General features: G+C 36.2%; 1 protein-coding gene and 1 long non-coding RNA gene across 3 annotated transcripts; one reads left to right on the top strand and one right to left on the bottom strand.

Moving 5' to 3' along the window:
- Positions 1–101,280: 101,280 nt before the first annotated feature.
- On the bottom strand, positions 101,281–102,884 carry LOC144377156 (uncharacterized). The gene is made up of 2 exons (XR_013437826.1): positions 102,724–102,884; positions 101,281–101,497 (listed from the first exon to the last, which is right to left on the bottom strand). It is a non-coding gene; the product is annotated as an uncharacterized LOC144377156 (long non-coding RNA).
- A 44-nt stretch (positions 102,885–102,928) lies between these two features.
- Positions 102,929–139,788, top strand: Ctsc (cathepsin C). Of its 2 annotated transcripts, XM_078046842.1 has the most exons (7): positions 102,945–103,226; positions 105,013–105,158; positions 120,792–120,958; positions 124,403–124,558; positions 131,456–131,571; positions 137,081–137,212; positions 138,543–139,788. In XM_078046842.1, the coding sequence occupies exons 1-7, from the start codon at positions 103,055–103,057 to the stop codon at positions 139,043–139,045; spliced, it is 1,392 nt and encodes a 463-aa protein (XP_077902968.1). In that variant the 5' UTR covers positions 102,945–103,054; the 3' UTR covers positions 139,046–139,788. The 2 variants fall into 2 exon arrangements, with proteins under 2 accessions (XP_077902969.1, XP_077902968.1); XM_078046843.1 differs by lacking the exons at positions 120,792–120,958; positions 124,403–124,558; positions 131,456–131,571; positions 137,081–137,212; positions 138,543–139,788 and adding exons at positions 109,706–109,790; positions 111,408–113,970 and having other exon boundaries at positions 102,929–103,226.
- Positions 139,789–144,179: the final 4,391 nt, after the last annotated feature.

Below are 144,179 nucleotides of genomic sequence, written 5' to 3'. Positions count from 1 at the left end.
TAAAAAAAAAAGAATGCCTGACTCAAGCTGGCACCCAGGTTTAGCTCACAGCTGAAGTTCAAACACAGCCCCAGAAATGGGAGTAACCCACCAAGAGCCAACCAACCAATCAGCCTGTTTACTGCAGGACCCCTGCCACACAGAGAAACAAGCACAGAAACAAGACTCCTCCCATTGAAATCTAATCGCTGCCTTTGATGTACTCCCCCTTAAATAAAGAATTGGGGCCTTTTTCAGTTGTTTAGTTTCAGTTCCTATCAAGACTGGAAGACCAATCAGATGCTCCGCTTTTTAAATCTAATCTTTGGCTTTGTCTTATTTCTTACTGATTATTTCAGACTTTTTTATTTTCCCAGGCCACTCACACCTACTGACCAAGAGCCTGCTCTGCCCCCAGTTGCTGGTCAACAGGTCACAGACCACATTAATAGTCTTCAGTCATTTTTTTTTCCCCTATACCATCTTTTTTTTTTTAATATTTTTTCCCCAAAGGAGCACAACTTTTCATTTATCTGGTTATGCATGATATTACATGCACAAACAGAGAAATGATGTTACAGTAAAATAAGTTTATATATTTTTAGACTTAGAGTTACACCATTTGTGCATTCACACCCATAAATGGGGTAATAACATCCATATCATTCTACCAACTTCCCCCCCACGCTCTCCCTCTCCCCTCCTGTCCCCTCCTTCCCCTCTGTTCAATCCAAAGTTCCTCCCTTCTTCCCTTGCCCCCGCCAATTGTGGATCAGCATCCACTTATCAGAGAAAACATTTGGTCTTAGGTTTGGGGGCATTCTCTTCCTTCGCTTAGCACAATTTTCTCTAATTCTGTTCATTTACCTATTAATCCCAAAATTTTACTATTCTCTACTACCATCTTCATTACTGATTTTTTTTCTTGTGAAGGGAAAGAAAATACTGGCATCTCTTAAAATATCACTTAAAAATGCAAATTTATTTAAAGTTTTATTTTTCAAAATTTTTAATAATGTTAATTTCATAACTTTGATTAAAATGAATATCCAAGGCCTGATAAAATTTCCAAACTACTTCTGCAGCTGGAGCAAAAGAAGCTGCCAACTTGGCTTACATGTATGTTCTTCCACATTTCACTTTCTAGATCCTCAGACATATTATTTAATTTTCTTTGATATTTACATGTTGACTAAAAGCATATGAGAAAAGCATATGAGAAATTGTTTACTAATTATTGCATCACTCAGAGAAGCTTTTATTTGAAGACAATGCCAAGGAAATTTCCAAAATTTTGGCTGGAACTTCAGTCTTTCTTGAATATTGTACTGTACCATCTGTACAAAAATTTGATAGTTTTCAAAGTTCTTGATAATCTTTTTCTCAGTCATAAATAATAAAACTATGTTACTTTGATAATGTTTCTACTAGTTCATAGGATCAGCATAAAATATAAAAATCAATTCAAAGTCATTATTCTTTAAAACATTTTAAGTGAATTCTTAAAATGAGTGAAATAATTGAACAGTTGAACTACTACCGATTGATAACCGAATTTTTAGAAATATTCTTGGTGCTCACTTGGGCAGCACATAAACTAAAATTGGAACAACACAGAGAAAATTAGCATAGCCAAAAAAATTCTTGAAATAAAACACACATGCAAAAAAAATGCACAAATTATGTTTATAGCTCTATAAATTTTCACAACAGAATGACTGTTAGTGACATTATTTGGGAGTCTTCCCTGATTTTCTAATAAGAAATAGAAACTCTACATCAATGTCTCCCAGCAGTTCTTCATCTTTCTTTACTACAGTCATCACCATCTACTGTCTATCTTATTAGGTTTTCAAAAATCAACTTTACCTCTTCAATACTGAAATGGCCACATTGTTTTGTTGCCAGTGATGGTGGTGGTTTTATAAATGCCATTTTTTTCATATGACCTGATGAACAATGTAATTGTGGTAAGCAGAAATATTAATTAATACCCCAAATTATGATGTATAATTTTATAGGCTCTTGCTTATTATCTCAGGAGGCCACAGAAACCCCTACGGCATTAGATCCCCCCACACACACAGTGGATCCACAAGACATTCAGAGCACCCTCTTACAACTAGCCTGAATTATGGTTAGCTGTGAAACTAATCAGAAGATTGTTGAATCTGAAGACTGTATTTTAGGTAGAGCACCAGTTCATCATTACCCTCTTATTATGTTATGACTAATATCTTGGAGCTTAGATGAATCTTTTGAATCTATAGGAGAACAAAATGATATTAATAATAAACCATAGTCCAGAAATTTTTTGATACTATTCAAAGGTCTGAAAAACTTGATATGTCTTTTGATGCTGTGGTAAAGTCAGAGGAAAAGAAAATTGATAATTTCAACCAAAAATATGAGCAATTGTCTTATTATTACCTACTAATCTAAAGGTTTGATGGAATTAACACTTGAAAATTTTATTACTTCAATAATTCACATATTTCTATCAGAAGGGGAGTTATGTTTTGCTTAAAGTTCACGGTTCAAATAGGAACAAATGCAGTTGTCAATGAGGAAACTCTCTTTAAAACACCATTAATTGATTTTACATAACAAAGCAATTAAAAAATGAAAGCTTGAGAAATAAAGCATCCATAAAATAACAAAATACATGTATCTATTTATTGGAAAGGCATATGTAATCTATTGTTTTCATTCATAATGCATTAAAATATAACAAAAAACTGCATAAGACATAAATTAGAGTATAATAAACAAATGTAAAATATGAATTGTTTAACTACAACCCAGATCAAGAAGTACACAATTATCTTTACTCCAGAGTGAGACCATATTAATTTTCTGATCATGTTCATTTTCCTTAGCCCTAGACTAGAATTTTGTCTTTTTTGGAAAACTCTAGGTGGTATTCTAGTTGTTTTTACCTGACCCAATTATTGTTTTTGCATAGAAAATCACACTAAACTTAGTTGTGTAGAACAATAGGCACTTTATTATGCTTGTGGATTCTGTGCATCAGTAATCTAAAAAGGGCAAAGCAAGGACAGATTGACCTTGATCCTGATTTATGATATGTGGGTGATACAAGTAGAGCTACTCAACTATGGAGGCAACTTGAAAGATGGAATCTTAAACCATCTGAAGACTCAGTCACATTTATGATATTTGCACTTGTAATCTTCTAAAACACTGGCTCTGTTGTCAGAGTACTTCCAAGTGTTCTCTTCATTTAGTCAATGAAGCCCTAAAGGAATTAACAATGTGTGAATTAGAATCACTATGAAGTAGTAACCATTGTATTCCTCTTGTTTTCCCCTTTTTAAAAAAATAGGAATGCCTATAACAATTATCCTGTGCCTGTTCTTCCACAGGATGTTGGGTGCAAGGGCAACTGGCATGTCTTTTTATATCACTGGTTTTCAAATCAAAAGCAAGAGCACTCAAGGAACTGTAACTGAGGCATCACACTTCAGGAGCCTTAGACACATCTGGACCTAATTAAGATGGTAAAATCCCAGGTTGTTTTCAGAGATTCTTATGATTCTCTTCATTTAGTCAACTATGTAGTCTTCTCCCAAACCTGGTTGCTGACTTCCAAAAGTGAATGCAGCAAGAGAAGGAGGTAGGATATATATTGTCTTTTATATCCTTGCTTTGATAATATCACTCCCATCACCATCACACATCCATCCAAGAGGCAACACCTCTCAATGGAATATCAGCATCACAGCGCTAGAACAGAATGTATCATTTAATGCAGCTGTCACTTGAAAATAAAATATGCCAACCCATCCTCACTCTAGCCACAGCAATTCATATTTCTCACATAAGACTATTCATATCATCTCTCCTCAAAACCCTCAGGTCTCATCCTACTACTGCATTAGCTCAAAGCCTGGGATTTTACCATCTTAATTAGGTCCAGATGTGTCTAAGCCTCCTGAGGTGTGATGCCTCAGTTACAGTTCCTTGAGTGCTCTTGCTTTTGATTTGAAAACCGGTGATATAAAAAGACATGCCAGTTGCCCTAGCATCCAACATCTTGTGGAAGAACAGGCACAGGATAATTGTTATAGACATTCCCATTTTTAAAAAAGGGGAAAACAAGAGGAATACAATGGTTACTACTCCACAGTAATCCTAATTCACACATTGTTAATTCATTTAGGGCTTCAGTAATACTACTTCAAGATGTTTTCAGTGATTCTTAGTTCTGCCTCTAGGTTCTCCTCCTTTTCCATAATATACAGCCTATGTTTTAACTGAAAAAGCTCCTTAGTCTACCCTCTGGACATTGACTGGAATTTGAAATTCCAAAAGCCTTTTTTTCACTTTGTACTCTTTCCTTTTCTGTCTAAAATGACTTATCTTGCTGGATGCCATGGAGCACGTCTGTAATCCCAACAGCTGGGGAGGTTTAGGCGGGTGAATTTCAAGTTCAAAGCTAGCGTGAGCAATTTAGCGAGCAATTTAGCAAGGTCCTAAGCGACTCAGTGAGACCTTGTCTCTAAATAAAATATTAAAAGGGGCTGGAGACGTGGCTCAGTGTGTAAATGCCTCCAGGTTCAGTCCCCTGTACCAAAAAAAAAAAAAAGAAAAAAAGACTTATCTTAAAAATAAATTAATCTTGTGGGTTTTGTGTGGATTAATTTATAAGTCACATCATTAGACAAAAGCAGTACCTCAAAAATCTCTTTGAGATAAGAGGTTTTCTACCTTAGTACCTCAGGAAATTTCTGTGGGAAGATGCCATTAAGATTCTTATAAACTCCCAATTTTTACCCCAAATGCAGATTGCAGAATCACATCGGTTACACATCCACATTTTTACATAATGCCCTATTAGTAACTGTTGTATTATGCTACCTTTCCTATCCCCTACAACCCACTTCAATCTAATGTATGAAATATGATATGTCAAGAGCTTTGTAATGTTGTGAACAACCAATAAAAAAAAATTTAAAAAAAAAAGATTCTTAGAAATGGCTGACTGCACTAACACACACCTCTAATCCTAATGACTTGGAATGCTGAGACAAGAGGATCAAAAGTTGAAGACAGGACTCAGTAACTTAGAGACACCTTGTCTCATAATTAAAAATAGTATAAAAATAAAAGGGGGCTGGGGATGTGTCTCAGGGGTTAAGTACCCCTGTATTAAATCCCCAGATCCAAAAAAAGAAAAAAAAATCTTTTTTGAAATGTTGCTGTGAAAGTTCTTCCTTCAGAGTTCCTTTTATCTTTCTGGAATTTCTATATGACATCACTTTGTGTATTTTGGAGATTTTAACAAAGGATCTCATAGTCCTACCCTAATTTTGAGCTATGATTGGAATTCATGTCTCAAATTCAGAAATGTTTGACATCTGTAGAAGATGGGAATGAGGTTTGGGGAGAGTTTTAATTGTTTACAGTACTGGGATTGAACCCAGAGGTGCTCTACTCCAGACCATTTTATTTTTTATTTTGAGTCAGTATGTCCCTAAATTACTGTGGCTGGCCTTGAACTTATAATCTGCCTGGCTTAGCTTTCTGAGTATCTAGAATTGCAGGTGTTTGCCACTGTGCCTGGTAAGATACAGCTTTATTTTTCAACCTATACAGTCCTAGCTCCTTAAGATCTAACATTTTCTTTCTTTAGCTCATCTCTCTTCTCTCACGTTTAACATGGCTGTGAGAGAAAGCAAGATGTTATTTTCAAGAGTCTTCCTAGAAATCTCCTATTTTAGCTATTATAAAGTTTGTTAGATATGGATCTTATTTTCTACATTGCCACAGGTGTCAGTGTTGCTAACTTTCTGGTACTAATAATACTGATTCCTCCATTCTCCTAGCTGCCAATCAAATACTACTTTACTTCATGCTTACAATGATGCTTCCTCAAAACTATTGTCTTCACTAACACTATTTTTGAGGTCCTTTTGGCTTTTACCCACTATTATCTCTCCAAATCAATAACAATTCTAGTTTTTATTGTGTTGCACTCAACTTCTGGTGTCCAAATTTCTTTCAGTTATTCTTTTATTACATAACAAATAAACCCAAACTCAGTAAAACAACAATCGTTTCATTAAACTCATGGATTCTGTAGGTTTAGGATTCAGAAAAGGCACCAATTGGATAGGCTGTTTCCACTCTTTGATGCCTGCCTGAGGCCTCAAATGATAAGATTAGGGATGAAAAGCTTGGAAACTGTGTATTCACTCATGCACTTGTCTAGTACTTGTGCTGGCAAGTAGCTAGAACCTCAAAACTATGAATGAATTGACCCCTGGGTATGGATAATTCATGTTTTTTTTTTTTCCTAGTTGGTGACTGAATTCCAAGAGTTGAAGACCCGAAAGAATAAGGATGAAGCTGTACCAAGATTTAGAGGTCAAATAGCACCATACAGTTGTCACAAGTCCAGCCAGTTTCAGGAAACGTCATGTTATAGAAAGAGCATAAATTATGGGAAGTATTTTTCTGAGTAGCTTTAAAAATATAATTATGAATGATAAGATAATGATAATATTTTCAAATTAAAGTTATCATAATTCCAAGACTTAAATTTGTTAGAAATCCCCAGAAAGAGGTGTCACATATAAATTATAAAAATTTGAAAAGATCTTACTAGAGATTGTGTACAAATATTTGATGAGGGTATAGGAAAAATATGAAAAATAGGGCATGACTTTCTTACTACTCTTAACTTTGAAAGAGCACACCTGTTTTGTATCATATGATATGTATTATTTTTTGCCTTGCTCCTTTATTCAATAGAATATTTTTGAGATTCATCTGTGTTGGATGTAGCTCAAGTTTATTTATATTCAATATTGAATAGAATTTTTATGAATACATTATAATTTATTTATCCATTTCCCTGTTGATAGACAATTGGTCTATGTTTGGTCATGGTACGCATATGTGCATAGATTTTCCAAGATATGTACCAGGAGTAGAATGATTGAACCACGAACCACGGATCATGTATGTCTTTAGTTTTACTGGATGATGGAAAGACATTTTCCAGCATAATTGAATCAAATTTACAGTCCTACAAAATAAAATAAGAGTATATTTTGCTTGATTCACAACACTGATAACAATATTGTTTGTCTTTTCTGTTTTTGCTTACCATTCTGATAAAGTGATTTGGTTTAATTTTTTTCCTGCTAACCAATGAGATTGTATATTTTTAAATATGCATTGGCCATTCGACTTTTCTGTTTATACAGTTCAATTTTCTGTTTAATATTTATTTTTCCATCTTACTTTTGTTACTTTGTCAGATGTCATTATGTATTCTGTGTATAAGTCCTCTTCTAGTTTTATGTGTTGCAAATATATTTTTATGTCTTTTTGATTGCCATAAGATATTAGTCTTTAACTTTATGGTTAATTTTGTTCATCTTTTATTTGTCCTAATTGGTGATACATGACAGTAGAATACATTTTGACACATCATATGTAAATGGAGTATAACTTCTCATTCTTCTGATTATACATGATGTAGAGTTACAGAGGTTGTATAATCATACATGCACACAGAGAAATAATGTACAATTCATTCTATTATACTTCCTACCCTTTTACCCCCTCCCCTCCCTTCACTCCCCTCTAATCCAAAGTACCTCTATTCTCCCTGCCCCCTTTTTATGAATTAGCATCTACATATCAGAGATAACATTCAGACTATGGTTCTTTGGGATTAGTTTATTTTGCTTAGCATGATATTCTCCAGCTCCATTCATTTACTGGAAAATGCCATAATTTCATTCTTATTTAAGGCTGAATAATATTCCATTGTGTATATATACCATATTTTCCTTATTCATTCATTTGTTGAAGGGCATCTAGGTTGGTTTCATAGTTTAGCTATTGTGAATTCAGCTGCCAAAAACATGATGTGGGTGCATCACTGTAGTATGCTGATTTTAAGTCCTTTGGGTATAAACCAAGGAGTGGGATAACTGGGTCAAATTGTGGTTCTATTCAAGTTTTCTGAGGAATCTTCATTCTGCTTTCCATAATGGTTGCACCAATTTGCATTCCCACCAGCAACATATGAGTGTACCTTTGTCCCCACATCTTCCTCAACATTTATTATTGCTTGTATTCTTGATAATTGCCATTCTGACTGGAGTGAAATGGAATCTCAGTGTAGATTTGATTTGCATTTCTCTAATTACTAGTGATGTTGAACATTTTTTCATGTATTTGTTGATAGATGAAATTTTGTTCTTAAGAAAACTGTTTAAAATTTTTGGTAATACTGAACTATTATTAGTTCAGAATGACATTTTCTATCATGATCTTCTGAAACCAGAATAGTCTCCCCTTTTATACTTAAGTCTGCAAACTATCTGAAGTTAAGGCATTTGTTTCATAGGTGCTGAGTCTTCAATTTTATCTCTCTATGTATGAAAGTTAAATTGCCCCAAAAGTATTTGCAGAAAAAAACATGTCTTTTCTCTACTTCTCCATATTTTAATGAGATCCATCTCGTGTCTGCTATAATAACTGATATGCATGTTAATTGTTTTTTTGCTGTGAGGAAACTTCTTAGCTTGATGTAATTCCATTTGTCTTGTTTTTATTTAAGCTGCTTGAGTTTTGGGGGTTGTATCTAAAACATTCCTGACAATATTAACATCCCAGGCTTTTCCCCTGTGTATTCTTCTAGTGACGTCACAGTTTTGTGTCTTACATTTAAGTCTAATCCATTTTGAGGTGATTTTTGTGCATGGTACAAGACTTTTGTGTCATTCTTTTGCTTGTGGATAAACAGTTTTCCCAGCACCATTTTTTTAAACATCAGAAATGTATTAGTTGCTCAAAACATTACATTGATTTTGATATATCATATATCATACATTTGTTTCAAATGGGGTATGAATTCTTATTATTCCCATGTGTATAGATTGCAGGATCACATTGGTTATATAGCCACATTTATACATACTGCCATAATAGTGTCTGTTGTATTCTGCTGCCCTTTCTATCCCCCCTCCCCTCCCCTCTTCTCTCCTCCCCTCCCCTCCTCTCCCTCTACCATCTACCATAACTCATTTCTCAATCTCTCTTATTTTTTCTCCCCTTCACCTCAAATCCTCTTATATGTAATTTTGTAATTCCCCCTCTCTCTCCCATTCCCTCCCACCTCTCATCCCTGTTTGTTGGTAATCTTCTTCTCATGCTCTACCTCCCTGCTCTGTTTTGAGTCGCCACCCCCCTTATATCAAAGAAGAAATTCAGCATTTGTTTTTTAGGGATTGGCTGACTTCACTTAGCATAATCTGCTCTAATACCATTCATTTCCCTGCAAATGCAATAATTTTGTGTTTTTTAGTGCTGAGTAATATTCCTTTGTGTATATATGCCACATTTTTATTATCCATTCATGTATTGAAGGGCATCTAGTTTGGTTCCACAGTCTAGCTATTGTGAATTGTGCTCCTATGAACATTGATGATGCTGTATCCCTGTAGTATGCTCTTTTTAGGTCTTTTGGGATTAGTCCGAGAAGGGGAATGGCTGGGTCAAATGGTGGTTCCATTCCCAGCTTTCCCAGGAATCTCCATACTGCTTTCCAAATTGGTTGCACCAATCTGCAGTCCCACCAGCAATGTACAAGAGTACCCTTTTCCCCACATCCTCACCAGCACTTGTTGTTGTTTGACTTCATAATGGCTGCCTTTCTTACAGGGGTGAGATGATACCTTAGAGTGGTTTTAATTTGCATTTCTCTGATTGCTAGAGATGGTGAGCATTTTTTTCATATATTGGTTTCTCTGAGAAGTGTCTGTTCAGATCCTTGGCCCATTTGTTGATTGGGTTATTTGTTTTCTTATTGTCTAATTTTTTGAGTTCTTTGTATACTCTGGAGATTAGGGCTCTATCTGAAGTGTGAGGGGTAAAAATTTGTTCGCAGGATGTAGGCTCCCTATTTACCCCTCTTAATGTTTCTCTTGCTGAGAAAAAACTTTTTAGTTTGAGTAAGTCCCATTTGTTTATTCTTTATTTTAACTCTTGAACTACAGGTGTCCTATTAAGGAATTTTGAGCCCCATCCCAGGAGTTGGAGATTAGGGCCAACTTTTTCTTCTATTAGACGCAGAGTTTCTGGTTTGATTCCTAGCTCCTTAATCCATTTTGAGTTAATTTTTGTGCATGGTGAGAGAAAGAGATTAAGATTCATTTTGTTGCATATGGATTTCCAGTTTTCCCAGCACCATTTGTTGATGATGCTATCCTTCCTCCATTGCATGCTTTTTTCAACTTTGTCTAATATAAGATAGTTGTAATTTTGTGGATTGGTTTCTGTGTCATCTATTCTGTACCATTGGTTCACCCACCTGTTTTGGTACCAGTACCATGCTGTTTTTGTTACTATTGCTCTGTAGTATAGTTTAAAATCTTCCCAGCACCATTTAATGAGCCATCCTTATTGTATATTCTTGGCGCCTTTGTCAAAAATAAATTGGCCATAAATTTGTGAGATTTTTCCTAGGACTTCTATCCTCCTCAATGAGTTGACATGTTTTTTTTGTGCCAGTACCATGTTGTTTTGATTACAACTATATATATATATATATATATATATATATATATATATATAATTATTTTATTTTATTTTTAATCAGAGAGTGTGATGCCTGCCTCCAGCTTTGTTCTTTTCACCCAAGATTGTTTGGGCTATTTGTGGTCTTTTGTGGTTCCATATGAATTTAAGTCTTGTGGGTTTTTTTCTAACTCTGTGAAAAATAACATTGGAATTTTAATAGTGATTGCATTACATTTTTAGGGTATTAAATCTGGTGGCATGAAATGTCCATACTTATACTAACAGTCTATTCAATGCAGTCTAGGCTTTTCATATCATTCCCCTTAAAATTCTTTCATTTCCTGCCTACCAACCAATTTCAAAACCACTTTCACATTTGAAGTATTTACATAGTATGACATTGCTTCCAGGTACCAGAGTCTGTATTCATTTCCTTTTACTGCTGTAACAAATTTATAAACTTAGTGACAATACAACTTATTACCTTACCATCCCAAAGTTCAGAAATCTGAAATGGCTTTCATTGCTAGAATCACAATGTCAGCAAGTCCTTCTGGAAACTTTAGGAAAGAGTGTTTTATTGTGTTCTGCATCTTCTAGAGGCCATCTGCTTCCTTGGCTTGTGACCCTTCTTCAATCTTCAAAACCAAGTGGGATAGTGTCTTCAAATTTCTCTCTGGTCCTGAACTTCCTGCCTCTCTCTTATAAAGATCTGTGTGATTACATCAAGCCTATGTACTCTCAGGTATTCTGTTCCAGCAACAGAAAGTGGACTAGAGAGTAGGTAAATAGTGAGGTGACCACTGTACTTGAGAAAAACACTCTGGTACCTATGTTTACACCTCACTCTCATGAAAAAATATTATGGCTAAGCAAAAAATGAATGAACACCAACTGAACCAGCACAACAGATACAGATATAAAACTGAAGGGAAGTAGTTCAAGGCATACATAATAGTGCTGGGGCTGTAGCTTAGTGATAGAGCACTTGCCTAGCATGTGTGAGGCACTGGTTCGATCCTCAGCACCACATGAAAATAAATTAATTACTTAAATAAAGTTATTGTGTTCATCTACAAGAAAAATATATTTTATAAAAAGACATATATAACAAGACTGTATGATTTATTAGAGGCAATAAATCAGTAAACACATGTCTACCAATCATTTGAATGATTATGCTCATATCGAAGACAAAAATATGATTACAAGGACAATTGATTACATTATTAGAATACAATGTAAGCATCTGGTAATGTTTTGAGTAATGACAGTTGATTATATTGCAAGAAAATGTCATGGTTGATTAATAAGAAATGATGGAAGTTTTTCATTACTAAAACATCTCAAGGAAATTTCAAAGATTCTATAGTTTAGATTGCTTTTTTTAAAAAGAGAGAGAGAGAGAATTTTAATATTTATTTTTTAGTTCTCGGCAGACACAACATCTTTGTTTGTATGTGGTGCTGAGGATGGAACCCGGGCTGCACACATGCCAGGTGAGTGTGCTACCACTTGAGCCACATCCCCAGCCCCTAGATTGCTTTTTTTGAGGCAATATAAAGCAAGACTAGAAATAAGGGTTTGATGAGGATCCTGAGAATGAAATGGAGGTAACAGAAGAGATTAAATGAGAGAAAACTCAGTTATGAAGTACCTACTCTTTGCTTGGCACTGAATTATGCAAAAAAAAAAAAAAATATATATATATATATATAAACTATTATATTCTCAGTAATACTTTTTCAACTTTTATTGAGCCTGGTGTTAGTCTTCAACAAAAATATTGTGTATGCATTTATTATTTAATCTTCATATATACCTGTTATGGTTTGTATTCACTGTTAAAATTGCCATATTGAACAGGAAGTAATTAAAACTTTGAAAGCTGACATCTTACCCAAAGTCACACAGTAGAAAATGAAAACTGGAAATTCAGACCTCTCAGATTCTAACAAAGATTCTCTTATGGAAATAAAGGCAAGTTTCATCTCTCATTACCAATAAGGTGTTAATTTCTTGTAAACAGTGGGCCAATTAGCAGCTATTGAGTAATATACAAAAAGCACATTGAAAAGATACAGAGTTGCATTCCCAAACAGTCACTTGCCCACTGTGTGACACTTAGCTACCCTTTACTCTCATTGTCCTATTTTTCCTCATCTGAAATTATGTTCATATTTTCCATTCAGTGGCCCATGAAGTAAGGCAAATTGCTCTTGCGTTTGTGATTATTTCTTGTACCATTTACTTCAGTAGGATTCTGGCATTCCAACTGCTCTTCCTTCTGTCCCACATTCCATATCCTCCATGATAGATAGTAACCACCAAGGCCAAAGTATGATTTGGTTGGCAAAATAATCAGCCTGTAGGATCTGAAGCAACTTCTAGATCATAAAGTCCATTAATATGCTGCAGCTGATAGTATACATTACTTTTTGCCCAAACTATAAGTGTATTCAGCTATGAAAGAGAAATTTTATTTCCTAAGACATTTTGAAGGTACATTTTATTTTGTACGAAGGAGAAATTTCACCGAAAAAAAAAAAAAGACAGAATTTTCTATTTGTGGGTGAGATTAAAGAAATGCTAAAATGTATGAAGGACAATGTAAAGTAGATCATTCCAGAACTTTGGGACTGCTTCATACTCTGCAATTAGTTAAAGAGACTAGAAAAAATAAAAAGACAGGAAAGCTTCCTGGAATTAAACCAAAGTAATTCAACATTCAAAAAAACTCTTTCTTCCTGAATCCCCCCAAAATGAATTTTTTTATCTTACTTAGAAATTTAATTTAATTTAACAACAGCTGCTGGAGACATAAAAGTAGCAGGTGGAGTTTTAAAGGTAAACACTAAGGCACAGAAAGCTTTTCTGTGGAAGAATCACACTCTGTGACAAGCTTTGAAAAGCAATATCTTTCTTCAGTTGAAGTGTATGACAGAGTTTGTGGCTGTTAAAACGACTGAAGTTCCCCATAATTGGGAAATTGCCTCTCACACAGTCCATCAGACAGTCACTTGGCTGTACTTAATGGAAGATGCTGATGGAAAGCCACAGAGGTGTCACTGGGGTGACATTCCATTTAAAGTCACTCCCAAGCAGGCATTGTGAGCTTTCCAAGGGGAGGCATAACCATCAGGCTGGAAGCAGGCAGAATCAGAGTGCAGAACCTAACAACACAGGAGAGAGTTGTACAACCTTGTGACTCAGGGATGGGCCTCAGTGGGTAAGTAGTGTCCTGGATGCTTACAGATGGAATTTGTGTCTCTTTCCCAATACCTCTCTAAGCCCTGCCTACTCCCTAGAGAAAGAGTGCACAATGTGGAAACAAGTTCACTTCTATTTGATTGAAAATTTATGCAAGTGAAAATAAGGAGTACAGAGAAAATTGAAAGTGCTTGTGTAATGACATGAAAATTGGATTAAAAAGTCAAACAATTCTATGGGTGGCCTCTTAAAATTCTTCTCTCTCATTTATCATCAATTAGGGAATTGACTTAGATGATTCAAAATCAGCTCTTAAAGTTTATTCATATGAATTAATAATGCTTGTTTATTTAAGTTGGAAAGACTAAGAAAAATCACAGTAGATATATAGAAGTTAGCAGGTTGTTTTAAGAAATTTTAAAAAGAAACTAGCCTAAATTGATTATGGTAGCTCTATTGATGATAGCATGGAACTCTATCTCCTGACCAACTTGAATCCACTTTCCTATTTTAGCCCATCATTATTTGTTGTCTTAATCATTACAAAATTTCCTCATGGATTCCTCTGGCTCTATTCTTGTCATCTTTCAATTCCTTACACACCTCAACATAGAGATATTTTCCAAAATACAAGTGTATGCATCTCTCACTCCCCTGCTTACAAATCATATATTGTTTCTTGTTGGCTTAAAAGCAAAATCCAGACTCCTTAGCAGTTGCACAATGCTTTTTGTGATATGGTTTAAATAGAGTGCCCCTGGCAGTGGCAGCCCTGAGGAAAAAGAACCTTAGGAAAGGCAGCTATGCATCTCTGAGGTGCTCTCAGGAAGTTCTTAGGACAGAGAACCCAAGTCATGTTTAGAAAGAAGAGAGAATGGCTATCAGAAAGCCATTTAAGGGGAAAGCTAATCTTGGAGAAACAAACTAAAAGAAGATAAATAATCAAACATGGCTGGAAGTACAAACCATACATCAATAGTAACTCTAAACGTTAATGGCTTAAACTCTCCAATAAAGTGACATAGGCTGGTAACATGGATTAAAAAAAAAAAATCCAACAATATGCTGCCTCCAGGAGACACATCTGATTGGAAAAGACATACACAGGCTGAAGGTGAAAGGTTGGGAAAAAATATACCACGCACACGGTCCTCGTAAGCAGGCAGGAGTGGCCATCCTCATATCGAATAAAATCGACTTCAAGACTAAATTAATCAAAAGGGATAAGGAAGGTCATTATATACTGTTAAAAGGAACCATTCACCAACAAGACATAACAATTATCAATATTTATGCACCAAATAATGGTGATGCGACATTCATGAAAGAAATTCTCCTCAAGTTCAAGAATCAAATAGAACACAATACAATAATTATGGGTGACTTCAACACACCTCTCTCACCATTGGACAGATCTTCCAAACAAAAGTTGAATAAAGAAACTATAGAACTCAATATCACAATCAACAACCTAGACTTAACTGACATATATGGAATATATCATCCAACATCAAGTGGCTATACTTTTTTTCAACAGCACATGGATCCTTCTCAAAAATAGACCATATATTATGCCATAGGGCATCCCTCAATAAATATACAGGGGTGGAGATAATACCATGCATTTTATCTGATCATAATGCAATGAAAATGGAAATCAATGATAAAAGAAGGAAGGAAAAATCCTACATCACATGGAAAATGAACAATATGTTACTGAATGATCAATGGGTTACAGAAGACATAAAGGAGGAAATCAAAAAATTCTTAGAGATAAATGAAAATACAGACAAAACATATCAGAATCTATGGGACACAATGAAAGCAGTTTTAAGAGGGAAATTCATCGTCTGAAGGTCATACCTCAAAAAAAGGAAAAACCAAGAAATAAATGAGCTCACACTCCATCTCAAAGACCTAGAAAAGGAAGAGCAAAACAACATCATATGTAGCAGAAGGCAAGAAATAATTAAAATCAGAGCAGAAATCAACGAAATTGAAACAAAAGAAACTATTGAAAAAATTAACAAAACTAAAAGTTGGTTCTTTGAAAAAATAAATAAGATTGACAGACCCCTAGACATGCTAACGAAGAGAAGAAGAGAGAGAACTCAAATTACTAACATACGGGATGAAAAAGGCAATATTACAACAGACACTACAGAAATACAGAAGACAATTAGAAATTATTTTGAAAACCTCTATTCCAATAAAATAGAGGATAGTGAAGACATCGATAAATTCCTTAAGTCATATGATTTGCCCAGACTGAGTCAGAAGGATACCCACAACTTAAACAGACCAATATCAATAGATGAAATAGAAGAAGCAATCAAAAGACTTCCAACCAAGAAAAGCCCAGGACTGGATGTGTATACAGCGGAATTTTACAAAACCTTTAAAGAAGAATTAATACCAATACTTTTCAAGTTATTTCAGGAAATAGAAACAGAGGGAGCTCTGCCAAATTCATTCTATGAGGCCAACATCACCCTGATTCCGAAACCAGACAAAGACACCTCAAAGAAAGAAAACTACAGACCAATATCTCTGATGAACCTAGATGCAAAAATCCTCAATAAAATTCTGGCGAATTGGATACAAAGGCACATCAAAAAAATTGTACACCATGATCAAGTAGGATTCATCCCTGGGATGCAAGACTGGTTCAATATACGGAAATGAATAAATGTTATTCACCACATCAATAGACTTAAAGATAAGAACCATATGATCATCTCAATAGATGCAGAAAAAGCATTCGACAAAGTACAGCATCCCTTTATGTTCAAAACACTAGAAAAACTAGGGATAACAGGAACTTACCTCGACATTGTAAAAGCTATTTATGCCAAGCCTCAGGCTAGCATCATTCTCAATGGAGAAAAATTGAAGGCATTCCCCCTAAAATCTGGAACAAGACAGGGATGCCCTCTATCACCACTTCTATTCAATATAGTTCTCCAAATACTGGCCAGAGCAATTAGACAGATGAAAGAAATTAAAGGCATAAAAATAGGAAAAGAAGAAATTAAATTTTCACTATTTGTGGATGATATGATTCTATACCTAGAAGAACCAAAAGGGTCTACAAAAAAAACTATTAGAACTAATAAATGAATTCAGCAAAGTGGCAGGATATAAAATTAACATGCATAAATCAAAGGCATTTCTGTATATCAACGACAAAACTTCTGAAATGGAAATGAGGAAAAACACTCCATTCACAATATCCTCAAAAAAAATAAAATACTTGGGAATCAACCTAACAAAAGAGGTGAAAGATCTATACAATGAAAACTACAAAACCCTAAAGAGAGAAGTAGAAGAAGATCTTAGAAGATGGAAAAATATACCCTGTTCATGGATAGGCAGAACTAACATCATCAAAATGGCATATTACCAAAAGTTCTCTATAGGTTTAATGCAATCCCAATCAAAATCCCAACGGCATTTCTTGTTGAAATAGATAAAGCAATCATGAAATTCATATGGGAAAATAAAAGACCCAGTATAGCAAAATCAATTCTAAGCAGGAAGTGTGAATCAGGCAGTATAGCGATACCAGATTTCAAACTATACTACAGAGCAATAGTAACAAAGACAGCATGGTACTGGTACCAAAACAGGCAGGTGGACCGATGGTACAGAATAGAGGACACAGAGACTAATCCACAAAGCTACAACTATCTTATATTTGATAAAGGAGCTAAAAGCATGCAATGGAGGAAGGATAGCATCTTCAACAAATGGTGCTGGGAAAACTGGAAATCCATATGCAACAAAATGAATCTGAATCCCCTCCTCTCGCCATGCACAAAAGCTAACTCAAAGTAGATCAAGGAGCTAGATATCAAATCAGAGACTCTGCATCTGATAGAAGAAAAAGTTGGCTCCGATCTACATATTGTGCGATCGGGTTCCAAATTCCTTAACAGGACACCCATAGCACAAGAGTTAATAATAAGAATCAATAAATGGGACTTACTTAAACTGAAAAGTTTTTTTCTCATCAAGAGAAACAATAAGAGAGGTAAATAGTGAGCCTACATCCTGGGAACAAATTTTTACTCCTCACACTTCAGATAGAGCCCTAATATCCAGAGTATACAAAGAACTCAAAAAATTAAACAATAAGAAAACAAATAACCCAATCAACAAATGGGCCAAAGACCTGAACAGACACTTCTCAGAGGAGGATATACAATCAATCAACAAGTACATGAAAAAATGCTCACCATCTCTAGCAGTCAGAGAAATGCAAATCAAAACCACCCTAAGATACCATCTCACTCCAGTAAGATTGGCAGCCATTATGAAGTCAAACAACAACAAGTGCTGGATGTGGGGAAAAGGGTACTCTTGTACATTGCTGGTGGGACTGCAAACTAGTGTGGCCAATTTGGAAAGCAGTATGGAGATTCCTGGGAAAGCTGGGAATGGAACCACCATTTGACCCAGCTATTTCCCTTCTGGGTCTATTCCCTGAAGACCTTAAAAGAGCTTACTACAGGGATACTGCTACATCGATGTTCATAGCGGCACAATTCACAATTGCTAGACTGTGGAACCAACCCAGATGCCCTTCAATAGATGAATGGATAAAAAAAAATGTGGCATTTATACACCATGGAATATTATGCAGCACTTAAAAATGACAAAATCATGGAATTTGCAGGGAAATGGATGGCACTAGAGCAGATTATGCTTAGTGAAGCTAGCCAATCCCTAAAAAACAAATAGCAAATGTCTTCTTTGATATAATGAGAACAACCAAGAACAGAGCAGGGAGGAAGAGCAGGAAGAAAAGATCAACATTAAACAGATACACTAGGTGGGAGGGAAAGGGAGAGAAAAGGAAAATTGCATTGTAATGGAGGGAGACCCTCATTGTTATACAAAATCACACATAAGAGGTTGCGAGGGGAACGGGTAAATAAACAAGGAGAGAAATGAAATACAGTAGATGGGGTAGAGAGAGAAGATGGGAGGGGAGGGGAGGGGGGATAGTAGAGGATAGGAAAGGTAGCAGAATACAACTGTTACTTATAGGGCATTATGTAAAAATGTGGATGTGTAACAGATGTGATTCTGCAATCTGTATTTGGGGTAAAAATGGGAGTTCATAACCAACTTGAATCTAATGTATGAAACATGATATGTCAAGAGCTATGTAATGTTTTGAACAACCAATAAAATAAATAAATAAATAAATAATCCATTTGCTGAGTTGTAGACAAAAGTCTGAGGCCCAGGAACAAGTTAGGAAAGTCTGAAGCAGAACAAGTGATACAGAACAAAGAGTGGACAGTAGGGTGCTGTAGGCAGAAGGCACAAGTGCAGTGCTTCATAAGCAGGCTGCACCCGTGTCAGATATGGGGCAGGAGTGATGAGGAAAAGGGGTCAGGAGGATCGAGTCTGCACCCCTTCCCAGCCTCACCTGCTCCTGACAGTTCTTATCTGCAAGGTCCTCCACCACACTGACCTATGCTGTGGTCTCTGACAGATACTCTACGTTCCTCCCCATGGCTTTGCCCCTCTTTTCCAACTCTAGAATAGACTGGTCCTTCCTTCCTTCTTTCCTTCCTTCCTTCCTTCCTTCCTTCCTTCCTTCCTTCCTTCCTTCCTTCCTTCCTTCCTTCCTTTTTTATGCCTAAAAACTCTTGCTCAACATTCAAGACTTGGCATAGGTTTCTGTAATTGAATGGACTCTTCTACAGGTCCAGAAACAGGTTACTTCCCTATGTCTCCTTAGGACCTTGGACGTACTGCATATGCATACTGCATATTGCATAGCATTATCAGTTGTTGATGTGGCTGTCTTTACACCAGAACATGAGTTTCTAGAGGGGAGAGATGTGCCTTATTCCATAGGAGAGAGACTGATAGAGAGAAAGGACAAAACTCAGTGATTTCCTTTCTCTTAAATTGAACTCAAAGGACTAAAATAGAGCACTTTATTAAGTAGTAATATTTTTCTAACAACAAGTGACCTTAGGGAAAGTTTCTTTTGATTTAAATAGCCATACCAAAAGTGTTCTTTTTATCTGCCCATAAGAAGAAATGGATGAGGAAGCTACAAAACAGAAGATAAAAATAATAGGGATGTAGCATATATGGTAACTTGATTCTGGCATCAAATATTAAAAAAAAATGTCTTGTGGCTGTCTCCCAGAGTAAGATGACTGAACCTGCCTGGTCTGTGTCCCTATGAATTTCCTATCTGGGGAGGGTGTGGTGGTTCGAACACACAGTAGGGAGACCTGGAATTGGATCGGGTACTATCTGCATCACAAAAATACTTTCCTTTGGATAAGAGGCTATATATCTAGAAAGCCTGATTGCTGGATTTGTGGCAAGACAGAAGAAAAGATAAAGACATCAAAAATCCTAAAGTTGATAGATGTTTCATTATTCCATTGTCTTTCTGGATAAGGAGTACAGTTTACTGTGAAGAAAGATTCAATTTAAGTAAATTCAATTCTGCAACTATTTGTTAGGTTCCTACTAGTGTAAAAGTTATTGCACTAAGTTGGAATTGTAAAAGGGGGTGGAAACATATTTGAGTGAATGGGACACAATATAACAGAATAGTTATATACTTTAGTGTTGGAGCCAGATAGATCTGGGTTTATAACCTGAATATTCCATTTTCCTATGTAACTTACTTTTTTAGTTATTATAAAAATTCAAAGACTAAACTGTACACTGGTTAGGATATTTCACCTCAAAGTAACAGAATACCATGAAAACTGGTTTTATCATATGGTAACAGAATGCTTCACATAACAGAGAAATCACAAGAAAATGTCATACTAGAATTACTGCTATGATCCTGTGATGCCACAAAGGACTGTAGCTTCATTGTGTCCCCAATGAAGAAGGTATATTAAAATTCTATACCCTGGTAACTAAGAAGGCAATGATACATGGCAATAGGATCTTAACAGAGGTAATTAACTTGGAGTGAAGTAATTATTGTGGGACCTAGTGCAATATAACTGGTGTCTTTATCAAAAAAAAAGAAGAAGAAAGAAAGAAAAAAGAAAGAAAGAAAGAAAGAAAGAAAGAAAGAAAGAAAGAAAGAAAGAAAGAAAGAAAGAAAGAAAGAAAGAAAAGAAAAATTTTAAATCTCTGTTTTTCAAGCTACATAAATGGTGGCACTTCTTACTGCAGCCCACAACTAGGAAACAAGTACACACTGTCTCTGCTCTTCCATCTCCAGCTGTCATCCTTAGGCCAATCTCTTCACATGATCACAAGATAACTCCTACTGCTCTAGGCACTATATCCTGCCACAGCCAAAGAGAAAAGAAGGCAACTTCTTCTGGTGAAGAAAAATATTTTTTTTACCAGAAGAAAAAAAATATTTTTTCCCAGTAAGAAAACTTAGCTTTAGGTCCCAATAAACTTATCTTCAGATCTCTTTGGTTAAGAATACATCATGTGCCCAGGTTCCAGCTACAGGAAGACTAGCAACTCAGAGACCAGTATGTTAAACCTTTACCATCGAAGGCAGGCACTACCTTCAAAGGAAAAGGTAGAGGAATATAGCTGTTAGATAGACAGGCAATGCCAACATGAATGCATTAGATGGGGGATGACAGCTTAAAGTTTTAATTTTATTTTCTTATTGTATTTTACGTGGACTCTAAGTAGAATGAAATTTTATACTATAATAACAGCCAACTCCTTCCTCCATTGCATGCTTTTAGCCCCTTTATCAAATATAAGATAGTTGTAACTTTGTGGATTAGTCTCTGTGTCCTCTATTCTAGACCATTGGTCCACCCACCTGTTTTGGTACCAGTACCATGTTGTTTTTGTCACTATTGATCTGTAATATAGTTTGAAATCTGGTATCGCTATACCGCCTGATTCACACTTCCTGCTTAGAATTGCTTTTGCTATTCTGGGTCTTTTATTTTTCCATATGAATTTCATGATTGATTTATCTATTTCTACAAGAAATGCCGTTGGGATTTTGATTGGCATTGCATTAAACCTATAGAGAACTTTTGGTAATATTGCCATTTTGATAATGTTAGTTCTGCCTATCCACGAACAGGGTATATTTTTCCATCTTGAAAACTGGAAATCCATATGCAACAAAATGAAACTGAATCCCTTTCTCTCGCCATGCACAAAAGTTAACTCAAAATGAATCAAGGAGCTTGATATCAAATCAGAGACTCTGCATCTGATAGAAGAAAAAGTTGGCTCCGATCTACATATTGTGCGATCGGGTTCCAAATTCCTTAATAGGACACCCGTAGCACAAGAGTTAATAACAAGAATCAACAAATGGGACTTACTTAAACTAAAAAGTTTTTTCTCAGCAAGAGAAACAATAAGAGAGGTAAATAGGGAGCCTACATCCTGGGAACAAATTTTTACTCCTCACACTTCAGATAGAGCCCTAATATCCAGAGTATACAAAGAACTCAAAAAATTAGACAATAAGATAACAAATAACCCAATCAACAAATGGGCCAAAGACCTGAACAGACACTTCTCAGAGGAGGACATACAATCAATCAACAAGTACATGAAAAAATGCTCACCATCTCTAGCAGTCAGAGAAATGCAAATCAAAACCACCCTAAGATACCATCTCACTCCAGTAAGATTGGCAGCCACTATGAAGTCAAACAACAACAAGTGCTGGCGAGGATGTGGGGAAAAGGGTACACTTGTACATTACTGGTGGGACTGCAAATTGGTGCAGCCAATTTGGAAAGCAGTATGGAGATTCCTGGGAAAGCTGGGAATGGAACCACCATTTGACCCAGCTATTGCCCTTCTTGGACTATTCCCTGAAGACCTTAAAAGAGCGTGCTACAGGGATACTGCCACATTGATGTTCATAGCAGCACAATTCACAATAGCTAGACTGTGGAACCAACCCAGATGCCCTTCAATAGATGAATGGATAAAAAATTGTGGCATTTATACACCATGGAATATTACACAGCACTTAAAAAATGACAAAATCATGGAATTTGCAGGAAAATGGATGGCACTAGAGCAGATTATGCTTAGTGAAGCTAGCCAATCCCTAAAAAAACAAATAGCAAATGTCTTCTTTGATATAATGAGAGCAACTATGAACAGAGCAGGGAGGAAGAGCAGGAAGGAAAGATTAACATTAAACAGAGACATGAGATGGGAGGGAAAGGGAGAGAAAAGGGAAATTGCATGGAAATGAAGGGAGACCCTCATTGCTATACAAAATTACATATAAGAGGTTGTGAGGGGAATGGGAAAATAAACAAGGAGAGAAATGAATTACAGTAGATGGGGTAGAGAGAGAAGATGTGAGGGAAGGGGAGGGGGGATAGTAGGGGATAGGAAAGGTAGCAGAATACAACAATTACTAATAGGGCATTATGTAAAATTGTGGATGTGTAATCGACATGATTCTGCAATCTGCATTTGGGGTAAAAATTGGGAGTTCATAACCCACTTCAATCTAATGTATAAAATATGATATGTCAAGAGCTTTGTTATATTGTGAACAACCAATAAAAAAATAAAATAAAATAAAAAAAATAACAGCCAACTGATGTGTATTTGGCCTCATACTATATGACAGGTACTGGAAAAGCATTTATATGTATTTTCTAAATTTATTTTAATAAGCACCCTATACATTAATGTGAAAGTCAATATTTACCAGATGAGAAACGTGAGACACAGAGCCTAAGAAAATTTCCTAACATCACACAACTAGTGAATGGTGGAACCAAGAATTGATCTTGAGTAGTCTAATTGGAAAGATCCATAGATATCAGTACTAATGTAAGAAATAGAAAACATGATGCTTAATAACAAGTTTTCTTCTTGGAAGCATTATGTCAAGTTTGAAATTTTTATAAAACAAACAAATGGCCTAGGAAATTTATACAATTACCTTTAGCACAAAGTCCTGTGACTGTACCTCTTATACATAAAAAGCCCATATTCTTCAGAAGAAACCATTTCTGGCCTAAATAAAGTAAGAATATTTAGAAAGTAAATGTAAACTCTTTTCTAATCTGAGAAAGAGTCTAGGATAGTGGCTCACTCATCTTAGAGTAAGTGAATCTATGATTTGAATCTCAGATCAGTCACATAGAACATACATAAGCTATGGCAGTTATTTATTTCTCAAAATGTCATTTTCCTCATCTGTAAAACAGACAAATTAATAATTTTAAATAGATATTATAATAAATTATATTATTCATTATGCCACAATGAATAATTACATGGTTGATTAAGGATAAAATGAGAAAATATATATAGACACATAGCAGCCCATATATTTCGCAGTAGCCATGCAATAATTATAAGCTTTTATAATTATTTCACATGGAATTTACTGTCTTAGGTCTCATTCTTGGGCACTGTCATTGAGATTAGCATAATTCTAAGAATATTTTTAAAGGTATCTATATTGGCTAATTTATTTGAGCCTCATGAATCATGTTCATATGCAAACTGTAAAAAATTCCAAAAATGGAATTTGCTTATCCACTGGAATAGTCCCAAGGAAATGTCATCTTTGCTAAGTGACCATATTTTCAAAGAAATAAAAGTTATTGCTTTTTAAGATCAGCAATGCTAATTAACATTGTCATGTAGCAATAGCCTGTAAAGAGTAATGAAAAGTAATTGATTAATCTTCTACTTAGCAACATAGAAACATTGGGCAAGTATTAAATAATACTGATGTTCCTGTTAGAAATCCATTATGGATTTGGTTATTTGGTTATTATTTTCAGTGTGTTTTAGAAGTATGGTTCTTTTTTATTTCAAATTTTTCCTTTTTTTTCCTTTCTTTTTTTAGTTGTTGGTGGACCTTTATTTGATTTATTTGTATATGGTTTTGAGAATCGAACCCAGGGTCTCACACATGCTAGGCAAATTCTCTGCCACTAAGCCACAACCCCAGCCCCTTAAATGTATTGTTTCCAAATCATTTTAGTATTTAGCTCTATAAAATATTATGATTAGATCTGTCATGATGATGTGTCCACTTGAGGGATTGGTAGTACCTAACTCAGAATATTTTTTGGAAAGAGTACCTATATTTGCATGTACAAGGGGCTTAAAACACTACCTAGCATATAGTAAGCATTCCATAAGAATTAGTTAGCATCATTGTTATTATTGACTTTTGCTATCATTGTTACTATACTCTTGAGACATGAAATTAATTTATGATATAACATTTTACAAAGACAAGAATTAAGAAGCCCAGACTTTTTAGAGATGTCTATGTGACTTCCTTCACAGGAGATGGTTAAAAATTATAACTTTTAGATTCAGTCACTTTAGAGCTCTCTTGATTGTTAGATTGACCACATTTACTAATTGTTCTGTTTTCTTATCCATTATTGTTGGTCGTCTCTTCCTAGACTTAATTTATAAATTAAATTCCATTATTAGCATGTATGGGTAGGAAAAAATAAGACAAAAGTAGGATTTGGTACTGTCCATTGTTTCAGACCACCATTGGGTATTCTTAGAACATATCACCAAAGGTAAAAGACTATTGTAATAATAATAACAATAATAACAACTGATAAACTCAGCAAGCTCTCTTGTACCACACTTCTGATTTTTATAATTATGTCCTTTGTTTTTGTTGTTGTTGTTCTTGTTGTTGTTGAAGCTACTTGCAATTACACAATGTGAATGTGAACTTCTTTTTTTTTTTTTTTTTTGAGAGCTTTGCAATCTTTCTAGTAGACTTCCCTTCCAGATGTTTCATGATGCTGTGTCATGACTATTTTCTCTCTAAAGTTCCTGAAATCTGCTTCCTAAAGCAAACTTCAGACTATGCTTGGTCTTTCCTTCCCTAACAAATGTGGAAACATTCTGTGTTTAGGCTCCAAATATCAGTTCCCCTGGACATTTTCTTCTTCTCAGGAATAAAAGTCAAACCACAGGCAGGAATTTATTAGATACTCTTCTTTTAGCTGAAGGAGTATTTCTGAAGATGTTGTAGAGTTGGCTTTTTGCCCTCTGTTGGTGGAGTCATATCGTTTATTTCTGTCATTGTTCATTTCTGGTGTCTTGTACATTCACTGCATTGTCACCTCTGTTTCTTTACCTTCATGTAAAGGATTCTAAAATATAATTTGCAGATTTCCACAGTATATACTCTCTTGACATACAATAGAACTCTTGTTCCAAACATGTCTTCTTTCTGAATGTAGTTCACTCTTAAATCACCATTTTTCAATCATGCATTTCAACCTAGAAAGTCTTAGTGAAACTTATGTATAAGTATTTGGTATATTATTTTAATTTCACATGGTAATCTATAGGTATGTATGCATTTTCCTCCTCTATTATTATTTTATTTTTAAGAATTACAAATACTTGGTATGTTTTTCTCTTTTATCTTACAACATTTAAATAGTTTCTCTCACCTCCTTCGTTCAATGCCATTTAATTGACACATTAATTATCTCATAGTCCATAAATTTTCTCAAAGTTCACAGTACATAAGGAGCCATCTATAAAATAAATTATAGATAAGATGCAAATGCAGTTACTTCCAACTCCCTTTTCCCCATTTGGTCAGTAAGTTAGTGGTAGATCCCAATAGTTGGTATTTTGGGCAATAATTCTGATGCAGAGAACCTTTGAAAAGTACTCTCCCAAACAAGCAAATGTTCTGTCTTTAGTGACACAGGTCACATCATCCAAGATACATCATTTCCATTTCTTGGGCCATTGTCCAGAAATCTAAATGATTGCCAATACCATCTGGGTAGCCAAATGTTCAACTCTGAGACCATTTTTCTCATCTAAAGGCTTGTGAACTTGTAGAAATACTGACAACACCACCTGGGATCTGGAAGTCCCTTTATTTTCTTTAATTCCCTACCCGAAGCTTCAGAAGGAATTCTATTTTCAAAAGTAATTAATGCTGATATGTCACTCAGAGTGAGAGTGGTTAGCTGTCTTCCTAAAGCTTCTCTTAAGATACATACTTTGGAAAATCAGGATGATAGGGATAGTTATACTAATCTGCAACTAAATGAATTAGTATAAAGTTAACAACTACCATGACAACTCTTCCCTGAATCCTAGAATCAATAGCAAGATTTCTTTTAACAGAAAGTACTTGAAAATCATCCTTACTGAATTATTTCCTGTTCTACAAGGTCTCAAGTCTCCACTTAAATGATTCTAAACCCAGGTGAAATTTTGATCCAAGAGGACATTAATAAGTGCCTAGGTAGACAGTGGGGTAGCTATCAGAATGTAGTGGGTAGAGGTCAAGGATTTTGCTAAACATCTCACAATGCATAGTCCACCTCCCCCATCAAAAAACTATAACTGTAAACAGTACCAAGACTGAGAAACTTTGCTCTATATAAAACTAGTCTCATATCTGTCGTGAATACACAATAGCTACCATCTGCTCTCTAACTATTTTTGCTGTTTATTAAATAACATCACTCTGGATTAGTCTCATCACTTTAAAACTTCATTCTCATTACTCACCTTTTGGCTTCCTTATATAACCTTCTCTTCTGCACATTCCCCCCCACCCTTATTTTCTCTATTAGAAGCATTACAATAAATACCTGTATTTTTGTACATCCACCAATTCTTCCTTTGAGGAACTGCTTTTCACCTGATCCGTGCAACTCTTATGATCCTGCCAATCATAAGCCTCCTGCAATTCTGAACACATGGTGATCATGGAGTCCAATGCTAGGCTAATCTGTCTTTTTCTACTGGGAATGACACACTTGAGTGAAGACACACCAGAATGCCAGCTGGTTGTATCTGCCTCATTCAGTGGTGGTACTCCAAAGGGAAGGGTCACACTTTTCTGCTGCCAGCTGTGCTAATTCCTCCGTTTGTCAACTACTTAGAATCATTCCACTAAACACCTCTTCCTTATGTAAAATCATTAGAGATGGATACTACTGCAAATAGAACCATAGCATTAACTTTTCTTTTCCACTGATCTGCTGATACAGAGAAGAAATAGTCCACAGGCTGCTTTAATCTCTTCCTTCTGGGGGCGGAGGGATAGTGGGGGAGACAGCTTGACAGTTCACAATTAGCTGGGCCTTACGTCTGGTGAGCATCCCCTCAAGCTCTGAAGCCTTTGCTTTAGAATCCACTCAAAAAAATAGATTTGCAGCAGTGCTCCTTGAAAGATGGCCTGCCTGCCAACAGCATAAGCAAATGCCTATGGCTTGATAGAAATGCAAATGACAGGACCAACAAGACAGCTGTGGATTTGAAATTTTTATCATGCACAAAAATCACCTGGAAATCTTGTCCAAATGAAGGTTCTGGGTTACATCCCAGAGATTCAGTCCTTGAATGGGACACAAGGATTTGCTGTTCTATATAGTTCCAAGGTGATGCCACTGTTGCTGCTGTTCTGGCCACATTTAGAGCTGCACAGTCACAATGTGGTGATTTTTCTGCCTTTTAACCTTTATTTGCCACAAAGCTCAGCTTCTTTAGTTGTAAATAAAGAAACCTACCTCAAACTGGCTTGAATAACATGAAATTCATTCCCCCATACAAATAGTCATTTAGAGGTTTAAGGAGTTCAGCTCTTCAGTTGTAGCTCAATTATGTTGCCAAACATCTGGTTCTTTCCCAGTAAATTACTTTTGTGTGTGTGTGTCTGTGTAGTATTGGGGAATCAAACCAAGGTCCTCACAATGCTAGGCATGCACTTTATCACTGAGCTATATCCCTAACCCTAAATGATCTCTTTTGTGTTACTGAAAACTATGATGCCATCAAATTTGGTGTGGATGTATTTACTAACTGAGCCCTATTTCTTAAATTTATCTTTAACCATATCTTAAAACATTTTAGCACATTTTAGGACCTCAATAAATAATAAAAGTGAATCTCTTTCCTCCTTTCTTAAAGATGTCTGTCTCTACCTGGAAAAAAAAAAAAAGTGTTTTTCTTCCTACACATTCCTTCTCTATATTAGAACTACCAAATGCCAGGAACTTTTATTTAATTGGTACAGAATGGGGAATGAAACAAACATAGTCCATGCTTTAGAAAAGCTATAAATCCTACTCATATGAATTTCTAACAAGCACTCCTAAGTTCTTTCCTCTATTCTCATGCCCTAAACCAACTTAGGAAGGCTTGTTACTCCTGTCCTTCCTGTAACATACCATAGCACACTGTGTATATGTAATACATAGAAAAAATGTGAGTAAGTATAAACTAGTTAGTTTTAATCAAATTGAAAGATATTACTGGAAGAACATTCCAATGTAAATAGAACTTGGATTGGAATCCATTTAAGAGATCTTATTAGGATACTCTCATTTTGGAATGTGATACACACAGAGTAATAAAGATGTAGAAAACATAAAATCCCATACAAGAAATTGCATTATATTTTATTAAATTCAAATCTTAAAATATCTGATGGTGTCTTGAGAAATAAATAACATTATATTCTTTTTAATAATATTTTTTCTGCCTAGGGATAGTTAACTGTATTAACTGTTATTTGTTTAGATAAGGAAATAAATAAATAAAGCCACAAGGGCTCAAATTGGAAATATCTTCAATTTAATAAATCCTCTGAAAAGTACATAGTTGATTTATAACTCCATTTGAGCTATTTGCTTTACTGATGGTCTTTTCTCCCTCAATCCAGAAGGGTAAAACACTGTCAAAGAAAACAAATGACTCAGACTCCATGTGTTCTGTCAGAGTATAGTTTATCTGGAGTCTTACATGTTCTTTCTTTGTATGTATCTAGCAATATCCTCTCAAGGGCAGAAAAGAAGTGAGCACACACTACTGAGAAAATTGAGAATAAACCAGGAAAGATTTTGCTGTTGTTGGTTTTGTTTGTTTGTTTTTTGTTTTGTTTGCTTGTTTGTTGTTTGGGGTTTTTTGCTTTCCTTCTGCAGTGCTAGGAATCAAACCCAAGGCCTCACACATTCTCAGCAAGTGCTCTACCTCTGAGCTACCTCCTCCACCCAAAAGCTTTGAAAGAAGGACAAGAAAGGAAAGGCCTTTCTTCGCCCAACTTCACCCTGTCTTTAGGTTTATTCTTTCTTGTCTCAACTCTTTAACTCAGCATCAGCATTGCCAAGATCGCTTTGCATGTTTGAATTTTAATAGATAGCTATAAATAATAATGATGGTGATCATGATCTAGTGACTTTGTCAAAGGCAAGTACTAGGGCTGGATAGAAATGAAGAATTAGAAATGAAGCCTGGTCTTCCCTATTGTTTGGGTCCTTTGCAGCTGTCTTGGGGACAAACTCTATACAAAGATAATAGTGAGTCTCCAGTGTGGGTATCCTACACAGGAGAGGATCAATATTGTGTGGGATTAAAATTTTTTACAATTTTCGACACCTCTCTAATTAAAATGATGCAAAATAACATGTAAAATTGTATAAAATGTTTAGAACATGATGTAAATAATGGAAATATAAGTGTAAAAGGGCTGGCAGATCCCACAAACATCACAGCATCCAGGAACATAATCATAACAATCAATCTCACTTGCCTCTATCGTGCTTTCTTTTTCCATATATAGTTCCACTTCCTGGTACCACGGAGCACTTTTGTATAGCAAAATAATTCCGAAACTTTAAGTTCACATTATGATACCTCAGTGAATTATTACAGTAAATAGGCATAGAACTGAAAGTCATTTCTGCCCTTAATTATAACCAAGCTATTCACAGAAGGGACTGCATACTTCAGTCTCACAAAACCCAAACAAGCCTGGCAAGGTGAAATATACCGGTAATCCTCGCAACTCAGAAGGCTGAGACAGGAGGATTGCGAGTTCAAAGCCAGCCTCAGCAAAAGCAAGGTGCTAAGCAACTCAGGGAGACCCTGCCTCTAAATAAAATACAAAATAGGGCTAGGGATGTGTCTCAGTGGTTGCATGTTCCTCAGTGGTTGAGCACTCCAAAAAACAAACAAACAAAATGCATTATTATTTCAGTTTCTCCTTGACCGTACCTTAAAGTTACCCAGGCTACTCCAATGCCACCTTTCAGGCAATAAAATGTGGCAAGGGCAGTTGGAGTGGGAAGACCCAACCAACTCATCAGATGGGGTTGAAAGGTATTGCAACAGGACATTTTACAAAGGCATATGAACAAACTGATGGTGATTTTGGAAGAACAGCTGGAAGGAGCCCATGCAAGTGAGAAGCCCTGAGGCTTCAGATTAGTTCCCTTCACAATAAATCTATTCCTTGTGTTGTGTACTTAGCAAGGAACTTCACTACTAAAATTCATTGAATCTTTTGAAAAACTTTACTAGGCAAATTGGTGGAATTTATGAGGCATGTTGTTATGGTTTAGATGTGGTGTTCTCCAAAAGCTCATGTGTGAAAGGATGCAAGAAGGTTTGGAGGAGAAATGGTTGGGCTCGCTGGCCTTAACCTAATTGATGAATTAATGCCTGATGGGATTAACTGAGTGGTGACTGGAAGCAGGTGGGGTGGGGCTGGAGGAAGTGGTTCATTGGGGGCGTGGCCATGGGATATATTGTTGAGAGCCACATCCAAAGGGGCCCCAGCAAACTTCCAGCTGCCAACAAACTTCCAGCTGCCGGCTGATGATTGGCTCACAGCGGCCCCAGCAACATCTAGCTGATTGGCTCCTCCACGGAGCTGCTCATTGGACTGTTTCTCTGCCCTTTCAGACCACGGAGCTACTCATTGGGGGACTTCTTTGGCTCCGCCCATGCGACCCAGCCAATCTGCCTCAAGAGCAGGAGGGTTGTGGGAGGTGGTGAGGGTTGTGTGGGTGAGAGGCTTGTGGAAGCCGGTGGTGGCAGTTGGGCTCTGAGGGTTTTTTTCCTGAGGAGTGTTTTGCTTGGCGTTTGTAGTTCTAAAAATAAAGTTAGTTTCTTTTGACAAGTGGCTCCTGAATTGTGCCCAGCCAGACTGCGGCAATATATATTGCATATCTGGCAAGTGCAGCCTTGCCCTTGCCCTGCCCTCACGCTGGCCCTTGCCTCTCACCGAGGTGTAAGCTGCTTCCCTCCACCACCTTCTCCCTCTCTCCCACTTTGATGTTCAGCCTCACCTCCAGCCATGAGGAAAGGAGCCAGCCTTTCAGAGCCTAATCCCTGAAACCGTGAGCCCTCAAATAAACTCTTCCTCCTGTATAATTGTGCTGGTCAGGTCCTTTAGTCACAGCAGTGAAAAAGCTGGCTACAACACATTTTTAAGGTGGAAGGGAGCCTATTTATTTATGTATTTTCATGTTGGATCTGTGATCTATGTGAATATATTGCCTATCCAAAATATAAGTTATTTTAAAATAGTTATTCAAAAGAAAGCTGTGAGACGTGGTTCCTACTGTTTGATAAACTTCAAATTATTCTGTGGTGAAAGAAGAAAAAGAAAAAAACAAATGAGAGGTTCAAGAACACCCAGGAGACTAACTGAGGTCTTTTGGAGAACATCTGAGCATCTCAACTCAGACTTAGCTATGGGCCAAAGAGAAGAAGGAGAAGGCCGAAGAGAACATAAGTGTAGGCAGAAGGAACTATTGTGGTCAGAAAGTCAGTGCATCCACAAAATCCCATTTATAAACTCTTGAGCAGAATGAAGGCAAAGGCTTTAGCCAAATTATCTCTTGTGCTGAGTAGGACTCCAGTTACTGGAAGGCTATGCAAATCCCACTGAGTGGGCTGAACCAAGGCAACCAGAGGGGAAAGCACTCTTACATGAACCCAGTTCACACCTTGCTGGCCACACAGTCCAGGTGGACCACCATGCAACAGATTTGCATCCTGTAGGAGGGAGTCTTGGGCTATAGATGTGTCGCAGGCTTCCTCTTTCAGCTCTTAAGGAGCCCCTGATCTACCCAATCTGTGAACACAATAACAGGCTTGTCATTTTAAGCCACAGCATTTGGTACTTTGTTACACAGAATAGTAACAAGAACACTATTCTCCGTGTATTTAATTCTGAAGTAAGACATTGTGCCCTTGAGCATATATTATTTTTAAGCCCATTGGAACTCATTCATTCAAATGTGTGGAGGAATTCCTTCGTTGTATTAGGACATGTAGATGAGTGGATGGAGAGCCAGCTGCCGCTCTAACTTCTGAGAGGCAGAGCATGCTTCAGTCCCCTACACAGCTGCATGCCAGCCAGGACAAGCATCAAGCCTCCCCAGCATGGCTGGGATCTCTTATCCATAGCCTATGTGTCTGCTGCTCCTTTTTCTAGAATTGCTTTCTCCTGCATCTCATTCTTTCAATTACTTCCTCCTTTCTATCACTACCATCTCCTTTGTCAAACTTACTCAGCACCACTTCCTCCAGCATATCTTCTCCACTAGCTCCATACAGGGTGAGTGGTCTTACCTTTCCTGATTGCACTGCCCACTGCTTTCTTCTTTGTAGGCAATTCTCACAATGCAGGATGGCTGACTGTTACGTAGCTCTTTCACAAGATTATACAATCCCTGAGGTGTAGATAAATTCTTGTTCATCACTGTAGCCCCCAAAGCTCAAATAACATGAATGTAGAATTTGGCATATCCTGTGTGCTCAACATTTACTGACTTTAAAGGATGAATACTCCAATGTGTCTTTCAACTATTAGGGGGATCTAGTTAAGTGACTCCTTACTACACTTCAGTGTACATGTTATGAATTGAATATATATGTTCCCCCCAAAATACACACACAGAAATATTTACTCTCAATGTGATGATATTAGGAGATACAACCTTTGGGAGATAATTAGATGGTGAAGGTGGAGCCTTTATGATGGGGTTAGTGCCCTTACAAAAGAGATCTCAAGAATATTCGCTCCAGTTCCCTCTTGCTCCTTCTCTCTCTCTCTGTACCCTGGAAAGATACAGTACAAAGTCCACAGTCTGCTGCCAAAAAGAATGCCCTTCCTTGAATCCAACCATGCTGGGACTCTGATCTTGGACTTCCAGAACTGTGACAAATTTCCATGGTTTAAACCATCTAGTTTATGGATTTTTGTTATAACAGCCTAAGCTCACCTAAGATCGTGTATACTGCCCAAATGGTACTGGACCTTTATTCTCAGCAAAAAGAGGAACCATTCTATGGTTGATACCAAGCCTTGGGCCAGTGAATGCCAATAAATAATTTTCATAGTGACTTGGCTCCTTTATTCTGTGCACTACTATGATGAACCAATATAAAGTGATAAAACAATTTAGTTGGATGTAATATAACCTTAGAAATGTCTACATCATCTCTTTAATGCAATTTTTAGGTTAATCCTGTGGCAGTAAAGGCTATGTCCTGGCCCCATCTTCACCAGGAGGACTTTCAAGTAGCCATGGTGGAGGGGAAGGTCTGCTCCTGAATAAGGCTAGGTGAGGTTGTTCAGCAGCACAGGAAGATAAAATCCACAGTCAAATCACCGGGGACAAACTTTGGCTCTACAATGTAATTTATATGAGCAACAAGGAGTCACACTCATTGACTGCTATGGTCTGAATGTTTGCATCCCCTCAAAATTTATATATTGAAACTTAACCTCTGAGTGTCAATGTAAGGAAATGAAGGACTTGATGAATAAGTCATGAGGATAGAGCCCTCAAGAATGGGATAGTGACTTCACAAAGATACCCAAGTGAGTTCTTGCCTCTTCTCCTCTTCCCCAGCTGGAATGCATCATCTATGAACCAGGAAACTGGCCTTACCAGATACTGGGTCGACTAGCACCTTAATCATGGACTTCCTGGCCTCTAGAACTGTGAAAATAACTTCTTATTGTATATAAGCTACTCAGTTTATGGAAGTTTGCTAGGGCAGTCCTTGTGAACTACAACTTTGATGAATGAGAAAAACAGTAATGACTACATCATAGTGTATTCTGGACAGTAATGAGCTAATGAGTGAATAAGTAGAACCCTCTACAACTGCTAATTAATTTTGGTAAAAATATCAAAGATCAAGAATACAACTGTACCCATACAGAAAAATATGTGGCTCTACCCTTTACCAGTGGCCTTCAGCAATTACCCAATAATCTCTTCATCTTGTTCCTCACTAACAAAATGGTGATAAAAACAGTATCTCCCAATATACGTTAATGCACAAAAAGTGCTTAAACTAGAACCCAAGATACACTAAATTCTCATATGGAATAAGGAAACACTGCTCTATACTCTTAAATGCCCTTTGGAAGTTTAGAAGAGAAAGAGCTATTTATAAGAATTAGTGAGGGCTTCATGATAAAGGATACGTGTAGTCTGTGATTTAAAAGACAGTAGCAGGGTATGGGGGCACACACCTGTAATCCCAGTGGTCCAGGAAACTTGAGACAAGAGGATTGCAAATTTGAAGCTGTCCTCAGAAACTTAGGCAACTTAGGGAAAGTCTGTCTCAAAATAAAATTAAAAAGGGTGGGGATGTGGCTCAGTGGTTAAGCAGCTCTGAGTTCAATCCCTGTCCAAAAAGTTGAATGCATGCATAAAACATAGCATTGAAACACAGATGAGAAGAAAAATCTAAGAATTTTTTCCCCTTAACTATAAAGAGGTATATTTCCATCTAACACCATGGAATGTGAAAGGTAAGACGAAATTGAAAAGGAGGGCTGGGGGAGGTAATTAAAGACTTCCTATCAGTCTAGAATTTCACTGGGACCCACGAGGCTATATAAAAACTGAACTCTTTGTTCAAGGGAAATTTCAAGGAGAATCAAAATTCAATTTTAAGATTGTTCATTGAATGATCTGCCCTGCTTTAACAACCGAGAAGATGATAACTACCTTTCCCAAGTCAGGGTCACACATGTGTGTACGTACACACACACACACACACACACACACACACACACACACACACACAGTTCTAGTTGGTAATTAGTGCAGAAATCCTACCTTATCTCTCTTTCTTACTCCCCCACATCCTTTTCTCAGGACAATTTCAGTCACTCCCAGGAAAAAGAACTAGCTGATACAGCTATAAAACAAATTCTCAACAAAACAAAACAAGAAAATATTTGTTTTGTTGTTATCCCTTTATTCAATTTCATTGTCAGCAACTCTGTTTTTAAAAAATATAATCTCTTAAAGGTAGAGGATTAAAAAAATGGAAATAAACAGAAAGGAGCAGAGGAAAGAAAGCAAGAAAAAAAGTCCCTTGTGGTGTCTTAGAGTGTTTACCACATGGAAAGATCTGACCTCTGAAGAGCAGAGATAACTGGGTGGTTACTCTGAGTCTCACTAAACGGTAGTGGGAAGGGATCAAGACAGCTCTCTTGTCTTAACACAGTGAACTCCAGTCAGACTGACTGCCAAGAGGAAGCTGTGGGCGGTAGAACTCTTCTTACCCTAGTTCTTCAAATCTTCAGTTTCCTGGAGGTCATATGATCAGTTATTTTCTAGTATACACTCTGAATATTTTGAAGCTGAGTATAGCAATCTATCCCACTGCCCAACCCCTCCTCATAATTACAATGTTTGGGGGGTTTTTGCAAAAAAAGGAATTTCCCCTTGAGTAAGAACACACAAAGATACCACCCTCCCAAATGCCAAATATATTTTAGTGAACAACTAGTATGGAGAATGGCCATCTCTTTGAAACTCAGAACAGGCCTTACTGAAAAGTAAGTGCATTCTTATGATTTTAGCCTCTAGTCATCTATACTAGTGCAGTTTCAACCCTCTGTAATCTCAATTTTGTAGGTTCCTCTCATTTTATGAAGAGCCTTCAAATAGACTCAGTCTCCTTAGCACATGGAATCTAAATGTGAAAACAGTCTTCGGGATTATCTAAGTTATCTAACCCTTTCAGATCCCATCAAAGACTTGATATGCCCAAGCAGTAGAGTTCAGAGGGTTCTTCAAAGAAATGATGCTGTGACTCTCTCTGAGCATCAACCCAGGAGGTGAATGTCACAGGTGCTACAAACCTCCAAACCCAGACTGTCTGCACTCTACTGCAAAGCTTTATTGTCCCTGAACTAGTTCTTCTCTTCTCCCCCTTTCTCCTGGTATGAGAATTTCTCTTGTACCCCACCTCCTTCAGATGTCTATCAAGACCTGAGAGGAAGAAGGCTGAGAAAATTCACCTACCTAAGACATGGCTTAGACTTGAATCTCTATATGCACTCTCTATGTAAGATAGAGATTTGCTCCTGTTTTAGAAAAATTTAGACACATCTTATTTATTTGATCAGGAAGAGAAGTTTAAGAGGAAGACTCAAAATCATACCATGAAAGCATTTTCTCATTTGGCCTAACCTAAAGCATATCTTGAAAGAGGTAAAACAGGCCAAGAGAGTGTGAGAATTTCTTTCTCTCTAGGCCTCACACCCCTCCTTAGCAAGCATAGCCAAGCAGCCAAGTTGTTTCCAAATGCCAGTAAACTTGCCTTGACGTCATGTTCTCCTGACACTCTCATGCTTTGCTCTCTCTGTTAATTCCTGACTCTCTTCATGCCAGTTGGAAATCCAGCTGCTACAAAAGCTGAGAATTGCTCAGAAAGAACTTTGTCTCTCCTTTCCCAAATCACGGCTCTGTACAGCTGGCTTGTGACCATCTGCATGACTCCATGTTTACTGGTCTCTTTTTATCTGCCCTCAGGGACTGCCAGGTCTTTTGTGGAATCTTTCTCAGACTCATTTCTCTTTCTCATCTCTCCACAGCCTGGTTCAGAGCCAGAGAACAGCAATTTCCAACCTCAAAAATACCTCCTCTGAGCTTGCAGAAGTTAGTCCTCAGCAAAGTTATAAAATCTTCAAGGTCGTTGGATCTTGCCTTTTCCATCCACTTCGAGACTCTTCTTCCAGCTGGAAAATCATGCAAGTACATTAATATAGGCACCTTAATGTTTACTCTTTTATGAGCTTTGATTACCAACTTAGCAAGATAGTCTGATATAGACGGAACAGAAATAAATTCGAAATATTTTTTAATTACACTCTAAAATCTTTTTGCCATATTCCTTGATATAGTGTCCTGCTTCAGGCCTTTATCATTACTTTATCTGGACCCTGGCTTCCTGAGTGGCTTCCTGAGCTGTCACCACACTTCCTGTCTGCTCTTTTGCATATTTCACACTGCCACCGCTGTAACTTATCAAAAACACAAGTCTAACTGTAAGTGAATCCTCTGCTGAAATTCCTTAGTTCCTGAAGCATAAAATCTAAGATCCATAGTATCACTTGAAGTTCCCTTGGGTCTCATCTCCTGCTCTACCCTAAGTCACACTTCAGGTGACAGGAGCTATGCACATAATATTATTTTAAGTGACACATAATAAGTATACATATTTATGGGGTACAATGTAATATTCTGATGTATGTGTGCAATGTATAAAGATCAAATCAATGTAATTAGCATATCCATCATTTTAAACATTTTTCATCCTTATATTGATTGATTACTCCATTCTGAACCTCAACTCTGTCTGGGTCCTTCTCCTAAAATGGCATTCCCTAAGTTCTTCCCTTGAAAACTTCTATTTATTCCTCAAGATTAAGCAAAGATATTTCACTCAGGCATCATTTAATTCAGAAATATTTTTTACATACCCATAACACCCTGTGTATAACTTCTTCATAGCACTTGTTACTTTACATATTTATTTAAATGTGTTGGGGTTTTTCCTTACAAAGTATATTCACAGCAGAAAATTTGAAAAACATAAAAATATGAAAAAAATTATCTAGAGAAATCTAATATTTTGAGGTTGTTTCTAAGTTTTAATTCTATGCACCTATTCATACTTTTTTCCTCTCTTGCTACTTTTAACATATCACCTCAATATAAACACAAACACATGTGTATCAACTATAATATATGTTGTAACTACTTTTTTTTACTGAAGATATACTGTGAATATTGCTATATATCTTTACTATTCAGAGAGTAAGCTCCTTTAGGGATGAGAGAGAGAGAGAGAGAGAGAGAGAGAGAGAGAGAGAGAGAGAGAGAGAGAGAGAATCTGAATGAATAGTAGACACATAGGCTGTGAATAATTATTTCTTAAAATAATTTATTAGGGGAAATTAAAGAAGAGAATTAAAGAATATAAAATGTGTTAGCGTACATGACAAACAAGAATATAAAGAAAAAGTAGTACATGAGCAGTGCATTATTTTTTAACTTTTAAAGTTTTTAGATATTGTATATTTGAATATCACAAGAGCCTTCTAAGGTAGCTATTGCAGTTATTTACAAGTTGGGAAAGTGAATGCCAGAAAGGTGTAATGGTTTGGCCCTTTAATATCCTCATAAAGCTCATGTGTTAAAGGTATGGTCTCAAACTCAGGAAGGTTCAGAGGTAGTTTTGAGGCAATGATTAAACCATGAGGTTTCTAACCTCATCAGTATATTAATCCACTGATGGATGAATAGTTTGAATGTACTACTGGGTGGTAACAGAAGCAGGCAGAGCATGAATGGAGCATGATTATCTGCTTTCCTGCCGCCAAGAGCTGATAGCTTTCCTTCATTATCTCATGCCCTTCCACCATGATGTTCTCCCTCACCTCAGGTCCAAAGCAATGCAGTTGCTCAACCATGGACTGATTCTTTTCAGTCAAAATAAATCTTTCTTCTTCTAAGTTGTTCTCACCAGGTTTTTTGGCCAAAGCAATGAAAAGCTAACACAAAAGTTAAGTGCTTTGTTCAAGGTTTTACACTCTATATGTGGCAAAACTATAATGGAATCATAACTATATGAATCCATGAATTATGGATTTTTATACTCCACATGGATTCTGGAAAAGAAAGAGCAGCAATGAAATCCCTGCTGAAGTCCAAGAGCCTGGGGGGAGAGGTGTCCATACTTCCTGGCATGGTGCCTGGCACAGAGTTGGTACTAAATAAGTAATTGTTGAACTGAACTGAGGGGAAGTAGTAAGAAAGAATCAATAAGTCGGCAATAGTTAGTGTTCAGGATTAGGGACCTCAATCCACTTTTCTCCATCTTCTCCATGCTTGTCTGAATCCCTGAAAATGTTTTCTAAGTGATTTACCTTCTTCTAGTCTGTGCCCATTGTCACCCATTCTCCATAAATGCAAACTGATGATGTCAAATAACTTCTTTGTTCCCTTTTCTCTTAGAAAAATTTTGAAATAATCTGGCTTAAATGACTCTTCATGATGTGACACACTTCTTCTCCATCTTGATTCTCATTTCTTTTCCTCCTGTAAAGGCCACTTTGCATATTTCACATCCCTAGATCCTTGAAAGTGCTAGAATATTCTTCCCCCTGCTCTTCCTGGATACCTATTATTTTTATTCTTTGACTAATTGTATCAGCTTTCTATTGTTATTTAACAAATTACCACCAATATAGCAGCTTTAAACATCACAGATTTGTTACCTCACTGTTCTGTAAGTTAGAAGTCTGGCACACGGTAGCTGGAATATCTTTTTGTGGTCGCTTTAGGCTAAATCAAGGTACTAACTGCTATGCTCATCTGGGCATATGGTTCTCTTCTAGATTCACTGATTTTTGGCAGAATTCAGTTTCTTTTGGTCATGGGATTGTGTTGTGATCCCTGTTTCCTTTTTATATGATTCCCTTTATCTTCAAGCCAACAATGACTCAGTGAATCTTTGTGTTTTGAATCTGGTTTCTGCTTCTGTCTTCCTCTCCTTCAAAAACTCATGCATTGCTTTCGTTCCACTTGAATAAACCACAGTATTCTCTATTTTAAGATTATCTACTTTGTAAACAGTTATATCTACATGTTTCTTTGTCACGTAATATAACATTATCATTATCACTAGAAGGTGAAGGTCACAGAAGCCAAAATTCTGCCTACCCTGATGATCACTTCAAATTTGACTTACATGTTCCTCTTATAATCCACAAGTTCACTAATATCTCTGCCTTCATTTCTAGACCACGTGCTTCATGAAGGCATGGCTCCCTCTGGTACACAAGTACTGATGTGATGGAGCCAGCTTGTATCTGCTAACGAATACATATTATTAATTTCCAGGAATTCTGCAATCTGGTTGTTAAACATAGTTATGCTAAAATTTAAAACTTATTAATTGTATTTTCAATGGGTAATAAATACTCTGATCTTATTACTTCTTTTTTGGTACTTCTGTTTACTAACATCTATTCTATTAAAGCTATTTTCCTTGATTATATCTTTGTGGTAGAAATACTTTTAATTGATACACTACCACCCATGCCATCTCAATTCCCTGTTTGGTGCTGTTATATTACACTGATAACTTGCAATCAACAATATGGGATGTCTTTATACTATAAAAAATCATCAAATACTAGTTACTGACTTAAATTATTGTTTAGTTGATTATCTAAACTAACCATAGTGAAAACGGTAACCATACAGATTAGACTTAAAGTGTCCCATACATGGCCATTATACAAAATCTTGAAGAAATGTTATTCTTCCTGTATGTAAAATCCATGATTCAGGAATGAAGCAGCTCCTATTATTGAAAAGTTAATAAAGGTACAATTTAATATCTCATTTTAATTTTATATTATTCATTGATGTAAATCATTTATACAACAACCATGTGTGAACTGTTATCATTCATTAGTTACAACTATGACTTGGCTAAAGATGGAAGAATTTACCAAAAACAACATCAAAGACAAAAGAGAATCCATGGGAAAAAATTATATTGAATTTATAATACATAATATTTTATTTTTATTTATATATGACAGCAGAATGCATTACAATTCTTATTACACATAGAGAGTACAATTTTTCATATCTCTGATTGTATACAAAGTATACTCACACCAATTCATGTCTTCGTACATATACTCTGGATAATAATGTCCATCATATTCCATCATCATTTCTAACCCCATGCCCCCTCCCTACCACTCCAACTCCTCAGCCATATCTAGAGTTTGTCTATTCCTCCCATGCTCCCACTATGAATCAGCCTCCTTACATCAGAGAAAACATTCAGCATTTGGATTTTTGGGATTGGCTAACTTCACTTAGCATTATTTTCTCTAAATCCATCCACTTACCTGCAAATGCCATGATTTTATCCTCTTTTATTGCTGATTAATATTCCATTGTGTATATATGCCATATTTTTTTCCATTCACCTATTGAAGGGAATCTAGGTTGGTTCCACAGTTTAGCTATTGTGAATTGTGAAGAATAAATTTTTACTAAATATTTTTCACATCAATAAGTTCTTTCATAAAATATACATATGCACTTGTATTCATATACACATATGTTTTAATACCAGTCATTAAACATTTACCAGTCCATCACTGAATATATTGAAAATACTTCTGGAGCATATTGTAATACCTAACACATAGCAGGTGCTCAGTAAATATTTAATGAATGAATAGGTAAAAGACATGGTCTACATGATGGGCCAGAAAACACAAATTTGATTTGGGGGATTTGAGAAGATTCAAGGGCCTAGAGTCAGCTGAGAATTTTTATAAGATTCAGTAGAAGTGAGGGAGTGGGGGAAAAATCAGGGAACTCTAATGAGAAAGAGTGTCTTAGGAGTTAGAGATAATTAGGCACAATGTGCAAATCTCTGCACTATTCATTCACTTTAATATTTTATAACTCCACAACCCTCATTTATCCTCATTTTAAAGGTAAGGAAACTAGGTCAGGGAGGTTAATGAACTTTTCCAGAATCAATCAGTTAGCAGAAGGGAGAGGCCTGTGTGTTCTGAATCCAAAGCTTGAACTCAATGACTACACCATAATCAAAGTGAGAAAGAGGTTATGAGTAGTCATCACATCAGGCCTTCCTACTCGTGTGTGCAGAGAACCAAAAGAGGCCACATCTGAAAATTATCGGCCAGGGAGCTCTCACTTAACTCATCCAGGAAAAGATACTTAAGGGAAGGTGCCCTCACAGATCAACGTGTAACTGAAGCCAGTGTACATTCCTAAAACACACCCCCTCCCCAATCCCCAGCAGCCAGTATGAAAACTAATTCCATGTTTGATTTGGTTTGTTTTGTTAGGCTTTGCCCATCCACTGCACCCCAGTGACCCAACCTGATACTTTTTTAGAGTGGGGACCCCTATCAATCAAACTCTTGTCCTTTCATTTGTAACCCTGTGGCAGTCATTCCATCCCCAAGACCATTAAATCGAATATTGACTCTCAGCCTGCACCCCAGATCTACATTTCAAAATGTCTGCATCTTTTCTTCTAAGATACCCTGAAATTTCCTATGCGCCTTAAAGTTTGAAAATCACTAGCTGAAGGAGCAGATACACCAGCAGATGACTATACTAAAGATAGTCCTAACAGCTAGAGAAGTTAAGAAATATTGCTGAGGGTATTAGAGGATTGAAGTAGTCCAAGGTAAAGTGAGGTCAATTCTCCTAGCTTGTAGTGTGTTAAGATTGCCTGAAAAGCCTTATAAAAGATCATAACATTGTAAAAAAATTTTTAAAAATCCAATATATAACCAAGGCTGAGAAGTTATCAGGAGTGTCACTCTAGTTATGTCACTCTTCTTAGATGTGCACAGTAGCCTCAGTGATCAAAACAATGAAGCAAATGAATGTGGATCTGATCTTGTTTCAGAGACTCCAGGCATCTTCCACCTAGGGGTCTGATCACTCCTCCCTCCCCCATGATATTTTTCAGGCCATTCTCTTTATGCACACAGCTTTGACTTCTCAGGACAAACAACAAGCTCTCTAGCTTTTAGGACTGCATGTGTCACATGCCCTTCACCTAACACATCCTCCTTCCTCCTTACCACCAAGCCACATCCTTTCCTTCCTCCAGCCCACATTTATTTCTAGCATTCAAAATGACTTTTAATGTAAGCCTTGTTTTCTGTTCATATGACATTACATTGCTCACCAGGATCAAATTATACCAAAGATCCTTGGAAACAAATTGTTCAAAATAAACAGAAGGGAGGGTACACAGTTCTGCTTGTTCAAGTCAAATACTCTCTTTAAAAACAAAAAACAAACAAAAAAAAAGCAACTGAAGCTAGCCTTTATCTGAATTCTCTGCTGTGCAGTAATGATCCCAGGTCCACAAAAGAGTGCCAGGTTCTCTCCCACAGGAACTGCCTTTTCTCCAGTAATGGATTGCATTCTATTTGACTGCTGAGCAATAATAGTCAACTCGTGCTGGCCAGCTCTCAAAACAGGTCTCCGAAGAAGATCAGAACAGGGCAAATTGATGCTTCTAGTTTTCCCTCAATAATCCCTCCCCAGGGTCCAGGTTTATACACAGGCTCCTGTCACCAACCTTGCTTGATTTCTTTACAGGGACCCCTTGTCTCCATTTGGGTGATATGGTGGTTGTATGAGAAGAACAATAGAGGAATTATGTGTGTCACCCTCACCTGATCCACAGACTGATGAGATCTTCTGGTTTAGTGACTTCCTCTTCACTCTCACCAGCTGCTAAGCATGTTGCCAGTAACTCTGATTGGGGATGTAATTGGCTTTTTGGATCTTGCTCTATTCTTAACAATATTCAAACTTGTAATTAGGTGGTGGGCTATGCAGACTGCAAAATAGTTCTGCTGAGTATAATGGGAAATGTCTCCAGGATATTCTTTGATTGTAAGAATTCATTAATGAATACAAACCAATTTTACTTATTTTCTCTTTTGTTTCTCAAAGAAAGGCAATTGGGGGGAAAAGAGGGAGAGGTGGTGATCATGGTGGATTACAGAGATTCTAAATGAAAATGATGGAGAGGAAATTTGTCTAAAATAAGCAAAGAAAAATAGTCTCTAAGAGAGAAGGCAAGGAACTGCAGCTGTGGCTCAGTGGTAGAACACTTGCCTGGCATGTGTGAGGCACTCAATTCTCAGCACCACATAAATAAATAAATAAAGGTATTGCGGCCATCTACAACTAAATATATTTAAAGAGAAGGCAAGCGAATTTTCTTTAATGTTTGATTTGGACCCTTACTTGTACTGTTAAAATTTCCAGTGTTTAGGTTATACATTCTAGGAACATAGATACTCATTCTCATTTATTTATGCATGAACACTCTTAATCACTAATTAATCCATGTATTCAATAAACTGATGTCTGAAAAAAGGAAAACAGGTTTGGGCAACAGAAATAAATAAGACATGTTCCCTCACCTCAAGTGGCTCAGAATCTAAAGAAGCAGAAAGGTGTATATCTAAACACATACATTCTCTAAAATTGTTTCTTCAGATGCTAAAATGGAAATATCTAGAAAATACAACAGGAACCAAGCACACATTAAGAGCAATCTATAGCGATGGCAGTACCTGGGTAGGAAATTTTTCTTTAAGCAAAGGAAGAAAGAAAAGGAGAACATTCCCGTGATGAGGAGGGCTTCAGGACCACCTTTGCATAATCAAAACTGAGATGTTCAGACTTTATTTCTAGTTCTCTTTTACATGAAGCCAATATGTCAGTTAGGGGGTGACAGTTTATCTTAAGCTAATACTACTCAAAACCCCCATCCTGTAGTCTTTCTCCTCCTCGGTGGGCCTGGCCTTCAGGGTGGCTCTTATGAACTCTGAATTCTTTGCACTCAATGTACAGTAACTCAGTGTTCTCCTGCCACAATTCTTAAATTCAGTTCTAGCACATTTTTTGCTTATTCATGATCCCCCAGTGTATGAGTAACCCTGGAATGGTCTTTTGTTCTCAGAAGAAATTATGCCTCTAATACAATCTGCTTTTCTTAGAAAGTAGTTATGGTTTTATATAGCTATCTCCTCCTACATTACACCCAGCACTCTTCAGATTTGGGGATGGCATCACTATTCATTAAACCCCACTTATTTTTCTTCCTGCTTTTGTTCTGGTTTTCATCAGCGCTTGTTGGCAACCAACCCAGTTTCATTACTATACAGCCATGCCTCAAGCTGAACTCCAAACATTGCTTAGTTGGATCATGATTTTGTTAAATTTGGGTATCTTAAGCCTCTAAAAATCCAAACATCCGGAAACTTGTATTTTTCACCAACATATTAACAGTGCGCCAATATATTAAAAGTTAAATTGGTGAAAAATAAATGTTTCCGATAATGTGTGTTCAGCTCCCATTGTATTTTTCCAGAGATTTCTGTTTCAGCATCTGGGTTCCTTTATTTATTCCATAAACATCAATCACAGATCATACATGAATGAATCTTCCTTCTGCTCTGAAAGAGTTCACAGTGTAACCAAATATAAATTCCAAAATGCTTCAAGAAAAGGCAGCATTTTTGGAAATGTTGAATATTGTCCCAAAGGAATGACTTTAATGAGACAATCCTCCTTTGGAGCCTATTTCCCAGTCCATTAGTTAGAACATTATTCCCATGCTTTGCAGTTGTGCCTCATACTATATGCTCCATCTCCCAGATAGAATACAATGGCAATAATACAGGAAAATCCTGTGAAAGAAGGAAAAAAGAAAACAACAGTTGTAGAATTGTAAGGTATGACTCTCCCTCCCTCGCTGTGACTGAGAAATTCCTCCTCCATGCTTCCACAGAGCCTAGAGTATTATATGTGTTACATTATATTACAATGGTGCAATTACTTATCTGTTTCTTCTCCTAGATGTTAGTCTCTGGAAGGTAGGTTATAATTTATTCAAATTCATTGGCTAGTATAGGGCCTGAAACTGTCAGGGTACTATATGAGTCTTATTGAAAGAAAAAGAAAGGGAATTGAAGGGGAAAAAAGAGAGAGAAAATATTATGATTATCATTAGTGTAAGTGAGTTGCTTTGATTTGGTATCTGAGAGAATATCCCTTCAGAAGTCTGGTCAGTCTTACAGAGTTGGCAGAAGGCTCCGCACAAGGACTTCAACCATCATTTCCACCCAGGTGAATATAGTGTAAGCCTCTAAAATGAGACTGCTGGGTTGGCCTTAATGCAATCTGATTAGAGTTCTTATAAGAAGAAGAAAATTGGAAAAAGAGAGAGCAGCGGTACATGCACACAGAAGAAAGACACATGAGGACACAATGAGAAGGTAGCATGTGCATGCTAGAGCAAAGGCCTCAAAAGATGCCAGGCTTTTGATATCTTGATCTTGGACTTCTGGTCTTTCGAACCATGAGAAAACAAATTCCTATTGCTTAATCCAGGAAGTCTGTGTTGGTCATAGAAGGCCTAACAAACTAACACATTTGGAGATAGTGTTGATCTCAAAAAAAGTCACTGAGACTAATCCTGTCTCTTTTAATGCAAATATTAACTTTTAAATTTTTAATTAAAAATGAATGGAATGAGTTATAAAGGACAAAAATCTAAAACAACGTATAGGTTAAAATTAAAAAGAAATCTTCTTGTGTGCTCCTGGTTAAATCTGTCTTTGGAGGATTTAAGTTTTCTCATTTCTGAAATAAGATTTGAAAGGATGATTTATTTTATCCCTCAAACTTTGGGAGCTTGTAATTAGCTGTGAAGTATGTTACCAGAAATGCTGCTGCAGATGATGATGGAAGGTGGAGAGATTCTTACCAAGATTTCACCAGCCATGTACAAAGTATCAGAAAATCTTACAGTCAGCAGATGGCATGTGTTTGCATTGACTTGAAGATGTGATTAGAAATGAGCATTTTCGGTTTGAAGTGATAAAGACTTTGAATCTGTAATGCACTTGTATTCAATTACAATAAGCTAGATTGTGCTTCCTTAAAACAACATCCAAATTTCAACATCCAAAACACACATGCTTTATTCTTTCTCTCATTGTGTAAGTCAGGTCAGCAGAGTTTATTCTATTTGCTCAGGGACCCAGCCTGATGGTGGTTTAGTCTTCAATAATTACTTTGGTAGGGAATAAGATGACTCTTAAAATTCCTATTCAGGAGGCAAGATAGCATAGTACAGGAAAGAGCCACTTCCCTAGGGTAATTACTGCTTCATAACGAGGTAAGTGGGGTGTCTGCAGAATACCATTACAAATCATTATTAGTCAGAGATCCAGAGAAGCCGAGAGACTCTGGGGTAGTGGACAGAGAATATGAGGAAATACACCAGCACCTGGCAACAGCAGTGGTGCTGTGTCACCACAAAGGGAGAGGCAAGATAAAGGGAAGATCAAACAGCAGACAAATTCCACAAACACTTGTGAAAAGGCAGTATGTACCTAGTTGATACAAAGGCTGCACAGCAAGCAGATGCTTAAAATGTGCTCCATGTTTCTCAACTTTTAAGTGAAGAACAGAGGTGAAGCTCTAGCTCAAGGAGTTAATGCCAAATCTTGCTCCTACAGGGGGAACCCGAGAGTCCTTAGCAAATCCTTCCACTCTTATCTCAACCAGTGCTTGCTGCATGCCCTAAACTATTATAGAGAATAGTGGATCCAGGCGGACTCAAGACAGAGGTAGCGAAAAGAATGCAATCTGTTCTCCCTTCAATCCCTGTGAATGAAAGACCATCAGGAAAGAATTGAAGGAAATTGATCAAGAGGGTGTGATTATATTTAGGGATGAATATCTGGAAATCCATAGTTGGTGGTGAAAACCAGCAAATACCATCCATCCAGAGAGATCTGTTACCTTTATCCTACATGTAGAACTCTGGTGAGATGCTAGAAACCCAGAAGCCCAACCAAGATTGACATCTATCAGCCCTAGTAGTACATGGATTTAATTGCTCTGGAGTAGATACTCCAAAACAAAGGGCTAAAATTCCATGTAAACTTGGCCCCAGCATCTGGGACTTCCCACATAGATCTCTGTGCCACTTCCAACCAGGAAGAGCAGCCATCTATGATGTCTGGACAAAATCCCAGAAGGTACTGTAGTGGCACTCCCTCCTCCACAAAAAAATCTTTACTAAGCTTCTCCAGAAATCTTCACCATAATTGATTTTAGGATTATCAGTAAAAGAGTCTCTACAAAACAGTTCAATGTAGGTAAACTTCCTATTTTCCTGTTGCTCTATTACTTGGCCACTGGCCCGGAAGAAATCAACACTCCAGATGATGGATGCCCCTTTACTTGTTTTTTACAAACATTTATCCAGTACAGTAGTTTGTAGAAGTGTGTTTGCAAATGCAAAATGTGTTAATAAAAAGATAAATTCTTTAACAAAGCCTCTGACCTTGAGCTGGAACTTCACAGAGATGTCTACATTTCTAAGATAAGAGAAGTTACCAATTGGGCTCCATGATAACAGCTGGCAGGGGGAGGAAAGAAAGGGGAGAAGAAGCTCTCCCCTTCTCAGGTGTTGTCCTTGAAGGGTTAACTTGTCCAGAACAGTGAAAGAAAAAGCTGCTTTTATGTGAACTTCTGCAGACTGTGAACTTCTGAGCCCCTCCCCTTACACACTGGGTATAAAGTTCTGAAACTACCTAAACTTAGGGTTCAGGGCATTAATTGATTACAGTGAAAGCTGTACCCTCTAAACCTGGCTGCAGCCAAATAAAACTGTTTCCTGCTATTTGGTGCCTTGCCTTGTCTGTCCCCTACAATAGTACTTGCCTGCCATACCATCTCCCCTGAACTGGTAAGCAGAGAAGCTGGAGAACTATTTTAGCCATCTACACTTCAATCCACTCCAGCAGGCAGAGTGGGGAAAAATCACAAAAGGAACTTGGGTTTAATATCACCCACCCTTGACTCTAAGAGGCACGTAGTCCAAGAAGTAAGGGACAGAAGGTCAGTCTGGAATAGGATGTAAAAATTCAACTTCAGCTAACTCAGTGGGAAAAATTAGCATTTTTAATTAAGAAATTTTTTTATTATTAATGTATTTCAATTGTTGTTCTGGTTATATTGCTGACTGGTTCATGTATATGCATATACACATGTTTCTGGGTTTCCCATCTTATCATCTCTTTTGATTAACCTTTTATTATCTTATTCTGTTTTTCTGAGAGATAGTATTTTTGTTTGTTTTTGTTTATTTGTTCTTTGCTTTTATTGTTTTTATACCAAGGGTGTTGGTGGTGTTCTTCTCCACTTGTGTGCTTCTTTTATTGCTCTCCTCACCTCTCTCTCCTCTATTTCTTCACTTCCTTCATGCACAGTCTTGCTTCCATCTTCTCTTCTCCAAATTTTTGAATATTCCAACCTTCCTTTTGCCTTCATACCCCAACTTTTCTACCTCTTAATGAACTATATTTTTAGCATTTATTTAATGCATGTAGTTTATCCCTTTGGGGAATGGAATAAGGTGGTTCAGATGAAGCTAAACTATCACAGCAACTACACAAGAGTGAATCAAAACAGCAATTCAGCACCAGGAAGTTGAATCTACACAGCTGAGAAGAGTGAAGAACTCTTTGATTTGAAACAGGCAGTCTGAGCTCTGTGATTAGGAACCTGGCTGACACTGGGGGGTGGGAAACTGAGACCAATTAAATTCAGACCAAATCTTGTGAGCCCTGAGTCATCTCTTCCATGCCTAGAAAGGGCTGAAGGACAGGCTGGCACTTTTCATTCTCCTCTCCCCATCAGATGATCTGAGACACTGCAAAGAGAGGGAAGTATCAGAACTGCCCAGCCAAGAAGGGAATGAAACCCTGCAGTGAAACTTTGTACAAAGACTTCCCTACCAAGTTTGACCACTTTGGATCAGAAATGAGAGTAAACAAACTGTACAATAACTGAAAACCCCAAAAGAAAATACTCTATTTCAAAAACATGAACAAGAAAATCAATCAACTGGCTTCCAAAAATGGACAAAAGTTAAGTCTCATCTCCCCAGCCAAGAAAGCACTGGGAGAAAGACTCATGTTTACCTTAAAAGCAATTTCTACTTTCTTTATTATCTAACTTCTCAACCAATTCAAGAAAGTTTCTCCAGGGCTGGGTTGTGGCTCAGAGGCAGAGGACTCACCTACCATGAGTGAGGCATTGGGTTCAATCCTCAACACCACACAAAAATAAAATATTGTGTCCACCTATAACTCAAAAATAAATTTTAAAAAAAAGAAAGAAAAGTAAGTCACTCCAATTTAGCACTGAGATTAGTGGACTGTTGGAAAACATTGTTAGTGGGTTTTTTTAAAAAAAGATTTATTAGGGTAAGACATTGTTCTGAAGTGGTTGTAATAACTGGAGATTTGCACATCCTTTCCAAGTGCTATTAGATATTGGACATCATAGTAAGTTCAGACTGAGTGAAAATATTGAAACTGAGACATTTGCCCAACCTAGGGCACTAAAGAGTCCTTTATATAAAATTAGAAGAGATAATTATCCCAGAAGATATGTAGAAATATTAATAATATGAAAAATCAAGGGAAAAAAAACACTCCAAATAATTTACACCTGGCCCATGAACACCACACTGGAAGGAATACCAGAAAAAAAATTTGGAAAGTTGATAATTGAAAAGGTCAAATGAACTAAAAGAAGATCTAATGAACAAACTAAGAGAAAATATATAAAAAGTGAAAGAATATTTCAATAAAAAGATATATATTCTGAAAACAAACAAACAAACAGAAATGAAAGCACCATCAATAAATTATATTACATGGAAGACAACTTCTCAGGCCTCAGAGACAAAGTATATAATCTTGAAAATAAAGTAAGCAGTAAAGAAAAGATGTCAGGAGACCATGACTAGAATATTCAAGAAATCTGGAGTAACATCAAGAGGCCATATCTAAAAATGATTGGAATAGACAAAGGCACCAAAATACAATTTAAAGAAATGCACAACCATTTTAATGAAATAATATCAGAAGGTGTCTAAACCTTAAGAATGAAATAAAAATCCAAATACAATTGACATTTAAAACTCCAAGTAGACAACATCAAAAAATATCCTCACAGACTGGGTGTGGTGGTGCCCCCTGTAATTCAATAGGCTAAAGCAGGTGAATCCTAAGTTCTATGCCTGCCTGGGTAACTTTATGAGACTCCATATTAAAATAAAAAGTAAAAGGGCTGGTGTATAGCTCAATGGTAGAGTATGGCTAGGTTCAATCCCCAGTACCCCCCCAAAAAAAATACTTTCTAAGACACATTATGAGTAAAATGCCTAATATACAGAACAATGATAGAATTCTAAAAGCCATGGAAGAAAAATGACAGGTAACTCTTAGAGGTAAGCCAATTCAAATTTCTGCTAATTTCTTAGCCCGGCTCTTAAAAGACCGGAAAGAATAATATATACTAAGGCTTGAAAGATAATGGGTGCCAACCAAGATTGCTATATCCAACAAAACTATCCTTCAGACTTCTTCAATAAAAAAAAAATGTTCACAATAAGCAGAAACTAAAAGAATTTGTAACCATGGAGCCAGCACCATAAAACATACTCAAATGAAACATTTTACACAGATGAAGTGAAAAACAAATAACAGAGCTAGCGTATCAATGAATATCACTAGAGGAATATTCAATTAAAACTGACAAGCAGACCGATGGTACAGAATAGAAAACATAGAGACAAACCCATATAAATACAGTTACCTCATGCTGGACAAAGGCACCCAAAATTTTCATTGTAGAAAAGATATCCTAGTCAATAAATGATTCTGTGAAAATTAGAAATCCACATGTAACAAAACTGAAATGAAACCCCTATCTCTGATCCTGCACAAAACTTTACTCAAAGTGGATCAAAGACTTAGGCACTATAATAGAGACTCTGCACCCAGTAGAAGAAAAAGTAGGCCCAAACCTTCACCATGTTGGCCTAGGATCTTACTTCCTTAACAAGATTCCTAAAGCACAAGAAGTAAAATCAAGAATCAATCAATGGGATGGATTCAAACTAAAACTTCTTCTCAGCAAAGAAAACAATCAATAATGTGAAGAGAGAGCCTACAGAATGGGAGAACATTTTTACCACATGCACCTCAGATAGAGCACCAATTTCCAAGATATATAAAGAACTCAAAAAACTTAACACCAAGCCAGGTATAGTGGTGCACACCTGTAATACCAGTGGCTTGGGAGACGGAGGCAGAAGGATTGCAAGTTCAAAGCCAGCCTCAGCAACTTAGCGAGGCCCTAAGTAACTCAGACCCTGACTATAAATAAAATACAAAAAAGGGCAAAACCTTAACACAAAAAAACAAACAACCCATTAAATAAATGGTTTAAGGAACTGAATAGACACTTCACAGAAGAGGAAATATAATCAATCAACAAATATATAAAAAAATGTTCAACATCTCTAGCAATTAGAGAAATGCAACTCAAAACTACACTGAGATTTCATCTCACAGTCAGAATGGCAATTATCAAGAATATAGGCAACAATAAATGTTGGCGAGGATATGGGGAAAAGGGTACATTTACACACTGCTGGTAGGACTGAAAATTGGTACAACAATTATGGAAAGCAGTATGAAGATTCCTCAGAAAACTTGGAATGAAACTATATTTGACTCAGCTATCCCACTCCTCTGTTTATACCCAACAGACTTAAAATCAGCATACTACAGTGACACAGCTCCATCAATGTTTATAGCAGCTCAACTCACAATAGCTAAACTATGGTATTAACCTAGGGGTCTTTCAACAGATGAATGGACAAAGAAAATGTGATATATATACACAATGGAATATTATTCAACCTTAAAGAAGAATGAAATTATAGCATTCGCTGCTAAGTGAATGGAGCTGGAGAATATCATGATAAGTTATATAATCTAATCCCAAAAAACCAAAGGCTGAATGTTTTCCCTGATAAGTGGATGATAATTCACAATAAACAAGGTGGGGGTTGGCTAGGGAAGAATAGAGTTACTTTGGATTAGGTAGTGGGGAAATAAAGGGAGGGGAGAGGTATGGGGTAGAATAGAATCTGACATTATTACCCTATGTACATATATGGCTACATGACTGGTGTGATTTTACATCATGTACAACCTGAAGAATGAGAAATTATACTCCATATATGTATGATATGTCAAAATGCATTCTACTGTCACATATCACTAATTAGAACAACAACAACAAAAAAGCCAATGTTCTAATTCAATAGAGTCAACCCTTCTGGATGCCCATAGAAACAATATGTGTCTTGAAATCTGAATTCAAAAAGACATTCAATTATGCAGCATAAATTATATTAGTTCTAGAAATAGCTAGGCAAGCTATCCTCAGAATGGTTTACTAGAGGCATTGCTATGAATATCCACTGAATGCAGTCCCTTGCCTGACATTTTCCAGGCAGTATCATGTTTGGGCTTCTTCTCAACCTTGAGCTGGGATGTGCAGTAATTCTGAGCTATTCCTCTAGGCTTTCAGGGAAGACTGATGGACATTTGACATGAAACCATTCTCTTTCTACTAGAAAATTTGAGTTTGATCAATTGACATTTATGGCTGAATCTATACTATAATATGAACCTTCCAAAAAAATTGGAAAAGTATTCACATGGAAAGACTAAAAAAGTATGAGATCATCTGAGCCTTTTGAATCATTGAAGCATACCCACGAATTATGAACTTCTACAGACCTCTAAATTTCCAGTTTCCTTACTTACAGAGAATGACTATTCTTTTGGTAAGAATTTGATAAGAAAGGGAAACAGTAAATCTCAACCAGAGAAGGGCCTAGAAATATATTTAGGAGATATTTGAAAATACCACTTGATTATACACACACACACACACAAACACACACACACACACACACACACACTTTGAAATTCTAAATTTTTACCATCTGTTTTGTAAAAAGACCAAATGAATTTGTTGACTAATTATCCTAGCAAGGGAAAGAGAGTCTCTCTCTTCTGCTTATTGGCCAATACTCCCCTGCAATAAATGTTTATTGGTTCTATTGTATAGATGAAGACACTGAGGCTCAAAACAGTCCAATTCATCAGCTCAAAATCTAAAACTGATCTTTTCTACTCCTTCTCACTTCCTGCAGCCTCATCTCCCTTTTTGTTTTTTTCTTTGTACTTTCGTCACCTTTCTTTTTCTTCTTGCTGCTAGAGTTTCAAAATCCCGAGTCAGGGAACCCCCCGCCCCCACCTCTGCCCCCACCCCCCACCCCCATGAGCTGCATTCTCAAGAAACACTGACACATTTCCCTCCAGGCTTTCCCAGGCTCTTCATTTGCTTACTAAGGGATTCAGGCAGAATTTTTCTTGGTCATTTCTGCATCAGGACTTACACTTTAAAACAAAGCTTGAGATATGATTGATTCTGGTGACAATAAAGAGTCCTTCAGGGCAGGAGTGAGGCATTTCAGCAAGAGAAGAGCATCCGCCAGCGAAGACTCAGACCATCACAGTATCAGCCTTGCTCCAGGGGTGCCCCTGTTCTGCTTCTTTCCATTCAGGTACCAGCCCTTGGCTGTTGGAAGGCAGACATCCTGGAGATGGACTCATGAATCAGGAAATTCAAACCACAGAAATGTTTTTAAAAATAAAGAGTATTAGGAGAATGACTTCTGACCTTTAATCCAACTAATGTTTTAAAAGGAGAGAATATCCAAGAGTTCCTGTTCTTACAGACTCAGAAATGAGTCACTTACTTTCTTTTTTCTTTCATTCATTCATCTAAATTAAAACTCCCAGAGATGTTTCCAGACCACTGAACTCTTTCTCCACAGCTTGCTGAGTTTCCATCCTATATAGAATATGATCTCCTTCAGTTGGTGTCCAGCAACATTTGAACACAAGACTAGCCTAAGGATAATTAGAACTGCTTAGAGACAAATATTTTAAAGACATGGTCTGCCAAGGAAATACATGTCTACCAGAATCTGCTCTATAATTCAGTTTTTAAAATGCAGGAAAACAAATAGAGAAACTACTTCCCAGCAGGTTCGGATACTTTCCCATGGCTATTTGGCACATCAGCAAGAACTAGAGTTGAATTTCCTTGTTGGTACTTGCCCTGTCTCCTTTTCTCCTTCACTGTTGCAATTTGCTTACATAAGCCTCATCACCCTCTTAAGCAAGCATAGTGGGAATTTCCTTCAAACATATTTGTAGAGCAGATCTTACTTTGGTCATTGAATTGGAAGCAGCTCTAAATTGTGTAATGAATAAAAAAAACATGTTTTAGCCCCTTTCATGACCATTCCCATTCTGATCCACTATTTGAATGTTTAACCATAAGACTGTATTTAGAATATTTAATTTTTCTGAAAGTCCATAGGTATCCCTCTGTGTCTGTGGTTTCCAAATCCATAGATACTGTATTCATGAATTCTCCCAAACAGAAGTCAAAAATATTTTTTAAAAAATATAGGGTCTGTACAGAACATGTAGAGTTTATCTCTTCTCATCATTCCCTAAAAAATATAGTATAGCATCTATTTATACACTATTTACATTGTATTAGGTATTATAACTAATCTAGAGGTATTTAAAGTATATGAGAATGGGCATAGGTTTTATGCAAATACAATTTGATTTTACATAAGGGAATTGAGCATCCACACATATTGGTAACTATAAAGGCCCTGGAATCAATCCCCTGTAAAAACAGAGGGACATTGGTACACATAAGGGGCTAAATCTGAGAGAGGAGATTAACAAATAGATAAAGAACTGGAAATGGAAAAGAAGAGAAAATGTAACTCTTTTGGTGGTTCCTCAGTAAATGTTGGAGCTCTGAGCACTGCAAGTTTTCCTATAGCTCAAAATATTTCTGTAGAATTTATCATTGTAATAGCAACAAGGATATAAAGCTAGAAAAAAAGAAAAATACCCAGTCCCCAACCTTGTGTTTTTCATGGTCTGGTGGAAGAGAGAAGTAAAATAATTTGCATCTGTCCTGGTGACTCCAGGAGGCCTTAGAAAAAAGCATGACATAGCTTGGTGCTTCCCTGGTGCTGGCAATATTGTGCTTCTTAATGCAGGTATGATCAGCTTGAACATGTATATGCACCTCTCTTTATGTATTTCTAGATGTACTTTGTACCCCATACATATTTTTATATTCTTCATTGACTATTTTAATAAAAAAATTCTTGAATATCTCTTAGATTAATTGCACAGATTTGGTTTTAAGCCTCCAGTATTGTTTGCAAAAGTCATCCAAGTGATACTTGCTATTGGATCATCTTAAATACAAGGAGGATAAAAACAAGTGAACAGCAACCGAAACAAACAAACAAACAAAAGTTTCCTTAATCAAATGCTATTGTGTAACAGGCCCTGGAACAGCATTGATTAAATTTATAGTAAAGAAGAAAGTTTCTTGGTCCCCACAGATCTGAAACAGGGACTTGGGAATGCTTGTGTTGTACTTTCAGGCACAAGATTCAAGGTGAGTGGGAGCTGGTGAAGAAAGAAAGAAGAATTTGTACATATTTAAATAAATATTGAACTTTCTGGCTAATCACTAACCCACACTTCTTGCTCTGGAATTGTTTTCACATTCTTCACACATGTATTCACACCTGGAAGGCTCCAGAGGGTAGTCAAGTTTCCCAATAAGTTCAAGGTTCTTGTATTTCCCTCTGCATTTCAAAATTTCAGGTCAGCAGCAAGCTCTATGAGGAATCACTGGGCAACCTCATGGATCTCTAAACAGCTATTATGTAGTCAAGAAAATCTATAGGCCAGGCTAGGTAGTGACCATATCAATAAAACTAAGCATCAAAACTACCTTCTATATAGAAAGTGTGGAAAGGTGGAGAATCCCCCATTAACCATTTAAGTTAAAATTCAGAACTACAATCCCCAGAGAACAAAGGAGTAAATAGAAGAGTTATAACCAGTTTTTTACTCTTTCTTTTGGTGCTAGAGATCCAGCCTCTAGCATCGTTATAACATCATTATTCCTCTCCACTGCAGTCTGTATCCATCCGCCCTCACTCCTCCAGCCATCTCCTCTGCTGTGTTGTCATGTTGCTGTTTAGAATGCTGTGGCCACCCAGACTAAGCAGTTGTAATGGCAGTGACTCCACCTACTCATCTTACATACTCAAGTGCCAGTCGTTCAATAGTATGGGCTAAATAATGAAGAAAATATAAAAATCAAATTATACTGGACTAAATATATGACCTAAACCATATGAATTAATTTGATCTACGAGAAGATTAGAGCATTCCACAGCATGTTGAAATTAGAAAGGATTTTGTATACTTTTAAGTGCAGCCCCCTCATTTAACAAGACTATGCAGATACCCAGAAAAGTCACAGACAACCAAGTGAACACTAAGTCTAGGCCTCCCTCCAGGAAACTTTCACCAACCCATGAATAATCTTTTCTGATTAACTTCCCGTTCTCAGCACTTGCAGCTACAAGTATTGCCTCAACCAGTCATCCAAAATATTCTCATGCCTTTATTTCCAATTTTTTTCCAGTTACATAATTTAATAATTTTTTTCTATCTCGTGAATCAGACTATTCTCATGAATATTCAACTGTAATGACCTTTTCTCAACCTTACAACTATTTCTTTTTTGTTTTAAATTGTTTCTAGATTCCCTAAATTCTTACCATCCTTTTCATGTTTAAGAAAGGGTTTGTGGGGATAGGAGGGGTTACCGTGCATGTAAAAGAGGGATTAGAAACTCTGTCCCTAAATGTGATGAATTAAGGCATAAAAAGGAAGAGAATTAACCCAGGCTGGTGAGAAAATTAACCAGAGCTTAGAATACTCTAAATCAGACAGAACAAACTTGAGAAATTCAAAGAAGAGTTTTCAAAAGAAAATTTTGACAAAGGAATAAAAATAAATGGATAAGTCTTATCTGAATACCATTCCAAAAAGTAAGCAATGTAAAAGTTAAATAAAGTACAGTTGATAAAACCATTCATTCATTTATTCAATTTACACCTAGAAAATATGTTTATTTTTGCCAAACTTCACATCAGATAACTAAGTTATGGTGGGAAAAAAAAAAAAAAACCTTCTTCAGGATGTTCATGTTATAAGAACAAGGTATTAAACAAAATTTCTCAATTTTTTTTATTTTGAACAGGGTCAAGGTTTAGGGTTAAGGTTGTAGCTCAGGGGTAGAGCACTTGCCTACCATGCATGAGGCCCTGGGTTCAATATCCAGCATGCAAAAATTATAAAAGGAAGCGGACTATAGATTTATTTCATATTTGTCATAAGGGCACTAGCTTCAAAGAAAGCTAGTTCAAACCCTGTTTCTAATAACAGAAGAAGCAAAAAGTGAAATAACTATAAAATGTATAATGTTTGTTGCATTGCCAAGAAGACCCATGATCAGCGTCCCCGGGGGGGAAACTTGTACAGTTTTCTGTTGTTCACTACAGCCTACATGAAATGTTCTCTTAACATACAATTCTCTTCACTCTGACTTTCACAAACAGGTATTCTTATCACTACCCCACTAGTTGTAAAGTTCTCTCTGGCCAGAGAGTCCCGAGTTCAAAAGTTGCCCCACCATGTAGACAGCTTTGAAATATTTAAAAAAGTTATTAAAACTTTCTGAACATCAGGGGTCAGGGTTGTGGCTCAGTGGTAGAGCCCTTGCCTAGCATGCATGAGGCACTGGGTTCAGTCCCTGAAACCACATAAAAATAAACAAATAAAATAAAGTTAAATTTAAAAGAAAAGAAAACTTTCTAAACATTAGCTTTTTCATCTCTATGATGGAAATAATTTCCCACCTAATGGAATTATTAAGGAAATTACAAAAGGTAATTTATATAGCATATTACTGTCACAAAGAAAACATCCAACAACTTGTAATTACTTTGACCATATCATCATTGTCATCATCACAACATCATCATTTTTTTCCCAGCCACGGTGTATATACACTGTCCATTGCATGGAATAAAAATCAAATTAGGTTTGAGCCTTAACTCCAACACTTAGCAGCTATGAAATCAGGGAAGATGATTTATTTAATGTTTTTACTCAAATTCTCCGTCTATAATATCATATTAAAGGAAGATCTGCATCTCAATGTTGTAGTGACAACTAATATAAATGACATTAATAAAGTCCTCACTGCCTCATGGTAGAAGTCCTCACTCCTTAAGTGACATTAAGACATTCCCTTTGCATAGTAGAATACCTGGTATTCTGGCCATCAGAGAAGCATTCCTTCATTATAAATGAACAAATTGGCATAAAATCCACCAGTTTGTAGATGTTGTTAGTGCGAGGTAACTCACACTAGGGTCTGCTCATTGTAGAGAAGATCAGAATCTCTTATCATGATTTCTCTATTTAAAAGTCTCTGCCCCTTTTCTTTTTTAAACTGAGTAAAACTATCTTAGAAATGAAAATCAGAGTGTTTGCCTCTGGTGACAGAACTCCATGTTTTATGCCTGAGAGGGGAGAAATGACAGTAGTTAGAAAGTTCCTGTGGATAGAGATCAGTGGGGAGTCCCACTTGGGGTCCAGTTGTTTGCTAAGATAAGCATGAATTGTTTCTCATCCTCTGCCAGATGTGGTTCAATGTCTGTCCCAGGATGACCCTGCCTGAACTACCTGCCATTCTCTAGTAATTTTGTATTTCCTCATCTTGGTGGCTTTGTGATATCAGATGCCTCTGCTAGAAGTTCTTTTATATAATCTTCTCCTTGGTCTCATCTATAGCCACACGTATTTTAAAACTCAGCTCAAGTTCCTCTTCTCTGGAAAGTATCCTCTTGCACCATCAACTCTTCCTCTGAGCTTCTTGGTCTCTGCATTGACTTTCACTATGAATATTTCAGGAAATACATTTATCCTGTATCTAAGTGTTAATTTTGAATGTAGGCCCTTTGTTTTATTTCCCTATTTAAATTTTTGTTTATTCTTCAAGCTACAGCTCAGTTAAATGATAAGGCTCAGCCCAACTGATAGTAACCGAAAAGCTTTTCTACACTAAACAAATATCTAGGTTAAGTAATTTATAATTCCAGATCTTCCATTTACTAATTTCTATCTTGGATTGATCATTCATAAACTTTGAGAATCTTTTTTAAAAACAATTCACCTATAAAATGGATATAATACTTGTTTTATAGAAAAATTTTAAATGTTCAACATAACATATAAAAAACAAAGTTTCGGTTTATAATAAACACTCAAGAATCTAATGAAGCCAGGCATGGTGGCATACACCAGTAATTCCAGCGGTTTGGGAGGCTGAGACAGGAGGATCATGAGTTCAAAGCCAGCCTCAGCAACTTATTAAGGATCTAGAAAACTCAGAGAGACCATGGCTCAAAATAAAATAAATAAATAAGGACTGGGGAAGGATGTTGCTCAGTCGTTAAGCATCCCTGGGTTTAATCCCTAGGACCAAAACAAAAACAAACAAGAAAAAAAAAAAAAAAACAGAATCTAATGATTATTTCTGTTCTTCTCAGAAGTTTTTGGCATTTTCATTTCTTCAGTCCTTTCCCGCATTATTGCATTTTGCCTGGTTTGATTGATATGTGTGTTTGATCTCTCCCTGTCATTGTATTTGGGATTTTGAGTAAATGTTCTGTCTTAAATGTGTCTGTCTCTCTCTGTGTCTGTGCGATAATGGAATTCATTCACAGCAGAGACCCAGTAACAACTATGTGCTGAGGTTCTCATCAAGAAACTGGGCGACAGAAAGAATTAAGATAATGTAGGAAGTACAAGAAGCACAAACCCACAAGATGAATATATAATCAAGCACAAAATATATTTTAGCAAACATTAAGGTAATACATAAACTGTACTAATTAAAATAAGAATTATTTTTAAAAATATAATAAAATTGGAGTTAAAATTCTGCACGTTCTGTAATTACCATTAAGAGTTCATTTCATAACATCTTTTTCCAATGATTTCCTTCTCCAAGAAGTGAGGCAGAATTATTTGCTGTCAAGGGAAATTAAGCTCATTGGTCATTTTCTACTAAGAAATTACTTGATAGAGTCAAACACAATTCTGTAACTATTTCTATTAAATATTGCAGGAAAGTTCCATGGTTATTTGCTGTAAGCAAATCTAGAGGTGTCAGCATCCATACATACTAGAAAGAAACGGGGTCTACATCAAGTAATCCTCAAATTATAAAAAAATGGGGGGAAAAAAGCTCACTTAACACATTTTGTGTATTTCAGAAACACAGATTTTTCTCCATTTCATAGGCAACTGAAAAAATAAATAGAGCAGATCCTTTCACTGTATGCAATGGTCATCTTTGTGTTAGTATTTATATCTGGCTTCTAAATTTCCTTTTTAGAAAATTTTTTTGTAGCTTTCAAGTTGTTGACCTCTCTCTGTTTCTAAGAAACTAAATGATACCAAGTAGTTACTATGTAGAATTAAGAAATGAGGCTAAAATAAAGAATAAAGACAACCAAATATATTTCATGTTCTCATTCTTTTTTGAAGCCTTGAAGCCAAAAATGAGCTTTAAAAAAAAAAAAAAGGAGTTCATGTTATGACCCTAGTCTAAAATACTTCTATATTTGCCCTTTTACTCTATAAAACATTAAACTAACATGGAATCTAGGTTACTTCTAATTACATAAAGATTGGGAAACACAAAAGAGCCTTTTTCAGATTAATAGCCATCCCACCTACTCTAGGGATTGCTATAAAACAAGATGTAAGCGTATCCAAAAATGCTTATTTTTTAAATTGAGTTAAAAGAGATTCTGACAATCGGCCATATACATGCACGGCAAAGTGTGTCTGCAGACTGCTCTGTCTTTTACATGTATGAACTGTCATTTCTTCAATCATAAAAATGACATTAAATATGTACTATATGCAAGGCACAGCACTAGTTCCTAACTGATTACACGTCAATAGGTACCTGCTTTGAATGCAATTGCTTGCCCACCCCATCCCTACCCCTACCCAGGGCACACACACATGTCCATAAAACAAATACCTGAAATCAATTCTTTTAAAAAAGGTTGGCCAGCTAAATCTACTTATCATTTTTTATTGATAATATCCCAAACCATTCAGCTTTGTGCTACATGTTCTTTCAGTACACACTCACTGTTACCTATCTCCTCATCCAGGTCTTCATCTATCCACAATAAAATATTTTAAAGTGTATAGTGAGTACTTACTATATGCTCAGCACTTCCCTAGGAGATACAAAGCGATATGTTTCCTAATCCCACAGAACTTTCAGTTTAGTAGAGGACACAGATACAAACCAACTAGTTACCTAAAAGTCTCGTGTGTAATTACATAGGAAAATATGAGCTATTATTGAAAGTAACCCTAAGCTATAGGAAAGAATACAATGAAGTTCGATTTCATTTAGAAGTTTGGAAAGGAGCTCTTTAAGAAAATTACATTTAGGAGTCTTGCTAAGAATGATTAGGAGTTAGTGAAATGAGAAGTTTGGGAAGAGAAGACAGGAAGTGGCTCCAAGTTGAGTCAAAATGAATAAAGTTGAATTGGGTCTGAGCATTGGAGGAAATGAGGGAGTGCTAGTGAGGTAAAGGTCAAAGGAAGCAGGAGCCAGATGGGGTGTAACAAAAACCTCCTTTAGTAGCTCTAGACTATTTGGAGAGATTGAAACACCCTTTAGTAATTTTAGACACACTGTCTGTGGTGCCCTCCAACTCCTGTGTGAATACCTTCTTACTCCATCCAGGCTTCAGTCCCCTGCACTGCCTTGCCCCTAGCATGTGCATGCCCTCTTCATCCAGGTCCCCCTCCTGCACCCCAAGCTGGACCACTTACTGGGCTCTGATACCATCATGTATGGTAATACTTCCCATAAAGATGCCGTTCTCTCCATCTTGGGCTGACTCCTTCTCTGCCACTAGGCCTCCCTATCAGAGGCCTATCAGAGGCCCCACATAATGTTGTTTCACTGAATTTTTCAGAAAGGAAAAGGAAAAAAATGTAAATGAAGACAAGAGAAAGTTGGGAGGAGAAGAATACAAATAATAGAGAAGAGATGAGGAAGACACAGATTTGGAAAATAAATAAAGGCATAAACTTGAAGAGCACCTAGTCTAGTAGTCTCTAAATCTGGCTGGATTTTGGAGTCGCCTAATGGAGCTTCAAAAACTAAGAACTACAAATGGCTTGGTGGAGTGGCACATTCTGGTATGTGTTCAATCTACCCCATGCAGTCACCTATAGTTGCCTCAAATTTCAAAGGAGAGTGTGTGTGTGTGTGTGTGTGTGTGTGTGCTGAGGGCCATTACCAAGTAGGAATGACGCATCGAAATTTCCTTGCCAAGCGTACCCCATGCTGCTTAGAGGACATTCGATGGGACATTGCATGCATGCTTTAATAAGGTGACCTTGCTCAAGGATCAAGGCGGATCCGGGTTTAGAGCTGATCAGGTTTGAGGAAGTAACTGGCTCCTTGAGTTTAAGGCGTTGCCAGTTTAAGATAATGGGTTTTAGGGAAGTTGGCGGTTGAAGATTATTGCTGGGATTAGGGTGTTCCTGCTGCTTGTTCCCGCTGAGTTCTCGTGAGATTGAAATGGGATTTGGAGATAGCCTCGTGGAGTAGGTGAATTGTGCGGGCAGACGGCAGAGAACGCGTTTGCCCCTGGACCTGTGTGGAGGCGGTGTGAGAGCTGGAATAAAGAATTGCTGTTTGAACCTACAAAGCTGTGAGTGCCTCGTGATTCTGGTGCCAAGCCGAGACATTGGCCTTTGGCATGTGTGTGTGTGTGTGTGTGTGTGTGTGTGTGTGTATGTATGTGTTTAGGTGGGAATAGAGCAGGAGAGAGTATCCCTGAAGAAATTTTCTCTACTTCCACTTAAACCAGGATAAAAGCAAGCTGCAAATATATTTTCTGTATTTGACTTTCATGCAATATCTCACTAAAACGTTTTTAGTGTTTTAAAGTGTGTTAAAGCATTGTACTACACTGTTTTGCTACCCTTAATCACACATAGAAGATAAACAAACTCAAGAGTCTTACTGCATTTGGTCTTTACTATAATCAATAAAAATCTGAAAATTCTCAAGCAATCTTTCTTAAAACACAAGCATTCTTTCATACAACAGAAATTACTTCAACTGGCCAATCTCATTTAATATTGGTAGTGTGATAATAGGAGCAAATGTGACTCCATTTTGTTTTATGACTTCATCCTGTAAAACAACCATGCCAAGCAGAAGAGTCATGACTGGGGCAAGATGTTCTTTTCCTTTTGCTATAGAAACCTTTAAGAACACAAAACTACCTAATGGGGTATTGTTTCTGTAACTAGCGTAACGGGGCTCTGTTTCTGTAACTGGGGCGACTGGGCTAACTGTGATTGATTAGGCTTCCCTCCACTTGACTGCAGTGTCCCGCTTCTATAACCTGGCTTGCTTGCATTGGCTAGACCCCAGAACATCTCTTTTGTGGTTTTCAGGCTTATAAGGAGTGCTCTTGCAATTGTTCGGGGCTGATCAGGGGAATAGTTTTATGTTCTGGTCAGCCGCCACCAGTGTGCTTCAATAAAGGCTTGATTCATTTATACATGAGTGGTCTGGAAGTCAGTTTATGAAACCCTGGGACGAAGCTTTAACTATAACAGTACCTAATAAAAAATATACAATTTTATGCATAGTGATAACTTCTGTTCTTTCATAGAAATGAGTGATTCAAAAAGATTGTTTAGGCTTCCTGAAACAAAAACCTAATAATTCTGGAATCCTGTTTGTTTAAAAAAAAAAAAAAGAAGAAGAAGAAGAAGAAGATTTGCTAACCAGAATATGAAAAACATTGTATCTGTAGCTATTCTTTCATCACTAGCAGACTTAGTAGATGTATGTACAATCTTTTATATATTATGTTTACATATAGGTTTTCACATCACAAAGCAGTCACTTGTTAAATATTTAGAGAAGTTCAATGTGTTCATTATCATGCAAAATTATTAAGAAATGATCCAGTCTCTAAGGAAGACGTTCATATTCTATCTGGAAACACACACACACACTAAGCAAAAGCAATGGACTGGCATCAGCACAGCTATCATAATAAAGTGAAGATTCTATGTTTTATAAAAGGCTTCACATGACAGGTGAGATTTGAACTGCAAAGTTTACTCCCACTCACTGTTTCCAAGGTAACTTTGCATGTCCTCTAGAAGAACTTCCACATATGGAATTGAATGTGAAGCCCCTTGGTTGAACCAACTGTCGTTCAAGATTGTCCAGCAAATGCTAGGCCTCCTCTAGGAGGAGTGGTCAGGTTCTGAAGCTCCTCATCAAGCTTCTTCCACACCTCATTTAATGAGCACTAATAATTTTGTTCTTGTTTTTGCATTTTTTATGTCTACTTGTTGTAAATATTTGGGAAGCAGACTGGTATGGGGAAAAGTAGAAAAGATTTTACAACCCAGAGTTTTGAACTGAATTCATCACTTGTCAGTCAGTGACCTTGGGCAATTCATGCAAATATGTATAGTTGTTTCTTTTGTTAAATTAAATATATCTTACCAGCTACTTATGCCTTAGAACTAAGCAATATAAGATGTTTGTTATATTTTGTATGTTTCATAGACATGAAAACTTTTTGATGATAAAATGTATACTTTCATCATTTTCAAATAATGAGTTATTTATCCAAAATGATAAAAAGCTAGACCTAAGTAATAATGTCATGATATAGTATGTATTTCTTGGCAAACAGTAAGTGGTCAACCTATGTAAATATAATTTAGAAAGGTAACACAAATCTGCAAGCCTTCTTATATGGGTATGAGAGCCCTAATCAATATAAAGTTGCCATTCAATGAATTTGAGAGAATGTAATTCATTTCAAGCTACAGGAAATTGGAGAAAGCTTCATAAATAAATAGCATTTATTTGGTAGATAACATTTCAATAAAGGTACAGTATAAAAGAAAAAAGGAGACAGAGAAACACATTTCTGGGTAGTGGCAAATTCTTATGGCATCATGGTTGATAAATGCATAGATATTAACATGTGAGCTGAAACCATGACACTTAATGCCAGGTCAAGTATTACACAGGATATAGCTTGGTAGGATATCTGAATAGCTGAGTGATAGGTCTGCATGTGAAATTTAGAATTAAAATTATTTTGTCAACAGTTGTAAGATGATTTGAAGACAGAAGAAAAAATACAGTTTGGTGAAAATTTGTCAAATAAAAACTAGATACTAAAATCTACTTTTTAAATAATTCTAATTCATTCAACAAACTTACTTATCAACAGACATACACCTACAGAAATAAAACATCAACAGACATAAATTAACTCTATCAATTTGTTTTTATATCATAGCTAATTTATGGGTTTTATGTTAAAAACAAAAATTACTGCCTATATCTTATTTTCTAAATATCATTCTCCATAGAATCAAACAAGATTTCATTGGAGATATGATTGGTTTGGGGGTAAAAGCAAGGAAACCGCTAGATGTACCTAGAACATCTTTTAATGATATTATGTAGGAATGTGTGTGGCTGCACGCCTGTAATCCCAAAAGCTAGGGAGGATGAGGCAGAAGGATTGTGAGTTCAAAGCCAGCCTTAGCAAAAGCAAGGCCCTAAACTACTCAATGAGACCCTGTCTCTAAATAAAATACAAAATTGGGCTGGGGATGAGACTCAGTGGTTGAGTGCCCCTGAGTTTAATCCCTGGTACAAAAGAAAAAAAAAAAGAGGTGTGTAAAGACACATTAGCTGGCTTTAAGTCTTTCCCTTGGCCAAACTAAAAACTTATAACATCAAAATAATAAGAGTGCAACTCTTAAGTAAAAAATTGATAACTCTATACTGATATAAATATAAATATATAAATTAAGGAAAATTGAGAGTTCTTCCTTATCGTAGAAAGTCACCAAATGAATGTGTAACAATGATCAAATTAGCATATCACAAATTGTGAGCCATCCTAATAATAACTGGTTTAGGCAAAATGTGTCAATAGATGCTAAAACTAATAGGTAAACATTTGAGGAAAAGAAAGCTTTTATCATAGACACAAAGCATTACCCCACAGCAACTTATTAAACACAAGGGGGAAAAGTGTAATTTTCTATACAGACCTGTAGCAAACACCAAAGACTGAAAGTTAACATTAATATCAATGAAATAAGTAAGCATCGTTGCCAAACTGATATGCAGAGACAAGGAAAACAATTACATGACTGGTACTCTTCAAAAAAATCCCAAAATCAGCCAATTAAGATAGAGAAAGCAGAAAAATAAAATAGTTCCTACTCTAGAAATGAGATAAAAGAAGAATTATCTAAAAATCAAAGTTTTTGTTTGTCTGTTTGTTTGAGGCCAACAGAGATTTGTAGTCACAAAGCAATCAGGAGAACTGAATTCTGACTAGTGACAAGCTCCTCTGATGAGCCATTGGATACATAAAATATGTTACATCTTTGTTACACACAGCAGGGTAAGATCATCATAAAGGCAGGTTGAAAAAGAATATAACTGATAATTCAATAATTCTCAAAGACTGGATGTAAACTAGCTTGACAGTTTATTCCTGAGAGTTCCAGATGCAAGAAACTCTACCCTTTCTCACTGATTTTTTTCAACATGAATGTACCAGGTATTTATTAGAAAGATTGGTAACAGGGCAGGATATCTACAAGAGCCCCATTAGTGAAACAGATAAACAAGCCCCACCTAGGTGGAACATTTGGACAAACCCAGAGGCACATGATAAGTACAAGTGATTACTGGCTTTAACTTGGGAAGAGAAAGGAATGTTGAAGCCCCTGTGCACAGTACCTACCTAAGTTTGAGATGCAGCAGGGAAGAAAACTGCTCCTACCACAAGCCTCATATTCAGTAACAATCTATCACTAAGGGAGGGAGAGGCGACAGCACAGAGAAACCATCTATGTGACCCAAAAGAACACGCTTTCAGAAAGTAAAGGGTAGAACAGGAACACTTAAGAGAAAGCCTCTAGTGCTGGAAGCCATGTATTAGTACAATGCAGTGGTGGTCTACTATGAGAGGACTTTGAAATCTATGGTACACTGAAGGTACTTCTAGCAACCAAAAAGCCCAGACCAGTTTAGTTTCTTTTCCGTATTATAATTTCTTGAGATGTAAATTTATTTCCTAAATATTTTTTTTAGTTGTAGATGGACACAATTCCTTTATTTTATTTATTTATGTGGTGTTGAGGATTGAAACCTGTGCCTCATGCATGTGAGGCAAGTACTACACCACTGAGCTACAACACCAGCCCATAAAGTTAATTTTTTTATATAAATATTTCTTCTTTTTTAAGGTGTTCATTGCTGTAAATGTCCCTCTTAAAAAAAAAAAAACTACCAATAATGCAACCTATAGTCTTGATATGTTGTATTTTCATTTTCAATTGTCTGAACATATTTTTTCTCTTTTTAAAAAATATTTATTTTTTAGTTGTAGTTGGACACAATACCTTTATTTTATTTTATGTGGTGCCAAGGACCAAACTCAGGGCCTCGAACAAGGTAGGCGAGCGCTCTACCGCTGAGCCACAACCCAGCCCTGAACATATTTTCTATTTCCTGTATTACTTCTTTTTTTTTTTTTTTTTTAACTAATGGTTGTCAACAACTGTTGTTAGTCAGCTTTTGGTGTCTGTGACCCAAATACCTGACACTAACAACTTGGAAAAGGAAAGGTTTATTTTGACTCCTGATTTCAGAGGTTTCAGTCCATGGTTGGCTTTGAGGAGGCAGAACATCACAGTGAAAGGGCGTGGCCGAGGGAAATTGCTCTTGGTATGACAGAAAACCCAGCAGGGGAAGGAATCAGGGATAAGATAAACTCTTCCAAGGCTCACAGTATATGATCTACTTCCTCTACTTAGGCCCCACCTCCCAGTAATATATTCAGATTATTAATCCATCAAATGAATTAATCCACTGATGAGGTTAGAGTCCTCAAGATCCAATCATTTCCTAAAATCTTCACCTTTGTATATCACTGCATTGAAGAACAAGCCTCTAAGTGCTTGTGGTTTCAGAGGATATTCCAGATCCAAACCACAATAGACTATGTTCTTTCAGTTTCATATACTTGTGAATTTTCCAGATTTCTTTTTGTTATTTATTTTTTCCCTTTTTTTTATTATTACTATTTTTATTTGTTCTAATTAGTTATACATGACAATAGAATGCATTTTGACACATTGTACACAAATGGAGCACAACTTCTCATTCTTCTGATTTTACACCATGCAGAGTAACAAGGATAGTGCAATTATATACATGTATATAGGTTAATAATGTTGCTCTCATTCCACCATCCTTCTTACCCCACCCTACCTCTTCTCTCCCTTCACTTCCCTCTGCCTAATCTAAAGTAACCCTATTCTTCCCTAGTTCCTACCCCTTATTGTGAATTAGCATCTGCTTACAAGAGAGAACATTTGGCCTTTGGTTTGGGGGGATTGGCTTATTTTGCTTAGCATGATGTTCTCCAGCTCCTTTCATTTACCTGAAAAAGCTCTAATTTCATTCTTCTTTAAGGCTGAATGATATTCCGTTGTTTATATATACCATATTTCTTTTATTCATTCGTCTGTTGAGAGGCACCTAGGTTGGTTTCCTAACATTTTTAGCTATTGAGAGTTGAGCTGCTATGAACATTGATGTGACTGTATCACTGTAATATGCTGATTCTAACTTAATCCTTTGGGTATAAAGGGAGGAGTGAATGACTGTGTAAAATGGCATTTTTAATAATATTTTCCATTGGGATTTTAAAATTTTTTTGATGTGATTTACATCTCCTTAATTTTTTGAGAATTGTTTTGTGACCTACCCTGAATTATTTTATGCTGTTTTATTTTTGTGTTTCTTTGGACCAAACTGTGTCCCTTCAAAATTCTTATGTTGAAGCCTTAAACTCCCATATGATGGTACATAGTGATGAAACCCTTGGGAGGTAACTAAGATTAGATTAAGTTTTCATGGTGAGACCTTGATGATAAGATTAATGAACATATAGGAAAAGAAAGAAAGAAAATCTCTCCCTCTCTTTTTCTATTTTTCTTTCTCTTGTTCTCTTTCAAAATTTAAAAAAAAATTTAAAAGTGTAAGGAAGCTATTTAATATAAATATAAATCATTGGACTTTACATTTGAGGATCCATGTATAAAAGTGACTGTGAGAATTACTTGTATAATGTTGCTCTTACTGTCTTGTGTGGCAGTACACAGAGATAAAGTCCACCACTAGAATTTTATTTTGCTGCTGCTGATTTGGAAGTTTAGGGTCTCATATTCTTATTTATGTTCACTATAGTATTTAGGAGAGCATTCTGCATATTTTAAAAAGATCATTAATATTGTTTGTTCAATTTAATGTTATCTTTTTTGATTATACATTGCTGTATTTGTTCAGCTCTTTTTAAAAGACAGAACTCTATTTTACCTGGAGAAATAACAATATAAGAGCCATGAAACAATAAAATTAACACAAACTTAAAACCGGACCCCTTGATTATATTCCATTATGGAAATTATGAGCAAGCTATCTCACCCCTTTGGAGATCTGCTTCATCCTCAGGAAACAACAGGGTTTGCAAGGTTGTGGTCCTATGTTCCAGTGCATTCATTCTTTAAAATTACATTTTTGAGCTTGTGTTTTGTTAACAGATACTGAACTAGAAACTAACAAAGAATTTGGTTTCATGAAAGGAAAAAAATACCTCTATTTAGAATTTTAAAAAATTATTTCACATTTGCATCATAAGAAACTTTATCACCCTTTAATGTAGTGTATACTGACATAAAATGTTGATGGTATATGAAAACTGTGGAGCAGAGAGTAGAAAGCTGAAAATCACATTTTCCAGATTCGCTTGAAGCTAGTCTTCTGGATATGTTTATGTTTCACCAACCAGAAGCACAAGCATGAAGCTTGCATTTAAATTGGATTAAGTGGGGGAGAAAGACCAGGTGTGAGGCATCTGTTTTGCTGCTGTGGATCACAGCAGAGCAAAGAGATTATGGAAATGGCTGGAGCAATGTCTTCTAATGCAGGAGGGCTGCTTGACCCTGGAAGCAGCCATATACCCTTACAGACACAGCTCTATGAAGTGGCTTTGGGAGAGTCATTGTTGGGAATTATGACTAAAAATCTGTTATTTAATTTATTCTCCAAATTCTCTCAGTCATTTAACATACATTTTGTAAATTTCTTTCTGCTGGAGTTAGATTCAGTACACTACAGAGACTAATAGAATCAGTCAACTAAAGAACATATCTAAAATAGGTGTAAAGCAATCTTAGTCAGAATTTCCCATACAGACCTGAAAATATTAGTGATCTGAGAGATGTTCACACAGGTATGAAAGGACAAGTGATTTCTTTTCAGTAGGACACTTTGAAAATTTCAAATGGTTAATTTGTGTTGTAAATCGCACGATGCGACATTTCTCTAGTGCATTTAACTAGGAAATTAACTGTTCATTTCAGGGGAAGCCAGTTATAAGCTGGAGAAACACAGACTAAGTTTGTAAAATATTGATCTAAATAAAATTCTCAGCAATCTGAGCCAATGGTCTTTGCATTTGTTCCAAGCAATCTATTTAGCTTTTAGTTTCCTTGCATCTTGCTGTCATGCTCTAGGAGGTAGTTTTTTTTGGAATAGGGATATTAATATCAAAACAGTAACAAATGTGTACATTCCTGTTTCATAAGTTGGTGACATATAATTTATTTGGACAAAGTAATTCCTTTTCAGTTTGGCTACAGTAATGAAAAATCAGATATTAAGTCAGAACCAGTTTATTTTATGAGTCAAAAAAATCTGAGTAAAAGCAATGAGAAGATAGATTCTGTCGTTATTTCTCAGTTTTTGTGTAGATTTAAGTGTTCCACAGGAATAAGACTTTTAGAAGAGTCAGAAGGAACTCCAAATGCACTGAGATGAGACAATATTTGAATACTATGAAATTCTAGGCACTGGAATCAGTCAAGCTGTATAAAATTAATGACATAGTAGTGCAATGTGTGAAGCACTGTAATTTTCTAGAGTAAAAGAAGATATTAATTCAACCTGGAGTGGTATGAAAAGGCATTGTGGAAGATATGGTATTTAAGAAGGCTTATTAAAGATAGCCTTCTAGAAGGCTTATTAGAGCTAGCATTAGCGAAGGTAGAGTGGAATTTAAATAAGATGATTGAGGGTGGGTCAGTGTGATTATGAACCTAGATATAATTTCTACAGTTCTAATGAATTCCAAAAAGCATAATCAAGGCTCGCTATTTGGCTATATGTCATAATGTGAATTAAACATACTTAGAAAAAGGAGATCATATCAGGGTATCCTTATTATGATTAATTATCATAAAGAAATATAGATAACACCTTTCAAATAAAAAAGGTATATAAACTTTTAAAAGAATCTTTGGATATAATCTCACTCAAATTTCTCTATCAATCTAAACCAACAGGTTAGTTCATTTTATGAACATTGTTTAATGAAAGTTGTTGGTATTTTATCCATATTTTCTTCACTACCCTTAGTTTCTTCCCTACTAGTGCCACCACCTCTCCAGCTATTATGAGTCTTTTGTCTGCCACCCACATTCTCCCTTCTCTAAAACATTTCAATGTCCAGTGCAGTTACTTGTCCAGAAGCCGGCTAATCTCACTGTTCCTCCTTACTCTCTGGACCACAGCCAATGAATGACTGATGCAGGAATACAAAAGTTCAGCCCCCTTTCTCCAAGAGGGATTCAAACTTTAGGATACTTGTATTTTCTCCAGAGGTCCCATGGAATTAGATTAAAGCTAATCTCTGCAGAAACAATATCTTTGTTGACTTTTTGCCTCTGCCCATCTTCTCTTCTTACAAGAGAAAAAGCTTCAGAAGAATACAGAGAATATCTAGAATAACTAGGGCTGTAGTAGTAGAAGAGTAGAATGCTAATTTAGGTGGTCAGCAAAGCCCCTCTTAGAAGGGAATGTTTGGATTCAGATATGAATAAAAAGGAAGCAAGTAGAAAAATGAAGACAGAAGGCTGGGAAAAATGGTATTGTGTTTAAGAAGAGGGTTCTAGTGGTATTGGAATATGGCGAGCAAGGAGAAAAGAGAAAAGTTATGATTAGAGAGGAGATGTGTTGGTCAACTTTTCATCGCTATTACCAAAATACTTGAGAAAAACAACTTAAGGAAAGAAAGAGTGATTTTGGCTCATTGTTTCAGTCAATTATCACCTGGCTTCATTGTTTCTGGGCCTGTGGTAGGGCACAAGATTATGATGGAGAGATAAACATATTGCACAGCTGGTCACCTCAGGGCAGGGCTGGGGACAAGATATACCCTTTCAGGGTACATCCCCCAAAGACCTACATTTTCCATGTAGGCCTCACCCCCTTCAGTTTCCATCACCTCCCAATAATGTCATCTAATTATAAATCCATGGGTGGATTAAATCACTTAGGCAGTTAGAGCCCTTATGATTCAAACACCTTCCCAGACGCTCCATCTCTGAATACTGCAGCGTTGGGAATCAAGTCTTCAACACGTGAACTTTCAGGGGACATTCCAGATCCAAGCCATAGCAAGAGCTCTGCCAAGGCCAATGTCTCGGCTTGGCACCAGAATCACGAGCCACCACACAGCTTTGTAGGTTCAAACAGCAATTCTTTATTCCAGCTCTCACACCACCTCCACACAGGTCCAGGGGCAATGGCGTTCTGCTGCCTCCCGCACCAACCACCTACTCCACGAGGCTCTCTCCAAATCCCATTTTAATCTCACGAGAACTCAACGGGAACAAGCAGCAGGAACACCCTAATCCCGGCAATAATCTTCAACCGCCAACTTCCCTAAAACCCATTATCTTAAACTGGCAACGCCTTAAACTCAAGGAGCCGGTTACTTCCTCAAACCTGATCAGCTCTAAACCCGAATCCGCCTTGGTCCTTGAGCAAGGTCACCTTATTAAAGCATGCATGCAATGTTCCATCAAATGTCCTCTAAGCAGCATGGGGTACGCTTGGCAAGGAAATTTCGATGCGTCATTCCTACTTGGTAATGGCCCTCAGCAGAGCTCTATCACACAGAGCCTTGTAGGACTTAGTAGAAAGTGGGGATTTAATTTGAAGAAAATGGGAGGTCATTCAATAGTTTTAGATGAAAAATGGTGTACTCTGATTTATATATTTTCTTATAAAAACAATTCGCATTCTCTATGAGGATGAAGTATAAAAAAGCAAGAGTTGAAGCAGGAAGACAAATTAAGATGCTAATATAAGAGTGGAGATAACTTGGAAACACAAAATCTTGCTACAAAATGATAAATTTGGGGTATGCTAGAGAGATACAAATGATGTGATGTGCTATTTCCTTGGGTGTGGGGTATGAGCACAATGGAAAAATCTAGAACAACTCTTAAATTTTTAGGAGTGAGCAACCAAGCAGGTAACTTTTACTGATATAAGGAAAACTGACAGAAATAAACTGGCTGAAGATGGATGGGAATCAATAAGTCTTCTTTGGGAGGCTGGGATTATAGCTCAGTGGTAGAGCACTTGCCTAGCATGTGTGAGGCACTGGGTTTGACTATCAGCACCGCATATAAAAGAAGTAAAAATAAACATCCATCAACCACTAAAAAAAAAATATTTAAAAAATAGGTCTTCTTTGGAAATGTCTACAGGTCATCAAAGTGAAAATGTCATGAATTTAGTTATGTAAGCATATTTGGAGTTCACAAGAGGTATCCAGGACCCAGATAGAAATTTGGGAATCAGCCTGTAATTAGTCCTCAACACTCTTGCACTGGATGATCCAATCTATGGAGAAAATGTAGACAGAGGACAGGGGGAAGCCTGAGACTCTACTCTGGAGCACAATTAGAAGTTGAGCAGGAGAATTGGAGTCAGAAAAGGAGAATGAGCCCTTAGTGAGGCAGAAAAATAGGTATGTGGTGTCCAAAATCAGAGTCATGAAATGTTTCAAGAAAGGACAACGGTTCCTGGTCAGGAATTCACAAGAGGCTAAGTCAAAGATCGAAAAACAACCACCATAATGGCTGTCTTGACTAGAGTGAGTTAAGAGTAGTAGTGGTAGTTTGTTACCGAGGGAGTAAAGGTTATGATAAAGGGTCGTGGAGTCCAAACAGATTTATCTGATTTACTTTTTGTAGTGTTGTGGTGTTGTGGTGTAACTGTTAGAGTGTTTAGAAGGTAAAGAGAATAGTTGAATAAAGAATAAAATGTATAATGAGGAAGAGAGAAATGCATCAAGACTAGAAGATTTGTGAAGTTGAGAATGAATGGGCTCAAGAGCTCAAGAGGAATAAGTAGGCCCTTGATGGGAACAGCATCTTGTCTTCCATAACCAGATTATAATGATAAGAATAAATTCCAATTTCTAATAAGTATAATTATCATTGATTTTTATGTTGACTTTACAATATTTTCATATTTATATTTCAGTTTGAATATCTCCTAATAAGCTTTCTTCCAGTTCAGTCTTTCTTCCCATCAGTGTCCAATCCACTTATAAATTTTCAGTATTCTTCATCTGCAACATCATATTTATCTTTTTATTTCTAGTATTTCCATTTGATTTTTTATCGTTTATATCCCTATGATAAAATTCCTTCTCCATCCATGCACACTGTTCTCCTTTTTCATTAGTTCTTTTGATATATTAGTTATTTTCATGCTCCTCCCTCATAGGTCTAACTATCTTGAGTTATCTCCAAGCCTGGTTCACATGCCTTTTTAATCTCTTGACAGCTGAGTCAATCCTTCTTGGTTTTGTGAATGTGGATCATAAATTTTTAATTGGGTATTGGTCATTGTGTATAGAAACATAGAAACTGAGATGTCTGTTCATTTACAAACATGGAAACAAAGTACCTGTCCTTCTGAATGGAATTAATCTATTTGTTAGGCAGGGTTTGGTAATATTTGCCATGATTATCTGAACTACACACATACCTCTGATTCCTCCAATGGTGGGATATGCCACTTTGTGTTGAGAATGGTTTCCGGGATGCCTAGAGGTTTTTCTCAGTGTTCCTGTTTTATCCCCCTCTCAGTCACTCCTGGTATATCTGTACTACATACCAATGCATTAGTCTAAGGACTAAATGAAAATACAGAATGTAAAACAAAAAAACAAAACAAAATCCAGTATTGTGTCTGAGACAGTAACTCCCTTAACCCTTGGTTCCCTTTTCCTTTTCCCTGCAAGGAAAGCATGTCTGCTTCTGGCCACACTATGAGAAGAGATGCACAAAGTGCCACCCTAATAGAAAGGAATTAGTTCTTTACAACTGCTTATTTGCAGGAAAATAAGCCTGAGGTGATATAAAATGTATGACCTCCTCTGTCTCCTTGAAAACGAATGATAGCAATCACATTTTAATGCTGATTTCCTTCAGTCTTTTCAAAACACTTCACTCACATTAGCAGATGTAGCTAATACATGAATCTTGATGATTTTTTTCCCCAGGAGCATACTCTAATTGGTTCTGACTCTGGACTCTGTTCTTTGCCATGTAGCAAACTAGAGAGTGCTCATTTCTCCTCCAATCATCTACTCTTAAGAAACAGATAACATTCATGTCTCTTTTAGGATTCTTTTTGTCTTGTAAAACATCTGCAGATCTTTCAACTAGTCTTCCTGTTCTACAAGGTTTATTAATTTTGAATTATTCACTGTTGTGTCAGGCTCTAAGAAAGCATTGGAGATAGAATAGCAAGTGTTACCAAAGTCTCTGCTCTGGAGGAGTGTGAAGACCGCAGAGAAGACAGGCAAATAAAAAGAAGTTTTCTCAGGGTGCTATGAATTTCAGACCTTTCTTCCAGTTTCTAACTCTAGACAAATACTAGTAAGATATGTGCAAGCCTCAGATTTCAGTCACATTTGACAATGTGCATAAAATTATTGGAAAATAAGAACAGAACAGCATTACAGTGAAATTATATCTCTCTTATCTGACTAAAATTATTCCTATTTTGGGTTCAGGAAAAAGCTGCATACTCTGAAAAACAAATGTGTTTAATCCTATAGAGAAAGGGAGATAATTTGGAGAAGGAACTGGTTTGTTCAGGATCAGATTAGATGAAAATTCAAATCGTTTGTTGCAAAATGAACCCAAGGCTAACACATTTCCTGTTCTCAAGACCAAGTGAGGTAACTGTATAGCCGAAATTATGGTTTTTTAATTTATTTTCTTTGGGGGGGGCAGGGGTTGTTTGTTGGTTTTAGGCACTCCTATAAATCAGCTGAGTGAATTCCCAAGGAATTGGCATTGATCAGTTGAGTTCCTTAACCAGTGGTTGTCAATGTAATTTGAAAATGTCTAATGGAATTTGTTCATTCATCTTTGCTCCATCTATATCTTTTCATTCTTGAATTTTTGACTTCACTCCACTTGAAGAGAAATGGATTGTCTTTGGCATATAATTTCCTACCATGGGATAGAGGGCAGGAAGAAACTCTTGCCCACTTTAAGGATTCTACATCCTTCAGGCACAAACATATGACTGCTAATGCACTATCTACAAATGATTTTTATTTTTTGCACTTTTATGACCAAAGGTCCACATTTATAAAATGGCCAGCCAAGGTTAGAAATTTAACCTGTGACCACAGATCAGTATTTATGTCTATGCAGAGTAAATAAACCTCCAGACCTTAGAAACACATATATCCTTATTTGCCAAGATCAATATTTACCAGCCCCCAGTCCAGGATGACAACAGTTATCTCAACTTCCCAGCCTGGCAATCAGGAGAGATGTGAGTCTTTCAAATTGTCCTAAAAAATAAAGTTTTGTTTCAGAGGGAAGTGAAATAATGATAGAACCATTTCTTTCAGTCTTTCTTTACAAGCAGACTAGGGAAAAGAGGTGGGTTCTATAACCTAGAGAAAAACATGCCTTCCTTGTTCTCAGAGCCAAAGGAGATTATCCTTAATCATCAGAGTAAGATTAACCAGCCACTGTTGCGACACATGAAAAATGCAAGTCCAACTCCTGACTAAAGAAATTCGACTGAATAATGTGGTGTTACACACTGTGGTCTTTTGATACTCTATCCTACTATACCCTCAATGTCATACATGGCTCATTAAAAGTCACTTTATTCAATGAAAGATATGATATATATATATATACCTCATATACAGCATTATGTTAGACTTATTTTGTGGAGGACAATGAGATAAATCAAATATAAATTGCATTCGTGAAGAGTGACACATATAGAGAGAGATGCCACAGAAATATTAGAGCAGAGAAATCACTAATTCACTTGAGTAGATTGAGAGAAACTGGAGATTCGAATTGGTTCATCAAGGATGGGTAGGACTAAACAGAAAGAGTGGGAAGTGCTATATACAGAGAAGAGTATGTGTAAGGACATGGTCCATGTGCTGAAGCAGACATAGTTGCCAGGAGATATTGAAAGACAGGTTTGGAAAGGAAGATCAGATCTAGGAATAGTGAGAAAGTCATGGAATTAAGTATACATGAGAACTGGAGTCATGTTCATTATTGAACAACTTGGCTCAATAAAACATGCTGGCTTCCTCCTCAACCAGGGTCTACTTTTCTGGAATTATTTCCCTTTTTCTGAACTTATCTGCTATCTTCCCATCCTTCCACCCTGCTCTCTATCGCTGCCTGTGTTTTACTATCTAATTCTTATCTACGCTTTAGATATCAGCATAAATATCACTTCCTTTACCATATCTGATCAAGTTACATTCCTTTTTATTATAATCATCCATAATACCATGTGGTTTTCCTCTCTAGCAAAAATAAAATTTAAATTATGTAAATTCTTTGTTGAATGATTATGTTCTCTGCTATGTGTGAAACTTCATGGGGTAGTAAGCATTTTCATCTTATATGCTTCTGTAACCCCAGTACCTAGTAAATTTTCTTATTCAAAATGAGTGTACAATAAGTCTTTCTGGAACAAATAAAATAAATAAATAAATATTTAAACGTAAATCACAATATGATTACTTAAAAGTAGGGAAAATAAGAACTTTCAGAATTCCCAAAAGCATCAATATGACAGCACTGTTGTTCGCCAGTGTCTTGCTGATAGATAACTCTTTAAAGTATGTCCTATACAGAAGTCACAAATTCATGCAAAATCAACAAAATACTAGTATATAATATGCATTTGAAGAAGACATTAAGGATTTAAATAACAAAATAATAACCATACACCAAGTTGGTCCTTGTGTTGGTTTATACACGCATTACCTCATACAGGGAGGAATAAGTCATGATATCAGCCCCGGAACTCATCACTGAAAGGAAAATGGTAATGAGTGATGCAAATAATTAACTCTAATTTAATGTTTAAACATTATCTCTAATTTAGGATAGAAGTAATTATAGAGAGTTTCAGAAAACAGAGGGCATGGGAGAAATTAGCTCTGCCTGGGGGCATCAAGGAAGAATTCAAAGAGGTGACATGAGGCTAAGGCTGTGAGTTCAGCAGGTAGGTGGGTAGGGGGGATAATTGAGGGTTTTGGGTTTTATTGAGAAGACTATGTAAATAGCATGAAAGTTTAAGAGCACTTGGCATATTTCAGGAAAGGATGAGTTCAAGAGGAAAGGAAATAGGGAAGTTGTGCAAGTTAAAGTTGGAATAAGGAATTACATTGGGACTGTATTGTAATGGTCTTGACATCTAATATCAAGGGAATTGGATATGACAATTGTCTGTAAACTGTGGGAATATTCCTAAAGCTTTCTTTTTGTAAGTGAATGAGTAAAATAAAATTCATATTTTAGAACTATAAGACTGTGATAAGCAAAAGCTTGAAAAAGGAGATTTCGATCAGAAAAAGGTTGTGGCCCTAGTTAGCCACTCCGCTGGGCTTAGTGCAAATGAGCATCAATGACTGTGGCATTGAAACATGGCTGAGTCCATACTGACCATTCATCTGCATTTCTGTACAAATACTGCAATTACCCTTGACAACATTACCTACAAAAACCAAGAGTAAAGATATGATAATGTAGCCCATTCCCTTTTCTTAGTCAACATTTATCACTGTAGTCAGTATACCAATACTCACAATTCTTTATAAATATATTTTTATGTATATCTTCCCTACAAAACTAAAATGTTAAAAGGTAGAAAAAATTTTTCATAATTGAATCCTAGCAAAATTTCAGGGAATATATATAATAAAGTAATACTTTTGTCTCATATAGATTTTAAATTTAAAAATGCATGTAGAATATTCAAGTAGCACAATAGTATGCAAGCCCACCCTACAACAAGTACATATGGCACTTCATTTTATATATTATCATATATTTATGCATAGACAAAGATCTACCAATATACACCCCCCTTTTGAGAAATGGATTTGCTTGTATACTTTTTGCTGTATAGTCATATTCTTTTTGTTGTTGTTGTTTATTTGTTTTGTTTTTTAGTACTTGGGATTAAACCCAGAGGCACTTAACCACTAAGCCATACCATCAGCCCTTTTTACCTTTTATTGTGAAATTGGGTCTCACTAAGTTGCTTAGGGCCTCACTAAGTTGCTGAGGCTGGCTTTGACCTTGTGATCCTGCTTTCTCAGCCTCCTGAGTCACTGTGATCACAGGCATTTGTCACCATGCCTGGCTATAATTATATTTTTACTAATATAATAATTAAAAGTGTTTCAAGTTGATCCATTATTTGAAGAGTCAACATATACTTTTAAAATAGTCAAATAGAACTGCATAGCATTATGAGCATATAACAATTTGTCTTTTTTATTAAGAGATATTTAAGATTTTTGTGGTTTCTAACTATTGACTCTTACAAATTATGCAGAATAAATATTAATTGCCTTTTTTGCACACTTTTAATTTTAATGATATTACAGATTACCAATATTAGTACTGTTAAGGGAAAATATATGTGCTTTTTAAATTCTAATTTTTCTCAAACTGTTTTCCAAAAAGGACATATGAATTTATGCTACCACAAAGGTATTTATGAACTTCCTATATTTTCAAAGGTGTGCCAACATAAGAACCACTACTGATGTGCAGCTACTTAAATGCAAATTAAAAAGAATTTAAAAATCAATTCTCAAACTGGCAGTATTTTAACTAACTGGTAGCTACCTGTAGTGAGTGGCTAGCACAATGGACACCATAGATACCACTGGTTTCCACCACAATAGTGCTATGTCAGAACACACGTCAAATTATGGCCTGTACTGTATATTGTGGGTCTTTAGTATTTTTGGAAACAATAAACTTATCAAGGTCTCACTTTAGCAAGGTTTTATTTTTTATGTTTTGATGTTTTTTATTCAAACCATAAGCATTTTTAAAAGTGTTAATTTTTATTTCTTCTTGTGTTAGTGACAGTTCATATTTTTTCTCCATTTTCTATAGGATTTTTTTGAATTTTATTATAAATATGTAAGATGAATATTTATTGACTGAAACAATACAGCTATGATATAGCAGAGCAATATATTTAAATAATATTATGGCAAAATTATTGGACCAATAAAAAGGATTTCAATTAGTAGTAAACAAAATAAGCAGTTTCCTTCAAAGAAATGCTTCATAATACTTTATAAATTATGTGTCTCATCATCAAAATAGTTTTCCAGGTATCCTAAATTGTCAACATTTGATTAATAAACTTGTCATTATGGATCGAAAATAATGAGGCTACTTTTTATGATAAAGAATTAAGTACAACATGTTCATCTAAAATAAGCCCCACATGATGCCCAGTTTTCTTTAGGGAAGCTTTATTGAATTGAAAGACTACATAAATCTTCAAATGTTGAATAAGCACTTTACAATAAAGATGAGATTGTAAAACCCTGCCCCTCTAATTATAAGTAAACATGTACCTCTCTCTGCTCTAGATAGAAAAGTGTAAAAGAATTCAAAATGTAGTTAAGATTGTTTTTAATGGTTTTAGTTTCATGATCATAATTTAGTGCTGAGAATATACTAACAGCTGGCCAGAAGACAAACAATAACAATTTCAACATGTCTAAAGCGCTTCATAGTTTCAAAAGAATTTTCACATAAAACACTCTTAGAGCAAAAATAGACCAAAGACAATTAAAAATTGGGAAAAACAACAACAACCAAAGAAAACCCCAAACTAGTCCAGGTTAAAGGTTTAGATTGCAGAAGGTAAAAAAGCTTTTTGTGGAGTCTGATTTTAGCCAATGTGCTCTGAAAGAGAAGCTTGTTTGGATCACTTCTGGGGGTGCTCAACAGAGTCATTGTCACCCAGGATGTCAAGGGGCAGCATAGTAACTGATATGGTCTGATAGCTATAAGACAGAGAATGGGACCACACCCCAGGGAAATCAGGGGGGTGGAGAAATAAATCAACGGTTGAGAGTGAAATCCAAATTTGAGTATGGACAATCAGTCTAACACAGAAGTTATAAAAATTTTTAGACTTTCAATGATGACAAGTAAAATGATGATGATGGTGGTGGTGGTGATGGCAATTATAGTGTTGGTGGCAGCAATGTATGCTAGGTAGCCACACATAATTATCACAAAAAATTTAAAAGATTTGATAGCTTTGTCACTTCATAAAACTGACATAGGGAAATGTAGTAAATTTCCAAAATCTAGTCATAAGTAGGCCAATAAATCTAAACTGACTCTTTGAACTTGGCATTCTATGCCCTCTGCCACTACTCTCCTATATCTGGGAAAGAGAAATACCCTAAAGAGCTGTATCTTTAAGTACAACTGACATGGTTGAAAAGATAAACACTTAATAAACGAATTAAGTGAAGGTCTAACTCCACAGTTCCAGACTTTGTGGGGAAATAGTTTTATACTCTTTTATACTCTTTTTGGTGGACTGGGTTTGTATTAGAAATAGAAAGTTTTGATTTAGGAGTGATCATATCTGTACATGTTTTGGTTTGGAACTGGAATATCCACTAAAGAATTATGTGTTGAAAGCGTGATCCCTAATGGAGCAGGGTTCAGAGGTGGGGGCTTTGGGAGGTGATTGGATCGTGAGGGCCCTGACCTCATCAGGGAATTAATCCATTCATTAATGGACTGCTAGGAGGTAGTGAAAAGGGTCATGGTAGAGGAAGAAGGTCACTGGAGCTTGCCCTTGGACATTAGATCTTGTCTCCAGCACCCCCCCACACCCCCGTCCTTCTTTCTCTCCTTTTCTACACCCACCCCCCCCCAATTCATTCCCTTCTTGCCTCCCTCTCTTCCTCTGCCCTGCTCTTCCACCTTAATGCCCTGCCTCAACTCAAGCCCAAAGCAATGGAGTTGCAAATCATGGACTGAAATCTCCAAAACAGTGAGCCAAAATAAACTGCTCCTCATTTAAGTTATGTTAGGGATTGTGGTCACCACAATGAAAGGCTCAATACTCCGCACAGTGTGAAAGGCAAGTTTATTCCTCTCCTTTACACTTACCTCTTGAACTTTTCTTTGCTCTCACCAAATAATTTTGCAGTTCCTGGTTTTGTATTCTTTTTATCCCTGTGGTTTCAACCAGACTGGTTGGTACATGTGAAGGAGGAGAAATAGCATGATTTTATCGAAACGGGACTAAGGAACTCCAGTGTTTTGGTCACAACAAAGACTTCCCACAGAGGGTCCCTCTGAACTTGGAGTGGGAGCTGGTATCTGCTGTGCATCGAGATGGCGTCACTGAAATCAAGTACTGGGGATGTCGTCTTTCGCTGTTGGAGTGGATAGTCAACGGAAGAAGGGTTCTATCCATTGATTGCCAGGAGTTGGTAGTGTGTAACTGGTAAAGAAAGAACCTTCTCCTTTATAAGGAGTTTGACAATCAATTGGCAGTCAAGCAAAAAGCACCCTGGGCAGCTCTCATTCCTCCCACAGCCTGTCCATTGTATAATATATATCCAACAGGTGACAGGATAGTGTAACAATTTTTTTTCTAGAGATTTATAGAAACTGAACACCCCCACATGGCTTTATATACATCATCCAGCCCTCTCTCTGTAGGAAAAAGGCCACCTGCCTGGGGATACATATCACTCACCTTTATAGGCCACCTTGGATCAGCTTCCAAGAAAAAATGGCTTTGGAAACAGAATTTTTCCTTCCTTCTCACTAAAGCAACATTTTAAATAAAGTCACCTTCCTTGACTCAACACCTTGTCTTTCAATTTGACTGATTGTGTGGCACAGTCGGACCTTATTTCTGATAACATTACCACTTCACATTGTTTGACACCCTCAATAAGAGTCTATTAATTCAGCCTGATGTGAACTTAATATTGTATTTTCTTTGAATTTCCTCTGATGTAAATTTGAGATAAGATTTTGCCATCTGACTGGAGTTTTTGGATGATTAAATGTGACGGCTATGTAATTTTTAATCAAGTTCCTGAATCAAAAGTGGCAATAATAAAGGGAGACTTTTTTTGAAGTGATGAATCATACCCACTGTACAAAAATCTCTCTGAATTCCCTTTTCTCCAGGGTAAAATAAGGATACAATTTTGTAGTGTTATTGCAAGAATTAAAATAAATGTAAATGCTTCACTCAGAGGAGGTACACAAGAAATGGAAGGTATTAAAGTAGCTATTTCCAACTAGGATCTGCCTGAGGGTCCCTGGGAAACAGCCATTGCATGTCAACCAGAGTTTCCTTCTAAGCATCCTCAAAAATTTATATATAGATACTAACAACTCAAAGAAAGAGTTTATATATCATATTTACAAAGCTATAGGTTAATAGTTATGTATTAGGGGCTTTTCTTTGATGGAATATTCAATACAATTAATATTAAATTTAGTTGATAAAAATATGTTAAGCAAAAGAATAATGGGCATTAGTTCTTTGAAAGCATGATGAGAAAAGATGTATGCAATAAAGTCTGAAAGCTCTGTAAGAACAGGGACATGAGTGTCTGAGTGCATATAAGAAATTTCTTGCTTCTTCTATTTCTTCTTTTGTTATTGGTCTGTTTAAATTGTGTGTATCTTCCTGATTCAATCTGGTCAAATCATATGACTTAAGAAATTTATGGATATCTTCACTATCTTCTATTTTATTGGAATATAGGGTTTCAAAATAATTTCTAAATATCTTCTGTATTTCTGTAGTGTCTGTTGTGATATTGCCTTTTTCATCCCGTATGTTAGTAATTTGAGTTCTCTCTCTTCTTCTCTTTGTTAGCATGGATAAGGGTCTGTCGATCTTATTTATTTTTTCGAAGAACCAACTTTTAGTTTTGTCAATTTTTTCCATGGTTTCTTTTGTTTCAATTTCATTGATTTCTGCTCTAATTTTAATTATTTCTTGCCTTCTGCTACCTTTGCTGTTGTTTTGCTCTTCCTTTTCTAGGGTTTTGAGATAAAGTGTGAGCTCATTTATTTGTTGTTTTTTTTCTTTTTTTGAGGAATGAACTCCAGGCAATGAATTTCCCTCTTAAAACTGCTTTCATTGTGTCCCATAGATTACAATATGTTGTGTCTGTATTTTCATTTATCTCTAAGAATTTTTTTTATTTCCTCCTTTATGTCTTCTGTAACCCATTGATCATTCAGTAACATGTTGTTCATTTTCCAGGTGATGCAGGATTTTTCCTTCCTTCTTTTATCATTGATTTCCAGTTTCATTCCATTATGATCAGATAAGATGCATGGTATTATCTCCACACCTTTATATTTACTAAGAATTGCCCTATGGCATAATATATGGTCTATCTTTGAGAAGGATCCATGTGCTGCTGAGAAGAATGTATACCCACTTAATGATGGTTCTTCCAACCAAGAAAAGCCCGGGACCAGATGGGTATACAGAGGAGTTTTATAAAACCTTTAAAGAGTTAATACCAATACTTTTCAAGTTATTTTGGGAAATAGGAAAAGAAGGAGCTCTTCCAAATTCATTCTATGAGGGCAACATCACCCTGACCCCAAAACTAGACAAAAACACTTCAAAGAAAGAAAACTACAGACCAATATCTTTAATGAACCTAGATGCAAAAATCCTCAATAAAATTCTGGCAAATCAGATACAAAAGCATATCAAAAAAATTGTGCACCATGATCAAGTAGGATTCATCCCTGGGATGCAAGACTGGTTCAATATATGGAAATCAATAAACGTTATTCACCACATCAATAGACTTAAAGATAAGAACCATATGATCATCTCGATAGACACAGAAAAAGCATTCGACAAAGTACAGCATCCCTTTATGTTCAAAACACTAGAAAAACTAGGGATAACAGGAACTTACCTCAACATTGTAAAAGCTATCTATGCTAAGCCCCAGGCTAGCATCATTCTGAATGGAGAAAAACTGAAGGCATTCCCTCTAAAATCTGGAACAAGACAGGGATGCCCTCTCTCACCACATCTATTCAATATAGTTCTCCAAATACTGGCCAGAGCAATTAGACAAAAGAAATTAAAGGCATTAAGATAGGAAAAGAAGAACTTAAATTATCACTATTGGCAGATGATATGGTCTTATACCTAGAAGACCCAAAAGGGTCTACAAAGAAACTACTAGAGCTAATAAATGAATTCAGCAAAGTGGCAGGATATAAAATCAACACACATAAATCAAAGGCATTCCTGTATATCAGCGACAAATCTTCTGAAATGGAAATGAGGAAAACCACCCCATTCACAATATCCTCAAAAAAAAAAAAATACTTGGGAATCAACCTAACAAAAGAGGTGAAATATTTATACAATGAAAACTACAGAACTCTAAAGAGAGAAATAGAAGATCTTAGAAGATGGAAAAATATACCCTGTTCATGGATAGGCAGAACTAACATCATCAAAATGGCGATATTACCAAAAGTTCTCTATAGGTTTAATGCAATGCCAATCAAAATCCCAATGGCATTTCTTGTAGAAATAGATAAAGCAATCATGAAATTCATATGGAAAAATAAAAGACCCAGAATATCAAAAGCAACTCTAAGCAGGAAGTGTGAATCAGGCGGCATAGCGATACCAGATTTCAAACTATACTACAGAGCAATAGTAACAAAAACAGCATGGTACTGGTACCAAAACAGGCAGGTGGACCAATGGTACAGAATAGAGGACACAGAGACCAATCCACAAAACTACAACTATCTTATATTTGATAAAGGAGCTAAAAGCATGCAATAGAGGAAGGATAGCATCTTCAACAAATGGTGTTGGGAGAACCGGAAATCCATATGCAACAAAATGAAACTGAATCCCCTTCTCTCACCATGCACAAGAGTTAACTCAAAATGGATCAAGAAGCTTGATATCAAATCAGAGACTCTGCATCTGATAGAAGAAAAAGTTGGCTTTGATCTACATATTGTAGGGCCGGGCTCCAAATTCTTTAATAGGACACCCATAGCACAAGAGTTAAAAACAAGAATCAACAAATGGGACTTACTCAAACTAAAAAGTTTTTTCTCAGCAAGGGAAACAATAAGAGAGGTAAATAGGGAGCCTACATCCTGGGAACAAATCTTTACTCTTCACACTTCAGATAGAGTTCTAATATCCAGAGTATACAAAGAACCCAAAGAATTAAACAATAAGAAAACAAATAACCCAACCAACAAATGGGCCAAGGACCTGAACAGACACTTCTCAGAGGAGGACATACAATCACTCAACAAGTACATGAAAAAATGCTCACCATCTCTAGCAGTCAGAGAAATGCAAATCAAAACCACCCTAAGATACCATCTCACTCCAGTAAGATTGGCAGCCATTATGAAGTCAAAAAACAATAAGTGCTGGTGAGGATGTGGGGAAAAGGGTACACTTGTACATTGCTGGTGGGACTGCAAATTGGTGCGCCAATTTGGAAAGCAGTATGGAGATTCCTGGGAAAGCTGGGAATGGAACCACCATTTGACCCAGTTATTGCCCTTCTCGGACTATTCCCTGAAGACCTTAAAAGAGCATACTATTGGGATACTGCTACATCGATGTTCATAGCAGCACAATTCACAATAGCTAGACTGTGGAACCAACCTAGATGCCCTTCAATAGATAAATGGATTAAAAAAATTGTGGCATTTATACACAATGGAGTATTACTCAGCACTAAAAAATGACACAATCATGGCATTTTCAGGGAAATGGATGGCATTAGAGCAGATTATGCTAAGTGAAGCTAGCCAATCCCTAAAAATCAAATGCCAAATGTCTTCTTTGATATAAGGAGAGCAACTAAGAACAGAGCAGGGAGGAAGAGCATGAGAAAAAGATTAACATTAAACAGGGAGGAGAGGTGGGAGGGAAAGGAAGAGAGAAGGGAAATTGCATGGAAATGGAAGGAGACCCTCATTGTTATACAAAATTACATATAAGAGGATGTGAGGGGAAAGGTAAAAAAAAAATCAAGGAAGAGAAATGAATTATAGTAGATGAGGTAGAGAGAGAAGATGGAAGGGGAAGGGAGGGGGGATGGTAGAGGATAGGAAAGGTAGCAGAATTCAACAGTCACTAGTATGGCAATATGTAAAAACATGGATGTGTAACCAATGTGATGCTACAATCTATATACGGAGTAAAAATGGCAGTTCATAACCCACTTGAATCAAATGTATGAAATATGATATGTCAAGAGCTTTGTAATGTTTTGAACAACCAATAATAAAAAAAAGAAAAAAAAAAGAAAAGAAATTGCTTGCTTGTGTGTCATAGTGTACTTGTCCAGAGAAGTACATGGCATAGATAAAGCAGTCAAGTACTATCTGCAGTGAGGGGAAAAGGACGTAGAAAAATAAAAGCATTTATCTTAAATAAATTAAAGTTTTTCTTAAAACTTTAATTTTTCTTAAAGTTTTTCTTTCCTGAGTTTAGAATATGGAAAAAAACAGATGATACCAATCAAAGGTGTCTAGAATATTAGCAATAGTTCTCCTTTGGAAAATTGAAATACACATACTACAGCTTCCCCCTCCTTACTCCCATCTGAAAGCAAGGAACATTAATGGTTTTTTGCTATGTGAGATGACTTCTTTTTATTTACACACATATATACATATTCTCTTACAGAGTCACTTTTTTGATATCATGCCTTTTGACTATCTCCTTCTGTACTTAAAGCTCAATCTTTTTTGAATTTTTTGATAACTCCATAAATATTCCATTGCCTTGATTTACCTTAATTATTTCAACCACATTCATATTATTCACCATCTCTTACTGTGAGCAATGCTAAAATAAACCTTTTATCCATGGCACTGCAGAGTCAAAGCAGTGCCTGAACTTCAAATCATGATCGATATTGCCAAATTGCTCTTCAAAAACATTATTTCCATTGTTATACCATTAATAATGCTGTAAAGTGCTTAATTCCCCACATCTTCACCCAAATTGAATATAAAAAATACATTATATTTCATCAGTCTTAGAGTTTAACTTGATATATATTATACATATACATATATTTTGAATTATTGGTCAGAATTACAATATTTTTAATTCACTTAAATTGCCAATTCATATCCAGAATATTTTCCCTATTGGGTTTTCTTCCATTATTAGTGAAGAATATGTATTGGTTCAAAAGGAAAATTGAAATGCAATGCTAGAGAGTCTTGTTAAATTTAATTCTTTTCCCTTGGAGAAATAAATCTTTTATAGCTGGCCAGCAAAAGAAAGCCCTGAAGAGAGCAGAAAGGATGAGAATTCAAACTTGACAATTGTAGCTAGAGCTAACCTTGCCCTTGCTCTTTCCCCCAAAGAGAGAAAACCCTCCATTCATGAAAACAGGCATGCCAAGTCAAAACAGAGGTAAAGATTAGAAAGAGCTTTCAATTCTCCACTGGGGTAGAAAGCTTCTAGAGGTGCCTCAGGTAACTTAAAGAAAAATCAGTTCATCCATTCAATAGGTAATTGCTAATGGACGGGAATACAGCAGAAACAGACTGATGTGATCACTGCTACATAATGATGCTTGGAAAAGCAATTCTCCTCTCATTTTTCTTCAGTGGAGTTTGAAGGAAAAGAGCAGGTGGATGAATAGGGGCAAAGGTGGACAGAGATGTGTACACAGGATGATTTGAGGAAGCTTGTGGGAATAGGTAAGGACATCTGATTCAGGGATGGTGAACAGGGATGGATGATTCAGGGATGGATGTGTTTGGGTTATTAATTAGCAAAAAAAAAAATGCAAAAATATTTACTGTTTCACTGGGATGATTTTTTATTACAAATTATTTACCAAGGTTAACAACCGAAAACACTTCATCCATGGTTTTTCTCTGATCAAGTTTTCTTTCAGTGAAACCTCTTTGGTGTCCTTACTCCAGCAGAAAGATGCTGACATATGCAGTCAATGAGTAGATGCTTCTGAGCGCAATATTAATCTATGTAGCTGTGTTTACTTATTAGAGAAACAATAGATGCTTTGTGCTTTCCATGTTTGGAAAATAACGCTTATTTTTATCTACCCCTAAAGATGGAAAATGTTTTTAAATGTTTTATGGATGCCCATCTAAAATAAATTTCTCAATTTAAAACTGTAATTTCGAGATATCAAAACTAAAATTATAAACATTGTCTAATTTTTCATTTTTAGAGACAAGAAAACTTGACAAAAAAATTTAAAAATACTTTCCCACATAGGGACATTTTGTTCCTTCCTTTTAAACCCTTCATTAGTACAAAAGAAAAAAGAAAAGAAAAGAAAGAAAAAGAAAAAAAGAAAAAGAGCAAGGAAGAAAGACAAATTGAAAGTAACTCCTGGATTTGGTGGCATCTATATTCTGACAGGGCATGTGAGCATTTGATCAGCCAGCAGTGGGAAACCATTTTCTCTTTCAATAGGGCCACCCCTGTCTGTTTTCTACTCCCCCTTGAAGCATTGCTGTACCTTCCACCTTCCTGAGCCACTCAGCTCCTTTCACTTACCACAGCAGTCCCCTGTGAGTTATGGGATCCATTTTGGTAGGAGTTGGTCTTATTTCAAAACAAAGGATATTAAAAATGACTCTATTCACCAAAAAGTGAGAGGCTTTTGTCTTGTAGTTTTATGAGCACTGCCAGGTTATAGCTTAACTTCTTCACTTGAAGCTTTCCCTAAACTAAGAGATATTTGTTTAATATAAATACTTCCTGAGTCATTAAATTTTCACAAGAAAAAATCTGCAGAGAGGAAATACAGTCTCAGGATAATGTTAGATTTGGGGGGACTTGGAGGGTAAGAACTCTTCCTCTTCTTTTTTTTTTTCAATAAAAAATTTGAGTGCATAAAGCAGTGACATATTAAAAGAGGATGGAAACTAGACATCTACTCTGAGATTTTTATGAGGATTATATTTTTTATAATGTGTTGCAGTATATCTAAAATAGTAAGCGCTTGATAAATTTTTCTTTCCTTTTTGTCCTAATATTCAAATATCCAAATATCAGATGGCTAGATTTTTGGTTATCCAAAGAAATTATGATTCCTAAGTGCAAAAAGTAGCCTCTCAAAGAAGGTAGGTCATTGGTCTTCCCACCTTTTCTAATATGAAATAACATCTTAAGTGATTTTTAAAAATTGTTTACTGACAACTTCTTTGCACTTATCTTAGTAGCACTACCTTTAGAGTTAATTGCTAAAGAACATATATTTTAACTATAAAGTTTGACAAATTTTCTTATCTCAGTGTGCATTTCATTAATCACAATGTGATCTTGTTAGCCTATTAACAAAATAATTAAGAGAGAGATTCTTCAAAGAATACTGTTATTTGGAAATAGTAGAACACTGCAATGAGAATATGCATTACCAAAGTAAAACATGGTCATATTCAAAGCTTTATTTTGTCTAAGGTGCTGCTGGTTTTTGTATAAGGCTGTCATTTGGTAGAGTGTTTTGTGATACTCACTATCGGGGGATCTTACTTAAAAACTCTTTCCTTCATTACCTCCCAGCTTTATTTATTTTAGTTTTTGGATAGAACTGATGTAAGTGACTTCATTTTGATTCCAACAACTGTCAAAGTTCTTTCACAATATTTACATATGAATATATACATATAAAAATTCATGTATCTAAATATGAGACACATTACCTATTTGCATGTGTCTTGGAAATTTTTGCTCCTTCTACTGCATAAAACAACTTCATACATTCTGTATTTGGAACTGGATATATGGAGTTGCTTTCTCTTTTTTGCCTGTTACTCTTCTCAAAAGAACTGAGTTTCTTGAAGGTAGGGAGGGCAGATTCTTAGAAAACATATGAAGAAGGTCAAGGTGGTTCATGTCACTACCTTTCCCCTTCTCTCCTTTCTCACATGCCTCATACTTGGGGCCCCAGGCTGCAGCTGCTGTGATGTTCTCTGTTCTGTCCCTTTTGGATCTCTAAAGGGTTGTGGGAGGAAAATAATCTCAGCCAATTTTGAAGTCAGAAGTGACTTTTTAACTGTTTTTTGTTTTGTTTTGTTTTGTGGAGAGAACATAATGTGGGCATATTTTGTCATAGTTTTCAGAAGTGTTCACATTTTTAAAATCATTTGTTCCTTTTAGCTATGCATGACAGTAGAAGTGTTTGAATTTTAACCAACTCAGTTAATAAACATTTATGTCTATTTAAGCCTGTGTAGAACTAGTTATAGTACCTCCTTACCTAGAAATAGGCTCAGAGAGACAAATAAATAACTTAAATAAACCATGCAATCAATAAGCAGGTAAAAGCAGGTATGTTGTAAAGTAATCATATAGGAGAAGAAATAATTAAGCATTTTTAGAATAATAAACAGGCTTTCTTTATGACCCAAATGGAGTGATCATAGAAGTAAAATTTCCAGAGGAAGTGATAAATTAGTCAGACTGTTGCTATAATAAATCTCCTCCTCCTCCTCCTCCTCCTCCTCCTCCTCCTCCTCCTCCTCCTCCTCTTCTTTTCTTTTTTCATCACATTGAAACATTTGGGAAACAAAAGAGGAGTGTTTATGCCTTTTTGCCAAATTGTTCCCCTGGCATAAGCAATTTTACCTCAGACTCTCTCTTTCTCTTTCATCTTTCATTATTTTTCTCTTTTTCTCTAATGAAACCTGTGACCATCAAAACCATTGAAGCTGTACCCTCACCTCCTCAGATTAAAATATTTTCTTACCCTTAAAAAGAATTATTGGTTCCCTCCACTTTCCACATAGCATTTATCTTATTCTGTGTATTAAAGTCATTATCACTCAGTTTTAAAATAATAAACTTTACATTGCTATGATAGATCTTACAATTACAAAGTGCTTTCATCTATTTCATATGTATATGTATATATATATCTCATCTATTTCATATGTATATATAGATATATTTTTTTTTGGAAACTCTGGATTTATAGTTCTTCCTTTCTCTCTCTCTCTCTCTCTCTCTCTCTCTCTCTCTCTCTCTCTATATATATATATATATATATATATATATATATATATATAAATGTGTGTGTATATATATACACATATATATATATGAAAGCAATTTGTAACTCTATGTATACATACATGTATATATTATATATAAGTATTATGTGTTTTTTCATTATATATATATCTTTTTTCATTATTATACACACACACAAACATATGATTGATCATATATTTAGTAAGCATCTGCTGAAATTAGGTCTTCCACAATATAATTCTAAAATCATATTCTTTATATACATCTTACAACTGAGAACATTACAATGGGTCTGACTGAAGAAAATCATTAGATATGTATTTTTTTTAAACTCAGATTTCCTTGCCTGCTCTTATGTTTAAATCTCTAGTAATCTTTATTTACCATGTCTTATTAACATTGTTCTTCAAAACCACAATTCTATTTTACTCCAGAAATATTCTGTGGAATTAACATGGGCATACAAACTATTTGTGTTTCATTTTAAAATACATTTATAAAGGTCTTTCTGCTCATAGCAAACTGGATCATTTGACTTGATACATCTGTCTATATACTATTAATATTATGACTGGACAAGTTCCTTCAAATAAAATAATTTGTAAGGTTTTATTCACTTAGTCATGGTATTTCTTTCTTCTTTTTCATCCTAGAATAATTAAATCATAAAAAGTAGATTAAAGTTGAGACAGTATATGTCTTGAGGTAGCATTTAATAGAAACTGGGGCTCAGAGAAGTTGTTACATCTAATTAGTGGCAATAACTTCCCAAGATTGGCTAAAATTTATGGGTTGTTGGCAGGTGGAATCTGAATCACTGTGTAACCAACTTTCCATTTTTACAGAATCATGGATGTTATGTGCGTGTTCTAGTCATCCTTGCTAAAACAACATTAAAATTATTAGCAGTAAAACAATTTAAAAGTAATTTAAAAGTTAAAAAAAAAAATAGGACTTTGGGTAGATAATTCTCCACAGCATTTCTACAGATCATGTTCCCATAGCAAAGAGCCCCTAGCAAGCTAGAAATAGTCATAGTCAAAGGACAGATTTGTTTACTGAGCAGGATAATACAGATGAGACGTTTCCTTTGCTTTCCTGGAGACATTAAAGGTAATAAGGATAATGTGTTTTTCCAGAGGGAAGGTGGACAGGTTTGTGTGACCTCCATATAAAATCAATTCCCATCTGAAAGTTCTTCTGGTGTGTTAGTTTTCTGTTACTGTGACAAACACCTGAGACAATCAACTTAAGCAGAGAAAAATTTCATTTGGGCTCATGGTTTTAGAGGTTTCAGTCTAATCAATTGACCCTGATGCTTTGGGCCTGTGGTGAGGCAGTGATTCATGGTAGGAGGGCATGGTGAAGCAAAGCTGCTCACCTCAGGACTGTAAAATAAAAAAGAGAAAGAGGAAGGGGCTGGGGTCCTATAATCCCCTTTGAGCACACACCCCCCAATAACCAGAAGACCTTCCACTAGGCCCCACCTTTTAAAGCTTCCACCACCTTCCAGAATACTACACTGGGGTTCAAGCCTCTGACACACAGGCTTTGGGATTCCAGATCCATATTGGAGCAATGAGCTGTAGCCAGGATCCACAGTGAGATCACTACTTACCTAAACCTACCGCTTCATTGTCTGCTTCCTTCTTTTCCTATGAAATAAATCATGCTATAGTATAAAGATTTTCTTATATTATTATGAATTCTACAAACAGACTTTTATTAACTATTTATATTCCTCATTTGCACACACCATATATTCCCACTAATTCCTATATATTAGAAATTTGATTTTTCTGTTACAACTATACATTAGTAAATATCATTTTTCCCAATTTTTTTTCTATATTTCATTTAATTCACAATAAGGTAGATAAACAGAAGTAAAAGGACAGAAAATTTTTTTGAAATTTTTATTGCAGCTTGATCTTTTCAACTGGTTAAACAAATATAATATTTTAAGTGTTCCCTTATCAGTACTTGGGGAAGTGATCTAATTCTGGAAAAGGAATGAACTTTCTCAGCTTGGAGAAAATGATAGTTTTGACCTTTACACTTGACACCTTAGGCCAGCTGCTAGTTGGTTTTGCTCTCTTCTTGCCAAGAATCTATAGTTTCTCTGGCTTAGAAGTCACCTTGTTCGACTTTGTTTTCCCTCCTAGTAATAAACTATAAAGAGAAGGGAAGTAAACTTAAACTGCAAAGCTGTGGAAATAAAGTGCTGACATGTAATTTAGCCTTCCTATTACCCAATATGTGTTTATAACTTGGCTTAAGCAGGCCAAATATTCATTACATAGACCAGGGTCAACTTCCACAACTTCCAAACTAACTCATATTGGTTTGTTAGCTAAGAATCCTCAACATTACTGGGGCTCACTACTTAGTCCCTTGTGCCAGATGAATATCTTGAAGTGAACAGTTTGCGGTAACTAATATAAAATGAATCATCTATTCATGCTAACATTTGTCCAGTGAAAATTTCCTTCAGATAAACCTGATTTTTAAAGGTGATGAGTAAGTACAGGTAGTTTTAATCAACACTTAATAAATATTTATTTAGCTTCTACCATGTGATAAGGAAACAGTGGTATACTAAATAGGCAAGGCTCAAGCAGCTTGGAGCAGATTCATAATATACAAGAAAATTTAATAATTAGAGGCAATGTGTGTGGAGATAAACAGGGTGATAAAAGTGAGTAGCTGCAGAAGGCCACTTTAGATAGCAAGATTAGGGAAAGATTTTCTGATATTTCTCACTCATCAGTGAAAATATCAGTCAATGACAAAGAGCAGTCACTGAAAAACTGGGCACATTATTTTAGGTAGAAAAAGTAGCAAAGTGCAAAGGAAATGAAGAGAGAAGGAATCCAGAGGTTTTGAGGCACTGGAGAAAAATAATAGTTTCAGAAACAGTCAGCAATGGGAGGAACAATAGAATAAGTGGAGCCCCCTAGGATTTCATTAAAACATGATAAAAAAAAAAGTAGCTCAGTGAGACTTTTTTTTTTTTAAGAGAGAGAGAGAGAGAGAGAGAGAGAGAGAGAGAGAGAGAGAGAGAGAGAGAGAGAGAATTTTAATATTTATTTTTGAGTTTTTGGCGGACACAACATCTTTGTATGTGGTGCTGAGGATCCAACCTGAGCCGCATGCATGCCAGGTGAGTGCAGTATGCTTGAGCCACATCCCCAGACATTTTAAGCAAGGAAGTGACTTTATAGGATTTACATTTAAATTAAAAAATCATGGTGGTAAGAGTAGACTCAGTAGGACTCCTAGGCTAATCAGATAAGGCAAGAGGTCTGGAGAGGCAAGAGAATGAAAAGTCAAGGATGATACTTAGGTTCCTGGCCTGTGTGTTAAATTATACAAAAAAACGAAAAAACTAGAAGGTCATTGCTGTAGGTACTGACAGCAAGAAATGGTGTCTTAAACGGAGTGCATTTGGTGCAACAGAACAGGTACACACATTAAGTTCCTCAGTTTGCTCTTGAGAGTTGCTCTTTCTCTATAACATATGGGCAAATCCTAGTCTATCAGTAAAAAAATAAAAATAATAAATAAATAAAAATCTTCCTAAATTTTTTATTTCAAAAACCTGGCTTACTTAACAGAAGTGAAAAGTGAAGTGAAACTAGGATCAAATAGGTAGAAACATACTCAAATCATTCACAGTTGCTTCCACTTGTATTGTCTCTACAGTTCACTTGTATAAATCACTGTTTCTCCAGTTTTTATTTGACTGAAACAATAATTAAATGAAACTTCATTTTCTTAATTCCATTCTAACAATGTCACTTAAAGAATGAAGTTTTCTGTTGGTTATCAGACTTAGACTCACCAGAAGTGCACCCACAGAAAAGTCACTTAACTTTTCTGAGGCCCAATTTTTCTTATCTGTAAAAATGATTTTAATGATAGTAGCTATAAGATTGCTCTTAGAACCATGTGACTGTACTGTGCACAAAACAATAAGCTACTCAAATAGAAATAACAATTACTATTTTTCTAGCTTTGTAAGCTTGTTTCATCAAATTGAAGGACATTCTCCTATTTCTTATATATAAACTGAATAAATTTCCCCACATGGGATATAGAAAAATGATACCAGTGACCTGTAAATAAAGAATGTGTTTTCCATGGTTTCTCCATTCTTGGAATTGTGGTCATTCAAGCATACTCTGCTCATCCCTGTTTGCCTTGTGACCAAGCACATACATTTTTGAGAGAATCTCAAAATGTCAGGGAGAGAATCCCTGGGTAGAAAATTATTATAGCAAGGAGATACAATGCATTATCTACATGTTTGTGATAATCCTGGTGAAAATAAAACTAAAATGCTGCCAGTTGTATAAAAGTATAGTGCCTACATTAGGTATGGTACATAATATTTGGTAGTGATAAGTGACCATGTTACTGGTTTATATATTTACTACATTTTGATTTTTATCATTATTTATTGTACATTCCTTCTATTTATTAAAAGAAATCTACTTTAAAATAGTATGCCATGTTAATGTGAGCAGCAGCCTCAAAGTATGCTACTTTCATTTTATGATTATTATTAAATGAATAAATCAATACTTAATTGTTTTTACATTTCATTTCTAATAAAGTAGATATCACCAGACATAATCTATATAAACAAAAATTCTTGGGAGTCCTCATAACCTTCTAAGAATGCTAACTGGTCCTGAGATCAAGTTTGAGAAACATTGGTACAGTTCAACTAACCAACCTGGGCAGCATTACTAAGCAACCCTGTGATTTCCTCCACCACAACCATCAACTAAATTTTCATGCATAGAAACTTCCTTATTCATTCTTTCTACCATTCTTCCTACTTATCTTTCTTTCTTCTTTTCTTGCATTAATTTTATTGAGGAAATGAGTGAGCAAATATTATTGGCCCAACTCCTGTGATAAGTTTTGATGTATAAAAATATCACAGTCCCACCATCAAGGAGCATGAAGCCCAGTGGAAAAGTCAATCACATAATTATAATGAATTGTGAACACAGGAACATGAGGTCACAGCAGAGGGAGTTTTGATACCTGCCTAGAAGACAAAGACAGAAACACTGCCAAGGTAGTTCAGTATGTGGGATATCACAATACCTGAAGAAATGTCCAGTCGCCTTTGTCATACTTGTGGATCAACCCATAATATTAGTCAGGAATCTCTCTCTACCTCACTGTTGCTCCCATAGGCGTCTACTGTTTCCACTTCTCTTCAAAATGGTCCTGTTGTGAGAGTGCCATTTCCTGACAGCATGACTTCAAGATCCATCTTAGCTTTCTAGATCAGGCCAATTAATAAGTCAGCTCCTTCATGAACAATCTTTACAGCAGTGTTTCCTGCAGCAGTTTCTGAGAATGTATCAGAGTTGTTTTTCTGAGTTTCTTTCTAAGTTTCTTTTCTTTCTTCTTCACTGGTGTCAGACCTACTGAGGCTTCCTCTTTTTATTCTTCTTTTTCCCTCCTCACTTTTGCTTTCACAGTCATTAGACTCTAATAAATTCTTTGAGACTCGATTTTATTTTTTTAGGGATAAAATACAAATTATGTAACATCTTCGTTGTAGAATTGTGTGATAATTAAATGGGATAATGTATATTAGTTTGACAATGTGAAATGCTAAATAAATAAATTGATTATTATTTTTATTTATTTATTTAATTTTGGTTCTAGGGATTGAACTCAGGGGCACTTGACCACTGAACCACACCCCTAGCCCTATTTTGCATTTTATTTAGAGACAAGATTTCACTGAGTTGCTTAGTGTCTTGCTTTTTGCTAAACCTGGCTTTGAACTCCCAATCCTCCTCTCTCAGCTTCCCAAGCTGCTAAAATTGATTATTATTACTACCAATGCCAGAAATGTACATGATATAAAATATCATTGCACAATATTAATATGTCAAGTTTTTCATCTAAGCGCGCTCTCTCTCTCTCTCTCTCTCTCTCTCTCTCTCTCTCTCTCTCTCTCTCTCTCTCTCCACACACAAACACACACACACACACACACACACACACATATAAGTACCAAGTATTGAACTCAGGGGCACTTAACCACTGAGCTACATCCCCAGCCCTTCTTTATATTTTATTTTGCCACAGGGTCTGACTGAGTTGCTGCTTAGGGCCTCCCTAAGTTTCGATTCTCCTGCCTCAACCTCCCAAGCCTGGGATTACAGGCATGTGCCACCATGCCCAACCCTTTTTTTTTTTATATATTGACATGCATTCTAATATGGTAGTTTTCATATCTATTCATGAGGCAAAAAACATGGAAATCATGATGCTCTTAGCCAAATACCATTAAGTACTGATCACTTGTAACCATTATATTATTAATTCAGAAAATATTTGAGCACTCCTTGTATTCTAGGAAATATTTAGGGTACTAGGATTACAAAAAAACAGTATTTGGAATCTAGTGGTTTAACTAATAACGAAAATTTCTCTAATAGAAATGCATACAGTGATCTATATTACTCATATAGAGACATCTATATTAACTCACTTAGTCTTTTCAAAACCAGATGAAGTAGTCACAGGAGATATAATTATGTACACTTAAAAGACAAAAAACCAAGGCACTAAAAGAAGAAAAACAACTTAGGTCAAGATTAAGCAGCTGCTGAGTGTCAGACTTCAAGTGTGAGTCCCAATGAGTCCTTACCAATTATTCCTAAACCAGTAATTCTCAAACTTTAGTTTGTATCCTGTCGAAGTGGGTTTTTAAAACACAAATTGCTGGGACCTCCCAGACATTTTCTTTGTTGGTAGGTATGGGGTGGGTCTAGGGAATTTGCATTTCTAACAAATTCCAAAGAGATCCCAATGTTTCTGGTCCTGGGACTACAAGAACCACTGCTAAGCAATGCTGCCTTTGTGAAACCTACTTACAATTACATTAACCTAGCAGCAAATCAGTTTTGCATATAAAAACATTTTATTTCATATAATTTAACATACACTGAATTCATGGGAATGTAACTTGCAGATACCTAATTCAAGTTTTTTCCTGAATTTCATTAAGTGGCAATATGCCATTCAGCAAGTGACTCAGTTCTCCATTGCTCAGTTTTAAAATGAATCTTAGATTGAGAGGTCTCCAAGATCTCTTTCTACTTGTTCTTCATTGCATAAAGGCTGTTTTAAAATTTCTTCACAATTAAGTATAATATTCTAATTACGTGTATCAAAAGAATTTACAACTTGACTGTTCAGCTCTAAAATATTGATGATCTAGCAAAACATTTAATGTTTAACAATGACACACTTTCCTAGAGATTTAGGAAGGAAATGTTATTCTGTTAGTGTATTTTTAAATAGTGTGTTAATGTAATTAGATGTCAATTTTTAATCCTTAAAAGGTCTATAAAATCTAGAAATATATGTTACTGAAGGTGGTCCAAGAAGGTCTCAGAGAGGGGACCTCAATTCAGGACGACAGGGTCCTTGACATACATGACAAAAAAGAATTCCAGCACACTTCAGCTATTGAGTCGCAGAGATTTATTTAGGAAAGCAAGGAATACATATGTCACCAGCAAGAGAGACTTTGGGGGTTCTTGGTCTCCTTTTTTAAAGGAAATTTGGTGAGGGACGGCCATGGGAAGGTATGAGGGAATGCCATCAGTCTGGTGGTGATCACAAGACAGTTTATGGTGGTCTGGCTATTCTCAAGTTCCTTAAGTTGAGGTCTTCTCCATTACCTGATCAATAGATAATGGTGGGAAAGGACCCATTATTATAGGTTGCATATCTTCCTTTCTCTGTTCTAAAAATACATGTAATAGTGGACTAATTAATAGGGCACAGGACAATTTTAAAGAGTGAGTGAATTTCCAGTAACTTTAAGATTGTCAATGAAGACTTGTAGCTTTTCCAGGAAACATAAGTGATAGGCTAGGAAAAGAGAACCGACTCAGGGAGTCAAAGTATGAGAAACTTTAGCCCAAGGCTTTTAAAGTTTAGTTTTCCTGTCCTTGCATGTTTCTTTTCTACTTTTTATATTTCTTCTGGCTACCTCATAAGGGTTGGCCACACCCTGGCCCTTGTAGTTTTGGTATTAAAAAAGCACTTTCACCTATGAGCTTTCCAGGGCAACTACTTTTTGGGTTTCAGGCTTACAAATAAAGATAACATTTCACATTCAAGAACACTTCCCTGGTGGTTTTAAACAAGATTCCAGGGAGATATAAATGAATGATTTGGATTTGCTACCTTGGAAGGTTTATAATCTGATGGAAAAGTGGCTATATGAATATTCTGTAATGGGTACAAGAATGCATGCAACTGAGAGGGCAGGGACACTCAAGTATGTCTGGTTCATCACAGTGTCCACAGGGTCTGACACCTCTGAGGCTCAGTGGAGGAAAGGAGCTCAATTACCCATTGCAGCCAGGAGAGTCAGAGAAGCTCTCACACAGGGGAGAACAAGGAGGCACCTGAAAATAGGGATACCTAACAAATGACCATCAGATTGGCACACCAGAGTCCAGAATGGGGCAGGACATCAGTTTCCTTCCTCATCCTGGGCAAGCTACTTCCTTTTTCTGGCCCTCCAGCTTTTCATCTGTAATGTAGTAGAAGTTGAGCAATATAATCTCTGATCCCCTTGTGTAACTAAATCCAGTTAAACTGGGGGGGGGGGGCGGGGCGGGTACTTAACGCTCAAATTTGCACTATAGTTGAATTCTCCCTTAGGCAAATAGACAAATATCATCAACAGGAGACCAAAGAAAATCAAGAGAATAGAAAAAGAAGTGAGAACTGGAAAAGGGAAGAAAGAGGAGTTTTCAAACAGAGTGCTGAAGTTTTTCGGAGGGGAAAAAGTATATAGCTGATAAACAGGCAACTAGACCTCAGATTAAGAGAGGGAAAGTAAGCCAAAGAGAACTCCACTCCTCCCTGCTCTTCTCTCTGGGCCTCCTCTCACCTTCTGTCTCCCCGCCCAGACTAGGTCCTATTTAAGTCACCGATTGTGCAAAAATCTGAAACGTCCGTCAGCATTTGTTTTTCTGGTTTGGCGTCCAGAGGCAGCCAGGTGAGGACCTGCGCCTTCGGCGGCGAACCCCACCTGAGAAAGGTGGCCCCGCCCCCCGGGTGTCCCGCGCCCATCCCCCACCGTGCCGTAACCCCGCCCCCCGCCGGCCCGCGGTTTCCGGGCTCCTGGCTATTTTAAAGCGCGAGCCACCCGGGTCGCCTGATTCCGAGTCCGCCACGCTCGGGCTCTTCTCTTCTTTGCCTCTTGTCCGGGCCCCTCCAGCATGGGTCCCTGGCCCCGCTCGTTGCTCGCCGGCCTCCTGCTGCTCCTCTGCGGTGTCTGGACCGTGCGCTGCGACACACCTGCTAACTGCACCTACCCTGATCTGCTGGGCACCTGGGTCTTCCAGGTGGGCCCAGTCGGTTCCCAGCGGGACATCAACTGCTCGGTTATGGGTAAGCCGCCGGCGCCCTCAGACGCTCGCTTTCCCGCGCCGACCCGGGACTCCTCGCAGTCGCCCCTTTCTGCGCCCAAAGGAACATCCTGGCTGGACTCCGGGTCCTTTGGGGTAACTCTCTTGGCCACCGCTGCGAAGTTAAATTTGAACTGCTGAGAACTTCTAACTGCACGCTCCTCGGGACCTCAACTCTCCCCCTCCCCCTCCAGAACTTTTTCTTCCTCTTAATATTTGTATTTATTTGGTTGCTTTGGTATAGAATAGAGTTCACAACTGCAGTCTTTTGTTTCCCCCTTCTAATCTGCCAGATTTTTCAAAATCCTATTGGTGAAAAAAGAAAAATATGAGCTCAAGGACTCTTGAGGATATGAAAAGATTTTTTTTTTTTTCTGTGAGGTTATAGGAAAGGACTCTTATGTCCAGCCATTTCGATTCGGCATGTGGTAATGCTTCTTGTCCTTCAGTATTTCTAGCACCATTCTTTGTTTCATGTACTTCAAGGAGGTATAGAGAAGCTCATTTCTTCTTTAATGCTTTCCCTGATAATTATTTGGAAATGCCCAGAGCCAAGTACAGTGCCTGGCAGTTGGAACAATAAATATCCAGTGTGTGCATACACTGGGGTATTACATATGCTTCAGTTACTTGGCTAACCTTAAAAAAGAAGCCAGTAGAGAAGAGAGGAAAAACAAAACCCCCCAGACAACAGACTGCTGGTCTGCTGAAAGTCTTGCTCCCTGTGACTTGCAGTGAGCTTTCAGCTGTAATTTCCCCATTAGCAGAAGTAAGTCTGTCAAGTAATCTGATACTGTCAAGTAATATTTCTTTAAAAAGAAATATTTAGGGCTGGGGATGTGGCTCAAGCGGTAATGTGCTCGCCTGGCATGTGCTGGGCGCTGGGTTCCATCCTCAGCACCACATAAAAATAAAGATGTTGAGTCCACCGAAAACTGAAAAATAAATATTAAAAAATTCTCTCTCTCTCTCTCTCTCTCTCTCTCTCTCTCTCTCTCTCTCTCTCTCTCTCTCTAAAAAAAAAAAAGAAATGTTTAACTACAGATGCCACCCTTATTTCTAGGAACTTGCTTTATTCAAGTTTTCTGTATTCAAATCTCATCTGAAATATGAGCATTTTTCATGGTATGAGATTCCTAAATCTCTCTCTCTCTCTCTCTCTCTCTTTAAAAAAAAAAAAAGAAATGTTTAACTACAGATGACTATATGGCTTTTCCTAATCTTGGACACTGTGTACCATTGTTTCTTTTTATAAATTGAGCATGGGGATGATGGCAGAAGGGAGATCAAGATTTACACTTCCCTGTCACATGCAATCTCCCACTCAGAGTTATTAATCTGAAGACTCCCTGAAGTGTGGGAATGTCCAGATGGACACAACTGAACTCTTTTCAGGCAGCCTCTCAGTAAACCTACCTTAGACCTTAATCCAGTAATTAAAGACACTCCTACTTTGGAAGGATTCAGGTTCTGAGGTTCTCATTTCTAAAGCCATTGAGAAAAAAAAGATACCCCATTTCTTCTTTGAATAGATCATTTTCTGTCTTTTCGTGGGCTTAACACATTATCCTTTTTCATGATTTGATGGTTGGTCTTTTTATCTTCTTGTACCTTTTATTATATTTTTCTTTGCCTTGATTTTTGGATGGGGGATTGGATTTAGGTATGCTTGTTCATAAAAGGAAAGCAGCTTAATTAAATAATAGAGATATTTTTAACCCTGTGAAGTTCAAATAACTTTCCTTTGTTGTACATTTTCTTTTCTCTAGAACCACCAGAAAAAAAAGTAGTGGTGCACCTTAAGAAATTGGATACAGCATATGATGACTTTGGCAATTCTGGACATTTTACCATCATTTACAACCAAGGCTTTGAGATTGTGCTGAATGACTACAAGTGGTTTGCTTTCTTTAAGGTTAGTTTCTATTGCTTTGAGATATAAAACCTCTTGTTATTAGGATACCCTGGAATTTTAGTTTTAGGTTAACAGGAAAACCAGTATGGATAACACATTTTTCAAGAGAAGTTAGCATAATTTTGCAACTTTAAACTTGTGGCTTCAGTAGGTTTAAACAATACTTGATCTATATTGAATATGTATAAAGTATTTACATTTGCATTTTGGTCAGTAGGACATGATTCTCAGCTTTCTTTGTTTATTGCTAAACCTTTATTTCTAAGTGTTGCCTTGTCACTTGGCTTTATACTGAATTGGTAGGAAACATAAGGCTATTATAAATTTCATCTTCTTGGTGTTTAGGCTGTTTTTCTTATCATTGCTTATTGACTCTGAGAAATTGACCTAAATGACATATCGAACATTGCTTATTGACTCTGAGAAATTGACCTAAGTGACATATCGAATTAATATAATGTAGTACATACTACATTTAATATGATTTTTTTTTTTTTTTAAACTAAGACAAAGAAACAGCATAGGAGTTACTCTGCTCATTAGGCTGATGAAAGTAAAAGGTAGACCAGCCCAGTCCAGGTTGTTTTTTTTCTCTTCTCTCACTAGAGAAGAACAGTTATTGCTCATTCAAACATACTGTTTCCAGTTGCAGGCACACTTTGGGTTAAAATAATTTAGTACAGATTTATGGTCCATCCCATATGTTGTTCTGAAAAAGTTGGAACTTTTCCTGTAAGCTGAGTATTAAATGGTTCAAGTAAATTGAAGCTAGCTGAAACTAGCTGTTTCTCATTATACATGGAGTCTAAATACAGATTTTTCTTGGGATAAGTATACAGCCTTTGGAGCATTTGGCAGATGTTGACCCTTTATAGGAACCTGTGGGAAAGTGGGGAATGAGTTTGTTACAAATGACAAAAGTCGAAACAGTAGCAGAGGTCTAACCTTTAAATTTGTTCTGATTTGTCCTAGGAGTTGTGACTTACTACTAATATATAGTGTTCTATCTAAACCATTCTTGTTTCTTGGAAAAATAACTTCCAAAAATTGTTAAATGAGGATCCCCCTTAAGTATGAAAAATAAATAAAATGGAAAGGAGATAGTGAAGAAAAAGTTGTTTCTTCCCAACTGGATTGTCTGATCTGATACTTAGTGGTAGGAATTGGGCTGTGCCTGTCAGCTATTGTTGGCCAGCAGTCTGTTGAATTAATTGAAGCCCATGCTTGACCAGTTGCTAACAATTTTTAATATCATCCCTAAGTACTATGTATTTTTTTAAACCCATAACTATGTGAATTTTTAAAATGCTGCCATATTATGGTACATGTACTCAATATGAATTTATTTCTTGGTCTGCATATTGATGAGCCTAGGGCTTTGTAGACCTCTTACTTTGTCACATTCCTTCAAAGGTTCTTTGCCTCCAGATCAAAGTACCTACAGAATTGGTGCACAAAAATAAATTAATTAATTAATTAATTACAAAATGGATAAAGTGGGACCTGATTAAAAACTAAGTTGAGTAAATTATTCAGTGTGAGGTGGGAAGTAGGATATAGATAAATAAAGAGTTTACCCATTTGGCTTAGAAAACTTCTCATTCTTCAGTCCTGTAGAATTGGAGAAGCTGGTGGGGAAATTTCTAAAATCACTATTTAATTACCAAAAACCTAATAATCAGAAATAGACAAGGGCAATTTCCCTCAATATTTTTGCATCAGAAACAGAGGGACTGGCTACCTGATGGCTGAATAAGGAATTGGAACACTTTTTGAATCAGTGTAAGCAGATGTGGTATTTTGCCAGAGCTTCATTAGGTCAAAAGAGAACCAATTTTTAAAGCTAAATACAGTTAAAGTATTCTCAACCATAAGTGGGAAAGAGTCAATGTATGGGCAGATAATTAGTCGATGATTAGACAGCTACAGTGGAACCTTGCCAGAACATATGCTTTAGGATGGTGTTGAACAAAAGCCTATTCTCTCCAGCTCCCCTATCCAGCTGATTTTGCTGTATAGAGTTTAAAGTGCCCATTTGACAGAATCATTATCAGGGCTATGTTTTATTTTCCTGCAGAAAAATCAACTACTCTAACCAGTCAGTTGTTGGGCCTTGTGACAACAATCATAATTTCAATTAGCAGAGTAGACTATACATAAGATTGTTGTTTTTAAAACCTATCTTAACCTATCAAGTAGCTCTAGGTAAACATATTTTTGCAAAGTAATACAACCCCATGTTATTTTAGTAAATACAACTGCAAGTATGATGGGAAACAGTTAAAAAATTTAAGAAATTACAGGATCAAGTTACTTGAGATAATAGGAAAATCAGGCATTTTTGGTGAGATTTGTTAACGTAAACCTTACTGGATTTTACCAAGCCTCAGGGTATTTCCTACAATGTGCTGGCAAACCAGAGTGGGAGGGATGTGTAATTCAAGAAAAACAAGCCTATTTAATATGTAAGTTGGATTTTTCCTACAGACTTATAAAATATCTCTTGAAATTAATTTATTTTTTGTGTTACTAGGGCTTGAACCCAGAGATGTGTACATGCCAGGCAAATATACTACTACTGAGCTATACTCCCAACTAAAACTGATTTTTTAAAATGAGGAATCATCAAAAGTTAAAGTGTATTTGCTATTCGATTTTAAGTGTCTTATGTAAACTATAGCATCTTTTCAACCCAAGACATTGGATATATCTGACAAATTTTTACCATATACACCTGCCATGTTACTGTATACATTATTATTCTACAAATCAAGTGGATTTCCAGATCTCTGTGCTCCTACCAGACCATGTCCCTTTGCCTTCTTTAGGTGTGCTTTCTTCCGATTGCTTCTAAGTGTCATTCCTGGCAGATTTTGAGGAGTAAGTGACACATGCAGGTCATTCTGTTAGGCTCCTGCTGCATCATCTGCTCCCTTAGGTATCCTGAAGCATAGTAGTAGACACACTGTCTTCCCCATTCTCTGCATTCTAGCGGGGAAGTGATTAGATGCCACCCTTATTTCTAGGAACTTGCTTTATTCAAGTTTTCTGTATTCAAATCTCATCTGAAATATGAGCATTTTTCATGGTATGAGATTCCTAAATCTTTCTTACTTGGTTTTAATTGCTTGAAAATTTGATTGAGTTGGGATGATCTATCTTGTTTTCTTTGCACATGACTTCAAGCTAGATGCAAGCTTAGAAGGAAATAAATCTTGATGTTGAATAGTTTTGCACAGTTCAAGATGGACAGGAAATACTAGGTATATATTTTTAAACCATCTTTTTATTTCCAGGCATTCCATTATCTGAACATTTTATGGGGGTTACAAATTCTGAATTTCGGATCTATTTAGGCATTTTCCTAAGCACTGAAACAAACAATAGGGATTAATTGAGTCTGTCAAAATGGAAAATTCTTAGAGGCATTCTTTTAAAACACTGCTTGCCTAAACAGATGACACTACTCTGCAGGTCAGTTTTTAAGACTATCAGATTTTAATAGCATTAGCCATTTGGTTGTACTTGTTGTTCTCTGGTAGATTTGAATCTATTTAAAATATCTGTATATTACATATAGCCAAGCTCCAATATAATATCACAGTGCAACAACAACAACAACAACAACAAAACAAGCAGAATATAAAAATGCCTAATTTTGCCTGACTTTATGTGATAGGTGGATAAATGACTTTTTCCTTTGTTTTAAGCTTCTATATACTTTATGTATATATTTTTTTTGACCAGCATATATAAAGTTGCTGTGTACAACATCCAAACTCTCTACCAAATTGCCCAGAGGAAGAAAGTCATGGGAAACAAACTGAGTGTCAGCATCGAAGAATGCCCTCAAGTTGAATAGGCTTTCTAAACTTTTACTTTTTCTCATTGCACTTTCTCTGAGGCAGGAAAAGAAACTGGAAAACAGAGCTGTGGAGAAGGAACTCAGATTTTATTTTGAAGATTAAGCTACTCTAAATTCAAAGAAAATTCACAGGAGGGAAATGAGATTCATAATGACTAAAATTGTTATTTGGTAATAGTCAAACTAATTTTACTGATTTCTAATTGAGCTCTTGTTGGGGACCTTCCAATCTTAATAGAATCATAAGCTAAAACAAAAACCAAAACACTGCCATAGTTGTTTCCAGAGCAAATGGCTTTCAAAACAAGAATGTTGAATGATTTTATCAGAAGATTTAAGTGCCCACTTTGTGCGCTGGTGATCTTGTCAATCATGTTTCCACAATAAAGGACTAGGGAATTGTGGACCATATTTTTCAGACTGCTCTCTGGGTTCATTTTTAAGATACAAAGATCTCAGAAGAGTTATTTTTGAGGTAGGTATACTTTTAAAAATATAGATTCAGTATATCCAGCTCAGGATTTGATTTATTTTTTAACACTTTGGGTTTACTATGAAGAATGTTTCAATTGAGGGAAAGTGTCAGAAATTTAGCACTTAATGCATGCCTATTTTATGTTAACTTTCTTGATGATGCTTTAATTTCAACATGACTCAGTTTGCCACTGTAAACTCTTTGTAGGATGTTACTGATTTAATCAGTCAATTGTTCATGCATCTGGGAACTGTGGGGATATATGATTTGCCACATCTGAGGAACAAACTGGGTGAGCTCTACTGAAATATTTTTAACTTTGTTATTAAAAGCCAGCTTCCCCTCTTCCCTGGTGGCTTATGCAAATAAATGTCTATTTATTCATCAGAGAGAGTCAGTCTGGAGAGATTATGGTTTTCTTATGGATTTCTTGCTTGAGCCTGCTTATCTTATACTTCAAACTTGCCTGTACTTTCTTATGTGTTATTTTTCATTCTCAAGTGTTCTCTTTGCACACCTCAAATTCAAGAATGATACTTGTAACTTAAGTAGATAGGAATTTAAAAAAGATAAAGATCCTGTTACAGAAAAGGTTGGCTAAAGTTCAGTTCACATTTTAAAAGTAGCTATGCTACTGCCTTAGGTTGCTTATTCTTTTCTTGAAAGACTCCCTCAAAGGAGAACCAAGTGAGGCCACATGAGTGTAGAAGATGATTCAGAGAAATTGACATTCCTGTGAGATATCACTCATCTTTTAAAAACTGGTTTGTACTAAGAACTTAACAATATTGACTAGGAAGAGGAGGAGAGGAAGAACTTTTTCACTCTTTCAGTTCTCCCATTTGCAGAGCAGAGATTTAAATCATTGCCCATACTAGTGCCATAAATTTAGATGTCTAAAATTTTGATTAGAATTTGATTGATGGTTAAAGTTGATAGGGACTTACCCTTCCTTGTGTTTCAAAGTAATACTCTTTCCCCTTTTCCTTGGCTCTTAAGTACTAAGAGTGAGATAGGAAAAAAAAAAAAAAAAAGGAACTTGGGATAAGTATTGAAAGTTTCATAGCTTCATCCCATATTAGTGTTTTCACTTTATAATGGACCATCTGTGGCACACACATCTACTAGGTAGGGATTGCTCCTCAATTATGTCATTTCATCTTGTCAGGTTTTAAAGCTTGTTTCAGGCAGTGGCTCACATTGACAGATCAATGTGAGCAGAGAGCTGAAACTAATAAGCTGTTTCTTAATTTTTTTCTGGCACCTGAGTTAGTATAGAATTATTAGTTTTCTGTATATGAGAACTTGTCAGAATTTTAATATATATCTAAGTGATAGTTGAGGAGGAAGATAAAATAGGAAACTTTTCCCAAATCGGTTTACTGCCCGCCCCCCACCCCCACCCCCGAAAAAAAAGAAAACAAGGTACGCTCAGAACATAGTTTATGAAATGCTGTCTTAAACCTCTTCACTCTTAGTTAGGGAGACACATCTGCCAGTAGAAAAGATGAACCTTCGAATTTTGTTCTGAATATGGGATAAAGATCCTAGGACCTAGACATGGATCTAAGCAGCACTAAGCTTACATTTAGCATTTGTAAGAGATATGTGTTGTGTATCTAAGTTATCAGAACTTAGCCTGTTTCTTAGGTATACTTCAAAATTATGTTGTTTTTGAAGTGGCAGTTACTTTCAGATACATGTGCTTCATAAGCATGCATGATAGATGTTGCTTAAACACTGAGCTTGAGAATGGCTGCTTTAAATGTCTTAAAGAGCATTAAAAAAATAACAAGGATCTCTATTAGTACTGTTTTATTTAACTTAACAGAAATTAATGTAATTAAGTATTATTAAGAGACAGTGTGATTCTTGTTGGCTTGTAACCCTAGTTTTTATTGTTTTATAGTTATTAAATAGAGCCTCTGTGTGGGGCTCTTTTAAAACCACAGCCAAGAACAGACTTTGGGTCTAAAAGGCAGAGCAGCATGCAGCAGTGGACCTACCTCTGGCAGCTAGCAGAGGCCTGTGCAGCTACAGCCCCTTCTGGAGTCTTTATTGCATGTAAAATGCAGAGGAGTCCTGGTGACCTACCTCCAAGGCAGCTGCCCTCCTGAACATTTCCTGGGAAAGCAGTAATCATCATAATGGAATGTGAACAACCAGAACCTACACAGGAAAAGAAAGGTCTGGAAGAGATGGAAGTCTCAGGTGGCTTCACTGTTCAGTTTTTTAATAATACAATATGGAACATGTTAATTTTTTTTTTTTTCTGTTTGAATACTCTTCTGTTGAAATGATTTTTATTTTTTCCCAAACTGGCCAGCATTTGAAATTTGTGTCTTGTTTCATTGACAGCACAGATTTTATTCACAGTTCCATTGCCTCTGCTGAGTGCCTTCTCGTCCTCTATTTAACCTGAGGAACACAGAATCTATTGTAGGGAGAAAATAAGGTTTCAAGATCTCTTAAGATGCACAGATGTAGCTGGTTGTGATGGCCCATGCCCTGTAGTCCCAATGGCTCAGGAGGCTCAAGCAGGAGGATTGGGAGTTTAAAGCCAGCTTCAGCAATGGCAAGGCACTAAGCAACTCAGTGAGACCCTGTCTCTAAATGAAATACAAAGTAGGGCTGGAGATGTGGCTCAGTTGTCAATTTTCCCTGAATTAAATCCTCAGTACCCCCCCCCCCCGCTCCAACAAAAAAGATGCATAGATATAAGTTATTGAAGGGAAGATAGTTTTTTGGAGGACATAAGATAGTTTTTTGGAGGACATATTTAAAGGAGGAGAAAAAGAGATGGTCTCAGACAAGCCATGCTATTGAAGAATGTCCTGTAGACTGTATGTAGAACTGCAGTAAGTATCTCTGGCCAGAACCAAGAAATGTGTTTAGTTAATAGCTTTTTTTTTTTTTTTTTTTTGGCCTTTTCACACTCCCCACCCGACCCTTTTTAATTAGATGCCTGCTTTGTACTAAGAACTTGATATAGTATAATTTTTTTTTAAAAACAATATGTAGATAGTACTAATTTTGTTTTACAGATAGGAAAAAGTAGTCATATAGTACTTAAGCTCACACAGCTTCCAACTGTAAAATGCTAGAGCTAATCTTTCAAGCCTAAGGATACCCCTAGAACTAAAAATTAAAAGAAAAACTATTTCACAAAAGAGTAAATAATATTTAGAGTTACATTTGGGTAGATTTTCTGATGGATTCCAGCATGTAAGCATCATGAATGTTAGTTAAATGGAGTAGAATAGCTCATTGGCTTTTGTTGGAGTCTGAAGAGAAATTCCCTTTGAGAAATTGCATTCTTTCCCATGAGCTGCTAGCCTTCTCGCCTACGCTAGACTTAGGGACAAAAACTTAACCTTATTTTTCTTTTGTACTTTCAAAAGTTGAAAAGAGCTTTTAAACTTCAAATTAAATACAAATAAAATCCCTTGCCAAATAGACTTCTCTTAATTACACTATTGTTCATACTGATTGTTAACTTTTAGCTGTTTCCTGCTAAACAGTATACTCATTTCCTCCTCATTTGATTTAGAGCCCATTTGATCTACCTAAAATGCAGGGCTACACCTAATCCGTAGTATCTAGAAAGACTTTTCCCCTACATCTAGTCTTAGATAGATAAAAATCTCTCTAGATAGTAGTTTTTCAGTAATGATGATAATTTTATACTGTTGGAGAGGAACTGGTCTGCTATAACAGTATAGCCAATTGTATCTTTCAGACATTCTTTTCTATCCTACCTTTGGACCTGATCAGTGCTTTATCACTGAGGACCTGATGCCACCTCCCCAGCTATCTCCATTAACAGGAGAAACTCTGTTACCTTGGTCCTCATTGTACTTCGCAGATATCTCTCATCTCATACCTATTATAGCAGAATATTTTGATAGAATGTCTTCATCTTCTTCTGGACTGAAAGTCTGTATTTAACCTTCAATATTTTCAGCACCTAATGCACACAGAACTTCATAGATTCTTGAAAATAAACCACATTTCCTTTTTCTTTTTACAGACTTTTTACAAGTAATACCAGCTTACAAAGAGTCAGTTTTCTAGAATCCTAGAACATATTTGGGAATGGTGCTATAACTTTTCTAGTACTCTGTTCTAAAAAACATTATCAGGTTCCCTACCTCCAAAGATCTAAAAGTTGTATATTTTCAATTTGATGTACATACTGTCAAAGTAAACTATATATAGTAGAATGTATTTAATGTGAAATTTTAAAAAATTATTAAAGGTTTCTGTTTATTTCTCTGAGTAATTTAGCTTATAAATGGATGATTATGAAAAAGAAGAATTAGTGACAACAAATTTGTAGATATGTGTTACAATGTAATAATGCTTAGCTTTCTCTGTCATAATTGTCTGCTTTGTCTTCTGGTCTTAAAGTCCATTATGCAAGGATCAACTCTGTATTACTAACTGTTTTATTCTCCATGTATAGTGCAAAATATGAAAATAATAGGCCTTCAATAAATTTTAAAAAAAAATTGAGCAATACATCCTGGTGTTATTTTTATTGATGTTTCTGAAAGTGTTACCTTTATGTCCTTAGAGACTCGGTTGGAACCTCAGGACATATTTGTTGAATGACTTAGTGGAAAAGAGATTAGACTTTTAAATTTTATTCTGTTTATTTATGATTTAATATTCCTGAGGCATAAGAGGGCACTATACATCTCCAAGTAAAAAACAGTAGAAGTTCTAACTTTCAGAACTAGGGAAAACTCAGTTGTCAAGAGAAAGTGAGTTTACTGGCTGCAGTGGTTCCCTGAAGCCTACAGAAATGACAATTTGAATTGGCCTGGAAGGCTGCAGGTTATTGTTACCTCTGTTAACTACAGTGAGGAGCAAGACCTAGGAAATACATTAGATGATCTCAAGATTTCTTCCAACTTCACAAGTTAGAAGTTTGTGAGCAAGTAAATGAGGAATGAACCCAGGGATTTTGGCTACTTTGCTGAGTGGTAAGTGACTGTTTTAACTAATTCTGAATTAAGTATTTTGCCTTAAATGGAGTATCTTCAGCACTAGGAATAATCAAACTTAAGATCTTCATTCTCATGTATAAATCCAACTATCAATTTCTTTTGGTAAAATGCTGGATATTATTTGGTTGCAGCTACTATAAGGATTTCCTGGCAGTTTTGTAATTCATTAAAATTCAACTTTTTAAATAAACAGTTCAGTCTTATTAGTAGGCAAAACTAGTTCTCGGAACTGACTTAGGGAAGTTGGCTTCTTTCTGAGGAAAGATGGTGCTCTGGGAGAGGTTTGGCAAAAAAAAACAACTTGGTAAAATTTACTTTTTTTCTTGTTGCTGTCTAGCAGCTTTTGCTTGTTCTAAAGACCTGGTAGCCAGTTAGACTGGTTAATTTGTACTTAGGTAGATATTTGCAGTAAACAAAGGGTAAAAGATTGAGTAGACTTTTTTTGTTTTCCAATATTATTCAGATTTAGTATTTCCATATCTTTTATCATTAAATCATTGTACTTCATTAAAGGTGTTCTTTTTTGAAGTAGTAAATCATTGTGATGGATTACATGTATAGTTCAAACTTTTATGAGTTCCACAGTATTTATCAATATATTTAAAAATTGTACACATGAAATATTAACCAATGTTTTTTTAAATAACAGGAAATATTAAATATTTAATGGTTAATATTAAATATTTTATTTGTTAATGTCACAAAATTACCCTACTAAAAAATTTCATGTTGATACCATTTGAAAGCAATGTAAAATATGCTTCATTATGATTTTAATTTCCATATCAATGTTAGAATCTACTACCAATAAATAGTTTCCATGACTAAATTTTCAGTGTTTGAACACAGTTTTCTAATGTATTTTAAAATCTTTTAAATAAGGGATTTTTTTTTTTAAAAAAGACATTTTTAAACCTTATTAAGTCACATCAAGTGAGTTCCCAAAGTAGTTGTGTCATTTTATATTCCCACCAATAGTATATAAGCAATTGTATTTTACTTGAGACAGAGTCTCACCAATTTTGCCCAGATTGGCCTCAAGGGATCCTGCTACCTGAATAGCTAGAACTTAAGGCAACTCCATCAGTTGGTTTTGATACCACTTTTTTAAAAATATGAAAGTGTCATGGCTTTTGAAGAGTTTAGGAGAGTCACTGGTTTGCACTAGCAGTGGTAACAATTTAATAGACATTTTAACTGAAACGTATACTTTCTGGAAGAATGGCATTCCAAAGTGAATATCCTAGTCCTGGAGCCATTTCACACATCTACTTTCTAAACAAGACTAACAGAACATATTATACTTAGGGCAAGTGAACACTTTGCCATTTTATGTTTATATCATTAGTATTTGCAGATCCTGTTTTCTTTGCAAATATATTTTAAGCCACTTGTTCATTTTGTGAAGGTTAGCTTTATGAAATCAGATGTTTATGTCAGTTAAAGCAGGAACAAAAAAGAATATGCCATGTCCCAACCATCTTGTAGGTACTTTACTAGCACAATAATAACAGTGAAAGTGAACCTTGGATAGTGGAACTGACTGGGAGCGTCAACCTTGATTTTTATATTAAATAATAGTGGAAGTTGTTTTTCAGCTTTATATCAAAAATATAAAGAAAAAATATAATACTTTTCCCCATTGTTCCAGTGGCCCTCATTTCACCTCCTTTTGGAAACCACTGCCTGATAGGATAGGCCCCACTATCAACAGCTCAGTTTGTTGACAGTTGGGATATTTGAATGCCTAGAAATTATTTGACTGCATTGATGAAGTCTTAAACAGCTTTGTACCCCACATAGCAATAGATGGTAATATTTTTATTGTTACTTGTTTGTGTTCTATATAAACTCTTCAAATTTTAATATCTTTACCTTTCATAACAATCCAGTAAATTAGTATCAGTTGCTGATATCATCCCCGTTTCAAATGAAGAAATTGAGGCTCATTAGTTTTAGCTTGTTCAAGGGTACGTAAATAAGTGACAGAACTAGAATTTAAAGGGCAAAGTCTTTTTTACTAAATTGCCCCTGTCCTCTAGCCAGTGTGTTTCATAAAACAAATGTTTGAATATTTGCTAACTACCACTTTCGCCAGGAAAGTAGTGGAATGAGGTTTAAGTGATTTGGGTTTTTTTTGTCAAAAACAGTGGAGAAAGAGATCTAGAATAAATAAGTTACTTATTTGTGTGTGTGGTGGTGGTGGTGGGGTGTCCCAATACCATGTAGGTCTAATTGGATAGTTCATAAAAATAATTGGGAAATTTATAAAATGAGATTTCAAGAATGTTTGACAGCTTACTGGTAATTTTGAAGAAGCAAATGAATAGTTAATGAATCATAGTTATTTTCTAATCTTAAGTGCTAGGGAGCTTCATCACATTTTAGGAAATTATCTACTTGTTGTAGTAGAAATTGGCATAAATGAATGGAAACTTGAATTGTCTCATCTGTCCAAAGCATTCTTTAGAGACTGATGTTTATATAAATGAAAACTCTTTGGAAAAAAAAAATTGGCTGCATTTACAGCTGGATAGTGTGGCTAAAACTTCAACTTACAAATTCATGATCATGTCAAAAACCACATCAGATTTCACAGTAGCAGGAAAATGACAGATATCTTGGGAGCATTCAGTTCAAGAAAGTAACAGGTACAGTGAACAGTGCCTCCAATTCAAGTATCAAGTACTTGGCTTCAGAACTGTGAAATGTCTCTTTTGTAGTAAGATGTATTGCCCTGCACAGGCCTGTCATGGCCTGTTACTGCAAACCTTCCCTACCTTTTATAGAATAACTTCACCTTCTAAAAAAATTACTTCAGATTGTGAAAACTATAGAATAATATAAAATTAATTTTAAAGATAAAATAATTCCATCAATTTAATGTAACAGAAGTGACATACAAATGGGTACCATTTTTAGAACATTTTAGGATTTTAGTTATAACAACAAACAAAGTTGTAGTATTTTAAAAGATTATTCTTTATAAATAAAGCATGGGTCTAGATTAAGAACTATTTGCTTGATTTTGTTAATTTTGAGCAAAACCACAGATGTAAGGATGTATGGTCAGGAAGCTCAAAGGGAAATTTTGGAACAGATCAGGAGAGGAAAACTGGCAATTCTGAAGTCTCGTTATGAGTTATAATTTGAGTCTCTTATGATATGTTGGCATCACAACACCTAATTATAACTTCTTATCTGATTTCAGTTTCTTGTGTTAGTATTGAAATGGGAAGGGCATTTGTTCTTTCTCTTCTATTACTCACTTTGCTTATTCACTCATTCAAGAATTAATTTCTTCCAAGTTCTAGACAGTTTGCTAGGTATGGAATAGATGAAAAATCCTGTTCTCACAGTGCCTATTTCTGTGTGGAAAGTACAACATCATAGGCTGTGGTGAAACTTAAATGAGTTAAAAATACCACCTATGAGATGGAGTCTGTTATTATCAGCCCCGATCTTATAGATGAGGAAACTGAAAATTCAGACAGGACAAGTCTGGTTTAGGATCACTTGTCCAGCAAGTGGCAGAACTAGATTCTATTGAAGTGATCCAAGTCTGGGCTGCTAGAAAGTTTAGGAAGCCTTTACAGGGCATTAGGCAAACATTTGAACCTGACTTGAGTCTATTTAATCTTCTGAAACTTTTTTTAAGAACAGGATATACTGAAAAGCAATGATCTTCATGACCTGGGAAACACATTTGAATCCTCTCATTTTGTATCTTTGCATGTCTATCTTTTCTTCATTAAAGGGATAATGCTTGTTATCCCAGGAGATTTTTGTGAGCCTCAAAGAATATAGGAAGAAGTCCCTTTGGGGTATAAGCTTTTGCTGCATAGTTTTTAGGTTTCTCCCCTCAGTGTCTTTAGTAATTGTCTCTCTAGCTTTTTGTGAGAAGACACAAGAGTACAAAGAAATAAAGCATTGTACTGGGAATAATGTCTGGGTAGAGTAATCTTTGGTTATAAATTCTAGTTCAACCACCTTTATAGGTTTCATTTTTTCCAAGAACCTATAACCCTAAAGCATAATATAAATATAATTTATAAATATAAAGCATAATAAAATATAATCATAACCTCAAAGCAGCCATTAGCAATATATAAGCATGATGCTTTTCCAGTATATAGCAACAGACAGGTCTCTCCAGCCTGTTTGTTTACCTCCTTCCTATAGAACTCATGAATTACTTAAAATGATAAGTAATATTTCTTTGAGTTGATACAGTGTACTTATTTTATATTTTCAACCATTTTTTGTGATTTTTAAAAATCTTGTTTCTGTTAACATTTCTGTTGTACTGCAAGGAGTGCTTCCTGTATATAGTATTATATGTGTGTGTGAGTGAAAGAAAGGGGAGGGGGGATGGTTTCTATAAGGAAAATCTCAAGAATTCTTAAAATATTGTCAGATTACTTTCTCAACAGAGGTGAGAGGGAGCAGTGGCTTACCCTTTCCTCTCCTTATTTCTAACATCCAGTAGAAGAAACAAGAATATGATCAGGAATCATGCTAAAGAGAAACACACAATCAAACCCTAGAGGGTACAGGGTACATTGCATGAACCCGGCAATATTAGGTTATTTTTGAGCTATGGAAATAGAACTTTAGGACTGGAGAGCGTGGTTCAATATTAGAGTACTTGCCTCACATGTTTGAGGCCCTAGGTTCAATATGATGTGTCTCTACTTGAGTAACATCCTGAAATACTATATAAGCTGAAAATAGTCATAGTGAAAGTGTATTTAATACTCCAAACCCACCATTCCAGCTGGGTAACGTGGCTGCCACAAACTACAGCTCACTGTCTCTGTTCACTTTCCTCTAAACCAGAGGATGCCAATCTGCAGACCTGGTCCAGTAAAACGTATTATTAGCACTTGGTCTTGCTCATTCATTTATGATTTCCCTATGTACCTTTTATATTGCTGTGGCCTAATTGAGTAGCTAAAGGCCTTTAATCTGCAAATCTGAAATATGATTTTTTTTTCGCCCTTAAAATAAGAAGTTTGCCATCCTCTGCAAACAAGTAGCCTCCATTAGATTAGATCAGCAGTCCAAAAAGTATAGCCTCTATAGCTGAAACCAACCTACTGTCTATTTTTGTAAATAAATGTTTTATTGAAACATAACTGACTCTACTGAATCTGTGCCAGTTTGTTCATGTTTAGTCTTTGCTCTACAATGGCAGAGTTGTGTAGATGTGACACTGTGCAGAGCCTGAAGTATTTGCTGTCTGGCCTTTCTCGAAAATGTTTACAAACCTGCACTTGACCGTGCCTTTGAGGGTATTTTCCCCCCTATTTTTCTTGTAGAGATGATAGAACTAAGGCCTAGTAAAATCTTGCACAAAGTTCAACAAAGAGTTCCATTCAATTGAGTCAGAGCATGAATTGCTTATGTCCCAGTTGCTCTTTGTAGAAATATGGTGTGACATTTTTCCTTTGTGGCTTCCGTGTGCTGTGCTCTCATTCTGCTTATTTGCTACTCCTCTGGGGATATGTTACTACATGAAGGTGATGAGGCTCTGGAGCCAAACATCTGAGTTCAAATCCTGGCTGTATCACTGTATAGTTATTTATCAGTGTTAACAGTGAAATATGACAAAAGGTCCTATCAGTGAAATAAAGTAGGGAGAATAGTTAGTAATAGTTAGTCAAGTTAGCCTAAACTGAGCTCTTTCATAATCAACATATCCTCATAGATTTATAGAAAATTTTTTTCACTTGTTTTGTTTTTTGCAGTGCTGGGTTCACACCCAAGCCTTCATGCATGCTAGAAGTTTGCTCTATCACTGAGCTACATTCCCAGCCTTTCATTTGTTCTTACAGTTATCTAACGAAAGTCTTTTCTGAATGGAAAAGAAGAGTTGGATAGATCATTGCCTTGGTTGGAGTTACTCCGAGCCAGCTGAACAGCCACTGTGTTCTTAATAAAGCTGAGTGTTTTCTTTCTCATAGGCATATTCCAAGGGTTAAATAAAGTAGCTTGTGTAAAAATGTTTTGAATATGGCAGATACTCTAAAATGGCTTCCCTCCTTGCCTTTCATTTCTAAAAGTATTTTGTCATGTTCATTTTGTTTGGTAGTCAACATATACTACACATGCAAATTTTCTATTTGTTTTCTAAAATAATTCTTAGAATGTAACCTCAGAACGTGTTTGGGTTGACAAAGGAAAATGTGGGGGCATCTCAACCGTTGACTGAGGTCTAGGGAAATCGACTTGAGAGTTGAACACAGATTTCATTTGGCCTTTCCCTTATTTAATTACAGTATGAAGCCAAGGGCAGCAGAGTAATCAGTTACTGCCACGAGACGATGCCCGGGTGGGTCCATGATGTGCTGGGCCGGAACTGGGCTTGTTTCATCGGAAAGAAGGTGGGAAGTACTCCTGAAAAAGTGAATGTGAACATGGCACCCCTTGAAAGATCCCAGGAAAAGTGAGTTGCTACAAGTGAAACTTGTGTTTCACTTTTAAACCTGTTTAATTTTGTTTATCTATGTGTGATATGTTTAATTTTGTTTATCACATGTATGGTATGTGTATATCCATTCTTAGAAACTTTTATTTTGATTATATAGAATGTGTTTGGACTAGAAATAAGCCATGTCATATAAAACTTGAAAATGTTTATTACTATAATTGACAGAAGAAAAAAAAATTAAAAACATTCCAAAGTAACACACCAATAGTAACTTTTTAAAAACCTCATATAAAGAACTATGAACTCACTGTGTCCTCACCTGGCCCTCCTTGAATCTATCCTAAACTCTTTCTTTAAGGACACCAGTTATACTGGAGTAGGGTACACCATAAAGACCCCATTTTATCTTAATTATCTCTTTAAAGGCCCTGTTTTCAAATAGCCACAAGCTGAGATACTAGAGGTTAGGATTTCAACATATAGATTTTGAAGGGACAAAATGCAGTCTGTAACATGAAGCTAAAGTGTTTCTTAAATTAAATCTACTGTAAGTGTCCATGATCCACACAAACAAGAAATTTCAGACTTCGTTAGTTTTGAAAGTGGAAAATCAACAGCTATCATTACCTTTTCTGTTTTATTCAGTTAGAAAATCACTAAAAGTGTAATGAACAACTCATCCAAAGCCAGACAACACTGGCAACCAACCACCACAGCAGAGAGGGGTAAAGGAAGATGAGTTCTGAAGCATGAATTGCTCATTTCTGAAACTGACCGAGATGTAAACCAACTGATTTTTTTTTTTTTTAAATTTGATACAGAGTCTCACTAAGTTGCTAAGGCTGTCTTTGAAACTTGCCATCCATCCTGCCTCAGCCTCCATAGCTGCTGAGATTACAGGCATGTGCCATTGTGCCTGGCAAGTTGATTTTTTTTTTTTAATAGCTTTGTTTGGCTTGATCCTTTAACACCATATTTCCTACTAAGCTGTCTACTTTTTGTTCTACCATCTGTGATCCAGTGTGTACAATTGTGTGTCATTAGATATTTCAAACGTTATTTTATTTAGTAAAGCTTCTAAGCAGAATCTATGTTGCCTCACCCTTGAAATGAGCATGTGGGACTAAATTATCTTCTAGGTCTCTATCGGCTCTTAATGATCTGTTACCTATAGTAAGATACATTATTTTTAATCTCCTTGGATCTTCAACATCAAAAGTAATAGTGCTTAGAACCTCTGGTGGCATTTTGTCATTACTATAATGTGTATATCTGCAGAAGAGGTTTTATGAGATGTTATGAGTAGGCAAGGGAAGTAGGGCTGTGTATGCTTCTGAGATATTGATAGGGAAAAGTGACTCCTCAATGGAAAATTTTTCAGAAATATTTCACTTGCAGGGAAAAACCCTCCACACCAAATTTAAAATATGTTGTAGATACTATAGATAATATAGATGTAGTCTGTGGGTACTATTGATATTACAAAAATTAAAGATTTATATATATATATATATATATATATTTACCAGTTCATGAAATTTAGAGAATTTTAAATATCTTAAAATAATGTGGTTATATGCATGCATTCTCTATTTTCCAAATGGTTCAATAGTTTAAAATGTCTCCTTGGTTTTTAAAAATACCTTTACTAAGTTGTAATTGATATACAACAAACCACATGTATTTAAAGTGTAGAAATGATAAGTTTTGATATTTGTATGCACTTGGAAAATAATTATAAAATCAAAATAATGAACATTGCTTATCACCTTCCCTCAATGTTTAGAATTCTTTTTCTTGCCTCTCCCAAGGTAACCATTGATCTGCTTTCTGTAAATTTATTGTGCATCTACTAGATTTTCATATAAAATAAGAAGTATGCAAATGTATATGTGTATTTCACAATTTAAAATTGACTCTGGCCCTTTAAGAAACACTTAAACAATTATATCACTTGGTTTTGTTTTTGCATGTTTTCCAAAATGTGACACAAGCAGTCTTATAACCTAATAAAGATACCCCTCTAATTTCACACATTGCAACAACTGAAAAATAATTTTGATTAAAAAATTATCAATGTGATCACAAATTTTTCTTATTATTTGCTGTGCTCTTCATTTCTTTTTGATGAGATGAAAATACTTTCTCTACAAACATGAATTAAAAGAGAAAGAAAATTTCACAGTATGCTAAAATGTTTCTCAGGTATATCTTGCTTTGCATACCTGACTGTTCATGGAAGTCTTAGATAGTGAATCACACTTACACCACAGAATGTTTTTAAATAGGGATAATAATGTTGAAGTCTGTAATCCCTAGTTCCTGGCACATAGGTTTGATGAATGTTTGGATTAAAGAAATAATCACCTCTTTTTTAATGCTTTGTAACATGCTTTTTATGTGTTAAATTTTTTTACATCTCATCCAAGCATTTGTCAAAAGATAAATCAATTCTTCTCAAATTTTAATGCTATTGTGAATTACCTAAGGAAATTGTTAAAGTGCTGATTTTATTTTAGGTGGTTTGGGTTGAGTAGAGTCGGCTTTTCTTCTCTTTCTTTTTTTTAAAAAATTTTTTTATTAGTTACTCAAAACATTACAATGATCTTGACATATCATACATTTTGGCTTTTCTTAAAAACTTTCAGATATTATTGCTGATGTTGATTCAAGAACCATATTTTAAATAACAAGGATAAAAAAAAATCCATACAGAATTCTTTTGAATTGTATAGTTATAATATGTTCACACTATATTGATAGTGCATACAGTTTGTACTGTCTTCTTTTTTTTTCTTATAAAGGTGCATTGTAGGAACTGTAGAGAATGGGGAAAAGGTGAGATTCTCATACCACCACTCATAAATAAACATGGTTAGCAATTAAAAAATATAACTGTGGGCTAGGGATATACCTCAGTTGGTAAAGGGCTTGCCTCACATGCACAAGGCCTTGGGTCAATCCCCAGCACACCACACCACACACACACACACACACACACACACACACACACACACACACTAAATAAAAGCACTATATATAAATATAAATAAGATAAATAAATATAAATAAATGTACTATAGGTTTACAAAATTAATTCTATATAAACTGATTATCTTTTAAATATCAGTGTAGTACAAACTCTTCATATCATTAATAAACTTCTAAATATTTTTACTGAATAAACCATATAGTAAATGAAGTGGTTGTTTAATTCCTTATTTTAGAATATTCATTTAGGTTGTTTGCAATCTATCATGAATATAAAAGTGTTTCATTGAATATTATTATACATACATTTTAGCTAATTTTAACTTCGAGAAGAGACAATATGGTTCTAGGCTATTGCCAGTTGTCTTCCTAAAGGACAACACCACTCTCAACTTTTAGTTGAGCACCTATTTTAGTAAAGTTTAAATCAGCAAAGACTGTATCTGACTATCTCACTTTTGCTGGCAGGTATTCTACTAGGCTCTACAAATATGACCACAACTTTGTGAAAGCTATCAACACTATTCAGAAGTATTGGACTGCAACAACATACATGGAATATGAGACTCTTAGCCTCAAAGATATGATTAGGAGAAGTGGCGGCCATCTTCAAAGAATCCCAAGGTAAAAATGTATGTCTCTTTATCACAAGTAGGAATTGTCAAATGCCATCTTCCAGCTAGCCCCACCTGGTTGCTTACTGTTTTATTGATCATCCCAATGTAATCTTTTTACGTTATCTTTTTAGATCCTCTTTCTCTCCTATTTATAGATATTCTATTGCTTTCCAAGTCCTATTTTGGGATTTTTCTGGGTAGTATCTCTTAACTTCCATTACTCCCTTTCTACACTGGCTTAGGGCTTTGTCATTACTCTTTTGTTCAATGGATTACTATCCTGCAGCCTCCTCTCTCTCTCTCTGTTTGGCACTGGGGATTAAACCCAGGGACACTTAACCTCTGAGCCACATCCCCAGCCCTTTTTAGTTTTATTTTGAGACAGGGTCTCTGTCAGTGGCTGAGGGCCTTGCTAAATTGCTGAGGCTGTCCTGGAACTTTGATACTCCTGCCTCAACCTCCGAGTCTGGGATTACAGGCATTTGCCACCATGCCTGGCTCTGCTTCCTATCTCTTTGTGTCTGTGAGTTTGTTCTCTTATGCTCCCTGTTCCTACTTTTACCCATTCTATGAAATGCAGCAAATTTTATCTTCCTATACTCTTATAACTGTATTCTGCCCACTATCAAATGAATAAATTTACCCTGGTATCCAAAGTCATCTAAATATGATCATAAGTATATTTACTGCCTTGATCTTCTTTCAAACAATCTCAATTGATGATACCCAATTCCTGAAAACTCCCTTTTCATTTTACCTATTTTTACCACTCTCCTTTTGATACCCCTCAAATTGCTTACATTAATGGTCAAATATGCCACTTGGAAAAATCTGAAAATCTCAGGGCTTTAAGGTCAAGCAAATAAAATTTCTTATTTATCAATATATCTCCACTGTCTTCAGCCAAAGGTGGCATTTTCTCTCTTTAGTTTACAAGTGTCTTGGAGTATTTCTTACTTTGGAAAATTATGTCATAATACTTAAAATTTGTATAATCAGTATAACAGTTTTTATAAAAACTGTAACTATAGCTAGCAAAGGCTTTAACATTTGTCAAGGGGCCAAGGATATTCCTATGATGCCCATACCTTCTTCAGAAGAAATTGATAACATGATTAAAGGAAAGGGAATTAGAAACAAATAAGGATCTAAAGAAAGTTGATAAATTATGTAGGTAAGTTATTTTCCTTAGTATATTGAAATATTCTACATTTCTCAGAGAATATAGTGCTTAATTCCCTAAAATCTAAAATCCATGGTACAAATTTTCATTATTGCAACAGACAGTTGAGTAATTACTCACTTAACTAAGATGCATAACTAATTTTTTTCATCTGCAGATTGATAATCCTAATGCTATAGCATTTCCTAATTGGAAAACTATATGGAGTTTTGTCTTATTCAGCTGATAATGTTTCCCTGTAATTGTGACCCTTTCTCAAAAGAATCTTCTGTGGTGTTTCTCAGAGTGTATTCTGGGTCTGGGAATTTTCAGTCCACAAGATGCTCTGGCCAATCAAACTTGAGAAAAGGGAGCATATCATACACATGCCCCTCTTGGAGTCACTAATCAGAGTCCTGTTGGGTCTATGTGAGGAAGGAAGTTAAAATGTATTTAATAACAAAAATCCAAAGGAGTCTTCAGAGTGGGAGTTTTAACAGTTGAGCCTGGGAGACTGGCCTCTGAGCCTCAGACACAACAGCTCTGCCATGTGTCATGTGTTGTGCTTCTGAAGGACTATTCTGCTTGGTTAGGCTCTCTAGTTCATCCAGCCAGTTCTGTTTCAGAGGAGGGCTACCTTTAGGGAAGGCTGCTTTAACTACTCAATCTCCACAGAAAGTTTAAGATAAGGAGATCGAATCAAATGAATAGGAAATACTGAAACAGATATTACAGTCTGCTGACAGATTCTTAGTAGCTTTTTTGTATAAAACTTAGTTCTGTTATAATAATGCAGTAATGCAATAGAAACTTTCAGATTCTTTTTAATTTTTTTTTTTTTTGTACCAGGGATTGAACCCAGGTGTGCTTAACCACTTAGCCATATCTCCAGCCCTTTTTATATTTTATTTTGAGACCTGGTCTTGATAAGTTGCTTAGGGCCTTGATAAGCAACTTGCTGAGGCTGTATTTGAAATCTCGATCCTCTTACCTCAGCCTCTCAAGCTGCTGGGATTATAGTCATGAACCACCATGCCCTGCTCAAAGATTCTTTTTTAATTTTTTTTTTTTTTAGTTATACATGGACACCATATCTTTATTTTATTTATTTTTATATGGTGCCTCACATATGTGAGGTAAGTGCTCTATCACTGAGCCACAACCCCAGCCCCAAAGATTCTTTTGTTTTAAATTTATTTATTTATTCTAATTTGTTATACATGACAGCAGAATTCAATCCATAGTATACATACAGAGCACAGTTTTTCATTTCTCTGGTTGTACACAAAGTGGAGTCACACCATTCGTGTCTTCATACATGTAATTAGGTAATGATGTCCATCTCATTTCACCATCTTTCCTACTCCCATGACCCCTCTGTTCCTCTCCCTCCCCTTTCCCTTATCCAAAGTTCCTCCATTCCTCTCATGCTCCCTCCCCACCCCCATTATGGATCAACATCCACATATCAGAGAGATTCTTAATTTGAGGCTTAGGGTGTCTGTAAAACAGCTGATATTCCAGACAAAATTTGTTTGAGTATCTCTTTGAGTCCAGAATATTTACCAGATTTCTGAAGAATCTGGATTCAAAACCTTAAGAGCTACGTGTATACAGTGTCCTTAAAATATGTATAATTCTCTTTTTGGCATCTGCTTAAACTCCCATTTCCCTCTTTTTATTTTCACCCAGTAAGCTTCACTTCTTGTTTTTTTTTTCTTTTTCTATGTATGAGTATATTGATGGACAAATACCCTGCCTTATAGAATGGTGGGACATGAAAATTAACATTTAAATGCTTGTTCTGTGCCAGATACTCAATTAAGTGTCTCAACATCTTACTCTTAATGACATGAATGACAATGACAGTTTTTATCACCGTAGCTGCTTCTTACAGACTTGGAGATAGGTACTGTTAGCCATTATCACACTACTACTACTACTACATTGACTTTACTTAACAACCCTTTGAGGTAGGTAAGATTATAGTTTTGTGAAGTTAAGTTCTTTGCTAATGTCACAGCTACTGTGTGGTAAAGCTATTTATATAAGGGTGACAGAACCAAGATAGATGCCTTGAAATTGCATGATACTGCCAAACTTAAATTTCTCTGTTATTATTCATATTATTTACTAATTTTTACATATCTGAGAAAATTAGTTTATATGTATTGATTGAACTTTTTAATTCCTCAATATAGTGTGCAGTTCAGGAAATGGATCTCAAAAAAAAAAAAAGTGTAACATAAGCAACTAAAACCATTATCACTCAAAGATGACAGGCATAGGTGAGAGTGGATTGAAAGTATAATAACTTTTGCTTTGTAACTATAAGTTGACCACTCTGTCATCTTGATTTTTTTCTGTTGTGGTAATTCTTTTGATTACAACATTTCATTTGATTGACACCTCTTGCATAAAATCTGAGAGAATTTAAATATTCTTAAGTCTTTTAAATCATTGAGTAATAAGGATAATGAGCATAATATTAGCATTTTCAATTTAGACAGCATTTTATATATATATATATATATATATATATACACACACACACACAAATATATATATATATATATATATATATTCATATATAGAATCTGTGTGTATATAATTGTCATTTGATTTTCACCCTGACATAGAAAGAAAAATAAGTATATCCTACTAGTTCATGTTTAAGAAGAAACTGGTTTAAAAACATTATAGGACTTACTGTCACAATATTAGTAAATAGCTGAGATATGTCTAGAATTCATGAACCTTGCCTACTCTGCCAGTGTCTTCCTGCTAAATTTCAGTCTTTGGAACTTCTCTTGATTCAATCCTAAAGCAGCATGTTATATATTAAGTACCTCCAAACTTATATTCACTTAAAACTAAGTGATTCACATATAAGATTCAGGGTTGTATGTTTTCTCTCATATGTGGAAGCTAGAGAGAAAAAAATAAAAGAAAGGTGGTGGGTGGAAATCAAAAGGAGATCAGTAGAGGAAAGGATCAGAAGTGGGAGAAGGGGAGGGAGGGGGAAGTGCTGAGGAGTGATTTGGCTGAATTATGTTGTTATGTGTATATACGAATATGTAACAACAAATCCCATCATTATACACAATTACACTGCACCAATAAAAAGTGTGGAAAAAGAAAAAAAAAAAGATTCAGAAGGATACATTTCCTGCTTAAAATGATTCCTAATTTTATCATTTTAGGCACCATCCACTTTAGCCAATGGCCACAAGTAGGTAGCCACTCTCCAGGACTGACTCTGCTGTATTGACAGAGCACACATATCTTTATCCTGGCCTCCACATGAACACCCCTGGTGTTTTTTGTTTGTTTGTTTGTTTGTTTACAGACTGTCTTATTCTACCAAAAATGATCAAATCTTACCTGTGTCAAAGATTGTTTGAGTGATGCTCACTCAGTCTTAATTCCAAGAGGACTTCTTATTTCTAGACCCATAATTTTAATATGGTAATTCTCCCCATGAAATTTTAATTTAATATAACCAAGTGAAATAGAAATTATTGAACACACTTATATTTAGTCCTTGAATATTATGAACTTAACAATATCTTAGAGATCGGGTAATTATATTAAGAGAGGAGCACATATAATAACAGATTCTAATATAACTATTTTGGTTTTTTTTCTGATTTATTTTTTGATTCATTGACAAATTTAGTGTGCCAGCTAAGCTGGTAAAAGTAGGAAAACTAGAAAACACAGGCACAAGCATTCCTGTGTATAAATAGGCATTTTAGAATACATACCTCCACAGTGTGTTGCCTTGACATTTGGGTATATTTATCTTCTGCTTGTTCTTGTGTTGGTAAAGGATACAACCACAAATCCAGTAAATGAAATTAAAAAAAAAAACCAAAAAAATCGCAAAACAATTTATTTCCTTTCAAAATTTGTTTGTGCCCTATTGTTTGGTACTGGGGATTGAACCCAGGGGTACTTAACCACTAAGCTACTCCCCAGTCCTTTTTCATATATTATTAGAGACAGGGTTTTGTTGAGTTGCTCAGTGCCTCCCTAATTTGCTGAGGCTGACTTTGAACTTGTGATCCTCTTGCCTCAGCCTCCTGAGCTGCTGGGATTACAGGCATGCACCACTGTGCATCCTATTTTTATTCCTAAATCTCAAATCAAATATCCCAGGTTTGTTTTCTCCCATCATGTATGTAAAATTGTACTACAAAGCTTTTTATATATATCTTGGTTATCCTGGGGCATTTACAATATTAACTATAACTTTATTATCCTCATTATAATAATTTCTGTATGCTTCATGTCTTTTAATATTGTCTTCCATGTTGCCTAAGTCTGCCTCATGTTCATTTCATATCATATAGACCTTCAACTAATCTCCTGGCTAAGAAAATATTTTAATGACTAATTAATTGAAATTTCTGTAGAGAATATTCTGTCTGGTCCATAAAATTGTCAAGGTTATTATGACTTTTCAAATTATTTATTGGTATTTTCTTCTTTGTTTCATTTCACTTCAATTTTGTCCTATGTCATCTCTGAGTGGAGAGGGAACCTCTGGGGAATAAGTGCAGAGACTATGAAGTAGTCCAGAAGGGGCCTTTGCCATTGACTAAAGTAGACCTACTAAAAACCAGTTGCTGAAAAGTTATCACACAGTGGTATGACAATACCATATTACGTAAGAAATTCAAATGGTTTACAATAACAAAAATGAATGTTACTACCGTGCAAAAATAATGCCCTAACAAAAGAGTTGAAGAAACATAGAGGGAAGAGAGTGAATTTTCCTTGGACTTTGGTGGGTGGGAGCTGAATAGTTTTTAAACTCAGAAGTTACAGGAAGACTCTAAGAGGAGTTTTAAGTGGTGTTCAACAGGGATTTTAGATAAAAGGAGCAACAACCCAAAGACATGGAACAATGATGGCATTTGGCTGACTTGGAAACTCCGGAAAGTCTGTGTCTGGAGCTACAGCTGTGTGTGTGTGTGTGTGTGTGTGTGTGTGTGTGTGTGTGAGAGAGAGAGAGAGAGAGAGAGAAACACATGTGCATTCATGTGAGCATATATGAATGAGTGGGTATATCTGTCTTAAATCTCTAATATAATATAGAGATGCTTGTAGAATAATTTTCTCATTTCTAGAAAAATATCTTTTCATTCAGAGGCCCAGGAAGCTTTCATTTGCATGTCTGACTTTCCAACTATATCATATAATGTATAGTTCTATAATGAGAAAACAGTTTTATCTGTCACTTGTAAAGCTAGACTGTCTATACTTTGACTTTTTCCTTCTTTGATAACTTCTTTCACAGCCATGCCACTAGTAACACCACTATCTCCTGAGTCAAAAACAATTAGTCCTGTCTTTATCTCTACCTCTCTTTATATGCCATCTTCAATTTCTTATATCTCCTTTCTTGGTCAAACTGTCCAAAGTGAGAATAAGAACACAGCTTTTTAGGTGTACTAAAAATAGCATTGCAGTGATATATGAAACCGGTATCATTTCACAAGAGAGAGTAACTAGATGCTGAAAAAGAAATGTTTATTGAAAGCTACTTATGAAACTGAGTTGTATAATTGGCACATTGTGCAATAGATACACTGAAACACTCATGGTACAATTGCTTTTTGGATCTGAAGCTAGATGCTAGCTAGATTAATAGTTGAAATCATGGAATTAGAGTTTAGAAAATCATCCTCAAAGGAAAAACTGTATATTGATGTCATGTATACCTTTTCATCTTAGGCCAAAACCTGCCCCACTGACTGTTGAAATACAGCAAAAGATTTTAAATTTGCCAGCATCTTGGGACTGGAGAAATGTTCGTGGTATCAATTTTGTTAGCCCTGTTCGAAACCAAGGTAAAAAAAAAAAAAAAAAAAACCAAAAACTGAGTTTGCATTAATTTATTCGGAACTATTCATTGAACATTTGCTATATACCAGACTCTTAAGGTTTTGGTGATATAGAGGTGGAAAGAATGTGATCTATTTTAGTAAAGGAATGTTTAAAAATGTGGCCTATGAATTCTCACTCTTTTCATTTGTATCCATGGCAGACTTTGGTCATAGGTAATCTTTGCAACTGAGGTCAACATTTCTTCAGTATCTTTCTCATATTGTTTCACGTAAATAGCAATGATTAGAGTAATATGTAATCCAACTCATTTGTCCTGTGAGTAGGAAACTCTGCTGTAGAAATGAAGAATCATATACAATTAAAATGGTCTTCCTTATATGCATGGGGTTGCTGTCATCCTTTGTCAGCTGTCTTTTCAATCCCCCATCATTTAGACTTTAATTACTGTATAAGCCAAGAAGATGGCGTTTTAGAATTTTATTCTGGAAGGTTTTTTGACCTATTTAAGAAACCTTAATTCATTTTATATCAGAATATGTATCTGATGGTAAGTACAAACCCAGTTTCCTGAATCAAAGCCTGGAAGCAGAGCTCAGGATTGTCAAAAGTATCACTGTAATTGAATTCTATCAATTATTTCCAGAAATTTGATACAATGAGTTGATTTAGTAAACTTTCTTTACTTTCACTTGGTAGCAATTTATCTGTTAACCTAAGTTTTACCCAACAGTTATTTGGAGAATCTTTTGTGTCATATAATTTGCACATGCCTAATCTAAAAATCTTCAATGTTCTAAAATAGAAAACTTTTTGAGTGTCATCTCAAAAAGGTTCAGCTTTCCTGGAATCTATCCTCAGCATGAGGAAGTTCAGGAACCCACTGTTTCATTCTGAGTGTATGCAGCTTTCAGCAGGTCTAATAGCAGCCAGTGGGCACCAAGACTCACCAACTCTAGGGAAAGTAGATCTTGAAATCTTTTCTTCTCTACCTTCTCTGTTTCCTGGAGAGAACTTTGAAAAGGTGGGATTGGAAATGAGGAAATTTGGAGATAAATGATAAAGGAATGCAAAGTAAAAATAAAAGGTCGATATTGAGAGAATTAAAATTTACCCCATGACCAAACAAATCCTCTATATGCCTATTGTAATGAAGTAAGCAAGTAATTTATTGCATATCATGTTTTGACTGGATTATCGAGAACCTAGGACATGGTTAGCTCTCCATAATGTAAGCTACCAGTAGCACATTATTGCATCTGTTATTGTTTATAGAAAAAATATTGAACTATGTTAGGAAGTTTTTATAATGGCAGAGGGCATAAAGACTAATATGGAAAAAAAAAGACTAATGTGGCATAGCTCTTATCCTAGAGACTTACAGTTCAGCAAGATTTGCAAGCAAAACTCTTTAAGGTAAAATGTGATAACCGCTTTAATGAAGTATTTATAAAATTCAGTGGGAGAATAGGAGACGCTTGAAGGAAAAGTTTAATTTCCCCCTCATCCTCAAAAATATGATTGATAAGTAATAATAGGAATAAATTTGGGAAAGAAATTTGACTTTCTAAAGCAAATTCTTAGATGGTGGTTTTCTTGTAATTTGGACAAACTATCATTGACTCCAGTGCTCTCTATTCCTTGAGTGTTATAAATATGATTTCTACAATCAGCAATTTTTAAACAAAGAACTTTGATGAATTGCTTTTGAATTGATTCCTTATCTGTACTAGTACATAGAGTAGTTGAGGAAATAATGTCTTTAAAAGTTCTTCATTAAGTTTCCACTGACTTTAACAATTTCTGTGTTTGAAATAACCCAAAATTCTGGATTAGCTACAGTAGGGGAATTCACAACTTTTATCTACTTGGAGAGTAAATCAAGATGAAAGAAACAAGAAACGTTAGTAAGACAAATAAGGTTTTACCTTTATACTTGAAGACATCTTTTAGAAAAAGTCATTTCTGGCTGGGCACCATAACATACATCTGTAATGCCAGTGACTCAGGAGTCTGAGGGAGGTGTATTGCAAGTTCCAGGACAGCCCCAGCAATTTAGTGAAACTCTAAGCAATTAGGGAGACCCTAGACCCTATCTCAAAAAAAAAAAAAAGGTAGGGGACTGGGGATGTAGCTATGGTAGAAGCACCCTGGGTTCCATCCTTACTTTTAAAGCAAAAACAAACAACAAAACAAACTTTATAACTAAATTCACTTTAGGCATGAGAGAGAAGGGAAGTTAAAGAAGTTGGGCAAGATGGACTTCCTTTATTCTTACTGCTGTGCTGCATTTACTTACTATTGTGTCTTCAAGAGAGAAGAGGTATGACTCACATTGGCCACATCAATTTTCCTTATGTTTAAAATCATGTCCTTTAAGTCCCAGTTTTAAGGACTGTTTATTAGAATAGGGCCTTAAACTGCCTTAACTACCTGATCCATCTTAGGTAGAAGATAAAAAGAAATTGCTGTAGGATCAGGTGACTTGCCCTGCATCACATGGCTAATGAGTGGCAAAGCAAAAGAGGAGGGGAAAAAAGAATCCTTGGGCTGGGGATATAGCTCAGTTGGTATACAAGGCCCTGGGTTCATATGCCCAGCACTACACACACACACACACACACACACACACACAAAAAGCCAGGCATGGTGGCACATGCCTATAATCCCAGCAGTTTGGGAGACTGAGATGGGAGAATCAAGAGTTCAAAGCCAGTCTCAGCAACTGTGAGGCACTAAGCAAGTCAGTGAGACCCTGTCTCTAAATAAAATACAAAATAGAGCAGGGGATGTGGCTCAGTGGTTGAGTACTGAGTACCACTGCCCCCCCCCACCCTGAGTTCAATTCCTGTTACCAGAATTAAAAAGAAAGAATCCTCACTTTTTCCTCCTGGTTCAGTGTGTTCTCCACTGTTAGAAGACATACCATATGAAAAACCCATTATCTCTTTGTGATTATGGAAATAAAGTCATTGCACAGCTCTGACTGAGTCAAAGCCACTTCTTATTTGTCATTGCCTGGTAGTCTTCTTAAGGTAGAATGTTTCTTGTAGAATCTAGACTAGCCTTGCCTGTTTTGGCGGGGGGGAGGGGCGAGGGGGGTTACCGAGGATTGAATTTAGGGGCACTCCACCACTGAGCCACATCCCCAGCCCTATTCTGTATTTTTATTTAGAGACAGGGTCTCACTGAGTTGCTTAGGACCTCACCCTTGCTGAGGCAGGCTTTGAACTCAGGATCCTCCGGTCTCAGCCTCCCGAGCCACTGGGATTATAGGCATGCACCACCGCACCTGGCTTAGCCTTGCCTTTTGAAGCCAGGCACCAATTACCTTGGCAGCTGTTGTTCTTCTGGGAAAGGCACGAGCTTGAGGGAGGTGATTGCTCTGTTAACAGGGCACACCTAAGCCCTTGATTCCACTCTCATCCTAGAGAGACTTGCAGCCTGTCCCTGCCATAATACCTGATGTCACATAATGAGAGATTATTTTCATGGCTGATGTGCACTGAGGAAGGTAGATGGCCCTAATGGGACCCTTTCTAGACTCTCTTGGGATGTGTGTTTTTTCTTGTAAACCTTTGGTGTCTCACTGACTTTGTCTGTATTTTACCCATCTAGTACTTTGACATTCTATATCATTTGAAAGAGGCGTTGTAAGGATAGTACTATCTGGCTTCTTTGGGGCCTCATTTACACATTATCAAGTGAGTCATTTGTACAGTAGGGGAATTTCAAGTCCCCTTTACAAGTGTTTCTCTTCTAACATTCATAATTTAAAGATCATCAACAGTAAGTAAAGTATATAATAAAAATAAATCTGAGATTTTTTTAGGAGAATAATTTTGGGAAACATCAGAAATGATAGTAGCTAATAGGACTGGGTCCAGGACCCTGGAGTACCATGGAGGTTCACATTAGAATCCAGGACTCTACCTCTCTCGTAGCTTAGAAGTAACTAAAGTTTGACTACTTCCCTATATCACTTTATTTCTTGGATATAAATATATCTCTCCGTGTTTATCCTAAACTCATTCTTTCTACAAACATGAATCAAGTTCCTTCATTGGAACCAAGAAAAAAAAAACATTTCCTGTGGCCACTTAAGAAAATGCATGGTTTACTTTGAGGAAAACAGTGTAACTATCTCCAGTAGAGTTAGAATATTAGAGGCTGAGTGGTGTCCTGGTTTCCCTTGCCTCTAGGAGGGATGTAATCATTGCTTCAAGAAAGGAAAAACGGGGGCCCTGGAAACATTTGAATGTATAATACTCTTCAATAGGTTCCTCCCTAAAGAAGCAATTACTAAATTCAGATTTACTGAAGAGACTTATCTTTATGTAGATGATTTGAATTATATAATTGTTCATAAATCTCATTTTATATTCATAAGGGAATGCTCACCATTTAACTCATTTAGATAATTTGGTTAAACTAATATATTAAAAAATGAAATAACATGCCACTTGTGTAGATCTGGATTTATCTTGGATTTGGGCCAAGCATATCACCATGTTGATTTTGTGTCAGTGGCAGATGTGAAAGAGGCCACATGATAGAAGTGATATTAAAATCGTGTGCTCGTTTCTTTAAAAAATGTAACAAGTAAAAAGTCCCAATTTTTTGTATATATGCTATATTTTCTTATAGGTATTTATTTTTTTTTAACTCACATAGTTTGGAGAAACATAGTAAATATTGCTCATATAAATTATCTTGTAATAAAACATTTTCCCTTTTCTTGAAAAAGCAGTTATATACTTCACCTTCTCAGTATTTACCTTACGCAGCAGAATAGGCACTCTTTCTTGGCCTATTGTATTCTCTCTCTTCCACTCAGGTTAAATCAAGCTCTCTACAACACACACACACACTGGTGTTATTCTTAGAATCCAACATTTTTGTAGTCTATTCAGATTGATGTAACAAAGTATCGTTGAGTTTATAAACAATAGAAAATCATTTTTCACAGTTCTCCAGTGTGGGAAGTCCAGGATGTAAGTGCCCACAGATTGGGTATCTGGGGAGGGTGCACCTGCTGCCTCTAGACTGCCTTCCTTTTCTGTAACCTCATGTAGTGGAAGGGATAAGCTATCTCTGTTGGTCTCTTTTATAAAGGGCACAACTTCCATTCATGAGGACTCTGTTTCATGACCTATTAACTTTCAAAAGCCCCATCTCATCAACAAGAGTTTTGAGGGGAGCATAGATATTCCACTTCATTTGAGATATTTAAAAGCTTTGCTCACATGTATCCCTCCACAGTTCTCTCTCAGCCTGATGGCTTAGAATGTTGTGGACATAAATTCTTTCTTCCTTATCAGGAATGCTGTCAAATGCATCTCAGATGTGGTATTTGTTGATTACTCTTCTATATTGTACTGACACTTAGGAGCAGTAACAACATTCAATATAAATACTATACTAGTGAATCTTATCCAGTCCAATTTTTGTATGATTCTTTGTGATGCTTCACATGTCTCTTGGATTTTACACACATTTATTTTCCATTTCCAGGATCTTGTGGAAGCTGCTATTCATTTGCTTCTATGGGTATGTTAGAAGCAAGAATCCGTATATTAACCAACAATTCTCAGACCCCAATCTTGAGTCCTCAGGAAGTTGTATCTTGTAGCCAGTATGCTCAAGGTAAGTGTTGTATTTCAGGCACTATTTTATGAGTTCCTTACTTATTTGCAGTTGGCCATTGCTGACAAAGGCAAAAGGATGGTGTAATAGAGTATCATAGAACCCCAGAACAAATTTCACCTTGCACAAATAGATGGTTTCTCATGGAATTTACTGCACTGTGCAGCAAAATGTCAACAGTTACTATATATTGAGTGAGCACTGCCTCTTATATACAGAATCTAACTGTGCTCAAAAACCATGAGAACAAGCAGGAATAGTTCCTATTTCTAGATAGGGGACAGGCACAAAGGAGTTTTATAATATTGTGAGGGTCACACAGCTTTAGAACATTGAAGTTTGGGTTCCAAACATGGTCTCATTCCAAAGCTTAATTCCTACTAAAACCTATGAATACTGGTTTCATTCTAGGAGAATTTTTAAATTGAGTACTTAGGCTTCCAGATCAGGCCATATATAATGTATAAGAAGCCCAGTTGCAACTGATTCTGAGAAAACTGTTGCCATTTCAAAGTTTTCCTCTGTCAGCCCCATACTGACCACTGGAAGGTTTTCCTGGTTCTCCACTGGAACTGCTGGTGAATGGTTACTTGTCAGTGAGCCTTTCATTCTTTCTGAAATAATTACTAAATACCAACACTGTAGCTGTCATGCCCTGTGGGCTGTGATATATAAAGGCAGTCTTTACCCACATGAAGCTTACAATTAAGTGAGAGAAATAGAAATTAAATAATTATAATGATGAGAAGAATGTTGATGAAAAGGTATAGGCATGTGGGTGTGTTTCATAGCCAGTAATCAGAGGAATGTGGGAGAAGTCTTTGGCAGGAGGTTTCCAGGGAATACTTACCTGTGGAGGAGCCAAGGTGTGTATATCTAGCTCTTTAGCAGAGATAGTGATCACTGACTTTTGTTGTATTTACATAAAGTAATTAACTTAATCCTTGGTACTGTTAACATTCAGATTTTCCAGAGGGTCAGAGAAATTAAATTCTTCACATAGCTTTGTGTTTATACCTACCTGGGTATAAACATAGGCTTATATGTTTATATACACAGGCTTCAGTGTCTTCCCACTTAACCACTGTGCTATAGTCACCTTCCATGTTAGGTGCTAAATTAGCATCTATTAAGTTGGTAGGTGAAAGGATAGTGAGGTAGAAGGCAAACAGGAGGATGCATGAAGTGACATGTAAGTTAAGAGCATGAATGAAGGATAAGAAAAGAAGAAACATACGTGAAGAATAACAGAGCAGAGAAGAAGCATATATGAAGTCATAATATCCACTGTGCCCTTTTCTAATAAGCCATCCATGTTATTCATCCTCAGGCTGTGAAGGTGGTTTCCCTTACCTCATCGCGGGAAAGTATGCCCAAGACTTTGGGCTGGTGGAAGAGGCCTGTTTCCCCTACACAGGCACCGATTCCCCTTGCACAGTGAAGAAGGACTGCTTTCGTTACTACTCTTCTGAGTACTACTATGTGGGAGGTTTCTACGGGGGCTGCAATGAAGCCCTGATGAAGCTTGAGCTGGTCCATCGGGGGCCCATGGCTGTTGCTTTTGAAGTGCATGATGATTTCCTGCACTACCACAGTGGAATCTATCACCACACTGGGCTGAGAGACCCTTTTAACCCCTTTGAGTTGACAAATCACGCTGTCCTGCTTGTGGGCTATGGCACTGACTTGGCCACTGGGATAGATTACTGGATTGTGAAAAATAGCTGGGGCACCAACTGGGGTGAGAGTGGCTACTTCAGGATCCGCAGAGGAACTGACGAGTGTGCGATTGAAAGCATAGCAATGGCAGCCACACCAATTCCTAAATGGTAGAGTGTACCTCCCACTGTTTCAAACGGGTCCCTACCAGTGGTAAAAGGAGTTGAGTGATTCACATACTTGAGACTTTTACAATAGCAATTGCAGAAACTTATAAGTCCCAAAAAATTTCTGTGAAGAGTTTTGCCTTTAAAATCAAAACCACCCTTAATTTTTATGTATCTTTCTGCCAATCCCTGACCTGCTTTTTTTCTAAGTACTCAGTTAAATAACATTTTTGTTAGTGAAGGTTAAGCTGTCAGGAAATGGGTTTTGTTCATGATTTCTGATTCAAGCAAATGTTATATTTTTAAAAATTGATGTGAAAGTATATCAGTTATTAAATTGTACAAATCACAAGAAAATATGGCAATGATTATTAAAATTGTTTACAATTTTTTGTAACTGTTCACATGATGTGTTTTATAGAATGTCTGTGTGTGTTTAAGAGAATTTTTGCCATTGATTCCTTCAGTTAGATTCACTTTTATCTTCTACAGAAGTACATCTTCTGGAAGGAAACAATTTGAGAGTATTTCAATTAGGAAAAAAATATTTGAACCTTTATGACAAGGGATATACTCAGTTAATGCCTCATGAACCCAAAGATCATCCCTGAATATTTGATAAGCCAGAGACCATTATTGAAAAAAAAGGAGTTTTGATATAATTTGTATATTGTTTAAACTATTTCTTATGTATGTGTTTTGCATTTGGTTAAACTTAACTGGTGAATACTAATACCTGAATGAGTATAATTTTGTTTTGTTTGTTTTGTTTTGGTACTAGGGATTGAACTCAAGGACACTCAACTACCGAGCCATATCTATATCCCTATTTTGTATTTTATTTAGAGACAGGTCTCCCTAAATTGTTTAGCGCCTCATTTTGGCTGAGGCTGGCTTTGAGCTCACAATCCTTTTGTCTCATTTTCCCCTCTTTCCCCTCAGAGCCACTGGGATTACAGGCATGTGCCATTGAGCCCAGCTGAATGAGTGTAATACTGGAAGTTCAGATGTGGATGGCTCTTTGAGGCCTCCAAGGGATATATTAAAATGGCATGAAACCTCTATGCTAAGTAATCATTCAACAGTTATTGGAAATAATGTGATAGCTCACATGATCCAGTAGGTGCTTATTTAGCATAGAGAAGGAAAAGTGTACACTCATATATTGCTGCTGGGACTACAAAGTGGTGCAACCACTCTGGAAAGCAGTATGCAAATTCTTCAGAAAAACTTGGAATGGAACCACCATTTGACCCAGCTATCCCACTCCTTGGTTTATACCCAAAGAACTTAAAAACAACATACTATAGAGATACAGCCACATCACTGTTTATAGCAGCTCAATTCATAAAAGATAAGCTGTGGAACTAACCTAGGTGCCCTTAAACAGATGAATGGATAACGAAAATGTGGCATATACATACAATGGAAAAAAGAATGCTTTTATGACATTTGCTGGAAAATGGGTAGATCTGGATACTATCATGCTAATATCATGAAATAAGCCAATCCCCAAAAAACAAAGATCAAATGTTCTCTCTGATATAAGGATGCTAACACACAAGGAGTGTGGGAGGGGAAAATAGAAGTTCAATAGATTATACAAAGGGGAATGAAGGGAAGGGAGTGAAGTACAGGAATAGGAAAGATGGTGGAATGAATCTGACTTAACTTTCCCATGTACAACTACAAGATTGGGATCCTAATTAGAATATGATATATTCCATATTTGTATAAATACGTCAAAATATACTGTGCCATCATGTATTATTAAAAAGAAATTTAAAAAAATAAAAATTTTAAAAAGATACAATGTGACAGGCAAATTAGGTAGTCAGAGCTTGAAAACAATCCAGAACCAGAAAGAAGCTTTTAGGAGTTCTAAGGGACTGTGAAGATCATACAAACTGACCTCCTCTTCAAATAGGTAGACTGCAGCTTAGTGAAAGGGCAAGTGACTCATCTCAAGCAATATAGCTGGTAAGTGATGGAGTTATGATTAAACTTAGATCTTCTAAATGTGGTTATCCTGGAGCACCTTAGAGAACTTTTTACCAGAATATGTATAATTACCAAGGATATGGAATTACCAAGAATATGCATGCTTGAAAATTCCTCCTTGACATTGTCTGAGTTTTGTCTTAAACCTGATTTTGTGTGTGTTGCAATTTATACAAGTGATATGTTTACTACCTTTGAATCGAAGTGGGTCTCTAGGAGTATGTATCATGTTTAAGGTGTGGTTTTTGGGGGGGAGGCCTTCTAGCACCAACCACATGTGCAGACATTGATTGGCAGGAATAGCACATAGCTTATCAACCAGAAGACCGCCAACAAGATAGTTTTCTTTGTTACTATTAATATTGAATGAATGTAATTTTGGTTCTATGTTAAGCTTTTGCTATGTAAAAGTTTAAACAGATTTTGAAGTTGAAGCATGAACTTATTTTTCACTAAAATTTATAAAGATACTACATATAGGGCTGGGGTTGTGGCTCATCAGTAGAGCTCTCACCTAGCACGTGTGAGGCCCTGGGTTCGATCTTCAGCACCACATAAAATAAAATAAAGATATTGTGTCCATCTACAACTAAAAAATAAATATTAAAAAAAAGATACTACATATCAGCTTAACAGACAAGACTTAGTGTATCATGTAAGCATGACCTTTTTGTGTGGTTGACTGGACAGCAGTTAGCCAACATTTGTCAGAGCAAGTTATGAAGATACAGAGTACCTGTGCTGTTGCATGATTTTGTGAGGGCCCCGACTCTGGTCTTAAGGAAAATCATTGCTGGCATCAAGCTCTACATACCATAGAAAATATTGGGAGGCCAAATATAGGTGTTAACCTAACCAATTGTGGGAACCAATTCTTATAAACATGATTAATTGAGAACAAGCAATGGTTTGATGGGGTCCTGAGATTGAAAGAGAATCACAGGAGGAGCAAGATTTCAACATTTCAGTCTGGATTATTTTGCAGTGGGAGATAGCTTTTCCTATAAAGCAGATCCCTTGTTTCTGCCCACTTGTGGTGGAATTCATTAAAGACAGTTTCTAAATGGAATAGCATGGTTTCATAAGTCATGTCATTAGACTGTTAACTGGTATAAAAAGCAAGTTTCGTTATCTAAAATGTGCTTATATTGGTGAGAGTGGATTATATAATCAGAGTTTGATGACAAATTAAACTCTGGGAAAAATAGAATAAGTCCTCTGGCTAACCTTCTCAAAGACTTTCTCAGAAAGTCTATAGGAAATTTTTTAAAAAAGAAAGTCTACAGGAGGAAATGCACTGATGACACAGCACAGCATTTTATTGACTCTGGGGCCATAGTGCTTGCATAAGATTTCTGGTTCTGACAGAATTCTGAAATCTTGGGCAGCTTCCCTAACCCATCTGTGCTATTTCTTCTTCTGTAAAATGGAGATAATTGTATAGATAGATAACTTAATGTGAATTATCCCTCCTTTCAGCTCTTCTGTTTGCAGCAGGGGAACCCAATGGACTTACATTTGCATTTTAAAATGACATTACTTGTCATTTAACCTCAGGTCTTTCACCATCCCAAGTAGGAGAACTAAAGTAGATGGAGATACTGCAGTTTTTCTGGCCATCCAACTTCACTCTCTGAATTCTGTCTGACCTCTAACCACTGAACTCATGAACTGAATGGGAGTTGGATATTAAGGGACACAAGTTACCACTTCAGAGTTCTCTGAGAATCAACTGCATTCCTATATGCAAAGTAGATAGAACACTACTTGGCACATCGTAGGGAGTGTGTAAATATTAGTTACTACTCGATTCATTATTTTTCTGAATTCAAATTGTCAATAATCTTTTGCTACGGGGAAGCAGTTATGAAATCTTCTATAAATAAAATTCTACCTTACTCTGAGCTATGAGAGGGCTTATGAGATTTTTTTTTTTTAATCAAAGTAAAGAATCCACAGAGGAACACTGACCTAAGGAAACCCATACACAGAAACCTTCAAAAATTTTGAATTAAGGAGATGCTTTTCTAAAAAATTAATTAATTAATTAATTTGTTCTAATTTGTTATAAGTGACAGCCGCTTTTGATTTAGGTTCCCCTTCCTTTGGTATAAAGGTTTTCACCCCCCCCCACACACACACACCCACCAGCATTGCTTCTGTTGCTACATGTGGGGAGAGAACAATGAGTTTGAAAAGTGAAGGAGCTTTGGTAAGGAGTTCCCACCAGAGGAGAGTCACTGCAACATTGAAGTAAACAAAGCTAAGGTTGATCTAAGATTTTAACAATGTGATTTTCCTACTCATACTCTAAACAGGTTTAATATGGGCATAACTGATTCATGTAACATTGGCGCAGAAGGTTTTCTAGTCCAACTATGCCATAAAAACGGCCTGTTTATGGTTTTTGAAGTAACATGCCTGAGATTACAGCTAATAAAGATAAATCTAAAACCTCAATCTGTCCAGAACTCTCTACCATACCTACTGCCTCCCAATTAAGAAAAAAATGGAGAAAGAAATCTAAATGTTGTGAGACAATCTATTCTTGTTCTATAAAATCATTTATAAGATCTTTTCCAACCCTAAGAAATCCTTTACTGATCTTGGGGTGGTGGTGCTCTGTGTGCACTCAATCCATGTGTGGTGGTTTAGAACCTTCTAGTTAATGGTTTTCCTCTAAATGTGTTCATATTTATAACTCTGAAATAAAGGCTTACTTCTGTTTTACAATCAGAACTTCTTGATGGAAATTGAGCTTTAGAGATAGTACAACCTAGCTGGAGTTGGTGGGGCATGCCTCTAATTTCAGAGGCTCAGGAGGCTGAGGCAGGATTGCAAGTTCAAAGACAGCCTCAGCAATTTAGCAAGGCCCTAAGCAAGTCAGCAAGACCCTGACTCTAAATAAAATACAAAATAGGGCTGGGGATGTGGCTCAGTGGTTAAGCGCTCTTGGGTTCAATCCCTGGTACCAAAGCAAACAAACAAAAAAGAGATATCAGAATCTTCTGCTCTGATGGAAAGTGGAGGAACTTGAAATTTTGTTTTGGTGGTGGGTTATTTAGCCACAGAGCCTAATGAAATATTAGTTGTCCTCTCTGAATTGTAATTCTGATTGGAAGTGCACATTTGTCAAAAAC

Source organism: Ictidomys tridecemlineatus, chromosome 4, assembly GCF_052094955.1.
Source record: "Ictidomys tridecemlineatus isolate mIctTri1 chromosome 4, mIctTri1.hap1, whole genome shotgun sequence".
Lineage (NCBI taxonomy): Eukaryota > Metazoa > Chordata > Mammalia > Rodentia > Sciuridae > Ictidomys > Ictidomys tridecemlineatus.
This window is presented reverse-complemented; position numbering and strand designations above follow the sequence as displayed.

Bases quoted from the DNA above. Each gene is read 5' to 3' on its own strand.
- Ctsc (XM_078046842.1), top strand. From the start codon at position 103,055: ATGGGTCCCTGGCCCCGCTCGTTGCTCGCCGGCCTCCTGCTGCTCCTC. The intron at 120,959-124,402 runs GTGAGTTGCTAC...TTTTGCTGGCAG, and splicing joins CTTGAAAGATCCCAGGAAAA to GTATTCTACTAGGCTCTACA. The intron at 131,572-137,080 runs GTAAAAAAAAAA...TTCCATTTCCAG, and splicing joins TAGCCCTGTTCGAAACCAAG to GATCTTGTGGAAGCTGCTAT.